The sequence below is a fragment of the Fistularia commersonii genome, chromosome 34, assembly GCF_037954325.1.
Source record: "Fistularia commersonii isolate RoL2024-O1a breed Wild chromosome 34, RoL_Fcom_v1.0, whole genome shotgun sequence".
Classification (NCBI taxonomy): domain Eukaryota; kingdom Metazoa; phylum Chordata; class Actinopteri; order Syngnathiformes; family Fistulariidae; genus Fistularia; species Fistularia commersonii.
Genome location: NC_141317.1, coordinates 6184096 through 6327480, shown reverse-complemented (window position 1 = coordinate 6327480; position 143385 = coordinate 6184096). Strand labels below are relative to the sequence as shown.

General features: G+C 41.1%; 8 protein-coding genes across 17 annotated transcripts; 5 read left to right on the top strand and 3 right to left on the bottom strand.

Moving 5' to 3' along the window:
• The first annotated feature begins 30898 nt into the window (after positions 1 to 30898).
• Positions 30899 to 37020, top strand: LOC147214404 (potassium voltage-gated channel subfamily A member 3). 2 transcript variants are annotated; one of them, XM_086141372.1, is made up of 3 exons: positions 30899 to 33902; positions 35372 to 35436; positions 35573 to 37020. In XM_086141372.1, the coding sequence occupies exon 1, from the start codon at positions 31002 to 31004 to the stop codon at positions 32583 to 32585; it is 1584 nt and encodes a 527-aa protein (XP_085997498.1). In that variant the 5' UTR covers positions 30899 to 31001; the 3' UTR covers positions 32586 to 33902; positions 35372 to 35436; positions 35573 to 37020. The 2 variants fall into 2 exon arrangements, with proteins under 2 accessions (XP_085997498.1, XP_085997499.1); XM_086141373.1 differs by having other exon boundaries at positions 35369 to 35436.
• Positions 37021 to 38311: 1291 nt separating this feature from the next.
• kcna10a (potassium voltage-gated channel, shaker-related subfamily, member 10a) lies at positions 38312 to 76894 on the top strand. 2 transcript variants are annotated; one of them, XR_015104351.1, is made up of 2 exons: positions 38312 to 38590; positions 72456 to 72473. XR_015104351.1 is itself a non-coding variant. In XM_086141371.1 (2 exons), exon 2 carries the CDS (start codon positions 72601 to 72603, stop codon positions 74314 to 74316), a length of 1716 nt encoding a protein of 571 aa, XP_085997497.1. In that variant the 5' UTR covers positions 62939 to 63000; positions 72456 to 72600; the 3' UTR covers positions 74317 to 76894. The 2 variants fall into 2 exon arrangements, 1 of the variants encoding a protein (XP_085997497.1); XM_086141371.1 differs by lacking the exon at positions 38312 to 38590 and adding an exon at positions 62939 to 63000 and having other exon boundaries at positions 72456 to 76894.
• On the top strand, positions 48886 to 57166 carry kcna2b (potassium voltage-gated channel, shaker-related subfamily, member 2b). 4 transcript variants are annotated; one of them, XM_086141768.1, is made up of 2 exons: positions 48886 to 49024; positions 51761 to 57166. In XM_086141768.1, the coding sequence occupies exon 2, from the start codon at positions 51881 to 51883 to the stop codon at positions 53381 to 53383; it is 1503 nt and encodes a 500-aa protein (XP_085997894.1). In that variant the 5' UTR covers positions 48886 to 49024; positions 51761 to 51880; the 3' UTR covers positions 53384 to 57166. The 4 variants fall into 4 exon arrangements, with proteins under 4 accessions (XP_085997894.1, XP_085997892.1, XP_085997891.1 ...); XM_086141766.1 differs by lacking the exon at positions 48886 to 49024 and adding an exon at positions 49054 to 49760; XM_086141765.1 differs by lacking the exon at positions 48886 to 49024 and adding an exon at positions 49054 to 49793.
• A 9080-nt stretch (positions 76895 to 85974) lies between the features above and the next one.
• pnpla1 (patatin-like phospholipase domain containing 1) lies at positions 85975 to 90138 on the bottom strand. Its single transcript, XM_086141742.1, has 9 exons — positions 89876 to 90138; positions 89560 to 89792; positions 89369 to 89434; positions 89078 to 89287; positions 88184 to 88244; positions 87814 to 88053; positions 87575 to 87692; positions 87147 to 87269; positions 85975 to 87015 (listed from the first exon to the last, which is right to left on the bottom strand). The coding sequence occupies exons 1-9, from the start codon at positions 90081 to 90083 to the stop codon at positions 86817 to 86819; spliced, it is 1458 nt and encodes a 485-aa protein (XP_085997868.1). The 5' UTR covers positions 90084 to 90138; the 3' UTR covers positions 85975 to 86816.
• A 1105-nt stretch (positions 90139 to 91243) lies between these two features.
• etv7 (ETS variant transcription factor 7) lies at positions 91244 to 94875 on the bottom strand. Its single transcript, XM_086141574.1, has 8 exons — positions 94309 to 94875; positions 94062 to 94209; positions 93804 to 93968; positions 93567 to 93722; positions 92475 to 92621; positions 91925 to 92067; positions 91737 to 91837; positions 91244 to 91642 (listed from the first exon to the last, which is right to left on the bottom strand). The coding sequence occupies exons 1-8, from the start codon at positions 94339 to 94341 to the stop codon at positions 91453 to 91455; spliced, it is 1083 nt and encodes a 360-aa protein (XP_085997700.1). The 5' UTR covers positions 94342 to 94875; the 3' UTR covers positions 91244 to 91452.
• A 1955-nt stretch (positions 94876 to 96830) lies between these two features.
• LOC147214399 (uncharacterized) lies at positions 96831 to 99412 on the top strand. 2 transcript variants are annotated; one of them, XM_086141229.1, is made up of 4 exons: positions 96831 to 96878; positions 97493 to 97749; positions 97866 to 98046; positions 98192 to 99412. In XM_086141229.1, the coding sequence occupies exons 2-4, from the start codon at positions 97495 to 97497 to the stop codon at positions 98386 to 98388; spliced, it is 633 nt and encodes a 210-aa protein (XP_085997355.1). In that variant the 5' UTR covers positions 96831 to 96878; positions 97493 to 97494; the 3' UTR covers positions 98389 to 99412. The 2 variants fall into 2 exon arrangements, with proteins under 2 accessions (XP_085997355.1, XP_085997354.1); XM_086141228.1 differs by lacking the exon at positions 96831 to 96878 and adding an exon at positions 96955 to 97257.
• A 125-nt stretch (positions 99413 to 99537) lies between these two features.
• On the top strand, positions 99538 to 102891 carry ube2t (ubiquitin-conjugating enzyme E2T (putative)). 2 transcript variants are annotated; one of them, XM_086141230.1, is made up of 7 exons: positions 99538 to 99818; positions 100088 to 100205; positions 100732 to 100801; positions 100893 to 100998; positions 101124 to 101222; positions 101560 to 101643; positions 102591 to 102888. In XM_086141230.1, the coding sequence occupies exons 2-7, from the start codon at positions 100097 to 100099 to the stop codon at positions 102702 to 102704; spliced, it is 582 nt and encodes a 193-aa protein (XP_085997356.1). In that variant the 5' UTR covers positions 99538 to 99818; positions 100088 to 100096; the 3' UTR covers positions 102705 to 102888. The 2 variants fall into 2 exon arrangements, with proteins under 2 accessions (XP_085997356.1, XP_085997357.1); XM_086141231.1 differs by lacking the exon at positions 99538 to 99818 and having other exon boundaries at positions 102591 to 102891.
• A 424-nt stretch (positions 102892 to 103315) lies between these two features.
• On the bottom strand, positions 103316 to 137936 carry lgr6 (leucine-rich repeat containing G protein-coupled receptor 6). Of its 3 annotated transcripts, none has more exons than XM_086141224.1 (18): positions 137307 to 137936; positions 123976 to 124047; positions 117650 to 117721; positions 115510 to 115581; positions 112400 to 112615; positions 112165 to 112236; positions 110249 to 110317; positions 109732 to 109803; positions 109566 to 109637; positions 109135 to 109203; positions 108617 to 108688; positions 108253 to 108318; positions 108100 to 108171; positions 107632 to 107703; positions 107053 to 107178; positions 106067 to 106221; positions 105384 to 105464; positions 103316 to 105262 (listed from the first exon to the last, which is right to left on the bottom strand). In XM_086141224.1, the coding sequence occupies exons 1-18, from the start codon at positions 137549 to 137551 to the stop codon at positions 104022 to 104024; spliced, it is 2916 nt and encodes a 971-aa protein (XP_085997350.1). In that variant the 5' UTR covers positions 137552 to 137936; the 3' UTR covers positions 103316 to 104021. The 3 variants fall into 3 exon arrangements, with proteins under 3 accessions (XP_085997350.1, XP_085997352.1, XP_085997351.1); XM_086141226.1 differs by lacking the exon at positions 137307 to 137936 and adding an exon at positions 124404 to 124513; XM_086141225.1 differs by lacking the exon at positions 109135 to 109203.
• Between the last annotated feature and the right edge of the window lie 5449 nt (positions 137937 to 143385).

Sequence of the window (143385 nt, the reverse complement as noted above, 5' to 3'; positions counted from 1 at the left end):
GATTTTAGCTGTGAAGATGAAATTTGCCGTAAACTTCCGGGCACTTTATTCATAACTATAATACACGATGCTCTTTAGATTACCTGAAACTGTAATTCCTCCATGACTGAGAGTGAGAGCAAATTCATTGAAAAACCACCAAATTCCACCGTGCAGCCGTCCAACGTCTATCCTTGCTGAAGCGTGAATCCCGGAGAAATATCATGTGTTTGTACGTACTTATCTGTCGACATGCATAAGACATTATGTTAACTTTGGAGCCGAAAAGGGGTGCGAGGCACTGCTGACGAAGCAGGGCTATAAAGGAGTTCCAGAGCGAGCTGTTGTGTCTTTCATTAATCCTCCCCATAAAAGAAAATCGCCCACCACATATCCCACCGTGACGCCTTGTAAGTGTAGCATTCTCCTTATCATTGAATAAGCATGCATGTTTTAGGCTTTTTTTTTTTTTTATTTAATTTCTTGACCCACAATCTTACAACTGACCTGTAATCCCCATCAAACTTGACACTGACGCTGTCGCATTCGTAATAGAGTTTGCGAATTTCGGAGGGTAAGTTTGCAGATTTTAGCGTAAACTTGCTTCAGTGACGACTCAACGTCGGATATCAAAAATGTTACAGAAATCACAATTTTGTATGTTGAATGTTAGCCAATGTATTCCCTCCGTTGGAAATAAGATAAGAACAACTTTATTAATCCCGAAGGAAATTGTTGTGCCATAGTTACAGAAAATATAACAGTAATAAATAATAAAAAGAAAAGGCAGAATTAGATATAAAAATAAACTATAAAGTGTCTCAGTGAAACTATAAAGTGTCTTAGTAAACAAGTGATAAAACTATAAGTGTCTTAGTAACAATGTGATCATGATGGGTTTCATGTATGTGGGTTTTAAAGGCTACATTGCTACGACCTCTTGCTTAACAACCAGAAGCTGCTGCAGAAGTTCAAATGTCACTTGATTGTGTAGATCTGCTGCCCTACCTGACAATTAATTCCTGATTTCTGATGGTTTTGCAAAAAGTGGGCCAATCGTAACCCGTCATCTCAGGCCAAGCAGGGCAAACAGCTACAAGGACTGCTTTCGCATTTTGTTGCATTTGTCAAACTCAAGATGGCTTGGGAGGACTGAAAGATCCAGACAGTGTATTTGCTTTGAAAGATGAACAAACCCAGCAGTTAAAGCCTTTGCTGAGAAGAAAGATTTGAACTGCACTCCCTGTGGCATCTCATAAGCACCGTGCAGTCTGTTTACTCTTCATTTCGGTTGGTCAGCACTGCTAGCAACTGGCCACTAAACTGGCTTCAATTTTTTGCTTTCGGTTTGAAGAAATATATGACCTGAGCAGAGAGTCCATGCTGAACTTTTTACCTGCCATGACAGAGATGTAAGTGATAATTCCAACACTTGGCACTAATTCACCACCATATCAAGAGCATCTGGATCAGGGATTTTTAACAGCAAGCGGCAGAAAGACAGTCAGGGTCATTCACCGAGAATTCCAATTCACCTAACATTTATTATAATGGTTGTGTTTGATTTTCGTCAGCAAAATCTGCGTGCTGTGTTTACTTGTGCACCTCATTCACCATTACTATACATCTGTTGCTTTTTAGCACTTATTCAGAAAAAAAAGGGACCATTTGGTCATATGAGCAGCAAAGAATTGCACATCAATGGAATGTCCTTCCACAGTATGGAGAAAAGATAAAGCTTCACCATTGTTTTATTCTGCACAAAAAGTTAAACAACACGCAATAGCTCAACTTTCCTGTGTCTGAATGTGTGTCCTTGCCCATGGAAGTATTAACATACCTGATATTGTAGTGCAGGGCAGCAATTTATTGTCAATATATCTAAATAGCATGAGAAACCGTCGTTGCGCACTCTGTGTATTTGTGTCAGAGCAAGTATGTGCTATCATCTGTTTTCCTGTTTAACAGATAAACTGCTCTACAGATTACTGTTTTCCTTCAACAGTTGTGGCAAATGGTAGTTCTTTCGCATTCATAAAACTGGAGCGCAGCCAGACACATCCGCTGGCAGAAATTCCACCTGCGTGGAATGTGATTGGGTCTATGTTTAAACAATAAAAATTCCTGGCATTGCTCACAGAGCACGTTTAACCCTAAGGGTGCATATTTGCGGCATGTCCAACCTGACCTTGCTCTGACACAACAGCTTCATTAAAAACACATTTATTCACATTATCAGGCCTGATAAAAACAAATGCATCAAATCACAGAAAGCACTGTCATGTAGAAGAAAGAAAAACAAATTGTAATTGATCTTATTCAGTCGGTGTTTGCCAAGCGCAAATTACAAACATGTCTTTAAAAACAGCTTTTATCAAGGTTTTTTTTTTCTATGCACTCCCCAGTGAGAAATACTAATATCTACAGTGAATGGCTGTTCGAGAATTGGTTTACTTCAAACTAAATGCCCCTGGAATCGCCGTGACATCATGAAATTAATCCCTGTCAAGTGATCTGAGACCATTTGTGTCAGTATCAAAAATGATTTGTAACTTTTAATCCCATTGTCACCGTAGGGGCCCACCTCTCCTTGTGCCGGGACTTAACTTTGTTGGATCATGTTCCCAGCTCCTGTCACCTTGGGAGTCTTTCTATTCGTGTTCTACAAGAAGAAAAAAAAACCAAGAGGGACTGAGAAAATACAATTCTGGTCTTACTTTTTGTTTTTGTTATTCTTCCTCTAACCAAGCAACCAACCACAGGGGAGGTAGGTCTGTTTCCTGTTTACACCACAATGCACATACTCATTACGTGAATGGTCACATATGAGTACTTGTATATGGATGGAGATAGTTTTCATGATGAAATGGAGTTTTTAAGATTAAGCATATTGGTTTGGCTGAACTTTGCGGCCACTCAGACGAATTTACTGTTGAGGCAACATCTACACATGGTGGTCAAATTTGAAAGTTATGTGAATTCACATTTTTATAATGGACATCAGTATCATCATATGCCAGAAAACACCAATTAATACACCTTTTTCCCCACGTTTGCTCCACAGTAAGTTAATCTGAAATACACTCGCTCTCCAGCACAGACTGCATTTGATGCTAAATATCGATTTCTGCAATTTACTTTTTCCACCTGTAAACCCGCTAACATAGTGACGCTGACATGTTGGTGGCGCGGCCCTCCATCCACTCCACTTGTTTGAATGGCACCCCTTACCTGCCGGTTGAAACACGACCCCTGGAAGAGAGAAAGAGAGGTAGAATGAATAAGAAAGGAGCCAGAATCTTGTCTGTAGCTATCTATTGCATGTACTGTACTCCCTGTCCACTGTGCTTCCCCGGAGCCGCCCCCCACCAACTCACCTACCTTGCCAATTGCAGGGATCAGGTGTCCCCCCTTTGAAATCCAGGATGGGATCAAACAGCATTCGTAGGGCGGTCCCCTTGCCATGAGCACCCCCTAAATGGAGGGGTAACACGACTGGGAAATGAGCCAAAGAGTGTGTGTGACACAAGACAAATTTGGATGATATGTTTTTATCGACGCTGCTGGTCTTGGCTCCAGGGGGAGGAAATCTGCTGGTCCATAATTTTTCGGTTTGGACTAGAATGTCTGTTTTAAATATTGGATGAATTGCCGCAAAACTAACAAGATGGTATCGCTGGAGGAGGCCGGAGCAAGATGGCTGCCGGAGCGCTTGACATGAAGTAAACAACAAAAACACAGTTACTGAGAGACAGGGGATATTTAAGAATAAGAACAACTTTATTAATCCCGAAGGAAATTGCTGTGCCAGAGTTACAGAAAATATAACAGTAATAAATATTAAAAAGAAAAAGCAGAATTAGAAATAAAATAAACTGTAAAGTGTCTCAGTGAAACTATAAAGTGTCTTAGTAAACAAGTGATAAAACTATAAGTTTCTTAGTAACAAGTGAGGTAAGGAGTGCACAATCGTATGATAAAAGGAAAAATTGTAGTGTACTGTTATGAAATGATATATTGCACAGTGTAGTGTAGTGTTATGAAATGAAATGAATTACCCTTCTTTGTCCTATATGTTTTATCTGGACCTCAACATGGTCTAAATATGGAAGTCCTGCTCTTTGCATTTTCTCATTTTAAACCCTTGCATACAAAAAAGGGAGGATCCCTGATTATCATCTGAGCTCCAAAGGGCATCTCTCCTCAAACAAGTGTGGGATATCTCTCCAAGGAGGACCATGTCACCAAGAATCATGCCAGCAACTGAAATGGTGCGGCGTCTAAGTGAAATCCACTATTTCAAAATCTGGAGCTTTACGGTCCATACTGCTGCCCCAGTGTCAGCTCTGACATTGAGAATACTACGACACACTCTGCCAAATACCCAGTTACACTAACTTTTCACCACTCCAGATAGCTTTTATTGAGGCGGGTGGGGGTTGGGGGGGGACTCAACTGGTTGTTAATATATACACTCTGGACAATAACAGAGATTTTATACCTATATAAGGTTTCATAAAAGAGCCAATGCCAACACTCAGAGGCCTGAAGCAACCTGCTTCGATCTGTAAATAATACACTTAACCCCACGTTCCAACGAAATGTGTTTCTAATTCTGCCTTTTTATGTTCTTATCATCTCTACTTTAGCCACGAACGTAGCTCTACCTGTCTTTTCTGACGTCTTCAATGTTTTTATTAAATGTCAATACTCATTCACTGAATTCCTCCATATCACATCTACTTCACAATTAGCCTAATGTTTGTAACCCAATTTATCAACTTGAACAACACTTACAACAGTATCTTTTGCTGACATCTTCTCCATCCATACATCATGTATTCCTGGTTGGTATGTGAATAATGTACACCATATGTATATCAACTGTCTTCAGTTTTCAGTCTACATCTTCGACCGAACTGTATTCCTTAATGTGATAGAACTCGGGAAAATAGCAATATCAGGGAAAAACAATACTCTTTTGGAGCTCGTAGTTTAAATAAGCAAACGGAAAAAGCATATAAGACTTTTGAAAACATCCAAAATGACTCAAGCACCCACTTCTGATACACATCTTAGCCACATGAAAGTAATAAAAAAGCATCAGTAAAAAATGTAATCTAACACAAATGGGTCACATTAAACTCTTTTTATCCTTAGTCTAAGGCAGCTGTAACTGCTGTAAAGGAGCCGTGATCATATTGTGAATACAAAAAATTTAAAAGCTCTATCAAAGGGACGATCTCGGCAATAGTGGCCGCACCACTGCTTCAGGCTATAATGAATTTATCTTAAAGAATTCCAATCTCAGTGGCAACAATGGGTTTCAATTGCAGTTTCCTCAACAAATGGAAAAATGTCTGGACTGCGCAGCATTTCTGAAAACATTTTCTGCAAAGTTTATTACTATTTCCAGAACTAATCTTTTTTCTCATTACATCTTCCGTGATTTTCCTTCGCAAACTTGCTATTTATCATAATCCATATTGCCCCTTCACAATATGACTTTAAAATCTTGTTTTCATTTTTTCAACATTTACCTTGTAATACTGTTTCAGAGAAAGGCTCTAAATGTAAATGAAATGTGCTGTTACAGTTTATCAAAACAAACTACCAGAATGAGTAAAACTAATTTGTATATTTAATTTTCAGAGAAATGTCCATAAACATCCGTCCTCAGATACCGTTCAGACGGGCCAAGCGGATCACTTTTTGATCAACATCAGGAGAAATAATACCTTATTCCAAATAATAGATCAATAAATACACCCTTCATTGTATAAAGCTTATTGCATTTTTCTTTGAATATATATATGTATTTGAACTGTGTTGTGCTGCTGCTGCCAAGAAAATTTCCCAGCTTTGTTATCAGTAAAGTGCATAGGAAGGAGTTGAAATATAAACCCAAAAAGAAATCCAAAAGATACAGCAATGACCAACAGCCCATCAACTTGAATGGAAATTGCAAAAAAGTCAAAACTGAGGAAACACACTTAAATTAAATATACAAATATCAATCCGTCTTCATATATTTCACCCTGGGTCAGAATTCATGTCATACAAATGCTTCGGAGGAGGAAAACTTGTTACTCTTCAGCGGCCTTGTGGTGGCCGAGACCCCCTGTTCTGGAGACACTCAGACTCTTTTATTTTCTCAAGTCCCAGAGCAAGTGCAGAATGACAAATATACATTCAAATTGAGCAAATTACCTTGAGGTGGAGCTCTCTACCTGGGTGGTGCCTTTCCACTGCTTTTCATCTGTTTGTCCTGGGTGGGGATATACTTTGAATGCTGCCAGTGAACTGTATCCTCGACTTCCCATGAGTTTGGCATTCTAATTTGCCTCGAGTCTGGTACCCAATTATTCTAATTAGGTCTGTCTCTCTCGCCCTCTTCCCCCCAGCATTATCGAGAGTTTGTTTCTGCGACGTGCACGGCGGCAAATTGTGAGTTACTCGTTTTGCATAACACATTTAGGCTGTGTGAACATAGAAATCGTTGCTCATGGAGGATGTTGTTGACTTGGCAGAAACATTGAATCTGGATCCTGTTTGTTGTTTCCTTACATGAACAAGATGAGGACAAGTTTGTTGAAATGCTAGAAGCAAACATTCATCCACCGTGTTTTGCGAGTGCTGGAGTCTATCCAAGTTGGCATTGGGTGAGAGGCGGGGTTCAATCTGGACCGGTTGCCAGTCGATCATGCAGTAGATGGGAATACTAACCCCAGCCTTATTATTATTGTTGTTATTGCTGCATGGTGGTACAATAGTTAGCTCAGGGGTTTGTGGTGAGTCCAACTTGGGCCTCTCGGTGTGGAGCTGGCACCGGCTCCTTGTTGCCTGTGTGGGTTCTCTCTGGGTTCTCCAGTTTCCTCCCACAATTTTTGCGGTAGAGGGAGGTTAAGTGGTGACTCTAAATTGTCTGCAGGTGTAAATTTGTAGGTGAGCGATGGCATCGTTCCATTCCTTCGCATTCGAAACCCTTCAATTCTTGCAACAGTAACCAGTTATTGCGATATTTTCCTTTTACGATTTTAAAATCTCAAATGAGTCCGTTAAATATTGCAGCCGATGAGCCTGGTTCTAAAATATATTGGCGGTCACTTACGCTGCACCTATGAAGTGAAAAAACAAAAAAGGACCTTCTGCAAATTCTGAATGCAATCTTAGGTGATTATAAGAACAAAACAGGAAAAACTCACTTAACCATTTTTTTCTTGGAATTTTTTTTTTCTTTACTCCGGCCTGAAATCACTACATCATCAAGTGTGTTTACCAGCTATGGAAGCGTTCATGTGCTCTTTTATTTCCAAAGGTGAAAACTAACAGTAGAAAAACCGCTTATAGACAAACAGTATTTTTTCTTGATCTCGCAAAATTAAAACAACTTCCCTCCATAAGAAAGTCGACAAAACCTTTTTGATTACCAGTTTTGTTTCAGGCTTTTAAAGACCTTTTGGTGAAATTTACATCAGATAATCCAAGGAACGCTCTCATATTTCTGTCAAGATTCCATCTCAAGCTGCACTTTGTGAACAATAAACCGCTGACAAACTCAGTTTTGTCTGAATTAAGATGATAGTCATTCACGATTTTTGTTGAAATTAGGGTTTCCGAAACCATAACAGCAAAAAATAATACACTTTTTGCTATGTTTTGTCATATTTTTGCAACTAATGCTCTTCAATCCTTCAGAGAAACCAGAGAAACCAGACAAACCAAACGTGATCTGTCTAACTCCAATTTTCACTGTGAAGATTTGGAATATAAACTGCCGTCTGAATCGGACCACAAAACAATAATCAAGTCAGGAGGCAGAAAAACAGATCCATTAATCTTGCTGAATGATTTGAAAGAATGGGTTGCATTTAAAAAAAAAAATACAATGTTTTCATACTATTTGACATACTTGGCAAAGTTTGTTGTGAGTTTTATGTGAGGATTCAATGCATTCTCTAAATTCTTAGCTGATGTTTCTCTATTGGCTGCATTACATTTTGCTTTTCTTTCGATGAATTTCTACACGTGTAAATAACGTCATATTTGATAATATTTGATAATCAACCACATGTTGAACAAGTCTTTATTTAAGTGCTAAAGCTAAACAATTGCCCCTCTTGCTACTTGAATGATGCAACTAGTGTTTGCTTTTCATACACGCGCTGCTTTTGCTGCATCATGCTGTGATCACACAGCTGAATGGCTAGTTGTCGGCGAGGGTTTACTAGTATCGGTTTGAGGTTTTTCCGTGCACAAATGAAATTGATTAGAATAAAGCAAAACAAATGAAGTTGAAAATCCAGGGATTACATATTCTGAACAGAAGATGCGCTGGTGTGCAAATAAGAGTGAAATGCATTGGTTGAAATGCTACGAGGCAGACCAGATGCTAATGATGTAGTCTGCGTACCACATGTGTTGACATGACGTGCAGAATGTTTCTGGGGAAGCACACGTCAAGTTACACCATAGCTTATGATGTTGCGCATGCAGATCTACATACCTGCGGCCAGCTGTCTCCATTTGTGGTAGAAGTAACCATCAGCCTAAAATATTGGTATAGATGTCCCATAAAATATACATTGAGACCGGGGTGACAATCGGAGTACGGGAAATATTTGATATTTTCGTTGTATATCGGAGGAGCCAATTCATCACGGTTTTAGTTTATGTTTGGCTAGCAGCAAATACTTCACATGATCAATTACTTGTATATTTAAAGGTACTTTTCTCAAATCTCCACATGTGGTGATGTGAACAGACCCTGTCCACAAGAAAATGGGTGTTCTACACTCACAGATCTTTCCATTGAAATCTGCTCTAAAAGGTGTCGGGGCAAAATGCCAAATAACCTATAGGTGTTGCTTCTTGCTAAACTCTTCCTATGAACTTTAGTCACATTTTACTATTTCCAGCTTGATAATGAATGGAACTGTAAGAGAGCCAGGCTGTCAGAGGGCTGCTGTGTTGTGTTTGCACGGTAACGGATATCAGCTCAGATCTACCGTAGCAACAAAAGAATAATCTTTTTGTGTTTTTTTTTAGATTTAGTTAATTCTGTCCTATACTCTCGACGCCGGACGTTCTCACATTTCCCAAATGCTTACATTCCACTTTCTGACTCGCCCAGCACCAGTGTGTGTCAGTCTCCTGAGTTTATACAGTCAGACAAGCAAACCCTGGGAAGAACCCAGATGACAAGGTGACATCCAAGGCTGTACAGCAGTGATGGATTTACACCCAGAGATGAATCGGGTGGTAGTTTTTTTGTTTTTTTTTGTTCCCCTGTTTTAAACACTTGTAAAACCGGGACTGTTAAAGCTCTTGCAGACATATCACCTTGTATGACAGGAAGGGGAGAGACTTTAACTCTGCAGAATTCATGTGGCTAGGCTGCTCTCCGGAAACGTCAGGTTAACTTCTGTATGTAGCGCTTTTGTTTAATATGTAATTCCTTCATCACCGAAGTTCCCGCTTCTTTATTTCCTAAAAATAGCAGCTCCCAGACTGATCATGTTCAAAAGTACCCGACCGAACCCCACCTTCCATCACAACTTCTTTCCATTTTTTTTCCGGCCTCCATTCTTGGAGGTAACTAGAAAGGCAGATGGAAGCCTGGGTTCGGTATTACAGTTCAAAACATGCAGAGACGGGGGTTCAGAGGTGAGTGCACGCATGAATACATGTGTTCTCCACCTCATAAACTGTCCAGTGACATTAAAGATGGTCGATTCCATTCTGACAGTAAAATGAAGTGCCGCTCTGTGCTTCAATAGCCTACATCTGGGTGGAAAAATGTGCTTAGAGCTTTCAATAGAATTCCATCCCCACATGGAGTTTTTCGGACCGTTCCCTGATGTATTCCTCTTCATTTTGATTGCACCGGGAAAATGACATTTCTATTCTCTCCCTCTACATTAAGTGACAGACATAATTAGCCACCGCTTCGCGATCATCTAACATATCATGAGCTTGTCATAAGACATTTCCTGGTTGTCTGCAAGCATGTCCTCTGCAGAAGGCATGCGAGAGGATCAGCCGAGATGTAAGTCTCCCCGTCCAAACCATAGGCACCATAGTTGTAGTAGATTTATAACTTATGGTAATTTGAAATAGCCTCCTTAAGTGACTGCTGCGACATGACTGTATCTTAAAATCTGCATAAAATGTCTTTTTCATTGGATACTCACTGATAATTTAAAGCTCAAGTTCCATTTAACATGAAGTTTTATGTGCTATACAGTTCATTAATATACTTGCCAGAAAGGTCTTCCACTGTGTTCGGGCACAGCTTTGAGTTGTGGGGTTGTGTGTCCTAGTTGTTCAACATTTGCCCTACAAATGTTAAAGGTTAATGTTGTGAATTTCGGTTAATTCTTCACGAGTCCTTAGAATGTACTTTCCTGCCCTAAACAGAGATGAGTGGTTAGTAAATGGACATTATTTCATGATCGTGATCAAGATTTCAGAAACATTTTTAAAGCCGCAAAGAAATACTAGAGCATCAGGGATCTTTGCTACCCTCTGGTGGTCAGTAGCTGTTTTACTGACCACTTTATTACACAGCAGTTATCTAAATCCGACAGAATAGCTGGGTATTCAATATGCACTTCCAGATAACAAGTAAAAAAATCAAGACATCATAACCTTCTTTTCTATGGAACCGTTAAAGTTCTTTGTGACAGAGACTCCCAGCGTGGTAGTTTGAGACTGACGGCAGCTTGCTTATATCTAGATCAGGCTCCTGTATCATCACTGATACCCTCTGGCCCTCCTCTGTTCAGTCACTCCCATGGCTCTTTTGCACCTAGCCTCAGTGAGTGACTCTGCCTCAGTGCGCTTGTAATGGGGCGACTCTGGAAACCCAAGCCCTCATTACCTCCATCATTACTACCCGCTGAACAATGGGCGCCTGGTTCCCGGCCCTCGCCTCCTCCCCGGATAAAACTTGCACACTCAGGCAGCCACACACATGCTGTCCGAAGCGTGCACAGATGCACTTATTGCTCTCTCCGTCTCTCTCCCGGTGATCAGGTGTCCATCGTCCTTTTATATTCTGCACAAAGGAGGGCTCTTTGGCTCTTTCCCTGCTATGTTTTATGTATACATCATTCATTCATACATATATACGCCATCTACCGCTTAATGTTAGTCGGTTTATCATGTCACCGTGTAACTCAAGCATTTTTGGTCTGCTTATTTATTTTTTCCTTGCTCCTTTGTTATTATTTGGTGAGGTACATCCTCTCCAGTTCATGTTCATGACCACTGGGAGGCAGCAGTGGCTGTTTATCTCTCTGGGAAAAGAAAAGGTCTCTGGGATCAAATTCAAGCTGCACTTTATGGGAATGTCAGTTTTAGCCTTTGTGGTTTATGAGGCTCGATCTCGGGCTCAAAGATCCGTAGCTCGGCTCTGTGGACTGAGTTGGTCAATTGGTTTTTAATGTTATTTGGTTTCGGCAACATGTTTAAAATGATCTGAAGAAGCATCTCGGAACATGCGTGGACGCTGTTTCGAGCTGTGATGGCAAAGATCTCCACAGTATCTTACTGGAAGACAGTCAGTGATATTTATGTAATATACAGCGTAATATACAGCGTAATATTTAGGGTAACACAGCTTCTGCAAACATTATTTACCTCTGTTGTGCAGGTAATAATTTGTGTTCTAGATAAAGGGCTATATTTAATTGCACAAATTGACTCAAGATGATCTATGAAATAATATTAATCAGTGGTGGATGTTGGAAGCAGCGTTGAAGTGTGAAGTAATGAAGGCACATATGGCACCTTTTGAGAAAAATTACCTAGTTTACGGCCCTCGAATTTGTGAGTTACAGCGATGGTTTTCCGTGTTGCAAAAGTTGAAGGCCCATCCATTTCCATCATCACTGCCTAATAGTTATCTGTGATGGCGGCACAATAATGCCCCAGTTTCTCAAGGAAAAAACTCAGTATTGTGGTGAGGGCTGGGGCGATAGGAGGAGAATACCCAGGAAGTCCTAAAAGACGGGGTCATCAAGTTCTTACTTATACACATGTGCTTGTTAAATTGTGATATCTTGTCTTTTTACAATTCCAAGGATATTTTTACATATGTATTTATTTACGGAAATCCCTTGATAGAATAAAATAGCATTAAAACTATTAGACCTGACACGAGTGGTAATTCTTGTTAATGTCGCAGTTCTCCACGCATGCTTGTCGTCTTTCCTCATTATTCTTGCTCAGTCTAAGGTGACTAGTTTTCCATCTTTAAAATTAATTTTGATAATAGCATCCACAATTTTCAAGGAAAGGAAAAATACAGACAATTGGGGATGTTGTCTCTTGCATCCAGAAAAAAAAAAAATTAAGCCAGATATTGAGGTTTGTCAGTTTTTGTGGCTTAAAGCGGAAAGGAAAAGTATGAATGCTCAAAAAGCTGCGTTGTGTGATTCCAAAAAGGACCTACACATTGTCTCTTGTCATGTAAAACAGTCCTTCTGATGGGAAAAACATATACACCTGGGATAAATAACCTTTTCAAATCTCCGTGTGGCATTTTATTGTATTTCCACTTCCCATTTATCCAACTGTTGAAGTACAGTTTTAAGCTTTTTGTACTGTGTATCCCACCAGGAAGGTGGATATATTTAATCAAAAAAAGCTGCTTGTTTAGCCAGTTTCATTGCTAAGTGGTCATTTTTTCTCAGTGAATAAATGCCGGACTTCAAAGATTAATTTGATTGTGTAGCTCTCACACAGAGTCTCCATCTGGTTTCCCGAGGCGTTATTCCACCATGTGTAATCACGACAAAAACAAAAGCTCAGCACACATTAATACACACGCACCGTGTCTTTCTGTCTCCGACATGCACACACACACACACACACACACACCAACCCACATGTCCACATGTGGAAATAGGATGTTTCATCCAACAGCTATTCATCACCGAGGGTCGCCCTCAATCCTGGAAAAAACAGTAAACTAGGTCATGAAGGAAACACTGGTGAGTTGGTTAACTACTGTAGCAGCACATGTGGGCTGGTGTGTTTTCACACTTAAATTCTCCAATTCACGGCGCAAAACGAAATCTGGAAAGGATTTATTTGCTTTGATTATTTCTAACCAAACTGGCAAGACTTTGGATAAAGAAAAGTGATATACAAATTATCTGATTAAGAAAGTAAGTCATTTCCATATGTATATATGTGCAAATGTGCTTGCGTGCCTGTCTTATGTGCGCGCACGTGTGAACAATTATGTGGCACAGACATCTAATTACTAACCTCTTTCCATCCCCACGTTGCATTTGTGAGTATGATGCGATCATATAAAGGTTCAATTTATACATGAGCTCAGTGTATTTGAGTCATTAATTGCATCCTAATGAATAAAGTTGCGCCAGGAAGTCTCGGTGTTTCAAGTCTGCTCGCTGAAAGAACAGGAAGTGAGGCGGTGGCTCGAGCGAATTTAAAAAAAAAAATGGGATTTTGAGAGGCGAAATGGAAAAGAAAGGAGAACGAGTGTGTCATTGTCTTCGACGGCGTCTGCAGCTGCTGTCTACACAGAGCTTGCATTCCTATCAGTGACTAGGAGATGACAAGATACAGATGGTTAATGTGCTTTTCCTCCAATACATCAGCGTTAGCTCACAGCCTGCGGGCCAGGAAGTAAATACTGGATCAGTCAGTCAAGAATAGGTGAGTAAGGGTCAACATGTAAAAGATCACATTTCTTGCAAAGGATTTACGTTCACCATTTTTCATCTCTATCCGTGCTACGTCGCCTCGCCGGTCCTTTTCTTGACAACAGCGGATTTTTGCCAGAAGGCGCTCCAACCCTCTCGTTTCAACCTCCGAATTACATAATGAGCGAATACCTCTTGCCTTTTCAATCCTTCTCCCCATCGAGTCACATCACCCTCCTTTGTCACGCTCTCCACACCTTGTTAGTCTCTTTCCCTCGGTCTTTCTTCCTGTTCTAATCAGTGCCTGTAGTGAATTATTCAGCCAGTTCGGTGGGGGACTGAAGCTTTTTGATTGGCAGGTTTATTCTCTCGTGTGTTACATTATTAACACGGTTCTATTTGGCATTGTCACTATGTTATAGACAACGACAGGCCAGGGTGCAGTCAACACCCCTAAATTAGATCCCCCCTATTTCTCCTTCTCTTTCCAGCTCATCATCCTTGACTTAAATCCATGTACCTTTCCATATATAGTGTTCCTGAAGGTCAGTGATTGAAAGAAGCCCGGAGAACCTGAACAGTTGGGGTTCTCGTGGGCTTTTGATATGTTTGCGGTGAGTCTGAGCACCGAGGAGAAACAGAGAGCCTTTGTTACCCAACCGCAGGCCCGTGAGAGAAAAAAATCGTCTCACGAAAAAATTCGACATTTAATCCCATCATGAAATGGAAACAATTTAAATGTAATTTAGTGCGATTCACAAACAGAGGAAAAGCGTCTGCAATTAGACTACTTACTTCGAAATGGTAATTTTTAACACCTGCCAGCAGGGCACATTCGCCAAGACGCAACTATTTACAGCAGGTAGATTTTCCCCGAGGTTATATAAGGTAGTTAACAGGTAGCAGGTGCAGTAAAACAGAGGGGTGCTAGACTAAAATCAGAAAAGGAAAGTGCTTAAGAGCTAAAGAAATAGAACTGATATTAAAGTACCTACAGTACATGTTTTTGTGCCTCAATAGTACCGTTTCCCACAATATTACTGCTTGTCCTCACAACCGCATTTGGCAAATCGATGAAATAATAATGACTCGTATAAATACTGCATATGACCATTTAGAAACGGAAGTTCATATCGTTTTTCCCGGCAGCTTAGCAGCGATTAATGCGTCGTGACATCAAGGGCTGCTGTGCATACTTTTGCCGTTACTCTATTCTCTGGATTTACTAACAGGTTGCTGTTTGTGATGTCATCATTAACCATGAACTCAGTTTTTTTTTTTTTTTTTTTTTACTCAAAAAGAGTCACTTCAGGAGTGAGCGAGACAGAATGTGGCAAATCTCCAGCATACTCTTAATATAATCAACACCTGCTTCCCCTTCTTTGCTCCAGGTAAACCAATATTCCCCCATGTCTTCACCATTGGAACCATTCGCCAATGAGGTCAGGTTGAGATTATAACTGTGAGGCCTTCACTCCACCAAAAGCTGCTGAAATTGCTTCTCCAGGAACAATCATGATTCTTGCAGCTTCACTTCCCCCGCACCATTCATTTTTAGTGTCATTTTTTTTTTTTTTATCTTTTATTGCGTACAACCCTTAGGATAAGCATCCATCCAAACACGTATGGATGCACAAATTCACATGCCTCCGTGAACACACAAAACTGGCTACAAAGACCGTGCGTAGACAAAGATGTGTGTAGATGGGTGAATGGAAGGATGTAGCAGGCGAAGGGTGAGAAATGAATGTTGAAAATTGAGGAATGGGACAAAATGATAAGTCTCGGGGAGATTAAGGACATGATACCGGCGACGTTAATATTTAACTGGGCCAAAGTCATTTATGGTCCGTGTAGGTGACTGAGCATTAGTGTGCGTGTCTGCATGCCCTTTCTTTTTTTTTTTCCCCCGAAAATTCAATTCACACTATCTCACAGCCCCTCGATGCCAGAGGAAGTCATCTGTCAAAGTGGCGAGCCGGGGATGTCTGTGGTGAGAGAGCGTGTTCCCGCCACATGTCTATGTGTCTCAGCGAGTCTTTATGCAGCAGTTTTTATTTGCTCTGATTCCTTCAGTCGCTCAGACCTTCCAGAGTCTCAACACTATTAGCCCTTTGCCCTGGTTTTCAAGGGAAGACCGAGCAGAAACGCCCCATTACCAAAACTTATCTTCTTTGCCACTTCTGTCCTCCTCTGCCTTTGAATAGAAATAGCAATGGTTCCCAGGACGATGGCCTTGTGTACAGCAGAGGTGAGTGAAGAGCACAGATGTACTGACTTTGTAATCTCTGAATGATGCCACGGACTAAAAATAGACGCTTGGACTCATTATGGTGGAGGAAGTTCTTGGACTGTTTAAAAAGTTTTTCTATTTTTACAGAGACGTCAAGAGATATAATTCAAGTCACTACCGATCACAATAACCAATACATATGTAGACATACAAATGTATATACATGCATACACACGCATTTGAAAATCATAATATCGACTTGTATTCATGCGGTCATTATCTAAACTGCTTATCCTGCATTCTGGACCGGTCGCCAGTCGAGCATTACCCTAACATGCCACCCTCCTATTAACTTACATGTATGTTAATTTGTCTGTTCCTTCAGGGTTTTTAGGTGTTTGCCAGATGTTTCTATAGTTGTGCCATTCTCAAAACTTTTGGCCATGACCGTATGTTTTGAGTCTTTTCGGGGCCGAGAATGACCGGAACGGTGACCACAGGCCGGAGCCACTTTGTCGCTGCAGGAACAGTTTGAATGAGATCCTTCTGGGCCAAAAAGTTGAAAAGCTGCCCAGATGATTTACATTCAACCTTCACCGTTTGTGAGCTATACAGCCCGATGAGATCGGCAAAAAATAGCTGGATGGCTGCACTTGACATGCTAACTGTTTACTGTAGCTTGCTATTGCTAATTCTATTATTCTTTAGCTGAATAGTAAGAGAGATCCCTTGGATCAGCGGTGCCCCCTACCATGAGGCACCGTCACTGCGTGCCTCACTTAATGTCTCTTCGCACTCATTTTTATGATCATGAGAAACACAAGAAACACATTACAGTTGTTGAGGAAAAGCCTTAGACACGTCAGCTAAACTATGTAAATTTCGTTCATATATTAAAGTGTTTTTTTAATAGGGACATCCACAGAGACGGCGCTATGGTCTCAGTGCATAGCATGCCAGCACAGATAGCAGAATCATTGCGCAATCCATAGTGGGCTCAGCTGGTCACCGCGTCACCGCACATCTCTTCTTCATATTCGAATGGTAAATGTGATTTTTTTTTTTTTTAATTAAAAATGGTGAAGCTACCTGGAAAATAACTTTATAGTACAAATCACTGAATAAATATAACCATTTAATTTATTTTTTTCATTTTGCATTTTTTTCTTTCTATGATGACAGGTGAGGCCTGGCCCTCCCTTCCCCTACTGAGTGCATGTCACTGGTATATACATATATATATATGTATATATATGTACAGATACATATATGTATATGAAATATATATATGTATATATATGTGATATATATACGTATACACATATATATACGTGTCTATATATATGTATATACGTGTGTGTGTATATACAAGTGTGATTTGTAGGTATTCGTGTGCAAATACAATGATTTTTCATTAGCTATGAATTCATCAGGAGAGATTTGCAGGAGTTAGACAGGGATTCATCATCAGACTGTCAGACTTCACAAACTGGCTGAAACCATATGTGCGCGTGCATGTGCTAATGTGTTGGTGAGCCACAGACACAGTCAGATCAGCAGCCTTTTTTGCAGGATGCTCTGAGAACTCGGTTGAGTTCTTTCAGCGCATTTTCCTCCCTCACCACAGGGAGCATGAAGCCTGTGGGTCTAATTAATGAGTGCAAACTCACAGACAGACATCGCGCCAAGCAGCAGAGTTGAGAAGGGAATCGTGACAATTGAAAACAAGTTGCGAGGTGGCTGTTAACTCTTAAAATTACCCCTAAAACCGTCTGGTTTCGAATTCTGATTGTCTGCCATCTTGCCTCTTTCTTTTTTCATATTTCCAATAGAACTCTTCCTCCCTCAGCTTGTAATGTGCAGAAATCCAAATTTGGATTTAAAAAATAAAAATTAAAAAAATACGGCCTTCTACTCCGTCCCTGAAATTATTCAATACTCATAAAATTTTATTGCGATTTCAAGTATGAGGCTGCAGGGCCAGTTGTTTTTGGCGCTAAGTTATTGTCCCCCGACACAGAATATTTAATATTCAGTCAAAGACCTTCCACGAACCCATGCAGTAAAAGTGTCACACTTATATTTCTTAGTTCTGTTTTCACAATGAGTCGGCCTAATTCAAACCATAAAATTTGATTTGCTTGGGAAGAAGGCTCGCTCGGTAGATGAAGTCCTTGCAGTTTTTCAGTCCTTATCCAGGAGTCTGGTATATTGATATCAGATGAGACCTCGGGGAACTGCAGACAAATTTCCACGTTGGTGGACAATACAGATTTATACCGTTCTAATCTACATTGTACAGGAAGGCAAATGATTCTGACTTCCTTTAAATATGTTTTGACAACAGCTGCACAGGAATAAATTTGATTCACCAACAAATATCATACTCAATGCGGTCCTAAGTAATGGCATTTTAACCCTAAATAATTGGTCTGCCATTAAGCACATAGTAAAATTGGGATATACACGGTATGTAAAATCAAGACCACAGCAATTTGAAATAACGCAACGGGCATCATTCATGTATCCCATGATTGTAAATGCACCAAAATGGACTAAGTTAGTGAAATAATAAGAATCAGACCTCATTCAGCCTTCGGGATATTTTGTGTATTTTCAGAATGTGCAAAGCATTAAAACATCTTTTTTTTTTTCAACTTCCAGGGGCATCTTGGAAAGATTTCTAACATAAAATACTATATTGACAAGATACTGCCTTTAGCTGCCACATTGAACTCTTAGAGTCTGAGACTCTAACATTCAGAACATGGATTTAAACAAAAAAATATATAATATCTTACCTGAAGGATTCTGTGTTGATCGGCTTTGGCTGAGTCTGAGGGGACGGTGAAACTTCCCGGGTTTCAAATAATTCGGTCCCACTTTGCAACACACATTTATTCCTGTTCCTTGTTCTATAAATGGCTCAGATGCGTCATAGCGGTTAACTATTATACATTCTTTATTTTCAGAAAATAAAATTTTGCTTTGGAAACACCATGGTGACCTCAATTGGGAAACCTCGTCGAGGTGGAACAAAACCATCAAGATATGGAACGCAGTGTGTCATGCAACATGATGCAGCCGTGCTGCGGGCAGTGGTTGGAACACACTTTAAGCATCAAAACTGAATCATTTATCAAGGCAACACTTTCCAACATCACCTTCAGAGAGGACAGCAATGGAAGACAAGTGGGGATAAGCGTCTGATGACTGAATGACTGGTGAGGACTGCGGCACCACACACACGCTATAGTTTTGTTCATGAATATGCACGTTCATAGATCGCAGAGATATTTATGCCTGCATGCTACAGATTACCCCTGCATACATTAGAAGTTAGAAGAGGGTTAGACGTTAGTAGACCTTTTTTAGTAGCTTTAGTTTAGTTTTTTAATTAATCTGGAGATGCAACATTTCTTCCATGTATTGTTTGTGGGTAAAATATATTATCTTGATAAATTGAAGTGCATTGTAGTACTTTCATTTACTTTCAATGAAGAGCTTCTTTTTACTTTAGGCTGACTTGAGGTGATATTGATATTCTCGCAGCTTTATAATGGGAAGCGTCACCATCTCGAGTCTCATTAAGTCATTTCTGTTTTTGTGAAAAAACAGCGATATTCGCTGACACAGCGAATGCGGCTCATGATTTCGAGGTCCAGCTGTGACTAACTGTGTGTCGGTCCAGTGACAGTGCGTTACAGTCAAAGAATGGATTATTTATCCAAACCAAATAACATCAAATGTCAAACCCTCCATGAAACTACATAAATTGCTCAGATCCAAGACATTTGTGTAAAACAAACACTCAAGAAAAAGTTACATTACATTATTTTGACAAATGCAATTCATATTCCAGATTGTTTTTAGCATTTTATTTGAATCAATCTATTTCATCATCACTTCATCACTTTAATCAAAGAAAACCATGCTGGGCCACCTCACAGTTGAGTCTCCAGTAGCGAATTGTGTAGTGAGCTTGTATAATGAAGTCAAGAACTTAATATCATGCTGATAAATCTGATTGTTTAAGCATCATCAGGAGGAAAGGACATCAAGAATAAATATGAATAAATAACAGTTTAAGAATTATCAGTATCATATGTCAACATTTTCAGTTCAAGTTGTGCCCCCACATTTATCCGGATGACATGACACGAAAGGAAGAAATATTCATTAAACTCGACCTTAATTTATTATACTTAAGTTCACATTCTGATCAATATAAGGAGGGCTTGAATTAAAGTTAGGCTGCATTGATCTGAATGATCATGATAAGCATCTCTATCTGTGTCAGCAGCCACATTTCCTTCTCTAATCATTCATCACAGAAAGCATTTCTCTACTCCTCAAGTTATCAAGGAAATGTAGTTATTATGGTCATTATTTGCCTGCTCGGGTCATTTTCTTTACTAAGATACCAAGATGACCATCTAGGAGACCGCTTTATCTCTAATGCCTGCAGTGTTTCAGCAGTGACCTTATTCATTATACATTCAAATGCAAACAATCTAAAACAAAGTTCTGGTGTACTGGTCATGGCTCACTGTTTAAACAGTGAACCGAATAAATCAGGTTTGATCCAAGTCACCTGGTCTTTGTGACCCAAAGAGTTTGTGTGATTATATTCAGCATTTAGTAACAAAAGCACTGCCATGAACAGGCATCAGAATGATTTTGTTGCTCCCCAGTTGGTGTTCACACATTTATGCATCAGTTTGAACTCGAGTGATGTTCCTCTGACACCGGAATGGAGTTTCCTTTTGCCATTAGAACATGAAATCAAGGATACTTGGCTTGGTTAAACGTCAAAGTTCAAGTTTTATTTTTGTAAGTCGGTAACGGTTGGATTTGTTTTGAAAGAAAACCGAAGACAGACTGACTCACTGATCAAAAGGCAAAATGGGGATCAAAAAGGATATTAAGAAGCTCTAACCATATCCAGTGTGTGTGTGTGTGTATGTATGTGTATGTGGGGGGGTGTTGCAGCTTAGTCATATTAATGACTTGCTGAACTGTCTCTTGGTTCCAGACAAGCCTTGAGAGTATGGACCTCCCTTGGAATCACCACACACAAACACAAACGTACACAGACACACACCAGTCACACACACACACACACACACTTTCACTCTTTTCACCATCCTTTTTCATCCCTCAAATATACACATTAAGAGCCACAGCAATAGAAACGTGCACTGTTTTGCTGATGGACAACCTGGGAGGCCATCAGTCTTCACAGCAGTCGGTCTTTCTACTGCAGTCATTTTCTGATCATTTTCTGCAAAATTGAATTAAATGACACTTCAACACGTCGTTGTTGACGGGAGCATTGGAAGCAGATCCCGCCCACCATTATTTTTCACAAGTCAAAATGAGGAACGGCTGCCCAGCACTTGCTTCTCTCATCCGAATATAATATATATAATATTCTGGTTATAATATTCTGGTTACAAAACTAGTTTTCGATGGGCTCAGTGAACAGGCTCGCCGGTGCCAGCAAATTGTTCGGTGTATTTTTCGTTCACAGCCAAAATTGAATAAGCCATCAGAGGGACAGCACATGTTAGATGTCCTGGAGATGAAGTCAGGCTGAGATAGTTTGGACATGTACACGGGATGGATGGTGAAGATCTGGATAAAACTGAGGTTGAAACTGATGTCTTGAGGAAAATCAGAGTGGAGATTTATGGATTGAGGGAAAGAGGACGGGCCAGCTTGAACACAGTGTTAGTTAGCTGATGTTTGGAGAAGAGGATTAGATTGTAGATGATTCTCTGTGGCGACCCCTGAAGGGAGCAGCCGAAAGGAATGGAAGATTATTGATTTAATGAGCCAAAACTGGAAACTTGCTCAACAGAAACACCCTCACCCAAAAAACATACTAACAGCTGAGGCAGGGTTTACTCATTTTGTATATGTGTGTATATTTTGGACTTATCTGTTGGAGCACCTTGTGTTGGACTGTTGTATTTCGTGCTACTTTGCTACTTAGGCTGCCTTCATCTCTCACTCTCAGTATATAGTAATGAAATGCCTCCATTGCCAAAGCATATTCCATCATTTGCAGTAACTCCTCTACCATTTGGAAAGTCTACAACAGCCTCAAAAGTAATTTTGTGCTTACAAAAGTAAGCAGATGGCAAACTGGAGTTTAATAAGGTTTGCAAAACTGCTGGTGTGCCATGAACATATGATTAATGCGCCCAGCAGGAATTTAACCACGTTTCGAAATGTTAATCTGAAATTCAATGAATACTTAAACCGCTGAGAATAATAGATGACACATTTAGCGTTATTTACTATTTGGATTTAGAGATGTTGGCCTGCCTCTAACCCATCATAATAAAAGCTGCCCATAAACCATGCATCCAATGACAGCATTCTAATATTGATGGATAAAAAGTTTTAATAGTAAAGATATCACACCTATTTGATTTTTTTTTTTGTAACTCCAGGTTGACTATTACCTTTTTCAGTTTTGCTCGAGTCTCTGATCGTCTCTGCTTTTAACTACTATTCAGGAGAACTGCGTCATGCTTAAGAGCCGTATACGCCACGTCTACCGGCAACCATCTGGACCAACCGGGGACGCGGCTTTTCCCAGCAGGATCTTCATGGAAAGACAGAATGACATAGCGCTGCGGAGGAACAAGTATCAAACAGAGGTAATCAGCAAACACAGATGGACAAAAACATGTTCCATTTATGTTGGAAGACAAATACGTGTTTTATAAAACATAAACATACACCTACGACAACAAGCACAGTCACTTAAAATAAAATATAAACTACTTTCAAATGTTGTGCTCAAGTAATATTTGAATTTAAAAGAATAAACAGGTATCAGATATATATATATATATATGTGTGTGTGTGTGTGTGTGTGTATATTTATGTATGTATATATATATATATATATATATATAGCTGTCATTGAGCAAGAGGCAGGATGTATTATATATATAATACATTATATTCATAATTAAATTCATTTTTAAGATGCCCTACTCTATACTCACCATGTATTTGTCCAGTATATGTATATAATATTTTACATATTGTATATATATATATATATGTACATATAATATTAAATTTATTTTATGATGCCCTACTCTATTCTCACCATATACTGTATATGTGCAGTTTTTGTGTGTGTGTATATATATATATATATATGTGTGTGTGTGTGTTTATGTAAAAGACAATAATGTACTATCAGAGATATTCCCTATTAGCCAGAGAATCTATGTAGTGACCACTTTTTGCACCTTTGCTTTTACTTTAATTTAGTTTTATACCTTCATTTCACATGCACAAAACAATGGAAAAATTAAGCACGACTTCATCTTTTGGTTCACGTTGCTTTGAGGTTTTCTCTATGCATCCTCAAAGGGGCTTCTCATCTTCCTTTAGGAATATAAAAAGGGGTGACAAATTGGCGAATAACCCTGGACGTCATCCTGTGGAAACTGTAGATCGTGTCTGTAAATGCTGAAAATCCACTATTGTGCCTTTTCCTCTGAACATGGGGGTGGAACCTGCATAAAAAGTAGAAGCACCAGAAAAAAAGGCTTGTAGCAAGGATCAAAAGATTGTTAGACTGAAGAGAGAAACGTCGGGTAGTGCGAGGGAAGAAATCAGTGAAGGTGACAGAGACTGACACGATGTGTCGGGTTGTGATCTGAGAAAGGCAGTATAAGTCGAGGAGGAAAGCCCAGAGAGGCCGGGCTGAGAGGACGCTACATTTCACCTTTTTTTTTTCCAAATCCCGAGAGCAGTGTGACTATACTCCAGGTTTTCACAACTGCAGTCACCGCGACAGGAAATGGTACAATATGTCTCTTTCATATTTCATAAAGTGACATGAAAAGAAGCAGCTGTTCCCACCCTCGCACCTTAGCTACTCTGAAAAAGATTTGGTTTCTAAGTATAGGGTCTAACTGGGTCAAACAATCTAATTAATAGATAATTACAAGGCTTTATAATTCATCAAAGTCCTGCTTGGTCTCTGGGGCTTTAAAATGGATAACATAATTCAGTCTTCAGTTCAATTAACTTCAGCCAGCCTCATGTTGTGTGTTGTTTCCATCACATTTCTTTTTTTTCATATGTTTCCGTCCTCATTTTTCGTTAAATAGTACAACCGCCTGAGAGAGGAACAGGCATCCCTCTCTGTCTCGTTCCTGCTGCTGCTGCAGACATACTCTGGGAGGAGTATATTTATTATGCATACATATTGGCTGCCATGAAATCTCAGTATTTACGACACTCCAGTCGTGCCGGTACTCTCACTTTATCCAGTTCTACCGAAAGAGCAGATGCCTCTAAGTGACAAAGTTGGACGGAAGCTGTGCGAGAAGGACTGCAAGATCGCTGGTGTTTGTTTACAGCGTGCCTGGGTCTGCATGCACGCTCTACATGCGCGCCCACTATTTTGTTTATCCCTTTGTCTCCACCCAGCGTGCACAAATCAGACTTGATCAACAACAGAGTGGCACAGCCAGCCGAGCTCCAGCCATGTGTCTCCCTCTTTCCTTTCCCTTCCTTTCTCTCTCATTACTCTCTCTCTCCGTTGCTGGGGTTACAGCAGGACCCGATGCAGCTCCTGGCCAATAATGCTTTGTTCCATCCACACATGGCTCCGACCCTTTTCCCTCTCTGCCTCCTTGTTTGGCTCCTCTGGTCTCTGTCATGTGCAGATGCACTCAGACGGCGATATCTTCAATCATGCTAATAAGAAGAGGTGATTAATTAGTCCGCACGTACATGTGCCTCATGCCTATGAGCCACCTCATGTTTGCGTATAACCCAGCACTTCTGTATGCATTCAGTCTCAGGTGCATGTAAATAGGAAGAGGATGCGGGATGTGTAAGGGCACGGTAAATGGTTCTCATGCGGCGCAGTAGTTAGCACTGCCGCCTCACAGCAAGAAAGTCCCCGGTTCCATCCAGGCGCTTGGCCTTTCTGTATGGACTCTGCATGCTCCGGTGTCTGTGTGGGTTCTCCATATTCCTCACACAGTCCAAAATCATGCAGGAGGTTCACGGAAAACCTTGAATTGCCCAGACATGTGAATGTGCGTCTCCACATGCGGCTCTGAGATGAACTGTTGGCCGGTGCGAGGTGAACCCTGCCTCTCGCCCACTGACAGCCAGGATAGGCTCCAGCATCCCTGCAACCCTGAATGCAGATGAAGCTAAGGAATGAATGAAATGATCAAAAATGTCAACAGAGAATAGTTTCATGTTTGTATGATATCACACGCCATCTGTTTTGCAAGTTGGGGAGCCAAACAACATCAAACGCATCAAATGATCTTTGTCATTTGGAAACTGATATGAAATTTCATATGAAACATTGTCCTGGTGACAATATTTCCTGATTGTCCGTGAGAAATACAGAAAAAATCAAATACTTTGTTGATTTTGAGAACTTGTGTGTGTGTGGGGGGGGGGCGGAGCATCAGCAAGGAGGAACCCATTAGATATTGGGCCAAATCCAAACCTGTGGTACGGATACAATTATGTTGTTGTTTTAATGTTTTGATCAACTAAATCTCCAACAAAGTCCAGAACTGTTCTCAGAACAAGGGCTGTCTCTCTTCATGGTATTTCAAATTTTAAGGCATAATTTTTATCAGGAAAAGGCAAATCTGTCTTCTTTGACACAATACACTGGTGGAAGTAAGCGTGACCATCTGCTGCCGCAAACATTTACCGAAAAACGACTTCAGTCATTATATGACTGCAGTTGCATGTTAACACTCATTGAATAATAAGTCACACTTCACAAGGTTCCCGTCAATTGATTGTTCATTCAGGAAATAAAAATTCATCATCACTATGGTAACCTGTGCCAATCTGATCAACTGCTTCATTGCCTCTCTAACGCCGGTAGTGTTTACTCACGCTGTTATTTCAACATTGTTTCATTATTAATAATTTGAAGAAACCGGGGGTCATTTCTCTCATCCAGTCTGTATGAAAAGATTGCTGCTGTTTGACGACTTAGCTGCAAAAAGATATATAGAAACATAAAACAATATTTTCCGTTCGAGCCAATCAGTGCAGGACTCTGTCAACATATAAATCAAATCCTCGTTCGCTGCTTCCTTGTTACTGGAAAAAATGTCCGCCTTTCTCTCACCCCGACTCCCAACCCCCTGCGGTCTGCCTTTGGGAAAGATGCACTTCTCATATGAAACCTTCTCACATGTCAAATGGTCCAGCGACATTTAAAATCCAGAGCCACGCTGACAGGAAGATCCGGAGCCCATCCTGTCAAAGTCCCCGCAGTGTTGCTCTTCAAATGTTAAAAGTCATCTTTTAGATTTACATGTTCGCACATACTCTCGTGTGACATTTCAGTTTGATCGCTCTCTCCTTCTGTGAGCAGCTCTGTGATGAATCTGTTGCACCGTTGGGAAGGTTCATGGGATTGTATCCATTGTGCAGACATGAACATTGTTTACTCCCTGCCATCAAAAGTAAAGCTACATTGGCTGGTCCAGCTCATAAATGATACCTTTAAGAAAACTACAGTATGTCTTGTCAATAGCCGAAAGGGACAAACAAATAAGGCAAAAAAGCAGCAATTTAAAAACGATAGTTGGCGGTATGGTTGTCAAAGGCTCATTTTCTGGCAAGATTCAAGCAATACCTTCAACAAGTAAACCCAAGCTGACCTGCGAGCCCTCTCACAGGTGTCAAGCCACATCTTTATTGTCCTCTTTCAGGCATTAGCTGCGCCGTTTTTCTGGGAACACTGTCAATGAAGATTGCTGCGCATCTTTTGCAGAAGACCCAAACCAGCCTATTTTCTCAAGTGCAACCAGATGTCCACAACCTCAGCCAGCTGAGCTGTTCTTCATGCAAAATGACCCACTTCCTCCTCATATGTTCTTTGGGTCTGTTTCAGCGCATATCAGTCAGCTATATTGCCGTTTGTGGCGTTCAAGTTCAGCATGCAAGGTAGCCTAATTTAACAGGTTAATAAGGGAGTTGCAGTGGTGCTATATTTAACGTGGTGAATGGAATCCACATTAAAAGGCCCTTTGGCTGTCCCTGAGCAGCTTCCCTGTGGACCAGCTGGCCCTTTTTTATTCAAGACAGCTTCAATGTGGCCTTGATAGAAAAAACAGGCTCCACTCTGAATGAGTCACACTCATAGTATTGACATTTTAGCTATTTGTGAGAGTTGTCAAAATCTAAATCAGCTCTTTAAACTGAGTCACTTAGGTTAGGAGTCATGGGGAGGACATCTAATTAACAGGATCCGACATTTTCTCCTCTCATATACTTATGAATAAGACTTCAATGTTTCTCTCTTTTGAATCCTATTCAATAAACGTAGTTTATATAGCGATTCATATCTAAATTCATATCTATCTATCTATGGCTTTTCATGTACCGGTCCATATTTGTATACATGTATGTACATATGGATCTATAAAGATAATCATATAAATATGTATTTACACACACAAATATAAAGCATTTGCAATTATTAATGTAATGATAAATTACCTCAAGCACAGAGGAAACCCACACAGACACAGGGAGAATGCCAAAAGTCCACAAAGAGTCCCCCTGTTGGAATCGAACCAGCGATTCTCTTGCTGTGAGCTAACCGTTGCGCCAGCGCGCTCCCCGTGAAGTCCCTTTTCAGATATTAGTTTATTAAAGAAAGCTCTGTCACATCCATAAAAGAAGCTTTATTTTTTTTTAAGCCCCAAGTATGAAGGCGGTGCGGTATAATAAATCAAAATCATTGGCTCAATTCAGTGCTGAGCCTCATTGCAAAATGCTCACAAAAAGCTCTGCATCCATCATGATCAAATTGTACATGACCTCAGGACTGAATGGAGGAATGCACTGATAAAATGATGAGTGATGCTCTGCACAGTAGAAAGCAGAATTAGATGATTACCAGAACATTAGTTTGCCTTGTTGTAAAGCTGGAGGGCCCTATTTTGTTTCTGCTTTAAATGCAGCTACATTATCTTCTCCCAACTCGTCAAATTTTGAATTTTCTATTTGAGCTCTAGTATTAAAGGTTTTTTTTAAAGGAAAAGATTGGCGCTCACCTTTGTTAGATACAGTGTGCTAAAGTTAACATCCTCCAGAACCGAAAGGAATTCATGCCCAGTTTTAAAATAACTAATAATCGACAGCACTTGATCAATTGTATCAACGGTTGAAGTAAAGCCTCAGGGGAAGAATAATAGAAAAACAAGTGGATAGTAATTGAGTTCCTTGAGTTCCTCTCAAGGCACTCAGTTGCCTTACAAAAGTCAATATTGTTTTTTTAGAAAATGTTAGTTCACATGTGCTTTGTGTGTGTTGTTGCTGTAACATAGCGGGGCTGCACATGTCAGCTTGGGTGTTCTCATTATTGTTCATTTTGATGTGGGGGTGCTCGGATCGCTCCAGTCCTATGACGTTTGCCTAATTCAGTCTGGAAGCAGAAGCAGATGTGAATTGGCACCAAACAAAGTCATCTCTCACAATTAGGCCAAGGTCTCGTCTCCCCATCCTTCGTTTGCTCTCGCCGTCCCTTCACTTGTTGACATCCTGTACGGTCAGCCGACATGAACGACCACCTGCTCTTGATAGAGTGTGAAGGTTAAGTTTAGTGTCCTTTAAAAGACCTGCTAAAGTTTGTTATGAAAGTTTTCAGATTGTATTTATTCTTAAAGAGATCTGTTTAGTTACAAGCCAACTTTCTGTCTATGTTGTTTGGTTCTCGTGCCGCAAGTCCACCATTACCCACATACTTCCTCCCACTCAAACAAATGCAGGCACACACACGCTCACACACAGTGTTGAGATGTATTCCGTTGACCGCAGTTATTCCTAGAACAGACCTGTTAGCAGTAAGATGCGCTTCCCTTAAGGATTCTTCTCATTTCCTCTCACCTTATATTGCTCCATCCTTACACTTCATAATGAAACTGAGATCCCTTCCAACTCTCGACCTTCCCCCACCCGCCTTCTTCCTGAGGCGTCACCATCTGACTGACCATTCTGGCAATTGAACCCATATCTGATTAGAATCTATATTTTTTTAATTGGTCATAATTCCATCCTCATTTATGATACAGTGATGGGATCACCTAAAATGCATGAAACACTTTCACATCATCCGATGGGCGTAGTCCTGAAAGTATTTTGTCATAGACCGTAACCAAAATACTTATAGTCTATAGAAGATTATGAAATAAACAATTAACAGCTTCAGTTGTTTTGGCTGTCTTGACATTTCTCGCATATCTGATGGCAATTTAAATATTAACTGCATGCAAAAAAATCTATCCATTTATCTAGTCATACGCATTTGAAATTTTGGACTGTTTATTATGTTATTATCAATGACTATGTTTGGAGTGAAAAAGTAAACGCAAAAAGCTTTGCAAATATTATCTGGATATAAATGATAACTGTTTGCATCCCATAATATTTGACTGCATGAATCGTAATTGGCGTGGCAAAGCATCGGATCAGAGACCCTTTGACCTCTTGTCCGGTCCACCATTCTTTCCTCTTCTCTTCTTTTCCTCATATTTATTAAAATGTATATTTAAATAGGAATACTTGGCAACTAGTTAGTCTGTTTTTGCCTCTTGCACGAGCTCCACCACAGAAAATCGTGATTTTTTTACCCATCACCATTTCTTCTTTTTTCCCCCTTTTTTTTTTTTTTTTTTTTTTTTCCAATTTCAGAACCTCGGACAGCAGCTCCCTGGGCAACTGATATGTATGACCAGTCCAACATGGAAGAAATTGGAACATTTTGATTAAAACGTAGAGACGAGGAACATATATTTTTCTATTGTTATTAATATTATGATTATTTTTATTATTATTATTTTTGTTACTGTGAATCTCGACCTGCGCGCAACAGCTCTTATTTAATAGTTAGATATAAGAATTGCAGCGACAATAGAACTTATTATTCAAGGCAACGTCTGTGGGGAGAAATGAACAACAATGGTAATCTGGGAGAGCAAACGGTTGTCACGTTTCAGGTGGGGGTGGAGGTGTGTGTGTGTGTGTGTGTGTGTGTGTGTGTGTGTGTGTGTGTGTGTGTGTGTGTGTGTGTGTGTGTGTGGAGGGGCGTCTCTCTCAATCGCTCCCTCCACCTGTGCTATTAAATGGGAATACCGGTAGTATTACATTGGTATATTTGGATTATCTGCACATTCACACGCCTGCTGTTTTATGTGTGCATCAGTCTGTCTTCCCTGTTCCACATGGATCTCACCCGAAACACGCGTGTAATTCGTGCCACTTTTGTTATCTCAACCCACATTGCACTTGCCACGGAGAGGCTGGCACCGCATGTGCACAGCCGTGGGAATGAGGTTGGTTATGAAGTATAATGTATTTTATTACAATTGGGACACCAGAGGAAAAACTACAGATTGCATCACGCACGGTACCATGCATGGTACTATGCATGCTACTACGCACGTAATCACGCATAGTACGATGCGTGGCACTATACATGGTATTATGCATGGTACTTCTTGTGACTTGAAGGTTCCAGTAACGCCTCCACCGTGCGTGGCAGAAGCCGTGGGAAATAAAAGCGCGTCTATAGTAAATGTCCTTTTTCTCCGTGCAAACGACCTTTGTATGGGCCGGATGTTGGGGGTGGGGGTGGGTGGGATGGCTTGAACTCGCCTAGGAAAGTACACGCGTGTCTCCGAGACGGGGAGGTGGGGATAGGGGTGGGGGGGGGCGGGCACGCCCAGGCGACGGCGTAGAATGACGCCCGTCTGTTGCGCTTTGCGCGCGTCGGTGCGTCTCCGGATTGGCGGAGGGACGGGGAGACAGTGGCGGTGGTGGTGGTTGTGGTGGGGCGGGGATGTGTGTGTGTGGGGGGGGGGAAGGTGCCCAGCGCCGGCGCGCCGTGGGCGGGTGGAGTGGGGTGGGCGGGAGGGGGGGGGGGTGTTTATAAATCCTGATCTTTCGCTGTGGGCGGGAACAGCAACAGTGGAGAGTGAAAGTGGAGGAAATAGAGAGAGAGAGAGAGAGTGACAGACTGGGCTGTGGCGGCGGAGCGGGGTCCGCGGAGGGGGCGAGGCGGCCGCCCCTGTATGCGTCTCCAAACGCGCATGGACGACCACCTCAGCCTCCTGCGATCGCCCAGAACCCGCGGAGACAACCTGCTGGTGAACCACGGCTACACGGACGCGGAGGCCGAGGGAGGGATGACGGTGGCGGCGTGCGACAACATGCTGGAGGAGTCGGCGGCGCTGCCGGGCCACCTCTCCCTGGACAGATACGAGCCGGACCACGAATGCTGCGAGCGGGTGGTCATCAATATCTCCGGCTTGCGCTTCGAGACGCAGCTCAAGACGCTCTCGCAGTTCCCCGAGACGCTCCTGGGGGACCCCAAGAAGCGGATGAGGTACTTCGACCCGCTCCGGAATGAGTACTTCTTCGATCGGAACCGACCCAGCTTCGACGCCATCCTGTACTACTACCAGTCCGGCGGGCGCATCAGGAGACCCGTCAACGTTCCCATTGACATCTTCTCCGAGGAGATCCGCTTCTACGAGCTGGGCGAGGAGGCCATGGAGAAGTTCAGGGAGGACGAGGGCTTCATCAAGGAGGAGGAACGGCCGTTGCCGGAAAACGAATTTCAGAGACAGGTGTGGCTGCTGTTTGAGTACCCGGAGAGCTCCGGACCCGCGCGGGGCATCGCCATCGTGTCCGTCCTGGTCATCCTCATCTCCATCGTCATCTTCTGCCTGGAGACGTTGCCGGAGTTCAGGGACGAGAACCCGATCACCATCGCGCCGGTGGTCAACGGCACGCTGCCGTATCTGGTCAGCCCTTTCTCGGACCCGTTCTTCGTGGTGGAGACGCTGTGCATCATCTGGTTCTCCTTCGAGCTGCTGGTGCGCTTCTTCGCCTGCCCCAGCAAAGCCACCTTCTCTAAGAACATCATGAACATCATCGACATCGTGGCCATCATCCCGTACTTCATCACCCTCGGCACGGAGCTGGCGGAGCGTCAGGGCAACGGACAGCAGGCCATGTCGCTGGCCATCCTGCGCGTAATCCGACTCGTCCGGGTTTTCCGCATTTTCAAACTCTCGCGTCACTCCAAGGGGCTGCAGATCCTCGGGCAAACTCTCAAGGCCAGCATGCGAGAGTTGGGCCTGCTCATCTTCTTCCTCTTCATCGGCGTCATCCTCTTCTCCAGCGCCGTGTACTTCGCCGAGGCGGACGACCCGGACTCGGGCTTCAACAGCATCCCGGACGCGTTCTGGTGGGCCGTGGTCACCATGACGACCGTGGGCTACGGGGACATGCACCCGGTCACCATCGGCGGGAAGATCGTGGGGTCTCTGTGCGCCATCGCCGGCGTGCTGACCATCGCGCTGCCCGTGCCGGTTATCGTGTCCAATTTTAACTACTTCTACCACCGGGAGACGGAGGGCGAGGAGCAGGCGCAGTACCTGCATGTGGGCAGCTGCCAGCCGCTGGCGGACGCCGAGGAGCTGAGAAAGACGCGCTCCTCCTCGTCGCTCAGCAAGAGCGAGTACATGGTGATCGAGGAGCACGGCGCGTTCAAGCAGCAACAGCAGCAGCAGCCCAACTTCCCCGCCACGGCGCAGAACAACTCGCAGAATTGCGTGAATATCAGCAAAAAGATTTTCACCGACGTATAAAGCTGCTTGTCCCGAGTCACGGCCCCTGAACGCGGGATGGAGATGGAGGAGGATGGGGAGGACGGTGCGTCTGGATCAGACGCTTCGGATGCATCCTAGGAAGTGATACAAAGAAAGGAAGGGAGAAAGCCCTGTCTGTTCAGAGGTGCTGCTTTTCTGCTCCATTCAAAGAATCGGGACTTTCCATTATCCGCGGTTTTGAATTCATAATTCCTCACGGTTTCATCCGCGCCCGACGTAAAAAAAACAAACAAAAAAACGCGCTCCCTCCCCATCCGGCCCGGGAAACCTGTTGTGCATCGCGCACGACATAACCCGCCACGACAGGTGGCTGTAGACGCTTTTATTACTGTGAAAGAATTGAAAAAAAACAAACAAACATATATATCCATATATGCTACTCAAAGGACACTCACGTTGTATTAATATGCGTTACGAGTCGTGATTTGTCAAGTCATAGCCGCTGTACAATATCCAGAACCATGTAAATGTTTGTGTGTTTAAACACATATAACGTCTGAAAACAAAAAAGGTCAGCATATATTCTCTCAATTAGACCGTCCTGTGCTCTTTGCCTTTATCGTGCGTAAAAGTCTAGTCCAAATGCTATACCGTCTTTAAAATCGCCCTCCGTCCCCGCCCAGCCGTACTTCCTCAATAGTAATCCTCGTGGTTCGCTATATTCTGCGCCATGTGGTTCCACGGCGGCATGTAAACACAGCTTTTACTGACTCAACCCACGAGCACGAGAGGGGAGACGTAGAGCCCTCTCACGCACACGCTCTCTCTCTCTATCTCTCTCTCTCACACACACACACACACCCTGCCATCAAAGATGGAGCGTGCTTCTTCTCTTTGGATGCCTCAAATATAGCCCGCTGTGATGCAATCTCCATGGCGACGGTCGTTTCCGAGGTAACCCCCCCCCCCCCAGTCACCGTTGCCATGGCGCCCTTGTTTCCACAGTAACCTTCCAGATGGCTTAGAAAGCTACATTGAAGATTAGCATCTAAATAGCTCGTCTTCAAGACTTGTTTTTGTCACCGCGCTGTGTGCGTGTGCGTAATACGTGGCCGGCGCTACTATCAACACACCTGGAGGCGCTTGGGAATAGACTTGTTGGACTGAGGAGGTCTGGAATCAAACCATGAATCTGCCCCACGATGTTCACGCCACAAAGACAGCGCGGCTGCGGAGGAGGGGCGGCGGCGAGCAAGGAATTATGAATGGAGCGGGGAGCACGTCGTGTCCGGACGCCCGGGATGCGCGACCCCGGGCGGCCAGCAGAGGCCGCTGCACCTCCACTGATGGGCGTCGGTAAGTTCCAAGAAGTCCCTTTGTCCCAGTTTTTGTGTCCAGACTCCCAAACAAAGCGCTTGAAATTGTTTTCAAGGTCCAACGGTTCGAGGTCTAACTTAACATTTCTTGGCCTTAGAGTCCAATCGGAGAATCTAGCGAGAAAGAGATCTGGCGAGCCGTCCTGCGGGTCACGTTTATTAATACGTTGTTAATATTTCAGTCTGTAAAAACAGATCAGAGCGGCTTCATCCAGTGTCCGAACATCCCGGCCTTGTGTTCTGTGCGAAGGGTGCGGCCAATAGAGTCAACGCAGGATGTCTTTCACCTTCAGCTGACTTTGTCAATGAAAAGAGAGAACCTGAAAGGCATTGTCTCAGTGTTGCCCCCTCATGGTGTTAGGAGGCCCTTTTTGATTGTCTTTTTTTTTCAATTAGCAATACTAACGTTTTCCTCGAGGTATTCACAAAAGAGCTCTGAGATATCAGCTTACTTGAGGGCTTGTGTGCTTTTTGTCACACTGGTTCTGCGATCAATAACATGATGCACCGGAGTGTGTTCACTCCCGTAGGCTGTTTCACTCACGCTTTCATTTGCCGAGACGATATATCATCATTTGTATGCCGGCGTCCCTCCTGTCTGGTCTGACTGTAATTGTAAGAAAGGCAAAGAAAGGATGGGGTAATCCATAGGACAACCACGCTGTGTGTGTGGGTGTGTGTGTGTCTGTGTGTGTTTTCGGGCATACATATGCATATTAATAGATATTCTGTGCATGAATTCATTCATGGATGAGTGACAGTTGAGCCATTTTCCATATCCAGCCAAGACTAAACAGCGTGTGAGGTCACACAGGATGAACTTTCATTGATTATTCTCTCCGACCCTTGAGCTTGACTTCAGATATTTTATGTGAAACACGTTAAAAGCCCTGCTCATTTCCCAAGAGCACATAAAACCTCATGTGAGGTGAAACACTGGTCAGCTGATCGGCGACAGAGATATATGATAGGAGACGAGAGGTGCTTATTTGTCATCGTACACCTGGTGACATTGTTCCAATTAAAATCGGCCGCGGGGAGTGGAAAAGAGACTCGGGGATGATGGAACAGCTCATTTTACTTTTCTCCGAACTTTCCTTTTCTGTCTTTACCTTGACAAGAATCCCTCCATTTTCCCGACGATCCCACGTAGAACAAAAAGAAGTTAGTCGTGTTTCACCAGAAGATGATAACATAAGGGTGTTTGTGGTGTCATAGTGACTTTTTATTTAAGTTCCCGTACCCCCCGCCCCGCTACCTCTCCCCTCTTTGACTCCCCTTCTCGTATGAGCTGACAGTGTTTACGGTGGCATTTTTTGCACGAGCGCTGATGATACAGCAGGGAGAATCTCAAAGCGGCTCTGTGTTATTAATGAGTCTGCTGAGCTGAATAGCTCTAACAATGTTTCTATTTTCCGTCCTCTACCTGACTCCCCTGGGTGAAAGCAGTTCCATTTCTCTGCCCAGACCTCCTGGAACCAGTGATGACCCCCATTAGACCGCCTCCCAGATAGGTAAATATTCAATAAGCAGATATGCCTGATGATACCGTTGAACATAAATCCAAAGCCATATAAAATTACAGATTAATGTGTTGCTTTGCTCCTGATAGAATTTACACATTAATCCATGACTACTTTCTTCTTCTAGGGATGCAATGACTGTGCTATTCTTGATGGATCATTTTGGGATATCACTTAGAGCTAAGAGTGAATTCCCATGTAATCAAATTTTCAGCCTCTGCCCTCTTCCTCCCAATCGGTGTCCTTAAATCTGGAGATAAAAAGTGGTGCCTAGCTGTTCAACCCCCCTCCCCGGTGGATCGGTCAATTCTTAAAGTCGGTTAATGCCAGAGTAAATACAAAAGCGGAATCAGAATCTCCACTCGTAGCTGCTGTTTTAGGACCGCTTCTGTTTTCCGAACCATCGCGGGACCAAATGTAATTCAGGTGCTGGGAGATTTCAGCGTGAACTGTGTTACGGACTCGGACGTTTCCTCATATCGCTTCCCGCTTTATAAAATCCAAAAAAAAAGAGGACACATTCAGGAAACAGCCAGCAGTTTTCCAAAGCACATTTAAATCCCGGGACTTACAAGGATTTCTACGTTCTGAAGTCGTTCCTGGGAACTGACATTCATGACAGACAATAACAGACCACCAGCTTCTGCTTCAAGTCGAAGGTGGCAAAAACCGAGGCCAAACTTGATTCACTGATAAGAAACTGTGAAAAAATGAAAGACTGTTAGCCATATGCCTTTTGTCAGTTCTGTGTGCTCTGTGTTGCTAATATGTGAAACACACACATATGTACATGTGCTGGTTGCTGCTATTCTCCTGACCTACACACGAAGAACAATAAAAAGATGTGCACGCACACAGACATGCAGACATGCACACACGTGCCCGTGGAGAGCTCCTTGTTTATCCTAGAGAGCGCTGGTGTTTTCTGGGATGGGGCTGGATGCTGTCAGGGGAAGGCTGTGTATGTCCGTGTTTGTTCTGTGTTACCCCGTGCTGTTTTCAACATGGCCCGTATAAAGAGATTATGAGTCGTGCTGTCTTTATTGGAGGCAAGCTTCAGCCTGCTTTCACTCAATTTCCGAGAAAGAAACTCTTATGTCTTGGGGAAATATCCAGTCTACTAATGAATGTTTTTGTCTTTTTCTGTGTATTCAAATGATCTCAGATGTGATTAGAGGGAGTTCATATGCTAACCTGTGTTGACGCCATAACCTACATGTTATGAATGCCAACTAAATCGATCAGACGTGTTGTAAGTAAGTCCATTCGCAAATAGTTTAGAGTAAAACGGCAGATCGAGTAAATCCAATACGGGTTCTCCGGTTTCCTCCCACAGTCCAAAAACATGCTGCAGGTTCTTTGGAGAACCAAATTGCCCAGATGTGTGAATGACCGAGTGAACGGTTGTATGTTTCTAAATGACGCGCGAACGGTTGTGCTTCTCTATATGTGGCCCTGTGATCGCCTGGCGACCGCTCTGGGGTGGACCTGGAGAGCAGGTTACGCGGTATAGACAATGAATGAATGAACAACTATTGAGTGTTTAATTAATAAACAGTGGTGTCCAGAAAAATGTGGATGACACAAAAGACTATTCCCTGTTCTTGATTGCGTAAGAGTTTTTGAGGGGAACTCCTGTCCCCTGAGAGCAAATCACAAGCAGGAAATGAAAGCAGAAGTCGATTGGAAAATACTGTGTCGCTGTAGTTGACAGTCGTACCTCGGCAGGCCTCTGTGTGTGCGGAGAAAATAAGATGTATTTTCTTTGTAATATTTCAAAACCTGTCTCGAAAGCCGCCCCCGAGTCAGTGGCGCGCACTCTCTCTCTCTCTCTCTCCTGTTCCAGGTGAACATGTTATCTCTCAGGCAGCGAAGTACAGAAGGAATTTTCTATGCAGCCACACCGCTGTCCATATCCTCCCTGCGGTCGTGACAGAAAAGGGAAACAAATGGTTCAGCGCATAAGAGTCCAATCAAACGCTATTAATGCAACAATATAGAGAATGTGGAAGAATTCCAAATTAAAATGGATTAAAACAGCTTCAACTTCCTATTTGTGATTAGTGATAATCTGTTATAATGATTATAGTCCAATGGAAATGTGTGTGTGGTGGTGGGGCATGGTGTAAAAACAATAGTGTGTTTTTTTTAATTGGAGTTCACAAGTCATTTGATAAACGTAGGTAAATAACAAACCTGTTTAAATCTTAACTCGACACCTAAAAGGACAACATGTTGATTCTGAGTCAAAAGTCTCCAATATCCTCAATTACTAATTAATAAGACTTACAGGGGAAGACTTGTATATTTCTTTGTAAACAGTATCTGTGTCAACGTTGAAATGGTTAAGGCCCGGGTTTCCTTATGACAGCTGAGATATGAGTGAAGACAAACAGGGGGATTTGTGCCGCACATATTGATCTAGTTGAGTTTTAATCTTTTTTAACCTTAAATTATATCTTTAAGTACGTAACCCTGATAAGATCAGGCTAAGAGGAGCAGGTGATGGTGAGAGAACTAACCTCAGGGGGGAGTTTATGTTTCCTGTGAGGAATCAACACCTAGGCACTGCAGATACCCTGAAGCTTCTTGCAGATGCCCTTAACACAAATGTTGATGTTTTTCTTAACCTGACCAAGGAGTTTTGTGGTTTGAACTTAACTAAGAAGGAGAAGGAGGAGGAGCAGCAATGCCAGATGGTAAAGGACCATTCCAAGAAGGGTTCCCCGAAACTCACACAGCTTAAAGGGGTAAGTGTAGCTTTTATATTTCACAATCAAGCACAGCCCGTGCTTCGTTTCTTGCACTGCGATGAGACAGTTAGGAGAAGACTGGCTGAAAAGTGATTAGTTGAAAAGGTTACCTATAGATTTAACCAAATGTCAGTGAGGATAAAAAGCAGCCTGACCTTTGAGATTTCATCCGCAGCCAACATAGCTCCCGTACGGAGCGTGTTGCTGTGTTTTTTTTTTTTTTTTACAGAACTGACCTTGGTAAGAGGTGCAACATGCCGGCAGTCCTGCCAAAACTCCACCGTGTGTTTGAAGCAGTGCGTTGACTTTGCCTGTGTTTCTTCCTGTGCAGGACTGGAAGGTTTAAAACAAGGAAACTGGAGCAGGAAGCAGAAAGAAGAAAAAAAAAAAAGGTGTGTTGCATTAGCTCACTTTTTCCACATTTCTCGATGAAACGCTTCAGACAATTACTGGCTTACTCCCTCTATTAGAAGCAAAGTGACAATCTCGTGTCATCTGGCAGAAACGAAATATTTTGCGGTTGTCATTTTTTTTTATTTATTTTTTTTTATGAGGTGACAGGGGAAAACAACCTGTTGCAGGTCTGCGCAATAACAACCGTCCGACAGCGAATAAGAAGGCATTTGAGGTTTAAGTGCAGCTGGTCGATGACACGTCACATTATCTAGAAAGAAAAGCAAGTCAGTGCTAAATCCTACGGACCAGGGAGGAGAAGGGCACAGAGCTCCTGTTTTAGTGAAAGGACAGCCACCAGGGGGAGCCTGGGGACCCCCGTGACATCTGTTTTGACCTCAGGCAGCTGGAAAGTGGGCCCTCTTTCTCCAAAGGGCAGCTCCCGCTCTCTGTGGAGAGGGAACCTGGAGGAGGGACCCTGGAGCAGCGGCTGCCAGGCCCCGAGAAACAATGTCAAAAACCCAGAATAACTCTCTGAGGAAGAACACAAAAACCAGAAGCTTCTCTGCAGCCAGAGGGTTCAAAAAAAAAGGGAAGAGCATAAATTGCAAATCTGCCAGAAATGCGGCCAGCCTGCTCAAAGAGAAACACATACATAGTGCACATTATGAGGGTAAAATGGTGGAGCTGTGGCTTTGGCTGGCAGAGAGACACGGAGAGACGAGTAGGCGGAGTAGGAGGCATTTTGTATGTATATGTGTTTTGAATTTTTGTACGGTTTGACGTGCTGTTCTCATTTTCATTTTGTTTATCTGCATTTTATGATTTTTTTTGTACGTTCACATTTTAATTCTTTTTCAGTTTCCTGTTTTTGGTTGTGCTCCTCGTGGACGGCTTATTTATTCAGCTACTGACGCGTTTCTACATTTCTCTACGCGATCCCTCCGTGAGAGCTGCTTGGAAGCACGAGGGAAGTGGAGATGAGTCAGTCACTGAATCCGTCCATCATGTTCTGAGCTGCTTTAGGACACTGTGGGACACGAGTGTCCTTATTTCACAGCAAGAGGGACATGTGAGATGGAGGTATTTGAATGTCGTGCTAGATCAGACTGCTGTGACCACAATGTAAAGCTATATAGGACACAAAATCTCCAGAGGTTTTCCTGTGACGGATTTGCCACATTAAAATCACTCATGTGATTTGCTTCTTCTTGCCAGCAGGGGGCGCTCTTTCATCCCCCCCCATTTGAATTTGCCTCATTGATATTTTGCATGCTGTGAATCTTCCAATTTTTATGGAATCTGCATTCCTGAAGTTAGAGCAAAAAAGGGAAATAGAAGAGATCCGACTTTTCGTTTTAGGCGTAGCTGTTCTTGTAACTAAACGTGAATATTTAATCAGGACTGACCCGAGGGAAAAGGCCGTGTGTAGTTGAATTACAAAGTCTTAATTTTCATGGTAAACAATGACATTTCACTGCTAATTTGACATTTGCGCCTACCGGGAGGTTCTCAGTGACCCACAGCTGACAAGTGAAGTTTTATTCACAATGATGGATTTCCTGTCGGCACAAAAACATGCAATCTGCTCACAAATTTGGTTGTGTCATTTAGTTTTCTTATTTATGTATTAATTTCTACTGTGGCATTGCTGAGCATACTAAGACCCTCAGAGGAACTGATGTTTCAAAAGGTATTCACACCCATTGTCATTCTGTCAAATAAATCCGTTGATTATATCATCGGTATTCATCCCCTATACGGTACGACCAATAGTCATAACACAGAGACCTTCTTGGCTCCAAGGGGATATTTGCAGTTCTTTTTTAAAGAGCATTTAAACATGCTGATGAGTGGTTTGCAGAAAGACACCGACTCATGGTAACAGTCCTCCAACAGTGCACTACAATATAGGGTCTCCATAGCAACAAGAGAAGATTGTTGATAATAGCAGGCATCTGCAGGTACACTAATAGGATAATCACTTAATCCCTCTATCCATTTTAACTATATCCACATTTGAACACACACATCACTTGATACATTAGTTTGTTTCTGTATGTTTTTTTCAATGGATCGCTGATGTGAGGTCAGCACTTTAACCAGTCAATATCACGAAATATTCAACACTCTGGACGATTATGTTACAGAATATGGACTAATTGATAGAAAACAGTATCTGAAAACAGTATGTCAGTGGATCAGTCATATATTCACATATTACATTCTGAGAGACAGAATTTGTGTAATTTGAAAAACAGTTCCCTGTATCTCAAATGGTCAATTTCACCTACATAATCAGTATGTCCCTTATACAATGAGAAATCCCCGTCTTTTGTCAAATATATGACAAGCTCCTGTCCATATCGCAGTGAGAGTGCTATTGTTCACTGTGTGTGTTTGTGTATGTGTGCACAATCACACGTTCACATCTGAATTTTTCTTTTCATTTCCTTAACTCGGACATTTTCACATTCACTCACAGTCAAACCAATCGGCCTCCTGGGATCCTTTGTCGCTCCGGAGGACGAGGCTGTCGCATGAAACTCCGCTAAAAAAATATTTCTAAATGCTGTATGGCTGATCAGTGATCGACTTCAGCCACGAGGCTGCAAAGATCACAAGATCAAATAGAATAACTGTTGCGCGTTCGAACCTAAATGCTGAGACACAGATGATTGCTGAGCCAGAGAAAAAGGGTGGTGTTCTGCCACTCATCTCAGTTTACACTGTCAAACCAAACAGATGGGTTGCAAAGAGAGTGTAAAACAGTCAGAGAGAGAGAGAGAGAGAGAAAAGACAGATAGAGATAGAGAGAGAGAGAGAGAAAGAGGTGCTGAAATACCGTACTGGATGACTCATCACTTCATTACTGTGACCTTTATCTGTTACCCTCTCAACCTCTTGTTCTGCACTCATTTTAATTTTCTGCACATCTAAATATTTTTACTGCTGATTCTGCGGCTTTCCTCACTTGCACATGTCTGTAAAACAGATCTGCTCTTCTTCCTCCTTTTTTTTTTTTTTTCGGTGTGATTTTTTTTTTTTTTTTTTTTTGCCTAAAGAATGCATGCTGGGCTTGACACGTTTCCATTGCAATATCACAGCACAGCCAGAAATGAACCAGAACATATCCACCAGGCCGTGCACACAAACAGAACAGTGCTTGTTTGCTGTTGTCTGCATTTGGTTTAAATAAATAATAGTATGTGTTGTATTTAAGAGACAATAATGATAACACTTGAGTGATTCTTGAAGCGTAAACAAAGCCATTTGCTTGGAGTGTGCTCTTAGTTTTCATTGCAGTGTCAGGTTGCCAAGTTGTCAGGAGAACCACTGAAAAGGGAGACTTTTTGCACGGTGAATATGTATTCCACCGCACGCTGCGCACTGTCAGACAGAATTAATATCACCAATCTACAAGTTTCCTCTTTTGACTCCAGAATAGTTAGGTCATTGATTATTTCCCTGCTTTTGGAAGAATCAATAACAGAGTACCGTACTTGGGAGTTAAAATCGTATCTCGTGTTGAGAGCAACGAGGTTCATCAGCTGTTTGGCTGTGGTTAAAGGACAGATATGCCATTTCAAGGTTAATGCCTAAATATAGAGTGATCCAAGCCTGAGAGACATGCAGGGAGAAAGGGTGGGGGCGTAAAAAGATGGATGAAGGGTCACTATAAACGCGATTAAGTTCCATAGCTCGAGCTCCGCCTTCTCCAATCAATCACCTGCTGTAAAGTGTTTTAAATGCACCTATATGACCTTTTAAAGGTCAAACCTAACCGACAAAAGAGTTTCGCTGTGAAATGTTTACGATGACACAATAAATGTGTCCATCTATCCATCCAACCTTTTATCACTATTTTTAATGCAGGGCCGAGTCATGATTGCCTCAGACTGCACTGGTTGACCATGGCTTTTCCTGTTCCCATCGATGCACTCACGCTCTTTCCGATGGGCTACCACAATATTCACAGGTCAGGAGAGATCTATTATCTCACGGCATCATTTTGAACTGAAGAAAGACCCCTTAACCAGTTGCATTTGGTTATAAAAATACCAAATAATGATAAAAAAATAAAAATAAAAATAATAAATAAAAAATAAAAAATATTTGGAGAGTTGAAGATATTATCTCTATTTGACAGAGTTAGATGGTTTTTTTTTTTTTTTTTCGCTTGCTAGTAAGGAAATAAGTGACCTATAAAGAATATTGTATAATGTGTATCTTCTTATGAGGTTTTGTAAGAATGTGTGTGACTCTGTTAAGGAACCTGTTCTAATAAATGTTCAAAAAAAAAAAAAAAAAATTCTGGGGTTCATGGTGTAATGAGGCCAACAGGATCTGATTAAGAATATATGAGATCTGTGAGTCCACATAAGTTATTGAATCCAAAACCCAGCAGACAAATGTTTTAAAATGTCCCAAACATTACGGTGGTAAATCTTACAGCGTGTTTTGAGCAGCTGCATCACTTTACCCTAGTACCCCATTCTGCGATAGCAACCCCGATATAAAGACCCGAGGTACCCTGTAATTCCTTTTCAAAATCCAAAATAGACATGTAAAGTCAATAAGAGTGTACTCGTGATTTAATGGGCCCATGTGGGTAAGGAACTGTTCAGCTGTTGTTGAGAATACCTTTCAGGTGGCTCAGCAATGTCATCTCAATGTCATGGTGTAAAAATGGAAATCACTGGACTGCCATCAAGCTTCCATTGGTGTCTGCCAAAACAATCAAAAAATATTCCGAGCCTTCAGCATCCCGACATGAATCTCATCGATGTCACGCGCGTGGCCAAAGTAATATTACCTAATGCCCCTAATGAAATAGGAACGAGTAGGTGAGAGTTTTTCTGCTCTTGTTCCGCTTTCAAAGGAATTAAGATTTGAAGTTTTGAGTCGCTTAAAGTTTCTCAAGCCATGTTTTCACCGATTGCCTGACAATTTGCCAGATCTCTTTAAAATCACCTGAAAGTCCATCTTTTTGGACTTTTATGTCTTGACCTTCCTATAGGATACATGAGTAGGTCAGACTAGACTAGATTTTACCAGCTTACCTACGTTACCTGTTGGTCAGGTGTTTGTCAGTCTCTCCTTTATCGAGTCATCCTCACTCTCGCATGCCATGTAAGCTGTGGAAACAAGCCATGTATTCCAAAGTTGTCCAGGATAAAATATGGCAGGCAGGTGTGGCGGTACTTTTAAATCCCCAACAGAATGCCGATGTGTTGTGGTTTTCCCTTCAGACCCGCTCTGACACGTGCCATGGGATGGAAAGTTCGTAGGATGGTTTGGACAAAGCTCACTTGGGTGATAATAGAGAAACTCAGAGTAAAGTCTGCCTGATCTAGACATAATAACAATTGAATTGTTTATTAAATGTATTATTTATTCATTTATTAAACTGTATTCCAAAACATGCTTGAGCAATGGTTTGTTTTCTCTCTCTCTCTCCATCCATTGTTCTACCGCTTATCCTACTCAGGGTTGCAGGGGATGCTGGAGCCTATCCCAGCTGACACTGGGCGAGAGGCAGGGTACACCCTGGACTCTTCACCAGTCCATTGCAGGGCCACAAAAAGAAAAAAAAGACAGACAATCATTCATTCTTTCATTTGCACAATTTTCAAAATCTTTCCAATAAACCTGCTGCATGTTTTTGTACTGTGGGAGGAAACCCACGCAGAACATGCAAACTCCACACAGAAAGGTCCCCTGTCGGGATCGAAGCGGGGCCGTGAAGCCGAAGCGCTAGCCACTGCTCCGCCGTGCCGCTTCTCTCGCTCTCTCTTTCTCCATATAAATATATACACATACATAGATACATGCATTTGTATATGTGTGTTTTTTAGTATGACGAAAAGAGCAGTCCGGACAACCATGTCAATCCTCTTTATGTTTGACGTGCTCGTAATTGTACATATATTTGTATTGTCTGGTTTCAATAAATCAGACTCCTTATGTAGAGTTTGATAAAAAGCATATTGTTAGTGTTTTATACTATATATATATATATATATATATATATATATATATATGATGTAGACTCCTTATGGAGTGTTTTATAAAAATATTTTTCTTAACTTTTTTGAAACCAAGCCACATAGTTCATCTGTTGTTGATAAAGTTTTGTTTTTGCATTATTATGGGATGCTTTAGAACCCTTGTTTTAGAGGCATTCCTTTGTCCCAGTCTACGGCTGAGGACCACAAGAAAACAGATTGACTGAAAAGATCTCAGAAATTCATATCAGTCTCAGGGAACTGCACTCTAAAATACAGAGTGTTAATCCTGTAGTTTGCTACATGTGTGCCGGTGTGTGTGATGCACTCTGAAGTAATGGAGGAGGTAATGGAATTGTAGTGCGTGTGTGTGTGTGTGTGTGTGTGACAGATCACCTGCTGCAGTGCCAGTAGAGGTCATCCAGGACAACGCTCCTCCCCTGCAGTCTGCTGTCATAAGTTGGATCAACGCCCTCTCTTTTCGACTTCACTCTTTTTGATTCTCCTCCCCTCTCTCTCTCTCTCTCTCTCTCTCTCTCTCTCTCTCTCTCTCTCTCTCTCTCTCGCTTCAACACATTCTGCCGCATAGAGAAGGGTGGAGGTTTTAGGTGTGCAGAATGTCTGCTGACTCACGTGCACAATGACATGCAAATATCCAGACATGTCTGTCAAGCGATATCCCTTTGGAGATTGTAAAGCATCAGAAGTTGTTGAACGCGTGTGCTTTGGAATCATTGGATCTACGTGCAGATGGGGTTTTCCTTTTTTTTTTTTTTTTTAATTAATCAACCGAATATGGTGGTCTTGTTTTTGAACGTGGAAACTTTAACCACCCTTTACACTGAATATACACACTTTACATTTCCACAGATGCTGGGATGTGGTTTCTGCCACCATGTGGGTTCATCGCTTTGTAAACATTCTTGTGTTTCAACATGAGGTTCCATCTGGTGTGCTTGGCTGCACATAAAACGGGATCGATGGTCCAATTTCTACTTAGATTTGGCACGAACTGCAAGCGAGAGGAAACTGGAGACAGAATTAAGGGTCTAAATTGGTTGCATGGTCCTCAAAAACAGCTGTTTGACGTGAGACAAGCTAACTGGTGACACGATTAACGAAGAGGACTGAAATGAAATCACCCTCAGCGCTCACGAATAGACCATCGACAGCTTGTTTTGCATGGACTTGATGTTTTCTGCATAAGTTTTACAAAAATCCAGTGATTGCAAAAAATGCATTCAATGTATGAAATATGAATTTTAATACTGATTATCCATGACGGCCAATACATTTCATGGCTTAGTCAAATGCTATGTGAGCTTGTAACGTGGTTCTTTTAGGCCTGAGTTTTAATGGATTTTGAGTTATGTTTTTTTTTTTATTTTTTAATCTAAAATAATCCGCTCATCCTGTTTTCATTGCTGTTTATTTATTTATTATTTAGTTATCCACTCATTGTTGTGCCCTTGGGTGGTTTAAAAATGATACAATACAATATTCAATAATATAAAACGAGAATCAATTTGCCCCAGCAGTGAAAATAGGTTTCTTCCTCTCGGGTTCATCGTCCTGCCTTCATTGCATTGTTGTTCTCGTTGCTGATGACGGACGTTTATGGCAGGCACGGATTGGACGTGGTTGAACATCATGTATGATCATTACAATGTTCACAAGCGCACAATGCAATGTCATATTGTCAGAAATGCTGCCACATGTTTTGCAACAAAAGGGTAGCAGAGGTGTCAGAGGAGAAGGAAAGAGTAGAAAACGGTCCTAGTAGGACTGGAACATTCCTTACATCGCAAAACTTGCTCTAAGACTGGCAACCCTCTGGGCACTGGATATAAATGTGTCAGGAGAGGAAATGGACAAAGGATTCTGGATGTTGCAAACTGATAACTCACTACTTATAACCAGAAAGTAAACTTGTTGAACCTTCTTCAGCAGGGGTGGGCAATTATTTTGGCTGGCGGGACACATTTCTGATTACATTTTATGCGCCAGCCAACTAGGTATCGTGTAAATTGTACGAAATGAATATCGCAATTTAAATATTTAGATTTTTATTTCAACTTCATCATTAATGATCATATAAATGTACTTACCTTATTTTGTATGGAATCATCCATACAATATTAAACCAAAGGAAAAAAAGGAGTTCATAAATAAGAATAAGAATAAGAATAAGAATAGGAACAACTTTATTTATCCCGAAGGAAATTGTTGCGCCAGAGTTTCCAGTAAAACATAATAATAATAGATAATAGTAGGAAATTATATAAACAGTAAAAAAAAGGGTGGAGAATAAGAAAAACAAATAAAACTATAAAGTCAAGGCTATAAAGTGTTTTAAGGTCTTAAGTGCAAAGATTTGAGGATTCCCTGCAGCGGAAGGAAGAGGAATTAAAAAGTCTGATAGCCTCAGGTAGGAAAGACCTCCTGTGGCGTTCAGTGGAGCTCCTTGGTGGTATCAAATTCAATATTGATTGAAAATACTCATTAAAATATTCAAAGAAAGTACTTTGGCGGGCTGGATAAAAAAAGCAAAACGGGACAGATGTGGCCCGCGGGCCGTAAAATGCCCAGGTCTGCTCTTCAGTGTTGCAGAGAGCTAAGTGAGAGTACCAGCTGAAATGCAGATGGACATGGCAGTTCTTATTTTTAATATAGGGGAGGAGGGAGTGCTCCAACTACGGGGGAATCTCACCGCTCAGCCAGCTGGAAAATACTTGTGCCCAAATTGGAATTGTGGCCAAGCTCTTCACCCTCATCTAGCTCTTGGAGGATTTGTGGGAGTTCACTTATCACGTCTTTTCCCTGGAAAAGGGAAATGGCTGTGTCCCATATGATTTTATGTGGAGGGCATTGCGAGGGGACGGGGTTTCTGTCAGTACTGTTGTACGCCATCGAGCCTCTTTTTTGACTACTTCGAGAGCTGTGTTTGTATTCTTAGTCAAAAATACAACATTTTGCTGTTATTCAGCTCTTAAACAAATGTCTGCATTTAGGCAGTGATTCTGACGGTGGTCTTCATGGACACAATCTTGAGAGAGGATGACTTTTTGAAGTTTGGAGCTGAGTTTGAAGCGTCTGGAATTAGGTTTAGTACTTTTAAAATCAGAGACAAAAAGCAAGCGGCAAAAAGGGAATTTTGCTGCTGCATTCATGTAGTAAAAGGAAAAAAATATGTCAATATTCTACTTTTGGGGGTGATTTAAACTCATCTTGCCTTTCGTTTCCATCTCTGTTGCAGATTGCATTGTCAAGAATGATGGATCATAAATAATACCCAGCCTTGGATGTGTGTCGATGCTCTCCCTGCCCCAAACCCATTTAATAATGTGCCATCTAATTTACATTCATGAATGATGAAGATTTAAGAGTTCCTGGCCATCAATCAGCCGACCAACTTGCTGCAGAGTGACTGCTGCGTTTCTTTTGCCCCCATGTCATCATCTCAGACAGGACTCTGACCCTTTGCTTGATGTCATGTTGAAGCCGTCCTTGAGCTGCACCGAACCGCAAAACCAGAGGAATCTTTTTTGTATTCTTCTTGCGTTCTCTTGCGATTTCTTTATCATTAATGAGCGATCCCTCCTCTTTCTGCCCGCAGACATATTCGGGTTTTTCGGATGTCCTACTTTCAAGCAGTGAATAATTACTGGACACTCCAACATCTAGGACTTGGGTGAATTACATACATTCTTATTTGTGATGGGTATTTGCTTTCTGGTCATGTAAGTGCCTGCATACAGGTCTCTTCTTTTGGTTCGTTTGCTCAGGTTTGGCAACAACTTTTAGAATATTCAAATGATTGGAGGGTTACGGCTGTCTCGGTAAATCGGGCGTATGGATTTTGACCCGTTAAACACAAAAGAACTGTATTATTTACGACTTTTTAAACAGAGACTCATGAAGGCCTCGGTCAGCTCAGTGCCTGAGCTTTGCCTTGCAGAGTGATATTTAGCACTGAATGAGTCTGACAAGACAATGATCTTATTCATTCATTAAATATCTATACCGCTTATCTTTCGCTCAGGGTCGCATTGGGTGAGAGGCTGGGTTGGCAAAAGTGACTCGGGGAGAAAAGTGTCCGGGGTAATGTGAGATGAAAGAGTATCAGCCAGAATGAAAAGAATGGCGTACAAGGCAGTGTCGAGACCGGCCGTGCTGTATGATTTAGAGACGGCAGAAACGAGGAAAAGACGGGATGCAGAGCTGGAGGAGATGATTTCCGAGGTGAAGATGTTGAGGTTTCCTTCGGGGAGCGACGATGATGGGAAGACGGATCGGATCTGGAATGAGTCCATCAGAAGAACAGCACGTTGGACGTTTCGGAGATAAGATCGGAGAAGCTGGACTGAGATGGTTCGGTCATGAACAGGGAAGGGATTGTGAATATATCGTTAGAAGGATGCCGGGGTAGGTCGTGCCAGGTATGGGAGCCAAAAAGAAGATTTTCAAATGGAGTGAAAAACGGCCTGAAGTTAGTTGCCGCGAGAAAAGAGGACACGGAGAATCGGGTTTGATGGAGGTGGTCGATTCGCCGTGGCGACCCTTGAAGGTAGAAGCGAAAGTTACTCCAGTCGATTTGAGAATATCGCGCGTTTTCATATTTGGTTGGAAAATAAGAACGCGAGAGGGCGAATCCCTTTTTACCTCCCCGATCGATCGGCCTTGAACAAGCGTGGTCGAAAATCCTGCATCAGGGGCGAACAAAAAGAGGTCAGAGAAATTTGTCAGGTCTTCTATAGTAGCTGGCACAAAAAAAAAAAAAAAAAAAAAAAAGGGTTTGCGCGTGGAGATGGACGACGCTGCCCCTTTAACGCGGGGCGGCGGGGACGGGTTGTCGGGAAGGGGGAGCTCGGAGGAACGGGGCGCGGCGCGGCACAAGCTGTTAGTATGCGCTGCGATTCCCGCCTGCAGCCCACGCATCTCCACCATGGTGGATCTCGGTGAAATATGAAAGGCAGGGGAAAAGCCGGCTGCTCCAAATCAGCTGTTGGCGATGAGATGACACAGCCGCCGGACACGTTTAGTCCAAGAAGAGACGAAGGGCAGATACGGGAGGGACAGACTCCCGACAACGCATTTTAAGAGGAGACACACCGGATAAAAAAAAAAAAAAAACACGCGTCTGCGCACCAAAAGAATCAGGGTGAATCGCTGCATGCCGTGATGTCCAATGATGGTATGATGGGATGCCTCCGCGCTGCTTTGTGCCGTGCATGCCGTTTTATTTGCGCTGCTCATGATCCGCGGGAAAGAGGCTGCAAACGGCGTGAGCACGTCCGACACCTGCCGCTTCCAACCAACCGCGCTCCTCAGTGAACTCCGAGAAAACTGATATTTCTTAATTTTTTTTTAAATTTTTGTTTTTTGAACGACAAAATGCGTGAACTTTGCTGCTTTGTTTCCAGAGGAAATAGCAAGTATTGTGTTTTTATAGACGTTAAACCGCCATTAGAGGGCTGCGTTATTCCATGGAATGGGTTTTCAACAGTAGCCTCCATCTGTAAATGTGTATTCAAATGGATTTTCCCTATTTGGGGGCGAAAAAAGACTCATGTCCGTGGACTTGACATCTTCAGAAGCTAAAATCTGAACATCTGATGGTAGATTGTGGAGTGGTGTGAGGTAAAAGCGTCGGTTTTCGCGTATGATGCAGATCCGAGCGTCGCCCTGACAGCAGCGTCTCCCGCAGCCTCCGGACCTGGAAGTCTGCTGACAGGCTGACACCTTCACTCTGGCATGTTTCATATTTTTATTTCATGCATTATTGAGGGGAGGGAAGAAAAAAAAAATATCACTTCGCTTCAATCACTTGCACCAGACGTGAACTTGCAGCCGGGATCAGCGTCACACAAGTATGTGTGCGCAGATCTCCGGGGGCGATGGAGGTAACTCCCGCATCCCCATCCCTGCCCCCCCCGCAGCTTCCCACCCCGCAAAACCTGAGATTCGGGTGAAAGCCTACATGGCTGTCACGCCTGGCAGAAAGGAGCAGCCTTGAAGAGGTGGGGCGGGGGGGGGTGTAGTTGACACCTCCACCGGGCCCTTTGCGCATTAAACAAAAACTGAAAGGCAGTAAACAAGTCTTATGGGGGGAGGGAGGGTTGAGAAAACAGGTATGACCTATTGATTTTGCTGTTGTTGCAAAATCACATATGAATGGCCCTGAAGGAGCCTGAAAACTCCCCTGTTTTGAAATTGGAAGTATCTATATTTCACTGTTCTACCCCGCCTCGGGTCAATGGGGATTATTCCCGAAATGCGACGATTCGTTTCGCAGAGGTGCTTTTTGTCGTTTGGGTCAAAATACGCATATGGAAAAGTGGGAATATGGTGTGGGAGACTGTATAGTGCACTCACCATCTAATCAGATTTGTTGGTTGTAATTGCAGCCGGTGAGAGCTGATACGATATTACGGGCTGGCATATCGATCCTGCAGCGCTCGCAGGAGAGAGAACTCATAACCCCATGCACATAGACACGATGGAGCCAACATGCTTAACCCCCCCTTCACAAGGCCACACATGCACACACACATGCACACACACATGCACACACACATGCACACACACTTGCTATTTTCAACTACAATCGTTTTTCCTTGGAGTTGAAATAACAGCATTTCTTTGGATTGTGAATATTGATAATGATATCAGAATCAAGGGGTGATCAACTTGATGATTTAGTAATATATATATATTATATTATATATATATATATGGTGTTTGTCCATTCAGCTACAGATGTGTGCTGTCTCTCAAAATACGAGACAGAGCAACATGGAGGCTTGAGCGCTTGATGCGCTCGACAAACATATCTCTTTTCAGAAGTTATGGCCTGGCTCTCTGATATAATACACAATTTTTGTTGCATGCATTTTCATTTAGTAGCTTGAAAGTGAAAATGCATTGAGCTGCTGACAGAAACATCTATGGATTAGACGTGAGTGACCAGATGGTGATTTCTGAGCGGATACATTACTGGATACCTCTCCGTGGCAAGACAGAAATTTGATCTGGTAGAATCGGTCTGCTACGCAGTACGTCAGATGACACACGGCGTGTTCAATATGCATGAGGTCTGTGTACTCATCCCACACAAATCAGTAATCGCTGCTTTTTTTTCCCTTCCTCACTGTTCTACAGTTCTTCAGTCTGTTCTGCCTCTTCCTGAATTCACCCCCAAAGAGGTTGGAGCCTGAATCCCGTCGAGGCCCAACGTGGCCCCACCCTGTCTGAAAGCTGCAGGTCCCATCACCCTCCAGCATGACAGTTGCTACCAGTGACCCTACAGATGAAGCCGCAGCACATCCGGGTCAGCCGCATGACCAGTATGATCCGGAGCCGGATCACGAGTGCTGCGAGAGGGTGGTCATCAATATCTCAGGTTTACGCTTTGAGACGCAGCTCAAGACCCTTTCCCAGTTTCCAGAGACCCTCCTGGGCGATCCCAAGAAACGAATGAGGTACTTCGATCCTCTCCGAAACGAGTACTTCTTCGATCGAAATCGACCAAGTTTCGACGCCATTCTGTATTACTACCAATCGGGGGGGAGACTGCGCCGTCCCGTCAACGTCACCCTCGATATTTTTTCCGAAGAGATACGGTTTTACGAACTGGGTGAGGAGGCGATGGAAATCTTCAGGGAGGATGAAGGTTTCATAAAGGAGGAGGAGCGGCCTCTGCCAGAGAACGAGTTTCAGAGACAAGTCTGGCTGCTGTTCGAATACCCGGAGAGCTCAGGTCCAGCTCGTATCATTGCCATCATCTCTGTCATGGTGATTCTTATCTCTATCGTTAGCTTCTGCCTGGAAACACTGCCAGTTTTTCGAAATGAGGACGAGGAGCTGTATAATTATCCATTCCAAACCATGTCTAACACCACTTATACCTCTGACAGCTCGACATATTTCACAGATCCTTTCTTCATTGTGGAGACCCTCTGTATCATTTGGTTCTCGTTTGAATTCCTAGTCCGATTCTTTGCCTGTCCCAGTAAAGCCGGATTTTTTGGCAACATCATGAACATCATTGATATCGTGGCAATCATTCCGTACTTTATCACATTGGGCACAGAGCTCGCGGAAAGGCCCGAGGACAGCCAGGCAGGCCAGCAGGCCATGTCATTGGCTATTCTCAGAGTCATTCGTCTTGTCAGAGTGTTCCGTATTTTCAAGTTGTCCCGCCACTCCAAGGGGCTCCAGATCCTCGGTCAGACTCTGAAGGCCAGTATGCGCGAGCTGGGCCTCCTTATCTTCTTTCTGTTCATCGGGGTGATCCTGTTTTCCAGCGCCGTTTACTTCGCTGAGGCAGATGAGCCTCATTCCCAGTTCAGCAGCATCCCCGAGGCCTTTTGGTGGGCAGTTGTTTCCATGACAACTGTGGGATACGGAGACATGGTGCCAACTACCATCGGCGGAAAGATCGTGGGATCCCTTTGTGCGATCGCCGGTGTGCTGACCATCGCCCTACCTGTACCCGTCATTGTGTCGAACTTCAACTACTTCTATCACAGAGAGACAGAAGGCGAAGAACAGGCACAATATCTGAACATCCCAAGTGTGCCTAAAGCCAGCTCATTAGATGATCTGAAGAAGAGTGGTCGGAGCGGTAGCGGATCCACTCTCAGTAAATCTGACTACGTGGAGATTCAGGAGGCCGTGAACCACAGCACTGAGGACTTCAGACCGGAGGGAATGAAAACAGGAAACTGCACTCTGGCCAACACTAACTATGTAAACATCACTAAGATGCGTACGGATGTATAATGTGAGCTACCGCCGATGATATACTGAAAATGTGGTTTGCTGTAACTGTTGAATGAGGGTCCGACCTCCCGTCGGAGCCGATGTACGGCCGCCGGTGTTTGGGGCCAGAGCAGATGATTTGGACCAAAGCTCAGCCCGGAGGATCTCATGTTCTCCTACAATTGAGGAACCACGAGCATATCACTGAACTGCCAACCATCTTTATTATTAGGGACATTTTTGGTGTTTGCATGGAGTTAGTCTCACTTATGTGACATTAGTCGTCTAGCTCGCAAAAGTAGCCAAGTAGTAGCCCAACAGTGATACTCCATTTTTACAGCATTAAGGGACCAGCTGCTTCTACCCTCCTGCTGCACGACAACAACAACAAAAAAAAAAATTAGACGAAGTTTTGTTTTCGAACATAACCTTTTACTGTTAAATTATATCAGCGTTAATGAGCAACTTTAATCTGCTGCTCTAACTGCCAAGGTCCTGACTCAGACAAAGTTACAATTACAAAAATCACCGCTAGACTGTCGCAGAGTTGAAGAGCTGAAGAGCCGACAGCCGCGGAAACAGAGGGTGATACCCATGTGCTTTCACCAGACGGTCATCTGTTGCTCTCTCTGTGAGAGAGAAAAGGACCTGAGTGCACTACCATTCCTCCCTTGGCTGCCTTGGCCTACATATTGTCTAAACAAGTGGCCTCTTGAGATGACAGTGCTGTACTGTATTTTCAGGATCGCAACAACACAACACAACACAACACAACACAACACAACACAACACAACACAACACAACACAACACAACACAACACAACACCGTCTCCTTTTGTTTTTAATCGTTGATGGAGTGTCATCTGATAAAGAGCATGAACACCTTTAAAAAGACTTCGCCTTTTTCAAGCCAGTGCAGGCTCGCAGGTGGACAGAAGAAATGTATCTCTGAAAAGAGTGAATGTCTCATTTATTATCAATCGGTATCAAAGTGGGTACGTGTGTGTCCTGACAAATGTATGCTTCTTTGGTAACAGAATGAATGTGTGTATCACAATTCTCACACCTTCAGTGTAAAGATGGCGAATAATATCTATGTCTTGTTCGGCGTGAGTGCCTATTTTTCCCATCTTTTTTTAGCTCTACCTTTAAGTGTCTCTTTAGCTACCTAGGTCCTCTGTAACAGAAGTACTGTTTCATTTGACAACACTGCCCAGCATAACTTATGCTCCTCCTGACTTCATAGCATTCCGTGTTTGTAGAAATCGCTGAAACGAGGTTGAGGGACAATTAAAGGTGAAATGTTGGTTGTTTTGTGAGCTTTTAGTGTAGTTGGAGATTTTCTAAAGGCTCAGCAAAACACGAGCTCAATTACTTGGATTATATTTATTAAGATGATCTTTAAGATCCATCGAATACCAGCAATGACAGCTTTGTATAATTCCTTGTCATTGGTTAATTGTAAATAAACAATGACCTTTCTGGTCTGCTGAAACCTTATTTATAATATCGCAAAGATAATTTGTAAAAAAAAAGGAAGCAACTCTCTGCCAAAATTGATTGAATCAAAACTTAAACAGTTGAAATGCATTCACTTTAAGAATCTAAAAAATCCCCAGAAACAAGCATTCATTGAACAGTGAGAGATAAATAAATAAACAACTAAAAGTAAAACAGCATGGATTGTTGCTAATTATTCATTAGTTATAGGGTTACCAAAAACACATGTGTTGCAGTCTGCCTGGCTTGGGTGTAAACGATACAAGTATTTGATTTTTGTAACCATACCATTTTCTAGTGGTGCATATTGTATTTCAAAACCAAGGCAATCTATTCTTCATCGGCTTTTATAAAAAAGTATTCCGCTAGAGCTGCATGTCCATTGAATTATTCATTGTAGCATGCAATAGTATTAACAATACCAATAGACAAAATATCTTCCTATATATTTATAGGTGAAAAAAAACATTATGTGCAATATAAGAAAGACAAAAAGTCTTGCTTTTGAAGTACGTGTGACGCTTTGCAAATGCACCTTCTCAATACTGCAGTTTAAAATATCCATTACCCTCAGTCGATGTTTTCCAGAGAGAGGGTTCTGTGCCACTGAAAAGATATGTTCACTTATCGAGAGAGCGTAGGAACAAATCAGTCAAGTACATAGTAAGACAAAGCAGCAATGGCTGAAGTTCAGGTGTTAGTAGTCTCCTACCCCTCTTAGCCATATTGTCTCTCCAGATGTTCGCAGTCACATAAATAAGTCTATTCATTTCTATTCGAGCGAAAACTTCTGTCGTTTGCCATCTGCAAAAGACGGATCAGAACTGTAGCTCAGATAGACTTCAATCTGAAATATGCATCATGATATATGGTGTTGGGTTGCGTTTGTGTGTGAGAGTGAGAGACGCACGCAAAATTGTGAGTTCGCTAGCGGTAACTTCTGGAAACGTTCTCTTTATGACCTGTATACTGCACACCTCTCCATCCTTACGCAACAATTACAGTTTGTGTAAATACTCATCACATATTGGAAATTTGAAAAAAAGGGGAAGAACGTGTCGCTCACTGGATATCAGCTCTATTGGCAAGCATGTGCTGACTTACGAGATGCTACAAAATGAGCCAGGACGATTTACAGAGAAGACAAAGAGAAAGGTGTACAGAAAACACTGCTCAAAACCTTTATACTGTATTTGTATTTCTCCAAACTGCTTTTGTGCGCTGGACTGTGTAACTTTATGTGGCCTGAAATCTTCGTACCATTGTCTATTACACTCTTCACAAGCACACAACTACTACCACCACTATTAGTACATCAAGACGATGACGTTCTTTTTTAAGGTATCAATATGGTGACGTGTCAGGATCATGAAACCTAAAAAAAAAAAACAGTAGTTTGCTGTAATTCAACAAGCTGACAATGAACTTTTGAACATACGTAGCTGGTGAACACTGCTTGTGAACCGTGGCACATTATTTCATCCGTCATGGCCGTAAAGTGAATGGAAGCCAACTCGGTGATGGCGATCAACGCACTTAGCCTCATGATCAATGCACCTAAAATACGCTTTTGATGATGTGTAGATGCCTAAAGCTCAGCTTTAAAGGGAGTGTACAGATCATGTTGTGTACAGATTCCTGTGCAGCAGGGAATTGAAGTGTATGCTTGCAGTTCAAGTTGTGTTGCAGGAGAATTATCTTCTATTCAATGATGTCTTATTTCTGAAATGCTGCAGGGACAAAGGAAAAAAGATAAAAAAAAAAAAATCTGAGGCATTTATAATTTCTATGAGAACTGTACCATGTCATCAGATTTCTTTTTGTCCGTTTTTTTCTATTTGAACATTTAAATAAACAGCTACAGCCTCATGCAGTGAAGGAGTACACACTGGACAAAACATCAAATTACCTTATCAAATCTCTTATTTCTGACCTCCTCAACTTACTTTCCCATGTATGCCATGCCTTCTCCCAAATTCCGCTCTCTGTGTAACAACGCAAACATGCGTAACAATGTCTGCTTCTTCACTGCATTGTGTTCTCTAGTTATTGCGTTCAATAATCTGTAAAAGAAAAAAAAAAAAAAAACGCACATTGTAACAAAGCTGCATAATGTCCATTGTTACATACCAATGAAATATTGGTCTGAACATTTGCTGTGCCCTTCAGAAGGACTTCTGATGGATATAGTTAGTATAGAATGTCAATACAAAAAATATTTAACCATTCGAAACGAGTCTAAATTTTGAAAATATGATAATTACAATGGTCTTGATCATAATATAATACTATCATATCCTCAAGTGACTGATGTGTCTTTTTTAATGTTACACTTATTATTTCTTTGAGAATTTAATTATCGGTATTGAGGGTGCTTTTACCTGTACCCGGTTTGGGACAGATATTTTCTTTTGCGCAGATCATCCATCATACCTTATTATTCAATACTTGATGTTCAGGTAGCACAGAAATGAAAACAAACAATTAGCCTTTAAATGATAAATGACTTGCTGTTTGATGTTTTCAACATAACATATAAACATACTACCTCGATCGATCAACATGTAATCAACTCAGTTCTTAATGAAGAGAGAATAAAATCATGGGAATGGATGGAGGAATCACCGGCTCTCATAGGCATTATAGAGGGTATATAAAAACGGTCCATAGGGTTTCACCTTCTCACTGTTTTTTTTTTTTTTGTGCCACTTGTCCTTCTGAGTGAATCTTGAACTGTCTGTGGTTTACTGTGAAAGCAAAGTGGTCTATTTATAAAAGCAGGCGAGAGAAAGCAAGGTAATGAGAGAGAGTAGAATGGAAAACAAAATGCTATTCACTTCACATCCAGCAGAGAGGAATAAGCGCAAACACCGAACCAGTGCTCTTAGTCATGTCTTACGCTTCCTTGAAGCTGGAAGTGTTTGTCTCCGGCTTGTAGTTGATCCATAGTGCCGGCTTGGTGCTTTCTATTATTTACCCATCTCACGTTACATTTCCCACCGGTGTTTCTCCTCCATCGCTGGATTCTCCTCTCGGTCATAGATGAGCAGCAGTCGTACTCTCTCCATCAATCCCCAAATGACTGGGCACCAAAGAAAAGCATTCAAGTTTAAAGAACCCAAACACATTTGGAGCATGTTCTAGATTTACACTTTTATTTATACATTTTTTTACATCATTTAAAGGGACAGCAAATTATTAACTTGATGTATTAACCGCGCATCTCTCCTTCGATGTCCCATCATTTTGATGGACACAAGTGATTCTGTGTCGAATAATGCAACACCCCACAGACCGAGTCGGTGTGTCACGTGCTGGAAACATTAGCCCACTGCAGTAAAGCTTGATTTATAACCTAATACACAGCACACTTAATGGCCTGTCAGCCTTAACTTTCTTTATCGTAGACTGGAAGTCACATGGGAAACATGTATGGGCTGTCCTTGTGTAAAAGGAAGAGGGCATCCCTGTCTTGACACTGGATTTGTTGTGTTCATCAGGATATTCTCTTTCCATGAGGAGAATGGCTTGTTTCATATTTTAGATATTTCAATAGACATCGTAAATTGAATCATCATTTGTTTGTCTTATGGGTTAGAAATCGTGAAAAAGGCAAGCCGTTTCATGTGTTTTTTAATAGCACGACTCAACATGTACCTAACAGAAAAAAAAAGATTAAAAAAATTAAGATGAGGAGTAGATGAAGGGGAGTGTAGGGTTGAATTCTAAAGGGGTGGAGCAGGAACCAGGTCAGCAGACTTAAAGAGGAGGGGAAGCGGGCATATGAGAAAAGAAGAACCCAACCGGGGAGCACCGGCCTGTCGGTGTGCTTAATGAATAGAATTGATTTGTGTGTTTGACCTACATTCTGTCGGCTGCTCTCCGTCAAACAAGTTTACTTACTGCTAAATGCTACATTCTTCATCCCATACATGCAACATTTGTTTACTGTTGCATTGCTCTATATATTCGACCATATGCAATGGGAGACTGAAAGAATATTAAGAACTCACAAAATCTTTATTGACCCACATCTTTTTGTGCCTCTTCCTGGAATGTGGATGTAAGACAAGACACATGATGGAGAATCATGGCAACGTTCACTGTATAAACACAATAAGGCCAGAAGTGACTCAGAGGAAAAAAAAAACCAGAACATCACAGGTTCTAAAAACTTCATAATAGATGTGCCAAATGATTCATTAGCATGTTTTGAATAGGATTAATACCCAAGACAGGTACTCTTGGAATGCCATACAAGTGATCCAACATTTTAAATATATCATATTTAAAACTAAATTTTCTTACAGATATTGAACTTGCTTAAAAACGGTCTGGCTTTTTAGTTTAACAGACACCCTCGCTAGATTTCCATAAGGTTGCTTTTGTGATGTGGTATTTGAATTATTTCCATTTTTATTTAATATTTCCTGCAAAAAAAAGCACAGAGGCCCAGTGGTTAGCACTTCCACCTCACGGCAAGAAGGTCCCCAGTTCGATCCCAAAAGGGTGACTTTGTGCAGAATCTCCATTATCTCTCCTTTGTTTATGTTGGGTCCCTCTGGTTTTCCTACAAAAGGTCCAAAAACATGCAAGATATTGATTTGAGAACCTAAATTGCCCAAAAGTGTGAATGATATTGTTCGCTCCCGTACGCGTCCCTGCGATTGACCGGTAAGCGGTCCAGGATGAACCCCGCCTCTCGCCCAGTGAGAGCTCGGATGGGCTTCAGTTCAGCATTTGGCGGCCCGAGTTCTCTGTCAAGTCGTCTCAGTTCTATCGTTCTTTTCACATGACGCATTTTCAGTGTTAACTGAAGTGTTCTTACTTCAACTCAACACGATATGATACGGCCACGTCTGCTATTTGGATACAGACATTTATGAATCTGCTTTGCTTTTTCTTCAACTGGATCTTTTTAAATTCTTTGTTTGGTTTGGTCTAATTGCTGTACATCTCAAGATACACATAAAAGAATCAGCATAGAATTTGTGAAAACAAAATCTCTCGACTTTAGGAAATGATATCCGAGTGGGCACCAATTAGAGTTTGGTGTAAATGAAGACACTTTTACACGATCCATTATTTATATTACAGTCGTTGGTCCTCTCTGTCACTTACATCTAATTGGGTGTTTGAGTGTTGAGATAGCCATCACTCAATTGGAGGATGGTTAAAGCCCGGGAGTTCATTACACCAATAAATTTCCTCTCTAGGATAGAAATACAAACCACCTGTCTGTTTATCCACCCTTTCATTCCTCACATATGGGGGTTGGGGGCGGGGGCTGTAAATATCCCAAGCGCATGAATAATTCATGTCTCCTGAAACTTGTCCCACAATCCCTTCTGGTCCTCAATCCTGTGCTTCAATGTTTTGGTCCTCTTTACATTATCCATTTATATGCTTGAACAAAAAGTCCAGACCCCAACCCACAAACACATGCATCAATCACTTCTTTTTTTCCCCCAATACCTCTTAGTGTATTGATCAAGTATTCATCAGAGGCGGATTCCGTAATGGGCTGGCGATTGAGCGCATTAGCAGTCAATAGCACTTTAGTAAATGTATTTTAAATTCAAGGGTTCACTCACTCGTCCTCCTCCATCCGTTCACTCACCACATCTGGAGATACAAACAAAAAGATTGAACATTTTTAAGGGTTATAGAGAGGTCGGTGCTGCACACCTCTCTGCGCCCTTAAACCATGTAAACGGAAAAAAACGGTGGACAGAACGGATGGGTGTTTGGATGAATGGATGTGATTTTCTGCTGTGAATCTGAGCCATTTCTTTTTGTCCGGTATTTCTTGTCACTGGCTCGAGGAAACCTGGAGTGTGGAAAGTCAAATAGCTTCCTCACATGGCTAAAATGTGTATTGCAAATATTAAATTCACCATAAAAAGAAACTGCTGAAAATGTTGCAGCTGCTTACCTCAATGAGTCTGAAGGGCCTAGCTTTAAGAAACTTAATCAGCCACAATAAAAAAGTAGAAAAAGTGGAAAATACCTGGTTTGCTTTACTCCTGAGGTCGGCGCTTTGGCGCTCTGTATTTTTGAAAACATATATGAGTACTTTTGCTTTTGGAGTTGAGCCTCCCTTCCAATTGTGTCCTGACAAAGCAGCTTTTAGCTCACAGTGAAGCAACATCTTAAAATATATCCAGTTCACAGCCCTTTCTTTACTCTTGCGTAATCTTTAGAATAAATATCATGTGTTATTGAAGGAGAGTCCCGGAAAGTTCATGCCATTTCTACTTTGTTACACTCCGCTGCAGCCGCTGGCAGAAACTGTTTATAAGTGAGCCTTTTCTGCTTTGGCAGTAAATTCCTCATGATTTTTACATGATTGAGGGGGTCAGACATTTGCTTTCACTGAATTTCTCAAACTCATCTTGCAACCTGGCATACAGCTTTGTGAAAACTTGATCTGTAAGATAATCATTTAAATAAGATGTCTTTACAGCGCAGGATGTGTGAAGGTCTATAAAAGTTATCTCTAACTGTAGTATATAATATACAGTATTTATACATACAACAATTCACTGTCTCGCTGCATCTTCCAATTCACCCTGTACCTTAACTTGCATTTATTTAGTACCTATCCATTTATCTTCATTCTCCACAGGACTTTCCTATTTCCACTCTTTATTGTATATAAAAGATTAATTTTAACATTAAATTTCTTTTTTTCAATACATACTGTTTATTTTCCTTTTCCACTATCTATCTATCTATCTATCTATCTATCTATCTATCTATCTATCTATCTATCTATCTATCTATCTATCTATCTATCTATCTATCTATCTATCTATCTATCTATCTATCTATCTATCTATCTATCTAACTATTCACCCACCTACAGGACTGTCTCAGAAAATTAGAGTATTGTGGTAAAGTTCTTTATCTTCTGTAATGCAATTAAAAAAACAAAAATTACTTTTTCATGATATTCTAATATTTTGAGATAGGATTTTTGAGTTTTCGTAAGATGTAAGCCATAATCAGCAATATTAAAATAATAAAAGGCTTGCAATATTTCAGTTGATTTGTAATGAATCCAGAATGTATGACATTTTTGTTTTTGTAATTGCATCACAGAAGATAATGAACTTCATCACAGTATTCTAATTTTCTGAGACAGTTCTGTATCTATGTCTCTACCTACTTAGCAACCTGTATATCCATCTGTCCGTCTATCTATCTATCTATCTATCTATCTATCTATCTATCTATGCATGCATGCATTTTTATATACAGTTGGTATTTAAAAATGCATTAATGAACGTAAAGCCGTAGAAATGAAGGCCTGTGAGCTGCAGTTCAGCCACAATCCTGCAGAGGGAAGCCTGTCGCCGCTTTGCCAGGAGGATCCATGTGATTTAGCAGCTCTCCTTGCGGAACCAGCGGGAAGCTGCAGCAGCGGCTCTTCCCTGCCCGAGGCGCCGTGCAGACCTGGGGGACCGGCCGTGGGGTTTCGCATCTGCTCCAGACACTTTCCCAAGAAGTTAACGGAGATTAATGAGACTCATTAGGATACAGAACACTCACTCGTTGAACAATGGGAGGTCCATCCATTTAACCTGCATAAATAAAGAGTGCTTATTAGAAATTGAAAGTCACTCAACTGTGCATTGTTGCTTGGAAGAGGAGCTTCAAAAACTTTCAAAATAAAAGTCCCTGCTCGTGTAACCAGGATATGAGAGGATATCATGATGGCGGTGCAGTCAAGAGAGCATAAGGCAGCCAGGCAGAGGTTAGGAAACAACATTTTTAATCTCCTTAGTCTCCCTCTTCCCACCCACCCATCACACCCACTCTCCACCCCCCCCCCCCCCCACCCGTCTCGCAGGAAGGTTTAGTTTGGAGGACGAAGAAAAACCGGGGATTTTTTTTGTTTTTTGCAAGCGGGGAATTGGCCAAATTAGACGTAATCACGGTTTCGTTATGTCACCCTCACATCTCCCCCCTCCACCCCCCCCCGCCGCAGTCAGCCCGGGGGGGGGGGCGCAAACGCTCGCAGCCTACCGACCGTGGATCCAGTGCGTGATCACCATGCCTCCGGCGCGTCCCGGAGCGGCGAACTTTCCACGAAGCGTGACCGGAAGTGAATGGGATCTCCACGGTGGATCAGGTAGGCGACCCCCCCCCCATCCATCCCATCTCCTCTCAAAACAACCTGTTCGGAGGCGAGCAACAGGTTTTTTGTTGTTGTTCTTCTTTTTTTTTTTACCCTCCACGGGATCAGTCCCACGGCGCCGTGAATGTTTATGTTTTCGTGCAGCCGGAGCAGCGTGGAGGAAGGAGACGCGCAGTGCAAACTAACAAACAAACGTAATAAACAAAAAACAAACACACACTCAAGTTACGCGCCCGTGATGCTGGTAGTTATTGACATGTTTGCGTAGATTGGAAATTGGCATGATCGATCTGGTATCAGAAAAACATCCAATACATATATGATCTGCTGCTTTTCGTCCAATGTCTTTATTGAATTATTTTGTTTTAGAAAAACATGGCATTTCTTTGTTTCCTCCCCATTCTTTATTGTTCTATTTTTATTTTTTCACTTGGAAACTTGGTTTAAACAGCTATAAACGGTAAAGTGTGGGACGAAAGTATTATTTAATCTCCTGTTAGTGTTTAGAGAATAATAATAAGTTTAAAAAGCACCACGCCTTATAGTCTACACTCGGTCTGAGACGCAGCTGCTCGGTTTATTTCTTTTATTCCCGTACAAACAATGACGTGATTTCATCTTCATCTGAATCAAAAATGTCCTTTTCCTTCATGTCATTTGCAAAAGCTTCATTTCACTTGCCTTCACATCACTTGTTAAAGTTTCAGGTGACTAAAAGTAGATATTTCGTGCATTTTATGCAACTTGTCCTTCTTCTGGAGGGAAATGGTCAGAGACAAGCTATTTTACACCAAAGCGCAAAATTCATGATATTATTATGGGCTAAAAAAAAGGATAGTCAACATTTCTGACAATCAACAAAATAATAACAGTAATATTTATGATATTAAATATTATGATATTAAATATAAATATGATATTTCTGAGTGATACAGCCACCAAACAGTCAGATTATTCTCATTAAAAACTCATCATAGAGCTATGGGTTGAAAAGTTTGTTTTGTTTATCTTCAGGAGAAAGAGTGTGCTTTGTGAGAGACCTGAAAATATTTATGAATTTAGAAAATATATGTGATGCTTAATTCAATATTGATTCACTTTTCTCAGTTTTTCAAGACATTTTGTACCGTCTCTCCTCTAACATGGCAAGGTGGTTTGTGTTGTCCATTCACAAATCTGCAGACTATAACGTCAATGTGCATTGATATGCCCTTACCCCTCACCCCCCTACACACACATGCACACACACATATAAGCACAAACACAGTTGTCAACCAAATTATTTCCAGCAAACTGGTAAACAGTTGATGTGACACAAAAAGACGTGTTTTAGGTATTATAACAATTGCTTTTATGATAAATATTGCTTTATCATCAGATATTGAGTTTCATTTCATATTCATTTACTATCCCTCTTAATTTGGCATGTCTATGTGTGTGTGTGTGTGTGTGTGCGTGCGTGTGTGTGCGTGCGTGTGTGTGCGTGCGTGTGTGTGTGCGTGTGTGCGCGTGTGTGCGCGTGTGTGTGTGCGTGTGTGTGTGCAGCACCTGGGATTAGTGATATGTAATAGTCTGTCCAGATGGCCATATTTTACTTGTCTGGCACCAAAAATCGGCTTCTAGAAAAAAAAAAATAATGTGATATTTCTGTAAATGAGACAGGTTTAATCTCTTCTGTTCAGCGGGAATGGCAGGGAGGGATGTTTGGGAGGTGTGTTTTCACTGCTAATGAAAAAAAAAGACATTTAACTTCCCAGCGTGTGGGCATATACCCTCTAAATAAATGAAGGTAGAGCAAACTAGAGGGGATGTTAATGGAAATGTTAGAAAGAAAGGTTATGCAGATGTGTTGGGACGGATGTCACACAGAGTGCAGCAAAGGGCGACAAGCAGACTTTCAAACTCCTCAGTTTCCGCTGTAATCTGGCGAGAGGGCTAAAAGATAAACAATAGTGAAAGACACTTTGCTGCATGATTTTATCTTTGCGAATTCTGGAACTTGAAGATAAAAATCTTACTTATTCCTGTAATGATGTCTTTTTTCATTGAACACTAAAATATCAAAATTCCAAGTACTATGTTTGTTATTTTGTCTTTGAGAATCTGAATGTTTCGTTCCAAGTGACTTTTTAACAAGAAAGACTAAAATTAAATGAACTTAGTCTCTGGGTAACCAACAGTCATATACAAACAACTTGGTCTTTGGTAGGAAATTATCATTTTACATCCTAACACCGTACTGCTTTAGTTTATGGTTAGGTTATACAACATACCAGAAGAAATCCAGCCGCAGACATGTCACCTAACAGAAAGGCACTGGGTATCTTTGATTTTCCGGGAACTGTAGAGACAGCTAATGTGCAATAATAGTGTTTTTCTCTGTTTTAATCCCACATTTTGTTCGGTCACACGATTTTTTGTGTGTCATTCTGCTCTGAAAATGTTGAATTTTGGTCAATGCTCCAACCTATGCTCCGTGGAGTGGGTTTGGAATATCCACGTGAACGGCAACGAATGAATGAAATGAGTCCTTTCCTGTCTGCTAACATTACCCAATGTCCTGACTATGCCAGTGTCTGTGAATGGGCCAGCCATATGGGCTGTTTTACGGTTTACGGGAAGTTTTTTTCTCCATTTTTTTAAGTAATTTGAAGTGATTTGAAACATTTGTGTGTGTGTGTGTTGTCAGAAGGCCAAGAAAGGATTTTGGTCCCAGCTGCTGTGCAGAGGGACTTGGCTTGCAGCCTCCAGACACACCCATGTCAGCATCAGCAGCTTACAACTTATGAGTGCCCTGTAGCGACCGCACAGACTACAAATCTGCTCCAGACAGACATGTGAAGCACGGATGGAGAGAAATATTACAAAGTAAAGTATCTCTGAATAGAATATTCTGAATATTGCGTCACCCTCGCAATAACAGACCCACTGTGCAACACATTGTTATATTCTTCTCCAAAGAGCTCAACCGACCAATTTTCTTTAAGAAAACAATAAGTAGGACCTGCACTTAAAATCAATTCTACTCAAAAAATAGAACAAAATCCGATTAGAAAAACTGGAAGACATTTCCCCTTATAAATCACACCAAATACACATTTGCTAAGTGCTTTCTAAATATCAGGTCAGCCATATTAAACTGCTGATCGATCCTCCTTTGAATCACGGCGACAGAGAGACAGGAAAGGGTTATGACGGACAGTGTGGATATGTAGAATTGTAGCTTCACTTCCAGGTTTCTCAAAAAGTTCAGAATTCACGTCCAGCTGTTGAAGACGTGTCAGATGAGGTAACACTAGTGTCAGTATAGGTGATGTGAGTTCAAATGAATTGGAGAAAAATCCTCCACTTACAGATACTCAGACAGGGATAAAGAGTTCCACTTCATGAAGCAAAGGAAATATAAAGCCTGGACTCTTGAATGAGAGTGAATTCAAAACAGAGCAGACAAGCTAAAAAAATAAAATCTGAAACAAAAGGGTCCATGTGATGGGTAGAATCACCTCTGAGGACAGTCGTCGTCGACAGGTGACCTGTCGAGTTCGGGCTGTGTCGTATTTGACAATTGAAACGTGCACTTCCAGTTTCTCACCACGCCGCGCTCTCGCAGAGGGATGTTTAAATGATTCACTTCACACATCAGCATACAAGTTGTTTTTGCAAATATGTGTGTGGAAATTACACAGCAGTTTCAATAGAATATCATCATTCCATTCAGTATTTTTTGTTTCCTTTAGTGCAAACTTTAGTGCGAACATAAAGCACATGGGTCTATGTCTGTGATAGAGTTTGAATGCCTATCTATGATGTCTCACTCGTATCTGTGTTGATCCCACAGAAGAGATCCCTAGGCTTATGGCACTGCTGCGCAGCCTGCAATAATCTGCTTAATAGAGTCAAAAAAAATCACATCCAAAAATACCAGCTCTATCAACCTCTGCCAGTGACCCCGCAACGTACAAGGTCAACCACGCCGGATGTACCTTCGCCCAAAAATAAGATTAAGCCCTTAATTCTGGCACGTGTGATCAGAATAATAATAAACATTATTTCTATCCCACTTTTCATTAAAAAATAGAGCAACAGTTGAATAAAACATGTACAATAAAATGGTGTCTAAAATCCACATGATCGTAATAAAAGCCGAATAATTAATTTATATTACAAAGCACTCTGGAGAGAAACAACAACTGTAAAACTAATGAAATGGTTTTTGAGTTCCGGCTTCCCTGAAGTGTTTTCCAAAGGTTTGAGGCGTAAAGGCTGCATGCCTTATGTCATGATTTTCTTTTGGCTGTTTCCTGAAACCACCAATAAAACAGCAGTGTTCTTGGAGTCAAGTAGTAAACAAGGAGTTCACAATGTAGCTTGTTCCTTGCCGGGGGACAGAAGGAGTACCTTAAGATAAATTTCATAATTGTAGAAAGTCAGTGCAGAGAATGGGATGAATGTGAGTTTCCTCTCCTCTCTTATTTATGACTTTATACTAATTAAAAATGTGATTGTAAGCCATCCTGGTAGGAAACAAGTAATAGAGCTGCTTTCTTTTGGATTCATTTTGGTTACTTTATCGGGCGGATGACAGGTTTTGTTGTCTGGAAGCCAATTGGAGAATATAGGACAACGCAAAGCATCTCAGCTTCTGGCTACAGCCGTTACACTTACACACAATACACCCAGTGTGCTCAGCCCTGAACAGCTTTTTTGATAACAGAAATCCGTAAATTTTCCCAGCTCAGCCTATCGTGAGGAACCTGTAGATTCAGACAACCAGTCGTGCAGACCTTGGAGGAAAGTCTAACGATACATGCAGAAGAACATGCAAACTACACGCAGAAAATGTGTCCGAAAGTAAGCAAACAAATGTAGTGTCACATGTGAGTAGCCTCAGATAAAGCAAACATGCATGCGCACGAAGATCAACACACATGCAGTAAGAACTGCTTGTTTGTGTTTGTTTGCAAGTGTGTTTTAGGTATGAGCACAGGACTGGCATGGATGAAGAGGAGTTGGGCTGATAAAGTAATTCAAAACAATGTTTAATGAGGAAACGCATCAAGTGAGAAACAAAAACACACTCAAGCACACACTGCTATTTGTGCATGTAAAAATACACTATACGCGCATTCCTTGCTGAGTTAGTGGAGAGCTGGCTCGCGGTTAAGCTAGATATGCCTGAACATCTGTTCATGTTTACACACATCTGGTAAAGTCACACGGGGGTTAGCTTACTAAAATGTGATGTAGCACGGTGCATCATGCAATACCGTATTCACACTGCAGATTTTCTATAGACCGTCTGTACTCTTCGCTTGAATAGAGTGCAGTCGTCAGCAAACCAGTCACAGGTAATGAACCTTCTGCAATAAATTCACCTCATTAGACCTTTCTAATTGTCTAATTGAATTGAAGTTGATAGTATTTGATACTGAGACTGCCATCACATGCAGTAGTATCTGTTACCTAATGGGTGTTTTGCACTCTAACTGGCTGTCTATTAATAGAATAGCAAGAATAGGCACAGCACCCGGTGTTTTGCTTGGGCCCCATGTAACGACTCTGTTTTACACCGTCCTACCACGAGTCAAGGTCACACCGTTTCCTCAACAATTTGATCACCTCAACAGAACACAGCTGCTTTTGTCTGCAAAGTGGAAACATCTAGCGACTATTCATTTTCTCGCTAATTTTTTACAGCTTCTTAAGTAGCTAAGCCTCAAAATATTTCCATTTGCAATAAATCACAGCATTGTAGACGGTAAATGTACTGCAAAAGCCTGTAGGCAAGGTTTTTATGAATTGAACCAAGTGAAAAAGAGAGTTTTGTTATCACATGTGAAGTTCATTTGATTTGATTAAAAATAAATGCATTGTGTTGTACATTAAGTGGTCAACGAGACCAAGGAGTGGCTGGTTGAGTTGTTTTTAATTCACAAAACTGTCTTTTTTGGGGCGGGGGATTTATCAGGGGTTCGCAGGAATTAAATAGTCAAAAATGTAAATGGGGATCAGGGCAAGAAGTGGCAATAAAGCCTTGTAGACTAAACCGTCTACAGGAGACCTACAAGCATGCCTCCTGAATTACAGTTATTTTCTAACATGCCTATTTGTACAGATGAGCTTTACAGAGACCGAACAGGTAGTTATGAGGGGATGTTTTTAAATCTGTGGATTCTGACATTGGATCCATTCATGACCTGAGTAGTTCCCCAAAATACACATTTGTCTTTCTGTGTTTGCTAGTATTTGACAGTATTTGACAATAGTTCAGGGGCAAACTTGGAGTCGGCCTCATAAGAATTTAGGGCAATAATAACTCTTGTTCCTGAGCTTTACAAAGCATATAGTAAAGAAGAGAGTAGTGCCAACAATATGATAAGTAATTTATCGTTGAGATCACTAATGACACAAGTGTAAGGACAAATGCAGGCGGAGGCGTTTATATTCTCAGTGAGATCACGAAGAGAAACGCTTTGATCCAAATGCCCCTTGGACCAGGATGATGCTTCTAATTTTCATCAGGTACCATAGAGTCTTTGCAATGGCGGTCAATAGTTTGGCTAAAAAAAGCTCAGGAAAGTAAGTAAATCTACTATGAACTACCCTTCAGAATAAATAAAGAAACGCTATCCGAACACAGGCAGCACTTCTTTGTCCTACTGATCGATAGTCTGTACGCTGCTTCAAGTCCACGTTGTCTTTGCTTTCTGTGTCTGGTTCCTTCAATTTGCAATCCCAGCAGTACAGCCTTTGGTTCTGTGAGTAAAATCATCTTTGCAAATTCAAGTGTGTGTGTTTGTGAGAATTTTGAAGAGTGCTGACAGTAAATCATCGGATTATGAACATTTCTAGTAAAATTTCAACGTGCAAGATATATATATAAATCTATACGTATGAAAACATTTGGATAAATGCACTGAAAGAGCCCCAGAAGCCTGGTGGCACGCCATTTAAACAGACTTGTCTGGCTTCGTATTTTACTCCACCTGCTACAGTGTGCTTAAAGAAGCATGATGGGAGGATTGCTTCATGAAACAGACTTCATTCATATGAACCGCTGATAGATTTTTTTTCCAAGGTACATTCAAATGTTATATCTGTATAGTCTTGAAATGCTGAGTGTGTGCGTGTGTTTTTGTGTTTTACTATGTATGGCTTAGTATTTCCGTAGGTTGCTATAGTTTTACCCCTCTGTATGTAGGCATGTTTTATAGTTAGCAATATCATGACATTGTTCTGCACAATAATTAATTTGTCTTTCAGAATCTCACTGAGGAAGTGGGATTAAGTGGTCAGCATTTGCAGAGCATGAGAATAACTTTGTCACCCTTAGGTTTTGCATCTCTGTTGAACATATACATTCACGTATCTATAGTGTTCTTTTTGAGACGTTTAAGCTTTGTGTTGGTTTTTGTAGCTTTTGTTTGAGAATCTTGCTGGGCACAACGAACGTAGCTTCCTTTTTGCCTTGGCCTCTTGATAGAGTCCAGAGAGCAGCATTTGAAATTTAATTATTCAGACAGAGACCATATTTCACATGTCTCGAGTCAGAGCTCACTCTGTTTTTTTTTGTTTTTTTTTTAGATGAAGCAGAATCCCAACCTAATTATAGCACTCTCAGCAAATCTTGGGCACTTCTGTAATTAAAGGTAAAAGCCTGAATCAGTACGACCATCTGGATCTGTTTTGACAACCATTTGTCTGGAAGAGAGAGAAGGAAGAGAGGGAGAGAAATCCCTCTTACTTTGAGGAGACAGACATTTAACGCTAACACGCATTGAGTATTGTTGCTGTATCGAATTATTGAGCAAAATGTAAAACATTAGCACAAAGTCAAGCAAGGATAACAAATCCTGGCTAATGTCGAGGTATTGATCTAAGAGCAGGTTTCCATGCCCTTTACATTCAACCCTCTAATTCAGAATCATGAGAGTTGCTTAAAGGTCAAGTGATGACTCTCCAGTCGGGCAGAGAACAAATAGGTTGATATAAATTGAATTGGCCCCGCATCATTTAATTACACTCAAATGTGGAACTGTCTCACTTTTACGATGTTTTAAGGCCTGCTACCTCTGGTTCAGGGGACATTTTCCGATAGCCGGCATCAGATCATCATTCAGAGAGACCGAAGCAGACGGGCTTGTGCCGTCATTTACCCTTCCGCTGATATTTTCCTGGTTTCACCAGAGAGGGAGCCTGAATTGTGACATTGGATTTTTAAGCATGTTGAGCTGAACAGAGTTAATGTTTGTCCACACAGATCAGATTGATGACAGGACAAAAATCAAATATTTACCAAGTTTGTTAAAAATAGAGATATTGGTTACATTTGCAGTGTGTCAAATACACTTGTCACCCCTTATTCTGGTTCAATGTGATTCTCTTTCTCTTTCGTTTCTCCTCTTCTTTCCTCTGACATCCTCTTTCCCAGCTATTTTCTTGTCATCCTCATGTCATTCACTTTGCTCATCTGCCTTTCGGGTGCAACGGCTATTAGTTTTAAGGCAGTGTCTTTGTCAGTGGGATCTTTGATTGAACTTTAGTGGACATCCGGTCACAGATAAACATTTATGGAAACACCGCTGTAATACATTTTCATTTACTCTTGGAGCTATTTTTACTCATGGAAAATTGAATTAAATGCTGACGCAAAAAGCAAAACAGGGATAGGTCAGACTCTACACTTGAATAAGTTAATTGGCATGGTGCAATTTGAATGATCGCCCTGGTATCACCATTACAGCGCAGCCATTTAATTATGCACTAATTTATGTTAAGCATCATTTACCTAGCACGATCACATCCAGCAAACAACCTTTGGATCATTACTCAGATACACCGTCAGTCTTACATGACTCCCTTTCCCCTGAGACAGTGTTTGTCAGAATGTGTAGTTAGGAGGCAAACACGGAGGTTGATTTAAGAATGTATAATCCAATTGGTGACTGCCCTTTTGCTTATAAATAATTTATAAAGAAGGTGGTGAGGTTATGTTGTACTGTTTGGACCGAAACCCTAGATAACATATCATATTTAGTTCTGGCCAGGTTAGGAAAATTTAATTAAAAAAAGAGAGATGTCTCAACATGTAACGGGTAAGCTGCACAAACAAGCCAGTCCCTGGTCCTGTTGTGTATTTACTTTCTTTCCACAGACAGTGGAAAGAAGTGGCAATGAGTTTGCTACTGTATTAAACTGTCAGAGGATTTTAAACCTTGTTTCAACTTGGTTCTTTGGCTTTGACCAACTCTTGTTTTTCCTCTCCAGAGTCTGTTTTCTCTCCCTGTCCTAATATTATTGCATAAGACGGACTCACAATACAATAACAACAGCCGGCATATATTTTCATAAATCTTGTGTCTTTCACTTGATGGCAACTGTCTTGTGAAAAATTATACTTAAAAAAACAAACATTATAACCACACTGTGTTTTGTGTCTCACTTTACAGGTGTGAAGGCTTTAGTGGGCTCTTAATTTGTCCCATAGATGAGCGGATGCTCTGATCCAGGTTCTCCTGCGTGAGCTTCTTCTCGCAAGCGCGCGACTGTCTTATCCCGGGAGTCCCAAGGCTTTGTCTTGGTTGAATCGCCGTAATGGAGATGGCCCTGGTAGACTTTGAGAGCTTGGATAACCTTCGCGGCAACCTTGAGGATGAGTTGGATCCCTATGTCGATGAGACCACAACACTTACTGTGGAAATACCGCCAGAGTTTAACAGTCCTGGCAGCAACTACCTTCTACATTCCTCTCCGCCTTCCCACCAGAGTCCTGTGCCCACCTGCATTTGGGGTTCCACGTCGTCGTTCCCAATTCCAAAGACACACACGCTGGAACTACCACAGTCACCAACAATACCAGCTCCAAGCAGACAGGGAAGGAGCAGCTGCGCAAGTATGATCTCCAACTGGAAAATGCTATTAAGCAGCGAAGGCACCAAGGAGAGTGAAATGATCTTCAGCCGGCTTGCCAAGGAGTGCTGTGAGGACCTGTTCGTAGATAAAAGAGGACTGGATGACGGGGACCAGAAAGTCATTATCAACATCGCTGGTCTCCGTTTTGAGACGCAGCTGAAAACTTTAGACCAGTTTCCCGAGACACTTCTCGGAGACCCTTTGAAGAGGATGGACTATTTTGACCCAATGAGGAACGAGTACTTCTTCGATCGGAACCGACCCAGCTTCGACGGGATCTTGTATTACTACCAGTCAGGTGGAAAGATCAGACGTCCCGCCAATGTTCCCCTCGATGTGTTTGCGGACGAAATTGTCTTCTATGAGCTTGGAAGTGAAGCCATGGAGCAGTTCAGAGAAGATGAAGGATTTATCAAGGATGTTGAGATCCCTCTCCCAAACAACGATATATATAGGCAGTTCTGGTTGCTCTTTGAGTACCCAGAGAGCTCTAATGCAGCCCGGGGTGTAGCACTTGTGTCTGTTTTTGTCATTGTCATATCAATTATTATTTTCTGCATGGAAACATTGCCAGAATTCAGGGATGACAGCGAAGTGGTTGCACCCACAGCAGCCCAGCCATTTAACCAATCAAGATATAACACTTCCTTGGCGCCACCTGGAATAAAGCCTACGGTTTTCTCAGATCCCTTCTTCATCATTGAGACAGCCTGTATTGCTTGGTTCTTCTTTGAGCTGTGCGTGCGATTCTTGGTCTGTCCGAGCAAAAGGGACTTTTTCCATAACCTCATGAACATTATTGACATTATATCCATCATTCCCTATTTTGTTACTGTCGTAACGGAATTGTTCACCACACCGGAGGAAAGCTCAGGACAGAACATGTCATTGGCAATTCTACGTATCATCCGTCTGGTGAGGGTGTTTCGTATTTTTAAACTTTCACGCCACTCCAAAGGACTACAGATCCTGGGACAGACCTTGAAGGCCAGCATGCGTGAGCTTGGCTTGCTTATTTTCTTTCTCTTCATCGGGGTAATACTTTTCTCGAGCGCTATCTACTTTGCCGAGGTTGATGAGCCCAACACTCAGTTCGTCAGCATACCCGATGGATTCTGGTGGGCTGTTGTTACCATGACTACCGTGGGCTACGGGGACATGTGTCCCATTACCCTCGGAGGGAAAATGGTAGGTACTTTGTGCGCTATTGCAGGCGTGCTGACCATCGCTCTACCTGTCCCAGTCATAGTTTCCAACTTCAACTACTTTTACCACAGAGAGACTGAAGCTGAGGACAAATTGCCATTGGCAGATGCTGTTGAGCAAGCCATGAAGGCTGACACAGAAACTAAAGAAGGAAGTGACCCTTCGCTTAGTAAAGCCAATGGTATCTGGTGAAGTTTAAGGGAGAAACAATCCAAAGTGTTCAGAGTGCAGAAATAAATATTGTAACATATAACGAGGAAATATTTTCATATTCAGTGTTCTCATTTCCATCCGATTCCATGTGTATCCAGATAAAAGATGTACCACACTTACCTTGCTTGTGTCTGCTACGAAAATGAAGAGAACGCAGGTCATATTTTAAGATTTTGTCAGTGTCAGGAGTTGTATTTCCTTAGAAACAAAAATTGGATTCATCTTTACTGATGTTTAAAATTTATATTTCAGATTTTTATTTCATTTAAGTTATCAATTAAGTTGGAAGCTCTGCAGACCCTCTATCCTTAAATTCACAAAAATTATAGCCCCCCCCCCCCCAAAAGAAATAAGAAGAATAAAAAGTTAGCCAAAACAAACAAACCAAAATAATGACCAAAACTAGCAAAAAAAAAAAAGAAACACTTTGTAGACCTTCTAGGAGAGAAAAGCCCATTTGAGGGAGCAGAAGCCGAACCTATGTCTTTTAGGGAAAAAGAAAACTTCATTTAACAGACAATATTAGGAGTTGCATTCACAAATCTGCCTGAAATTAGACGGTATTTCAGGGACACACTTCCGGGGTCACTGACTCCCTCTGGCAACAAACTCATTCTTTCCGCTGATCCTGCGTTATGGTGAGTTTTATTATTTCTCACTTTATATCTGTTTCAAGCCTGTTGTATAATTTTATTCCAGATACCTTGGATACACCCTCATTCATATAGTTTGCCATAAAAAATTTACAATTTACTACACACTGCCCCGGTTTGATGAGGCGATCAGAAGTTTTAACAAATTAAATATTGGAGTTATGGTGCAGACATGAATGTCGCTCTCTTTGTCTATTGAGCTGTTCAGTCTCCGATCTGAACTTTATATGTGTGAGTATCTGATGAACTGTTTGATTTGGTTTAGGAAACTGAAAGGAAATTGCCCAGGGGTCATGTAACTCATATGATCGTCTGAGCCGCTCAAACTCCTCTCAAGGTGAATTAGAATAACAAAGGTGACATTTGTGTTGCACATTAGAGAGTCACAGTATTATACCGATATTGAGGATAACCTTGTAAATAAACCAACTTTATTTACTATCATGTGTAAGTGGTGTAATTGTTATTTTCATGCATCTTAGCCCAGTTATCAGAGCATAATCTCCACTTCAATAAACATGCAATGTAATTTTAACTGAAATACGGCAAAAATCTCCCAATAACTCACAATATTTGGGAATTAATCACTGTCAGATAATTAGAGGGATATTATATTCTATTCTATGAATGAATATAAAGATGAAAATGACTGTCCAGGATATTATTATGACCAGGACAATTCTGTATTTGAAATATATTTGTTGTCAGCTCTAACTTGCCTTCTTTATGGTCATTTTATCTTTGAAAACCTGGTCTCCAATGAAATTCCCTGATCTCTAATATACCTCAAAGGTCACATCCTCTTTAGTATAGACACAAGATTTAATTTTGGATTCTCGCTGAGTATTTATGTATAGTTTCTGGGTTACAGCCCTGTTCTTTAGACTTCTGCTGTACTAAATAGTTTTGTTTAATAAGTACAGTGGATAGGGATCCCCATTATAGCAGTATGCGTTAACATTGGAGTGCCTTAGATAAAGGTATGTGGGAGTACATTTTGTTTGAAAAACGTAATCACAATGCTGATATGTCTGTCATGCATTAATATTGAATTCATTTTTGCGTGGTTGGAAATGTGACTTTATCCTTTCACCATCTCCGCATTTCATCATTTTTGGAAACACTGTATACTCAGACAACATTTTCAACAGTGATTTTGAAGATTGTTTAGTTTTTGTTTTTTTTTTCCTCAGAATAAATTGATTGATATCATATTGATAAGGCAATATTGGTGAGTACATATTGATTACTAAGCCATAGAAAGAAGCATTGATAAAGTGCTGACATGAAGAAAGGAGTCGAAAGACAAATGTTGAATAAAGGGAATAAATGAACTGGCCAAATTTCTCTGTTTTTTATTTTTCAAATGTAAATTATGCTGTATCAGTGTAATGTGTAAGAATTTATTTTCTAAAAATTTTCTCACTATTAATGACATTATTTGGAAATGAACGTATAGTTGGAATAAGAAAAATGCTGTATTTATAAATTTTGACTTGTGTGATTTTTTGCTAATTCCATAAAGCCAGTACTACTCTACACGTGGATATCTTTTCTGTCTCAAATAATCAGCTGTTGATAATAATTAGGATACTACCGAGTTACTCAGTCTTATGTTCATTGTTGTCCAACATCTGTAAAGTCAGTGTTGGCAGGGATGCAGCCCTGAAAGGAAATGTATTCCCAGAAAAGATTTTAAAGTACCAGTGCTATTTTTTTTGTATGTATGATAAAATTTCAGTGTACACTTTGTTGTAATCTTCATGCGTTATATTAGATGATATAGATATTATCTTCTCTTCCATCATGTTTTTTAAGATACCCCAACATACTTATTTTGACAAATATGCTTTTGAGAGATACACAGTTGGTTCTTTTGAGTTTGCTTCATAAATGGTTGACCTTAGAAGACACATGTCTATAAATCCCATTTCTTCTTAACTTTCAGTAACTTATTTCAGCTGTTGCGGTGTCTTTAAGACCATACACACTCAAATATTAGTGCTGCATCAAGATTTGGGGAAGATTCATCACCTTAAAACTTGTAAAAAAAAATATTAAAAGTGTTTGAAAATTGGAATGAAAAGGTTGTGAGAGCGAAAGGTTGTTTGCATCCATGTGGCTTTGTGATTGACAGGCGACCGGTGCAGTGCGAAGGCCACCTCTTGCCCAATGACAGCTGGGATAGGAGCAGCATCCCTGTGACCCCGACTGCAGGATAAGCTAATGAATGAATAAGTCTTTATTTGGCATCAATTTACCGCAAATAAGGTTAGTCTTGTTCCATTGAACGGCTTTTAACAGAAAACTATTTAAAACACCGTTGTTGTTTTTTTTTACCTTTTCCAATGAAAGACATTTATTGTGGATGGCAGTAAAGATTTTGCACACCCCCGAAATGAGAGTCAACAACTGGAATCAGAGAAGTACATCTATTTCTGAAATGCAAAAAAAAAAAGCTAAAAGATTATGACCATAATTTGACCTGTATGTTGCAAGTATACATTATCTAGACATATGATTTGTACACTTTATTTTTATTTTGTTTTTGTTAGATGAATAGAAAATGAATGCAATGCACAAATGATAAAAGATGAAGCAATAAGGCGATGAAAACAGATACTCTCATGCTACGATGGACTATCCCACAAACTGACAGAAATGTTGTCCATTTCCATATCCAGTCCCGTATTTTCTTTGAGAATTGCTTTCCTACATGTTTTTTAAAATAATGATTCTAGATACTGTCATAGAAGGTTCTTCCAGTCAAGCATATCTAATGGTACATCCATACTGGGTATCATAAAAGCACAAGCGTAAGTTCTTACAATGACAGCTGTTTTATGAACAAATACATGATTGAGCTGTTTAATTTCCATGGAATCAGACTTCAATTTGAAAAGGACATACCCATCCAAAATGTTAAACCCAAATATCCGTCATCAAATCTGCTAGGATTAAAATAACTGATATTAATCCTCTTTCCGGTTACCAGTGAAGAATGTGTGGGGTGTGTGTGCGACATCCATGGCAAGGTTGAATAGGTCTCTAAAATTGTATTCTATTACAGTCCCGAGCCACCTCTTCTTAAGTCGTTATTTTTAAGCAATGTAGGCAGATATTATTAGATTGAGGATTAAGAGCAAGAGGACAGAAACTAATGATATGAATGTTTAAAAGGTTCACTACAGCCTTTCTGAAAAGCTAAACACAAGCCATAATTTAATCATGGTCAATATCCAATTTAGTGTATTGCACAGGACCAGTGATGGGCAGACTGAATGCAAAAATATTACTGCTTTTGACAAGATTTTACCTTTTCTTATTCAGATTTATGTTCTCTGGGTGTCAAAAAAGTGTCTCTCCGAAAATAACAGAATGTCTAGATTCAACATTATTTGAGATGACTCAAAAAGACAGATACACTTAATATATCTCTTGTTGTAATCGTATCCTCTGCATTTTACTAATCATGGATGAATGAATGAGGATTGGAAAGCCACTGAGTGGCGCCCAGGGGAGCGGTCAGGGGTTCAGCGTCTTGCTCAACAACCCCTCGACGTGCCAAGAAGAGCTCCGGACTTGAACCAGGAACTTTTTCTTGCAAGATGACCTCTCCTGAGCCAGACCCCACCAGAACCACGTCACCCATAAGAGGTATGGTTATTTACATGCAGCTAAAATGTCAAGATATTTTGGAATATGTATAATGTATGATACAGGATTACGTAGCTATTCGATGATCACCACAACAGGGTATATCTATTGTATCTCATACATTAGACTGATTTTTGATTGAAGTGCTAACGAATTAAGCTGTTGGTTGTAAGTAAGAAGGCTGAGCACAAAGACAAACAAAACCATATTTGTTTTGATGTTCAAGAACATTTCATGCATCTTCATCTGTGCTTGACTGTTCAGTTGTTCTATATCTTTGTACGATACTAAATGAAACAGACATCTAATATTAGGGACAGCCCTAATTTTTTTCTACTAAGTCATCCATTATGTATAATCTACCAGTAATCCTGCTCAGAGAGCCAATTTTTGACTGACAGTGGGTTCAAAAGATGATGCATTCAGTCACCATTCAACCACAGGACTACATTTAGAGGTGTGCAATCATTCTTTATTAATTTCACTCCTACAGACAGTTTAGTCATCAACTCATCAGCCCATGAAGCTGGAGAAAATATCTGGACTCAACCATCTCAAAAAGAGATGAGGATGCTGATAAATGTCATAGAAATGTAAATGAAAGGGGAAAATTAAATACAACAGAAATAGGCAACACATGGACTCATGTCTGGATAGACGTGCTATAGATAATGATAAATCTTCATGTGAAAAACAGGGAATAACTAAACCTTAAAAAAAAACTAAGACTAAAACCAAAGTACAAATGTGTATAAGTAAGGTGTCAAATATAATGTTACAAGACCATAAAAGCTCATGGTTAATTTTCATGTGTCAAATCTGGTGTGTTCTCATCAACTGGGCGAACTTAAATAGACAATTTATGATGTTGGGCCAAAAATGTGTGAATAAGATGACTTGTTTTACATTAATATTACAGTCAATCAATTTCATGACATTGCATTTCTCAACAATACGAGCTGTCTTGTACCGCTGACCATTGGCAGTAATCATTAATCAAATTTTATTTGGTTTAATTTACCGTTTTATTATATTTCCATTCTATTATATATTGCTGCAGATATACAGTTCATCTTATTTATTTTGCTGGCCTCCTTCAAGTTGTTCCATTCTGACTCTGAGGTGCTGGTGCTCTAGTTTTATGCACAATTATTTACAGTACAGTCTGTCATTTCCATTTCCATTTCATCACTTTGCATTCTTTACTTTCTTTGTCATATCTGGTGTTTTATTATATTGTTAACTGTATCACTGTGGGGTGAAAGTGTTGTTTTTCTCTGACTTTGTTTTACTCTGCTGTTTTTACAACTTTGTTGCAGCCTAAGGTTTGAATTCCAGCTTTTTGTATAACACGCACTATTATTGGGTCACGATGTGCTACAATAAACTAAGCCAAGGGCGCCTATTTAGATACAAGAATCAGAAGATTAAAAAATAACACTCACAGTTGAGGTATGAAAATGATTGGTACTTTTGTGTGTTATGATAATTCAATAAACTGAAATGAATACCCTTGGGTTAAATAAATATCAACTAAAAACATTTGAAATCATCTCTGATTGAGATTCTGTCATAGATAGGATTTGTTTTTCCTACAAAAACAGGTTATATGATTATTTTGTCTATTCTACTGTGTTTGCATGGAACGGGGCGGCCCCCGGGGGAGATGTTGAATCTGCTTTAGACTGAAAAGTAAAGAGGAAGATGCATTAATACAGGGGAAATTGAAGGACAATACTTCTTATTCTTCCAAAGAAAAGTCAAGAAAAGTCTCTTACCCTTCTCTTCCTCTGAAGAATGTGAGGTCAATAAATTAGACTATGGTTTCTTTGAGGATGAATATATACGGGTGTCTAAGTGAAGGTTTCCAGCGATGTGAAGACAACAGGGACACAATATTCCATCTGTGTGCTGTGCAGTTTTCCGCCACATCTTGTTTAGGACCGAAATAATGGTTTAAGAACAACCCGAAGAGACAAACACAGAACAAAAATATCCCTGTTCTTGCCATCATAAGACATTTCCAAGTGTTAAAAAGGGTATTTGGGGGTAAAGAAGCAACAAGCGACCAGCTTGCGATACATTTTATCAAGCATGTAAATCATATTGAATAAATCTACTGTTAAACAATTTATATTATTACTATGTTTATTACATTTTTAGAGACTAATTAACACTATTAAGGTTCAACTGGCCCAATCATCAAAAATAATGTGATTGGCAGGAGCTGTAAATAAGGTAAATTATGTAATTTTACAGAACGGCACAGTAATCCGGGTCACATAGCACATAAACGAAACATCACTTCTGTCAGGATATCAAATTCTAGTACAGTATCAATGAAATGTGCCTTAGAATACATAGAGCCTCATTCGTGAGTAGGATTTTCTCCTTAGGCTGGTGAACTTGTCTGAAGCGCGAGCTCACAATTCATTCCCAGAAGATGGATAAAATGCATGGATCTGTGGTATATCTTGGCTTCAGCTTGATGAGTGAGGGCGAAATGGAAAGTGAGTCAGAAAGGCGGATCAGAATGGATCGATTCTAGCATCGCTTGGTTCTGCTGTACTGAAGAAGGAGCTGAAGGCAAAGTACACAGTTTAGCAGACTATTTACATTCCAACTCTGAACTATGGTCAGAAGCTCTGATTAGTGATCTGAAGAATGAGGTTTTGGATACAAGGGGCTGAAATGAGTTTTCTCTGTTGGATGGCTGGGCTTAACCCTAGGGCAGGGAGTTCAGACATCTGCAGGGATATAAGATTAATGCGGTTGCTCCTTTATGTCAGCCAATGTAGTTTGGGAATGCCTGCTGTATGTCTCCCTCAAAAGCTGTTTGGAGTAATTAATCAATTCTAATTCATGTTCAACCCAGGAACAGGCTTGATTATATTTCTAGCATACACACAGCCCAGCCCTATGTAAACAAGACTTGAATAACGGGTAGATACATTTGGGTGTTTACATCTGGGTCCATAAAAACTCTTCGTAGGTAACCGCAAACGCTCCTGCAGTCGGATCAGCCGATCTGAATAGGCTGAGTGGGTCTTCAGCTTCAGTTACAAGTGGCAATGCTGGTGGTATCTGTTTATTCTGACTTAAGCTGGAAGACTTCTCTCAGTCATTGGCTTAACACACAAGACAGTTATCGTTATGCACTTGCTCTTTCTATTGTGATACATAAGACTCAAAATATAAGGCATAACCGATTGTGTTGTGTTGAAGTTTTGTTGTGGCATTTAAACATTAACTGTGGGAAATTCATCCCAGTCATTTTGCTGTTGAAATAATTCTCTCAGTTAAGGTTTTTAGTCTATGGGCTTGCAGAAGGTCAGAATTTTCTCCCTTTTTTTTCTCCCACGTATTAAGTGCCCTCCAACAAAGTTAACAAAAGGGGAAAAAAAAAAGCAATATTTCATTCACATTCTGTGATTGCGAAACTTTCCAAAAATTGAATTCAGTAGTATTTGCACCAATAATCCAACAGCTTTAATGAAATCTGTCTTGGTGGTGTTTTATTTTTCTGCCAAATCTTCTAAATGGACAAAGGGCACAAACAAGATACATAACCTTCTTGGTGGGGGGATTTAAGACTAATGGAAAGCTGCCAGCCTGCTTTACGAGAAAAAGGCATTCCCCAGTGCCGGGCATCATCGTCTTAAGACGGTATTTCTTTTTAATCAACTAGATTTAGAAGACGCTGGAAGATGATGAGGAGGAACGGATGACAAACAGAAACCTGCCAGTCTGTTGCCGGTTATTATTCCGATGGATCGAGGGGTCGAACAAGATGAACGGGGGACAAAAATACACCGAAAACACTCATTCATGCAACGTAAATTCCTCCGTAAAACTTGACAACATCTGTTTCACCCCAGTGATTGCAAGAACAGGATTAATCAGAATGATCCCTTCCAGATCCGTGGATAAACAAACCATGGTAGTTTTTAACAAATGTCCAAGGCATCTTGAGCAAAATAATGGCAAATAATTACTCTTATAAAGCAGCGTGGTTAATTCACATCAAATTTTAAACATCATTTTCATTCCCTACTGTAAGTAGGCCCTGCAAGTAATAATTTGATATCAAATATTCACATATTTAATATTAAATAGAGTACTGTTGATGATACTGGAAAGCTTGAAAATAAAACAAAATATCAGACCAGAAGGTTATAGAAAAGCTTTTCTCTCATTCTTACGATGGAGAATATTTGAGCACACTTAAAACATGCACATACAGTATGTTCGTGTTCACTCCCTGAGCCAATACCATAAGTAGATTATACCTTTAATGACTTAACTCCCCCCCGAACTCAGGTGTTTGTCAGTGGACGTACATAATGAAAAAGTGGATATTATGGTTTTGCATTCATACTGATAATGATACCCTTAAAAACTCAGGCAGGTGATAAGTCCCAATACTGTCCATGTGACTTTCTTTGTATACTCTTCCCCTTTTTAGTGTCAGCTCCTGTCAGACACTTCCTGTTTTCAATTTGAATTTTCCACTTTGACACAAACCAACAACTTATCTCACCTTTTCTCCACTGAGTGCTCTACGTCTTGTATTTTTATAAATTTACATAACTGGATTTTATGCATGCCTTTGATTTTCAACAGTATTTTTTTATTTATGGGCTGAAGACATACATAACCAAACTTTGTATTTGAGTCTAAAGACTACAACTAGTCTTTTATATTTCCAGTCAATGTCTTGCCTCTTCTTTGTTTCAGCTCCGTTGGTCTGGAGCAGGAACACACTCCCTCAGTGCAAAAATCTGAAAATCAAACCCATGTTCCCTCTGCCATTTATTTAAAAATCTGACATCAACATTAACACCTGGAGACAAATATCACCCTGCACATGGGTCATCACAGGCCAGGGTCGTTCCTTTCACCCTGTCTGCAAGCGGATTAGCAAAAAGGCAGTGTGTTTTTAGAGGTATCGTCTTCTTGGGAAGAGAGAGAAAGAGAGAGACCGGCTGTAAATTTATCCAAACCGCCATTTTTACAGATCAGGCTCTCATGACTCTTTAATTTGAAAGAGGAGAGACGGAAAGTGCAATTTCCTTTTTCTTTTTTTTGATGGCTGGATCAATGGATTGATGGATGGATATATGGATGTTTGGGCTGCAGACACATGACACTCTGTCTCCTCACTGTCTCTCCAAAGCCAGCTGGTTTCTGGCTGACTGGCTGGATCAATGGCTCATGTTGGACTGCAGCAGATGTGTGTGTTATCCACATGATCCATCCAACCTCATTATATAAGAGGATCTCCCAGCAGGTAATAGGCCATCTGTATGAAAAGTACACAGAGCACAGACATCAAATGGTCTGTTTCAGCTCAGCGCAAACATGTTACCATTTGGGCAGGAAGCTGGATTAGTTGATCAAATGTGTCTTCAGCGGGGGTTTTCGGGCGACTAGAACTTGCTAAAATGATGCCATTGTATTGGGCTTATCTTTACGCGAACCCTCGCCTGTGTCAAAGAACATGGAAGAGTAGTTATAATCAGATAGTGACCAATCCCATCTGCATTCTGCAAGATGCGCTGCTTTTTTTCTCTCGTGTAAATGTGCACAGGCATCTCTCTTAGGGAGACATTACTTCTCATGGAGAGTGATTATTGCCGTTAAAATGTGGAGAAAACATCACTGTTTCCTCTTGACCTTATCATTTTTAATGTGATGCAGGTTCAAATGTATCCCGTCTTGTTTTCCTTCCAGCTGTTCCCTTCAGGGGTCGCCATAGTGACTCCATCTAATCCTCTCCTCTGCATCCTGCTTTTCACACCAACTAACTTTATGTGCTTATTTACTACATCCATAAATCTCCTCTCTGGTCTTCCTCTAGGTCTCAAACAATATTCAAATGTATTCCATATATTCAAGCACCAGACATGAATCAAGCTCAATTTTTACCTGGAGCATGACAGTCATAGGACAGCTAATAAGTAGTTTAAAGAAAATTAATTGCCTTTGTCACAGATACAGGGGGTCCCTGTGTAAAAAAAAAAAAAATATATATATATATATATATATATATATATATATATACACATATATATATATATATATGTATATGCCTCATTTCCGCTGATTTAGAGCACAGCAGAAAAAAATGTCCAAATCTTTCCCCGTTCTCCCTCTATGTTTTATGGGGTGCAGCAATGTGTCTTAATGGGATCCAAAACCTTTATCTACACCATTGCCTTTTTATGATACATACTCAGATATTCAGTAAGCCTTGATATTTGGATCATGTATTAGAAAAAAAAGACCCTTGGGGGAAAAAAATGGTATTCCTACTGCTCTTACCGCTGATCTTTGATGTTTTCTGTGAACGGTGATGTCTGTGCTGAGTAAAGCACAAAGAGGGCTTTTTAAACTGAGTGATCAAAGTGTGAATTCCAAGCATGTCGAACCTGAATTGAGGTCTAGATACAAGAAAAGGTTAAGTGCATTGTTAACTCAGGTCCAGTATCCAGTAGAGTGTAGTGGCAACTTGAAGCCTCCAAATCACAATGATGTTGGACTTCACTGTAAATAAAGGAACGACTTCTATGAGGATTTAGTGTGGAATCAAAATGATTCACAAGCCACTAAGTCATTTTATTTTCAAGTAACACAAACTGGCCTGATGTATATACTTATTGGAAATTAGCTTTTGTCAAGAGTTTGGAGCCCAAACTACATCAGTATTACCCTAATAACCAAGTGACAGAGATCCAAAATATCTAAATATTTAACAGTCTGTGGCACTTAAAGAGATTGATTTACCCTTTTTCCACATTTTGCAGTTATTTTTTGTCATGTTTATTATTGACCTTGCAGATATGGAGTTACATTTTGGAGGAAAGGTAAATCGAGCACATAGGATGCGCTTTTTTTCATAATAACATCCCATTTTAAATCTCCTTGAGCGTTTCTCAATACACCATCTAGTGGATATTTTATGAAATAACATCTTTGAAGTCCAATCTATTTGCGGCAGGATAGGGAAATCCCAATGTTTTTCTTCTTCTAAGGTCATCAATGAAAATTGAAAACTAATGTTGAAATGTGCTTTGTACACTTTAAATAGTGGATGTGTGATTAATGGCATGAGTGTGACTGTCTGTCACAATGAATCCAAAATTAGAATTAACCCACAAGTTGCTTTACCAAAAAGGCAAGTTGTCCCCCGAAGCCAAATCTGTGTGAATGAATAGATTCACGGATACTGGTTTTTGAATAAAATATAGGGTAGCGTCAGTTGTCCTTGAATTAAAATGCAAGAAAAGTAAATCCATCAATGATATCTCACATGTACAGGAGGAAATTGTATTTATTTGTGGGCCAGAACAGAGCAACCAAAGGATGCAACTGATCAATCCTTTGGTCTACAACAACAACATCAGAAGAGAAAAAGCACAGAATGCCAGAGGCATAACATGTTGGAACTTACGTCTTCTTTATAGTTATGGTGTAATACTGTGCACTAATAACAGTAAAAAAGTGAAAGAGTGCAATGTTCAGTCAGACACATCACATGACCGTGGCTGTAAAAGTGCAGATCAATATCTTTGATCTCAAGTTGACTCACAAGATAACGAATGGCTTTTGGTTAAACACAGAATAATCAATTTAAGGGCAATTTCTTACGCAATTGTCCTTCTTGTAAGTTGGTTGATAAAACTCCCTCATTTGTACTTTTCATTAGAAGACTAATTTTTCCAAGTAGTAGAAAGAAGTAGCTTTTCATTGTGTTAAACACTTTTGAATATTCTGTTTGTTAAGCATGGACATTTGATTTAAAAAAATAGAAATGTAAAGTATCATGTAAACTATATACCAGTTGTATTTCCACCAAGGATGTAGGATAGTGATTGAAGTGCAAGACTTGCTGATGTCTCAGAAACACGATGCATTACTGAAGGTCAAGGTTAAGGTAATTTCTTCTATATGGAACTTTCATCATGCTCAGCTGGACAAAATAGTTTTTAACCACAACTTCATACCAATATTTGAAAGGACATATGCTAACTTCAGTGTTGACTAGGCATTTGATGGTTCCTGTTACTCAAATACTATCCAGAAAACACAAGGCACATATGGCCAATTGCACACAAACATTTATACATTCTGCCGGGTGGGTTATATTTCAAAAGTCAAAAGCTCTCATTATATTTGCTGTAATTCTGTTTTCAGATAACCCCAGGCTTCTACTGTGAGCCATTCGTACAGACTTTTTTGCCGTCCATTTTGCAAGTGAGAAGAAGAGGGATGCTTGTGGAGATTGGAAGAGTTTCTCTGCCCTTTTGGAAACCCGAATCCCGTATGAACCTTCATCCACTGCAGCAGCAGGAGCATGGGCATTACTCTAAATTGGTGAAATGATTTACATTCAATCAAGCAGGTGAGTCCAAGGTTAAGATGAGATATGAAGTATGAATTACTCTAAATAAGTAAATAAATGATTCCCTATAAAAGTGAAAAATTGTAATTCATTACCTGTCCTTCAGGTTCTTCTTGAGTGTACAAATGAATATGTCATACAAGAAGACGGCATACTGTCTCATGCCATAGCAAAACCAAATGAACAGTTCTGAAGTCTCTCTGAACAGCAACTCCAATCTGTGAGAGAAAAATAGAAACACCTTAGAAATGATATTGCCTTTTCTATTGTGACTAATGAGTCAATAGATTTCCGATGTCAAGGGACATGTTTTGGTTAACCGTAGATTAAATCAGTTGGTTTGGCAAATGGTTTAGGGTCACCTCAAAACTTGGCAAAATCCAGAAATTGCGCAATGTTTGATCATTTAATTGACGTTATTGTGTGATTACAATTAGTAGGGTTGATGCAGAGCGGCGTTGTGTTAAAAATTGTATCAGTTTCATGTGTTGTGAGTTTGTTTCGTTTTGTCTGGTATTTTAACCTGTATTGACTCTGGAGGACAGCGTAGAAGGAAAGCATCAGAGGCAAGAACAGATTGGATAGGAGTTTTGCAGGAAGTCCAAACATGCTGGTGTATATCATCAGGTTCTCCATCAGCACTATAAAAACAAAAATATATGTATAACTTTCTTTTTATGTATTTCACGCACAGGTTGAAAACCAAAAAAATAACTGATTAGCAAACAGTATTACATATGTGTGTATGTGTAAAAGCTTTACCGTTTTTCAAAGCGTCAAAAGGGAGTGGAGGTTCTTTAACTCTTTGTTTTTTAGCTGGTCTTTCACTGGAACTTATATTCTTCATGCAATTGTGGTCTTCGTAATATTTGAATTCAGGCGTCCGTTTCATTTTCAGCTCCTCTTTTCCATTGGGGGTTATCGGATGCGTCTGTGTTTTAGTTTGGTTGAAAATTTGCAGCCCTCGAGACACTTTGTCAATAATTAAGTCGGACACAAGCTCTGCAGAAGAGGAAGAGATGCAAAACAGAAAAATAAAATCATAGGCAGGATTGAGGCGACCAGCAAAGCAAATTGCAACATCTTCTTTGCTATAAATTTAGTGAGTAGAGGTTGGTTTTAGTTGACCCACCATTGTTCAGAAGAAAATTGAGAGTGTCTTTATAGCCATTGTCATAAGCCTTCTCCAAAGTCTGAACAGAAAGAAAAACAATAATTTTAAGAACTTCAAACATCCTCTCATTCCAGTTCTAGCTTTTCAATAGATGAGAAGAGTACAGTTTTATTCTCACTGGCAGTTAGTTTTTATCATTATTTCCTATTTGAATGCTTTAATTTGGCATTTTAGAGCCTGTTTAATGTGATGCTTTCACTTTTCAGAAGACTGAAGGTAGCGATACTCGTGTAGCTCAATACTCATGTGATGACCTTTTTTCAACCCCACATGGATTTCCCCATCTTACATGAAAAGGAGGTCCATTCAGCTGTGTATTTTAGTATGTGCGTGCAATATGTGAACAAGCCATTATATTTGGTAATACCGTTGATGAAATTAGACATACAGTTAGCACGGTGCTAATTTCATTACTTCTTGCGTTGACTTTCATATGTTACAAAGGGATAATTCAAGTCTCAACAAGTGGCGTGATAAACCTTAACATGCAAAAAATCTCACATTTTATGACCAAGAATCTAGCTTTGAGCTCTGCAAAAGGTAACAATGAGCTCAACTGGACTCCTGAATCAACAAAACCATTGAATAAAGATATTTATGATCATGTATTTTTAAAATGATCGATTACATCAGACCAATTTCTACTTTTTTCTTGTTATTTTCTTTTTTAATGAGCTATACATAGGTGCTTCAAAGTTCGGGGAAACCACATGAATGATCATTATAGACACAAGAAACTGACAATTTTTAATAAAGTTTTCTGTATTTGTTTACCATAACTAAATAGAAATTACATCTAGAATAAAAGAAACATTGCCACAGACTGATCTGAATGTAAAGCAGAGTACTAACCTCTAAAGCCAGGGGATAGAGAGCATTGAAGAACCTCAGGCTATTTACAAAATTTCCCTTCAGTGTGAGTCCGGTGATGACCATGTCAAACATGCAAGGTGTGTCTGCAGGACAGATGTCTATCTCTCCAGAGAAAGGAGACACTGTCAAAGTGTTGCTGTGGAGAGACAGCACTGGCTGCATCCCACTGAAGCCCCCATCCATATAATGCTGAAGGACCAGATCAGATCATAAACATTATTATACAGACCAAACAATGTGCTCAATGCAAGAATGCCATAAATTACTTACCACTCCATTGAAGGATGGGGGAAGCAAACCGCAGTACCCAGGCACAAAGCAGCTACATAGCAGAGCCTAAGGACAGTATGAAGATGATAGAAAGTGAACGGTTGCTTCAAGACCATGCGAGTTGTCTTTTCTCCTTTATGTGATTTCAGTATGTAATCCAATCTGAAAGATTACCCATGATCCAAACTCACTTGCACTACATCCTCTCTGGACTGGTACTCAGATGTCAGAATCTGCTTGCCATCAGTTAGACGAGTCATCGCCACACTCAGACGCCCATTGGCCTTTCGATGTGCATCAGACGGAATATGTTTGAGCAAAATAGTTTCTAGCCAGTGGAAAACATTGATTGAGGGGTTGAGGGGTCCAAGTGTAAAATTCTTCATCTGCTTGGCAAAATACAGCATCTCATCCCGCATTAAAACTGCAAAGAAGAAAAGTTTCAGTCAAACACCATGAAGACATGCCAGAGAAATAGATTTCGTACGTGAAGATCAAGCCACTTACTCGGGCTCATTTCACAAACCACAGCAGCTGCAACCAGAGAACCAGCTGAAGCGCCAAGAACGCACGGTGCCGTTTGCGGTATCCAAGGAGCATAAGTTAGTAAGCACTGGGCAACACCGAATTGGTACGTGGCCAGGAATCCAGATCCAGAGAAGGAGATGGATGGAGGACCTTCTCGAAGATGACATGTGGATATTTCTAAGACCATTTTCTCGGCTGTTACTTTTTTTTCTTCTTTTTTTTTAAAAACAATAAGCGAAAAGCATTGGTGGTGTTCCAAAAGAAAGAAGACCTGTTGGAGCTGGGGAAGGTCGGGATGACCAGCTCTAGCAAAGCGGTTTCACAAACAGTGTTTTTAAGCGAATGTCAATTCGACATACTTTATTGGTCATGCACATGTGACATACTGTAGCAGACAAAACTCCAACTGTCTTCGGGTCTGTTTCTAACCCTAAAAGCTAACATGGTACGCTTTTAGCTCCAATTTTATTTTTTCAACTGCCTTCCATGTGACACCATTAAATAACTTAAAAGCTCCAGATTTTTAAATGAAATATGAGTGGAAAATTCTGCATCAAAAAGGTTTTTACAAAAATGAATTACTCATAGGGATCAAATTATTTTTATGAATATAATTTTCTTTTAATGTTAATGTGTTTCATAATCACCACTAATACCAAAAAGAAGGATGCTATTTAGTTCCACCAGTAGAAGCATTGTGAAATTAATTTTTCTTCTCTTTGAGGTTGTTAATACTGAAAGTGTTTAATGTTAACAGACAGGCAGGCCTGCTCTGACAGAAAAGGAACAGTCTCGTCACGAAGAGCATAGCATTTCTGTTTCACACCGATTCATGCAAATCGGTCGTTTTTGCATTTTCACTACTGTGTTTTCTAGAATTATGAGTATGGATATATGATGACCGGAAAAACAGTTAATCTAATTTAATAGTTCAATAGTTCAATATGCCGCTGAAGAACTAAATATATGAATGAAATTATTCTTTCAGAAATCAAGGCACGAAAATAATGATGAAAAAAACATTGTGTAACTTGGAATTCTGATAATGAATCTTTATTGTGAGAAGCAGCAGAAACATTTACACTTTCAACTCGTTGCAGAATAACTACAACAACAATCGTCATCTAATCACTATTTACGAACTTGATCATGTAGCAAACAGAAACAAAAGTCTCCAACAAGACGTTCCCTTCTCGTACCTTTTAAAAACTCCACATTATACACATTTCAATTCCAATATAAAGTAATTGCCTCTTTCATTTGCAAAACTAATGAAAGTCCTGAGAAAGACAACCAGAGAGTTTGGAGTCATTGCGTATTGACATGATTGGCTTTCATAGTGTGCTCTTTTATTTATTTTTTCCATTATTCATTAGTGTTTATTCTGATCACCGCTAAGCATTGAATCAATTCGAAGCAAAAATCCACACGTGCCAGACTTAAAAGTGATTCACACAAAGAGTCAAGTTAGTTAGCCTGCATTAAAAATAACAAGGATTTTACGATCAAATCACATGTTTTCATCTGACGCATTTAAGGCATCTCGCCCAGCTTTTCTACCTCACTGGCGGACCAGTCGGAGAGGGTTCCGGGGTCGAACAATCGGGGGACATTTCAAAAACCTCATTACTCAGCTCATATGTGGGACTGCTCTCTGAAAATTCCTCATCCTGGGGTGGTGTGTGGCGTGGCGACTCAGGAGGATCAACCTGCCGTTTTCTCATGTCCAGTGGGGTTTTCAGAAACCTGTGAGGTGCAAAAAGTCAGACAGCAACTTTTAAGTGCCATGTCGCTGAGAGGAGAAGACAAACGCCAAAAAACAGCGACGGGGAAAAAAGACCTGAAGAGTAGTTTTTGTCCTCGCTCCTTCTTGATAATGTTGAGCTTGTAATAGTGCCGCAAAGCACGAGACATTTTCTCGTATGTCATATTGTTCCGATTCTACAAAGAAACATCCCAGATATCATCATGTCAGCCACGGGCGGCTTCTCTGGTTCATCTTGAAACCACGCAGACATGTTTGCTCACCTTGTGGTTTCCCCAGAGACGAGCCAATCCGTTCGGATCAACCACTCTGAACACTAGGCTGTCTTTGTCCTCCCATCGAATGTAGTCCTGGTAACGGTCGTCACACAGCAGCTGATACACATAGTCCCACAGAAGTCTGCACTCTGCTCACACACCACCATTGAACGATCAAGATGCACTGTTACACTCCCGGTAGCGATGTCAAACATAGCTTCATCTAATAGCATATTTGGAGTTTACGGACTTATAAGACGTGTAAGCTGCTCTTTATAATCTGTATTTTAATCTTTCGCCTAAATACAATGAACTCCTTAGAACAGATACAACATAAAATGGTTTATGTTTGGAGTAGCTATTTCAACTAATATGTTTTTATTTGGAACAGGGCTTTTTTATGCATAGGATGAACAAACAAATTTGTTTCGCTCGAAGAGTTGCCGATGACTGCGGTTTACTGCCGTGACGTCTTTGGGAAGTAACCCATTTCTTCCTGAATATTTGCATATTCAACTTTTTGTCAAAAAAATATTAGAAATAAGCACACCACCACCTGGCAAGCGTCCATTTGCTCTGTTCACGGGGCTCCTGGGCTTTTCCCATCTCGAAAGATTTAGAGGCTCCTGGGTGGCATCTTGTTGGGTTTCAGGTGGAAGGGGATCTCGTTTTGGGAGCGTCGAAGACACGGCTGCTTCGACGCCTAAGGGACAAAAGAGTTAAAGGTTAAAAGAGTGTTTCTGTACCAACCAAAAGCATTTAGGAAGTGGCATTTAAAGCGGAACATGAGCTCTGGCTCACTGGGTGCTGAAGCTGGTGACCATGAAGTGATGACAGAGAGAGAGAAACCGGGAGAGGATTTGGGAGAACTTAAAGAGCCCTGAACTGAAAGCAAAAGTATTTGTATATCTCTATTAAGTTTAGCGGGAGGGACTTTGTCACTGTAAAATCATAGATGTCCAGGTGGTGAGGGCAGGAAAAGTTGTCCTGAGTACAAAGCGAGTAACTTTTATGCTGACCATTAGAAGAATGTGAGTTTGTATTGTTGTTCTTTGGAGTAAATCACTAGAAGCAAAAGCTACATCTCGTATCTGTCCATATTGTTAATAATAATATTATTAATATGACGCAAGCCACAAGCATTCATTCGTCATTGTTTTTCACTTCACTTTTGCCATCTATTTTAAAACTTCCACAAGAGCAATCTGATACTTCAGGCAGTTCTTTCAAAGCTGGTCCGTAAACTTATGAGAAGGGAGAGTGGGATATTTAGTTGACATTAAGAATCATGAACACTAAGCACTGGCGTCAACTGATAAAGATAAATGCTTAATATTAGCTTCAAAGTTTGCATCTAAACCCCTGATCCCTAAAAGCAGCGAGCTGGATTTCTTAAATGGTTTCACTTTCATGTGCTCAAGTCACTGAAGGGGAGATATTCAACAGACTAACCAGGACAAACTAAAGCAACAGACGCAGCTGTAGTAAGGCTGTAACAGAAACAGGCTTTAGATACATCAAAACTGTGCAATAATGTAACAAAAACGTTATTTATTCAGAAAATGCAAACGGATATATGTTTCATGGGTTTCAGGGGTCACGGTCTTTGTCTCTAAACATGGCAAATACAGCAGATTGTATTCCGCACCTGGAGAGTTGCTGGTGGCGGACAGCTGGTGCTGCGCCACCTTTTGAGGGTGACTGCGATGGCAAGCTGTGTTTGGGGTGGGGGACGTAGCCACGGGACTAAGCGCAGCACTCCTCTGCTGTCTCACGCATCGTAATATCTCATAGAGAACATCGCCTGCGGAGGAGCAGAGAAACTATATGGATTAAGCAGCGGAAGGGTTTCAGATTAAGTACATTTACCTGATTTTGCTTCTACCTGAATTTGGGCAACGGTGTCTGAAATCTTCTTTGGTTAATAGACACAAGGCTCTGCCATTCATCTGAAAGCGGCCTTTCTCCGGAGGCCTCAGTGCATATTCCTTCTGTGCCCAGTGGAGCCAGTGGGCAACGTCATCCTTATCCCACAAAGACGGGTTTATTCCTAGATGCCACGAGCATAAATAAAATCCAACAGTTTAAAGTGTGGATTTGGGTGGTTACAGAACTCAATTTTGACAGAATGTGGGCAACGTACGCAGTCGTCCTGGAAGACGCCACAAATCATCCTGAGTGGAAGGGGTCACTCGAGGAAGCTGAGCAGGAAGAGACTGGTGGCCGATGGGAGGAACACATGCTTGCTCTCGACATATTTCAAGGGAGCTGTTGTGTTCTTCTTCTTCTTCCTGTGAAAGAACAAAAGTAGATTATTCACAAAGCCTTTGCGTTATCAGAGTCATATTGATAGACATGTTTGTTTGTTTTTTTAATAAAGCAGAGGTTACCTTAACCAAAGGAGTCTGGGAATCGTCCTCCATAGATGAAGACTTCAGCCGAAATGAAAGCACAGTAAATTCCTCTTGTTATCCGAACTAACGTCTGAACGCCATCCGAGTTGGAACACGCTCCCCTGAATTTGATTTATCTGTATTTTACTTTTTTTTTTTGGCTTTTTGGAAGGCTGAAACTCACTTTCCATGAAGTAAATGCATTCCCTTTTCGAATCTTCCGGGAAATGAAAACGAAAGAAAGCGAATCCCCGCCAGTTGGGGGGAGGAGGAGGAGGAGGAGAAGGAGGAGGCGGGTGTCACTCACTGGCTGATTGGATGCAGAAATTCAAGAGAGGACATTTCCAAATATATTTCTGTGGCGCTGCGTGCTTGAGCAACAAACCTAAATGGCTGTGTCATTCTTTACTTCCATTTTTCTATCTCCCACGCAAAACAATGACCTGATGATTTGTATCCGGAGATTTTGCTTTTTTATCAACGCGTTGAACACCTGCGCACGGAGGAGGAAAACAACGGGGCTGGTGTTTGTTGTTTATGTCGCGCCTTCCTACTACAGTCCCAAGTCATAGTTCCTGCTTCTGCTGGCCAAGTTGCCAGATTGGAAAGGTTTCCGTCCTGGGGGATCGCGATAGAAACTGAGCTGCTTTTGTCCCTCTGTTTATTTTATTTTATATAACATACACATGTTATTTCATGAACAAACTATCAATCAATTGACATCAATATCTTGTGTTTTGACAGCAGACTTCTCAATCATATTGGCAAATAACATAATAATAACAATCAAAATAACAACAATTGCAATAATAATGTAAAAATGATTACAATGATAATAACAATAGGCATTTAGGGACTGAGAGAGATGTGAAGATGTTGAGTATCTCTTTGGGAATGAAGAAGATGGATAGATCAGGAATGAGGCCATCAGAGGGACAGCACATGTTAGATGTTTCAGAAAGAAAGTCAGACGCCAGACTGAGATGGGTTGGTAATGGACAGAAAACATACCTCTTCACCAAGCACTCAGCCCCCACCCCCAAGCCCGGAAAAAAAAGGATGAAATGAATGTATGTATGCATATGGTTCTGAGATGGCTATTTGGTAGAGTGGTCCCTTTTGACTTCCGACTACTGGTACTTCGGATCTTTGGTGACTGAATTGCACTTTTTGCAAGTCGCTTTTGATAAAACCGTCTGCCAAATGACTGTAATGTAATGTAATATACAGAGGAGGGAGATTGAATTTATCGGTAAAAGGATGCTGGAGGAGGAACTGCCAGGCAGGAGGCCGACGGGAGGACCAAAGAAAATGAAAATGTATGGATGGAGGAAAAGAGGTCATTAAGTAAGTTGATGTGGGAGAAGAGGCTACAGAGAATAGGCTGAGATGGAGGAGGGGAAATCCGACAGGAAAAGAAAAAGAAGAAGGCAGTGAGTGGCTGCAGTTAAAGGGTGAAGCACTTCCTCAACAAACATTGAATTGTATTGTGCGAATCAATACAACCTCTCTCTCTCTCTCTCTCTCTCTCTCTCTCTCTCTCTCTTCTCTCTTTCTCTCTCTCTCTCTCTACACATATTCACAACTAAACCACATTCACACACACACACACACACACACACACACACACACACACACACACACACACACACACACACACACACACACACACACACATACACACACACACACTCACGTACTCCACAGACTCCAAACTGTGGACTCTGCCACAAGCTATTATGCTCCATAATGACTCTGACAGTTGTCTGTGCAGGTTTTCGGTCATCCAGGTCATGGTGAATCCTTTTCTAAATCTTCTTGTCGTAGCAACTGGACTTGAATATCTTCACTTGTAGACATTTCACCCAAAAAAGCCTTTTCAGTTCTGAAAAGAGAGGCTTTTTCTGACACTTCTTTTTTTTTTTTTTGTAACTTTGTACACATTTCCTAATGCGCTTAACTCTTTATGGTTATGTAATATTTATCACACAAAATCAATTACATTCTAAATCTTTGTATCTTGTTATTCTTCTGCAATACACACATCTGTAGATCTACTAAAATATTTGATATAACTTGTTACTTGGTATGTATATAGTTTTATTTCATTTTTAATTTTTATTGTTATCTTTTACATTATCACCTATCATGATGTGCATAGTTTGTTTTAACTCATGCAATGTTGCTGTAACTTGGCTGTGAGTTGTGTTTTTTTATTAAATTTGAATTCAAAATCAATTTGCTCACTAACTTGACGATTACACTAATAACAAAACTTTTATACGTAGAGGTTCAATATGATTTCAAGCAGGCTTTTGAAGATGTGGGTTTATTAAATAATAATTGAGTATGACCCACTGGCTGAGAAATGTTGTGAGATGTTCAACATCTTTCAAAGAAGGTCTTTAGGATCTGTGGAAATTTCTCATATTTATGTTTCGACTGGGCTGGTAAATGTTTACAAAACCTGGCAACCCCGCGCGCGGTACCAGGAAGTAAAATAAAACTAGGCCAAACCAGGAAGTGGGTGCGACTTGAAGTTGTCGTGTTGTACAGAGACGCAACGGGTACGTCTTGCATAAGGAAACGGGACCGAACTATGTTGTAGATCACAAATTACAATATCGATCAAAGTTTATCAACTCACAGTGTTTTTAGCAAATGTTGGTCAAAATGTGTCGAGTGTTAAGTTAAGGCTTGGGGACACTCGAGTTCTACTAAGTTCCTCCTGCCTTGTTTCAGGATGAGTGACGTAATTCAATCTTACAACGAGGTTTCATAGTACAGTATTTAGGAAAAAAAAAAGTTTCAGCGTCTTTTTTGTGAAAATAAATTTTTTCGATGACCATCTTTATTCGAAAAAACGAGGCAACTACTTCAAAAGTTTTATCAGTCTGTACTAAATTTAGCACACAATGCCTAAAATTTACTGGTGGATATTTAAAGGTCAGAAACCATTCAATTTACTCTCATTCAATTGAGGACTCAAAGTGTGCATCTCAGCAGCTCAGTTGTGATCGCTTCACTTTAGTTTATAGTATAGTTATCATAGTATATCAGACAAATAGTATAGTTTTGCAAATATTGTACTTTTGAGTTGCTGTGGCATTACATTTATGTATTACTACTTTAGTGCAATATAGCTGATGAATTGGCATTTGTTTTTATTCATGTTATCTAGAGATGTGGGCTGAAAAACTTGGGAAGCAGTTAGGTCACCCAACCTTATCTGTGACAGGATGGCTGGTCAATAAGTTCCTTTCAGTGGGTAACCGGGCCCTTGAAGAGAATACTGTAAGGATTTGTGGGATTGAGCCTGAGGACACAGTGCTGGAACTGGGTCATGGGCCAGGTCTTGGTCTCCAGCATGCAATCAAACTGTTAACAAAACCCACAGGTCATCTTATTGGGGTGGATTATTCAGAGTACATGCACCAGGTGAGTGTGAACACATTCAGAGGTTTGCTTGTATGGGATAAGAAAAACAAATGTTTCTCTTCTCCTGAATGGAAGATGATTTGTGTGTGGGTTTGTTTTGTTTTTCCCTCTCAAAGTTGGCGAAGAAACGTATGAAGGAGTTTATTGTCAGTGGGAAAGTGACTTTACACCACTGTAGTGTCGCAGCAATGCCTCTTGCAGAAAACACAGTGGATAAAGTTTTTCACTGTAACTGCTACTACTTCTGGCCTGACCTTCATGAAGCAGCTGCAGAGATTCACAGAGTAATGAAACCAGGTAATTAATGATTTAACAATATAATTATGCCTAAGGTAATCTCATGTTTTAAGAATTTCATCTTTCATCAGCTTTTTTTATTGTTGTTTTTGTTTTGATGACACCAAGGTTCTCTCAATATATTTCCTCCTCTTGATTCTCAAAGGAAGTCTGATGGTTACCTCGCTGAGACACTCCATTTTAGCTTCATTGGCAGCAAAGCGTGTTATTCCAGGGGAGAACTGGAGGCCAGAGACCTACATGGCGGCTTTGAAAGAATCTGGATTTATTGATGTCAAAATGGAAGATAAAAAATTGGTACATGACACATTTCAGGTGGTATATGCCATAGCTGCAAAATGATTAATGAACAGATTATAAGCCAAAACCTGTGAGTATGAGGCCCAGTTTGATGTTATGTATGTTTGCACTAGCTTTTTTTATGCTGCACCGTACAAATGGTATTTCTGCAAGCTTATTAACTGAGACTTGATTTTCCTGTCGACTGGAACTTTTTTCAAATAAAGGTCATATATAGAAAATCATTCTTCCTTGATTAGGAATGAAAAGTTCCGGTCATCGACTGAAAATGGCATTGCTACCAAAGGATTTGTAAACATCAACACAACCATAGTTTAAGACCGGGCATTATTAATCCAGTTGCTATTGGTCCTTTTGTAATTATGATAATGTATTTGGACTTCCTTACATTTAATAGTACAACTGAGATATCCCAATATTTCCCTTTTAACTATTTGAAGATGTGAAAAAAAAAGACCATTTCGCCACAAATTGTTTCATTAAAGTGAAATGAATCCAACATAATGTAGTGGATTGATAAATAGAGGCAGAAGATGTTATCTTTCAGTCAGATATGCATACATTCAGCTACACACAGGGGCTCTCTCAAGCAGAGCGCCCGTTTCACCAAAGCATGAGGTTAGCCTTGAAAAACCATAAAAACAACAGAAAACAACCAAAACCATGAATCTGCACATTATTTTAATAGCTTAGAATTATGATGACAGGTGTGTTTATGCTGGGCAGCAGCATTTATAGGCCATCACTTATTTTCATTTCCACATTTATGTTTCGAATCAACATTAATTTGAAAAGCTGTAATGCATGATTATGATATTGGCATCAGTTGACAAAGTATAATTATATATGGCAGCATCACGGCAGCGATATTCACTGTACCATGCTCATGTCTAAAATACAATGTATATACTAACCTGTGTATTATTTTAATAGCTTAGTATTGAAAGCACAATCACAGCATATGTATACATGGCACAAGGCCCAGTTTATACAAACCCAATTGTATTTGACATTTTTTATGTATGTATATATGCATTCACATAAAAATAAAAACATATAAAATATATGTATGTATGTATGTATGCATGTATGTATGTATGTTTTTATACACATATGTACCACTATTCTTTAAATTTCATACTTCCAAAGTTTACCAATCGGTAAATTTCACAAATGAAGTTCAGGAAATGACAATTCTACAAATGTGAAAAAATTTTAAAACGTTTTTTTGTTTTTTGTTTTTATCCTTACAAGTATTACACGTAGCAGTAACAACCAACAGTCGCCGGTGTAACTGGGGGTGATCAAGTTGAATATGACGATTTATACACACGAAGAAGACTACTTCCGGGTGCAGGGTTGATGACGTAGCTCGAGCGGGCAATCCAAACAGGAAGCTTTATATCACCGTACAGGTGGACAGTCTTACAACCCAGTAAAGGCGCAAGTAAGCGTATAAGCATTGAATTTGGGTAAGTGGAAAATTATTACCTCTGCACGAGTTCATTCATTGGTTCTTTGTATTTAACGAAATAGAGGTTAGCTTCTTCCTTGTTGCCTTAAAATCGTTTATGTTATGTTTCTTGAAGGTTATTATGTCACATGTATGTAACGTTAGCTTATTTCCATGAATATATGTAGGTAGTGGTTGTTTCAACACACTGACCAGCTATCTACGTCCGAATAACTAAATGATTTATGCGGAGTACGAATTAATATGAATGCCGATTTTTACGTAAAGTTCGACAGAATGCAGAGAGTTTCCCGTTTGAAGCGAGAACTTCAGATGCTGAGCAACGAGCCTCCGCCCGGGATAACATGCTGGCAAACGGACGAACAGATCGGTGACCTCCGCGCACGTAAGTTATAATGTCTCTTATACGAGAAAATGATCTCAAATTGATGTATTAAAATCACTAACATTTCAAAGACATACCTAGTAGAGATTTAAGTATGCGCCCTGAAACTCAGAGGCGGAGGTGGGTGTGTTACTTCGATGCTAGCAAATGATGACCCTTAATGACTGCATTGGAAAGAAAAAAAAACGAAACGTGTATTTTACTACTGATTCAAATAATTTCAATACTACTTTGTGTCCAGTTAAGCTGAAGTTTTTACTTCCTAGAATTTATATTAAACCTTGCATCAGTTCACAACAGACAACAGCAGATCCAGAAACCACAGGCTGTAGTCTTTTTTTTTTTTTTTTTTTTTTTTTTTTTTTTTTACACACACACACACACACACACACACACACACACACACACACACACACACGCACACATACATAGATACTTGACAATGGAGGAAATGAGCTTGTCCTGCTGTGGGTTAGGACAAGTCTTTTTCTTAAGATGATAGTTTCTTTTACCCCCGGCTGTACAGAGATAGTTGGTGGTACAGGAACTCCATACGAGGGTGGAGTCTTCTCCTTGGAGATTAAGGTCCCAGAGAGGTAAGATATAGCTGAGATTATTTATTTCTGTGGTAACGTCAATCTCCTTATCACTCTGTTGTTGAACTGACCAGCTATTTGCCTCTAATAGATACCCGTTTGAGCCTCCCAAAATGCGATTCTTGACTCCTATCTACCATCCAAACATTGACAATGCAGGACGGATCTGCCATGATGCACTAAAACTTCCACCAAAGGTTGTGAAAATATTGCAATTTAAAAGCAGGTAGTTTTGGAGAATTTGAAATCAAATGCTTAGAAATAATACAAACTACCAGCTAAAATGTTTTTTTTTTCCTTTGTTTTTTCACATTTTAATTAGGGTGCTTGGAAACCATCCCTTAACATCTCCACGGTCCTCACCTCCATCCAATTTCTCATGGCTGAACCCAATCCCGACGATCCGCTGATGGCAGATATTGTAAGTCGTTGTGAATCACTCTCACAGATAATTTTGACCATCATGTAGCATCATAACACCGGCGCTATGGTAGTCTTAATATAGTTCTGAATATTCTTTTGAAATTATGTTTTTTTTTTAGCTTTTGATATCTTATGGTTTGCTTCGCCCAAATTTAAATGTTGTTTTTCAACTTGCACTTATATTCCAGAAATAAATATATTCATGTTCATGTAGAGATGCCTTGTCATGTAGAGAGAGACAACTTTTTTTTTGCCGTAATGTTGCATTAGTGTATTTGGCTTGCGTAAACAAGAACGCCAGAGGCAGTCTTTTCAAGAAAACACATTTTCTGCAGTCATCGGAGTTCAAATACAACAAGCAGTTGTTTGTTCAGAAGGCCAGAAAATGCACTGAGGAACATGCTGTCCAGAAAAACAAGGTAAGATTTCTCATTGTTACCGTCAAATCCTTACATAGGTTCTAATATGTTTTCATAACTTAACTAGTAGGACTTGTAACATATTTCTTTATAGTTGATAATAATCTAAAATAATTAAATTATCAAATTAGAAAGAGAAAATTGTTTTTGTTTTACAGTTTTTTCATAGTATGTCATTTCTTAATGCTTATGAAACTGCTTGCAAAATTATTCACAAATGTTAGAGCAGTTATGTATAATTTTTTTTTTCAAATAGTTTGATTTATACATTACCATGTTGTAGTTGATGATTTTATTATCTAATGGTGCGTTAATATATACTTTGTTAAGTATACATGTATTGTGAAGTACCATCTTCTGAACAATTTGCGAAGAGGTCCGACTCTACTAAAAATCACGTGAGAATCAGCCAGCGGGAATGGAACAAGTCTGGCACACAGCATTTGAACTACCTTTCTGTTCAAATTTCCAGACTGTGTAGTTTTCTAAATTATATTGGAAAGCGTAACACCCAAAACTGCCTGGAGGCATCTTAGTCATTTGAGCATTTTATGGAAGTATCATCAGTCCTTTAATGTCATAGTCGTTGTATGATAGTTGCCTGTTTTTATTATTTATTTTTAAGATTTCACATTGATGTGTAGTCTCGGTCTTCCTGGCCATTGACTGCAGAGGAATATTAACAGTTGGAGTGTAATCTCGCTAGTTTGTAACTGTCAACTCTCTTTGCACAAATAAATTGTGGCCACAAATGCCATTGTATTGTGGCTGTGTAAAGACTGTCTCTGAACAAACATATTGTGATCCTTTCATAGTTAATTTTTTTGATTTTAAAAAAGTAGTTTCTAACATTATTTAATCTCAACATCCAAACCTTTTGATATTAATGAGATTATGATCAAGTGTTACTGTCATCATTTAAATGTTGTTTATTTCTCCATATTCAGGGAGTCTTGGAGAGTAAAAAAGAAACCGTTCCAAATGGCAACATACAACTTAAAAGAGAAGCTCCACCTTCACAGCAGGATGGAGAGGAGGTATTGAAGAAAACCCGTGTGTAGTTCCCATGGCATGAGTTCCAGCCACAGGTCTTTACTCTACAGTACTCTCTAAGTTGTATACTTAAGGAATGTACCAAATAATTTAGTATTCATATGTGACTTAATTTGTGTACACAGAAATTCATTTTATATCTGAAATTGTTTGTGTTTTGTAATAAAGTTTATTTAGAGGACTAAATTATTGTTTAACATTTCTTATGCATTCTAGTTATGCCTTGAGTGGTGTATCGTAGCATAGGCGGAGTGGTACATATATACACTGTAGAGATAATACTTTTATTTAAACATGCCCACCAGTTGTATACAAAGTATGTACATCCTAAATAGCAACACAAGGTTTTTCCAATTGTTTCATTTTTATTTATTTGTTTTCTTTTTTTTTTTACAAACTAATTCATTTCTTAATATATAAAATAATATATTTGGTGTTTATCGTAAAAAGGGGGGAAACATCAAAAGGGCTGTAGTGAGTCAATATCATGCTAATTCAGAGGTAGTTAGATTGCATATACACATTGCTAGCCTACTGTAAAGTCTGTAGTAAGGTAGCTACATCCCATTCAGTCTTTATGCTTATCTCATGTTTGTTGCACATTTGAGAGAAAACTGTGTAAACTCCATGAAAATTTTAATGTGCGTCTTGATTCTGGTTGCATTTTGCCAACATGTGAAACATATCAGCAACCATTACAGAGTTTCAGAGAAAGAGCTGACATTTCTGTCTTTAAAATATGTTAGCTTACTCAGACGTTACCTGGTGTGTATCTGATGATGAATCCCTTTGTTTTAAACAGACCTTAGCAATAGGTTAGAAATTATAATAGCCTTTTACAAATGAGATAGTTTGACTTAAAATTGCATCCAGACAGTTGGATTTCTAAGCTGCATATCCCATTATCACTTTACAGATCAAACATTTACAGTTTCTACTTGACCTATTTTTTGTCACCCCTGGCTAAACCACTGATTTGTCCAATGCTTATATTTTTTTCCAAATTATTTGCATCTTTCATACCATCATATGAGTCCATGACTAATGATGAAGAGGTTTTCTAAAAACCGACCTCTATTTCAACAGTATGGTGTATTGTGCAGTTTTCTTGTCCTTATTGGAGAGGGAGCTACTTTCCCTCTTGCTCTCCAGAGGCTTTCTTTATTACTCTTATATACTACTCATAAGTTCTCTTCAGTGTCTGTATGGACTCATTTTGAGGTTCATTGAGGGCTGATGACCCAGATCTGCTCTGGCTGCTTCTGTAAGATGATGTCTTGAGTGTTTACAATGTCCCCGTTTTTTCACACAACTCGGTCAGTGGCTCACGGATGAGAGATGGTAGAGGGAGCCTTGGAAGAATGATGCGTAGGGCATGTGTTACAAATCATGTCTTGAACCAAACTCTTTGGACATTCTGTTTCATCCGGGCTCCCTTGCTCCGTCACTCTGTCTCTATCTCGGGCTGTGGAAGTGGGTGTCTGGCAAGGAATGAGAGGAACAGAGGAGGTAGAGGAGCAGTGGGAAAATCTGACTGGATCCATTTGAGGTTGGTTGCACATAGTGTCCACATCAGCAAGCGACACCTGTGTAGATGAATCAGAGCAGGAGCTCTTCTCTGTTTCCACAGACACCAACGAGTCCAGGGTGTGGTCCCGCCGTAGCTGTGGATGAGTTTTCGGTCGAGACCAGAAATTCACCTGGGACTGGTCTCGTGTGAAAAGGAGGAAAAGGAGGGGGTTGAGGCAGGCAGGCAGGGGCTGGAGGAGCAGGAGAACGGATTTTAGCACCTCTTCCCCCAGAGAAAGGAGACCCAGAAGGGAACAGAGGGAGAGGAAGGCTACTGGAACATAGAGGAGGCCGTTTGTGAAGATTAGCCATGCAACATGTTTGATCATAACACAGTCCCACAGGCCCTCACATTCTCCCCGGAGTAACTCCCAGTACAGGCGGATGTATGATCCTGTGACTATGAGTAAACACAGGGTGTTCATCATGATGAGTGCCAGAGGGAAAACCAGGGAGGGTGGCAGTTGAGAGGCTGGAGGTGGCAGGGGGGAGGGGAGGCAGAATGGTGAGGACCCATACTCCCCAACTCCCACCAGTGGGAGACAAGCCAGTGTTATGGAAAGAGTGAGGCAAAAAAGTGCACATGTACGTACACTCCCAAGGGAAGGTGATTTCCCATAGGTGCGGGCACATGCAACACTCACTCCACACTGCACAGCTGCCAGAGTCAGCAGCAGAACACTTGCCTCAGATGCAAACACCCAAACCCATCCCGTTGCCTGACAGCCAGGACCCCGCTCCCACCGAGCACCGTGTTGACTAAACTCTCCCAGGGTCAGAGTGTCGACAAGGGCCAGGGTGCACGAGCACACGCCCGTCAGCAGATTGGAAGCACCCATGCAAGCCACTGTGAAACGTAACGGTGTCAAGTAGCCAGGTGCCCCAAAGAGGGACAGGAGCAGTAGAGAGTTCCCAAGGAAAGAGACCAGGGAGATGGTCCACAGTCCGACACGGACCAACCAGCTGCCCAGTAGAGAATCACAGGGACGGAAAGGTCCTGGAACACACAAAGCCAGCAATGAGGTTCACATAATTGACAAAATTATTCTTCAGTTTGTCTATATTAGTCAGAAAGTGTAAATTGCGTAGTCATAAACTAGTTGAATTAGGTCACTAACCTGGACTGGGTGTGCATTGGACACTGGTTTGTACTTTTGACTCCTCCAGTTCTTGCTGGAACTCTTCCAGGTCAGGGTCATCTGAAATAAGGTATTGTCAAGGTCAATAATGAGATGTTCAGAACCTGTGGGCGCATCCAATGTATAAGGCCCACTAAGCCCAATACTACATTTTGTTTGGCAACAGCTGTAGGGCATAATAAGCGATCCAACATTCTTTCGCAGTGAAAGTAAACCTTTCCAAAAGATAATTGGCAGTTGCATGAAATGTGATCGTCAGGTTTGTTTTCATAACAAATAAAGGTGAATACACTAAAATCAATTGTATTGCCTACCATCGTTTAATCATCTTTTGTTATTGTTACCTTATGGTACTCCCAGCGCTATTTTGCTTTTAGGTCTAATGGAGGAGGGTTAATGGTTTTAATTTCAACTCAATTTTGGTTTATTGGTGTTTATATTTTATGTCTGCCAAAGGAATTCATGGAGGGGTCAATAATCAGTTTAAGCATGTATCAGTTGCCAGGTAGCTGTGGTTTCAACAAGGCTCTGACATGTTTCAAGTGGAGACCTGTCAAAAATTAATCCTTAACAGACGTGAGACACAAATTCCCATTATGTAACTTTTACCCTGTATGCCGCTGTGTTGCAGGGACAGATAATGTAAACGTGTGCTGTCTTACAGTGTGTGTCGCTGTGGATTGGGTAAATGGCCGCCGTCTTTTTGTGCAGGTCCTCGTCAGTGTTGCTTTGCTCAGTGTCCCATTGGCCGCCTGGCTTGTAGCTATCACAAGAGCCATACACACAGCACTGATAGGCGTACGGCATCTCAATAACCCTGTAAAATGCATTTGGAGATGGGTTCATTCTTGATGACAAGGGAAATACAATTCAAAAACAGATTAATGAGGCTTTCATTCAGCTTTTTGTCTTTTTTTTTTCTATACTGACTTGAAAGACATATGTCAATATAAATTTGTTTGTTATCAAGGCCAAGATGAATAACCATCATTATTGCTCAAATGTAATAATTCTGTCAAGTAAAATGCTTTTGGCCATTGCTATAGCCCTCTATAGAGTTTCTTGATGACTGGCGAGGTATTTTTCCCTGTAATCTTGATGACAGACAAACAAAACCATATCAAACCATAATCTCCATGGCAGCAATAATCAAGGAGAAACATCTTCAGGGGAAAAGTCAGTGATAATGTCAGTTTTCTGAGGTCTCAGGCAACCGCCTTTCTTATGGATTGTTGCATGCAAGAATGTGCACAGTGTTTTTGTATGGGTTCTGTCAGATGTCATCATCTGATAATTCATGGGAACCGACTCTCCATTTTTACCCTGGAAAGCCTTTGAAGACCTTGAGGAATTCTGATCTCGAAACAAGAAAAAACTTGTTGCTTTCTCATTGTCAAACCTAAGTTCAGAAATGGCTTGCAGGTACACACTTTAATTATGCTACTGCCAAACTTGATGATGTTTGAGATATAAATAGAAATGTTTGAAGAGGAAGATAATTGAAAGGATGCATTTTCCTCATTGCCACAGGTTACACACCTGGCATTGGAATGATGCATCCTGTGAATAACTTGAAATCACATTTTGGTTGAGCCAAAAAAAAAAAAAACATAAAAACAAAATAATGAGGTGTGTGCAAATGTGTTACCTCATACGGGGGAAGTCTTCAGGACTGAAGGCCTCGTATAATTCTACGTTGCCTCTCAACTTGAGATGGGTGAGACCCCCCAAACCTGCGACTGGTACTGAGATGAGTCTGTTTTCACTCAGGTCCCTGTGTTAAATTAAAGAGTGCGAGAAAGAGATCGGGCCCAGTCAGTTAAAAACGTGTTCTTTTTTTTTTCATCTCAAATATTGCCAAGAGTCATCCTTAGTCACAAAAAGGTCTTGTTCAGATATTTTAAACTGTTCAGACAAGGCTTTGTATCGCATTCCTTCCAGATCACACTTCCTGTCAGATGAGGTTTTAACTAAGGTCTACTTCAACTCGTCTTCCTACAGTAGATTGGATTGTCTTGGTATTACTTCAGGTCACTCTTTTCTAAATTGATGTTGCTGTTATTTGTAGATGCCACCAAAGATAAATGATTTCTCTGGTACACAGAGTCTAGTACACAACATTGACGAGGAGTGTGGAAAATTTACTTCAAAATCTTGAAATCTGACACACATCCAGGGAGAATAATCGCAGGAATGGCTGTGCATTGAGAAAAGTGTGTCAACTTACAATTTGATTAAAGAATGGAGAGAGGTGAAGGCATCGGGGTGGATCCACTCAATTCTGTTCCAGCTGAGATCACTTGACAGAAAAAAAACAAACATATATAAGCTGAAACGTAATGTTGACTAATATTAAAAGGTGCTGTTTAAAGTGTTACCACTAGATGTCATTAAAGCATTGTGGCTATTTATTGCTTTAGCTTGTCAAAAAAAAGAAAAACTTGCCCCCTCAAAAAACAACTTTTTTTTTTTCAAATAACAATCAAATCATGGTTTATCAGCACTTAAAAGAAAGGTGGATGTTTTTAGCTATAATTTACAGTTCATAGAAAAAAAGATGAACCCAAACCCATTTACAGACTCTATTTTCTTTCCAATCAATAATACCCTTTATGAAAGCACTTCACCAATATGGAATTGTTCAAGAAACAGCAGTACTTTAGAAGGCATTATACAGTTACAAGGTGTGACTTACAGTGTTCTTAGAGAGGTGAGCTGCTGAAAGGTGCTTGACTCTATTCTCTTGATTTGATTATGCTGGAGCCCACTGTCGAGAAACAGTATGGTTTATACACCCACTGTGCAAATGGAAAAAGTGTAAAGTGCTCACTCTGATGCCGGGTCTTACATCTCTTGCAGAGCTGAACAGAGGTAGAAACTTGGTAGATCTTGTATCTCGTTGTAAGACAGTTCCCTACATCAACATCACACACACACAGATAGTATTACCAGTGGTGGGTTTATAGAGTGGGGAATGAGGGGGGGGGGGGGGGTGACAGGAGACTTAAGGTGAAAAGTCAGCTATCTTAGTAAGATGAAATAGCAAGGCAATTTTTTTTGTATGTGTAGAGTGGATGATTGGATTTCATAGCATAGCATAACTGTACAGAAGATTTCGGGGCAATCGTCTCCACAGTCGCCCTTTTGCATCAGTTTCGTGTGTGTGTGTGTGTGTGTGTGTGTCCCAAGCACGTCCTCATATGTGTACTCACAATACTCTGAGGCGCGGCAGCTGCTCACATAGATCTAGAGGGAGCACTGATAGACCAGCCCGAGTCAGCGTCCTATAGGGAGAAAGAGAATCCTTAGATCATTGTGGAAGTGCAAGCAAGCGAAAAGATCCTCCTGTCCTTTGAGTCTAACTTGGTTAGACAGGGAGTTATTTAGGTTTGTCAAACCTGTCACTGGCTGGCATCACTGGCTTACCCCTTCTGTTTTCTATGTCTCATGTTATATCCCTGTCTCAACGAGAGCCCTTAAATGTTTTTTTTGTTTTTGATTTTTTTTTTTTTCTTCCCTCCAGCAGGCTCGTGTGTGTCTCTCCTCTCTGACCTTGTGTTTCCAAAGTTCGAGGGCGTGTTTTAAGTGCTGATATTCAGGTATATATCTTAATAGTGTCTCTCCTGTCATTCAGTACGGATTGAGTGAGTCTTTTATGATGAAATTATAATGTCAGACATGTGCCCGTGTGTGCGTGTATTTTGGAGGGGGGATTAAGAGGGACACTCACAAAATTTCCAGGCTAGTAGTTCCCTTCAGGTCAGGAAACTCTTGAATTTGGGTTGCACCGTTAAGGGAGCTGCAACAAAAAAGGGTGTAATGTGTCAGCAATCTCTTTCTCAAGCTCTCTCTCTTTCTTTCATATACGGACGCACGCATGTGCACAGAGACCTCGTCTAACAGCTCATTGCAGCCATCAGACTTTTCATCCAACATCAACACTGGCTGCTTTGGCTGTCTCACTAGACTTCATAAGTCACACCATTCAACATGTTCTTACAACACACTCGCCCTTACCACATCAGCGTACAGCACTACACTAACACAACATCATTCAGTAGGCCTATTACACATGTCCACTCTCACTGTTGGCGACACAGAATGATTGAAGCAGTGTTTGAGCTAACTTACTGGAATTGTTTCTACTGACCACATACTTACAGTGTATGCAACTTGGGCAAGAACTGGAAAGCAGATTTTCCCACAAACTGGATTGGGTTCTCGTAGAAATGGCTGCAGGAAAGTAAAAGAATGATGTTGGATGAAATACCAATTATGTCCTCAAATATGTGTTCATTGTAGTATTGAGGATAAGCGTTGCGCTCACATGGTTTGGAGCTGAGGATTTCCCACAAAGGCCCTCTCAGGGATGGCTTTTATGTTGTTGTTATGGAACCCCCTACAAATATAAGGCATAACGTTATTCAGATTGCCTATCAATGTGTTTCCAATTTTGTGTGTGTGTGTGTTTTTAAGAGTAACATAGTATGTTTTGAGCGAGAGGCATGTCATAAGTCCTCACGTTGCACCTGCCGTTGCACAGCTGAAAAACATTTTTGGATACATGAGATGTAAACAGTCACACATATGCTGTATCTGTGACACATATACACGCTGCAAAACATCTGCTGAAGCTTAGGGAAAACATAGTTTGTGTGTGCATGTGTGTTCATCTGTGTGTATTTGCAGGAGAGCTGTTGCGTGGGTGTGTAGCCAGCACCTGCTTAGGGCGAGAGAGATTGTATCCGAGTGCCACATTAAAATCACTTAACGGGATTACTTGGGATAACACAACCACGATAGTCATGTTGGGCAGGTGTGTTTTCGTGTGTATGTGCACTCACAGTTCCTGAAGCTTAGTCAGTGTCCTGATGGCCACAGGGAACTCCTGGAGATCATTATAGTTTAAGTCCCTGAGAAACAGACAGTAACATAATGATGTTGTCATGAAACGAGATACTTAAAATTGCGTCAACGTTACTACGATACTACTACGGTTTTACATGTTGGAAACGGAATATATGAATCAACAATATGTATTCTGTGTGTGAAAATGTGTGTACCGTCATCTAGACGACTGGTTTCGCTCTGTGAGCCAGAAGTTTAGATTTGACCCTTGACCCTTTACCGTTCTGACCTAATTATTTAGGCCTGTCTCTGATTATTTTCTCGGGGAAACACTGGATCATAACAACCATTGCCGTCACATAGCTTATGTGTATGTTCCAGCTTTACGGTAATTTTTTACCTGTTATACTCTACGTTTTGCCGAACCGTACCGATGTTTTTTTTGTGATTGAGAGAAGTGTTATTTAATAATAGCAATAAGACCATATGTTCATGCATAAGTGCATATGTGGAGTTGTTATGCAAGATTGCGCAGGTTATATTTAGATGTACTTGTCATCTACTGGATCTCTTTAGCCTTCAAAAATACATTTGGTTAAGTGCTTCCTTCAGTTGTAAAATGTCTGTGTCTACTCAAATCTGTGATATCTGTCAATGTGCATTTGCTTTTTCCAGCAGTCTCCTGCATGGCTCCTCGTAGTAATGATTTTATTATACATGCAGAGCACTGGGGAGACTGATGGAGATGCAGATGGTCTCTCGTATTTGTCGTAATCACAGCCCCTGTCAGAGATTAACCCTTCATACCCGCACAATCCTCACGTCAATAACACCTGTCATCTTATACTGCGAATGCACCCCCCGCCACCCTTCCGCCCCCCTTCTTCCCACCGATGACCCAAACACTTTTGACACTGCTCTCGTCGAAACAACTCCATCCTTCTTTTTCTTATTTTCTTCAACATCTTCTTCTCTTTAACCAGAACTCCCAAGGCCTTCACACTTTTCCCACACATTTCTTCTCAGGATTCATGGCTGTCAGGCTTGGTGTTAAGTTGGCTGCGTACTTATGAGTTCATAACAAGAAGTACTTGGTTACATGAACACACATGCACATGTTCACACACATGCAAATAAAAAGGATCGCATAAATTTTACTACTTTAACAGGTTGTTGGCCAAAATACTAGATACAGTGTTCTCGTTTAATTTGTTCTCCCTCCACCTTGTTCATAAAACTGTAGGTGGGGAACTTTCGTCATCAAAGTTACAGCGCGTACACTCAAGCAACACCTTCGTAGCCTCACTGAGCCATACTTGACCTCATTGCTGCTCAGCAATAATGTTTTACAGATCACAGGAATCTGGTGTTGTTGCTTCAAGGTTATAAAAGAATCTTCATCACATTCCTGCCATGCATTCGTTAGTCGTGGCTTTGAAAAAACCATCAACCATCCGCAGAATTTAGAGACACATTTATCATGACTTTGTGATTTAGGGCTACACTTTTCTTTTGTTCTGTAAAACTGCCAGTAATATACGTATAAAGAAAACACATCAATTCTAGGTGTTTCAAGTTCTACTGGGCAAACGTAAAATAAATCCTGATCTGACCGGTAATGTGGGATAATTGATGGGTCTTTGTTTTTTTTACCCTTCGGCCATTACATTTGAGGGTGTTCCTCCTATACCTTAAGGCAATGTGAATTTTATAACCATTACCTTCCACGTAGTATAGCCGTCACAAAGCTAACGTCAGTCTTTGGTGAACCAAAGTTAATATTCATTAAGGGCGATGTTACTGTGTGAGTCTTTTTGTGAGAAATGTAGAGACGAGGGGAAGAAAAATGTAACAAATGAAACAATCAAGGAAAGACAAACAGAAGAAAAGCAAAGGAAAAAATGATACTCACAAGGTCTCCAGACTTTGTAAACCCTCAAAGCATTTGCCTCCCATGACCTGGATGCGGTTGTTATGAAGGTGGCTGGAAAAATACCGTAGATGTTCATGAAATGAAATTCAAATGTTAAAAAAGGGGAAATTTAAATTACGGTGCTCTCTTTAATCGACAGAATACTTCATTTTTCAGATGAGTAAGCCAAAGAAATCCATATAGTTTTAAGCACATGAATTATGAATCCACTTACAGCACAACAAGGGCGGAGAGGTTTGTGAATGCATAATCTGGGATGTGTGTAATCTGGTTGAGGGCCAGTGTCATGGCCTGCAGGGAGGGTAGAGAGTCAAGGGCAGTCACGGGGATCTCTGTGAGGGAGTTGTCATCCAGCCACAGGTGTCTCAGAGAGCAAACACCCCTGAAGGCCCCAGCCGGAACCTCAGACAACAGGTTAGCATCCAGACGCCTGTGGGGGGAGATAAACTCAACTAAGAGTGATAATCACCCAGTCTAAACCCAGGCTGTTTGCTTACCTGTGTGTGTATCTGTGCTTGTGTGTGCATGCATTTGCAATTGTATGTCCTGGCTTAAAGCGTAGATCTGAGCATTACGCATCCTTTATTTTCCTTACTTTCATCTTGACTCCAGCCTTTTATTATTTATTCCCATGCCAAAACTGGATATGTCTCACCAGCACAGACCTGTATGAAATGCTAAAGACATAAATTCGCATGTGTCGAGCTCATTGTAGAAGATGGGTGGTAGCTCGGCGTGTAACTCTCGGTATTTGAAAAAAGAAAGAAAGAAAGGGAAGGAGCCATCATCCGTTTTACCTCATCCACTCTTTCCATAGCATTCTAGTTGGTGCATTCATGTTCTTTTTATATAGAGCTAGACCGAAAAATAAATCCTCTCAACTGATTAACTCGCAATTTAAGACAACAAGCACAATCTCAAATGAACACGACAGTCTCATAAAACCTATCAAGATCATTTTTCCCTTTTGGTGTAAACGTGTAGACAAGAAGTGTGACACACAACCCAAACTGGCATTCATACACACTGTCCATTGGAATACATGTGTCTCTCAGGGCAAAGCTGACAAGCTGAGATCACTTCCTCCCGCTCTTCTTTGTTTTTACCCCCTCAAAGTCATTTATCTCTTTTTTTTTTTTCCTCCCACTGCCCTTCTCACTTGCATTTGGTTTCTTACATCTTCATTGATGCATTCCCAAGTGCTGCAAAGCCCTTTGCATAACACTCCTTAACTCTTTCTCGTCTTTCAAACATTCTCCCTTTATCAATCTTCCACTCTTGTTCTTTGATTCTTGCACTGCAGCTCCTTCTCAGTCTCTTCACCCCTTGGAGGCTTTGCCAAACAAACAGCATCATCAAAGTGAAATCTGAACTTGAACCCTGAACCCTGGGCTTTTCTCCCCAGGGAAATTTTCCATCAGGAGAGGCAACTGTATACACTGGCAGATGCTCACACAGAGGAACACCCTTGAGCATTCATGTAAATACACATGTATTTGTGTGCATACGCGGAGAACACTTCAAGAAATTTTCATCTTGTCTGCTTCCTGACTGCAACTTTTTTTTTTCACTGCCAAACATCGTCCTTGTGTATGCTGTGTGCTCTCACCATGGACATTGTTTGTCCCTGACCCAAATCACCGGATAAAAGCTGCGGAAGACCCTTCCACATTTTGTTCTTTTCTTTGGGGCAAAATAATAATTGCTCCTCTGGGTTGACTTGCCAGGTCCCCAGAAGGTCCACGGAGAACCAGGAATGTTTTACAGAAGCCAATAAAGCAGAAACTATTTCCTGTCCATCACTTCAAAGTCTGAAGTATGATTATGGGAAAGGGAAATAGGGACAAAAAGAGAAAGTTCTTTGGAATGGCCTAGGAGACTCGTGGTCCTGACTGCACTCATTCAAAATTACCGACTCCAGATGGCCAATATGTGTTCTTTGGAGAAACTGAGAGTGCATTAAATTTCTTGAGTCACTATATTGAAAAATCTTCTACTGCTTTTATGGGGTTATTTTTTGGAGATAATCATTGCTTTAAACACTTAACCCTCGAACCCAGACTACAGTTTTGTCTACTTGCCTGATGCACCACGTTGTTTATAGCAATTAACTTGTTCCAAACGGAAAGACACACGTCTGGACTTCGGTTAACACGCGCAAGCAGAAAGGGATTCTTGTCCAGTTTACGGTATTGATTTATTTTCAGTGAAATGCTTATTTATTTATCCAGTGTAGGCCTGGTCTGCCTGAGGTGTGATGGTTTTCTTTTACTTGATGTGTAAGCAAGAGGCGCCGGGATGCTTCTCTCTCCAAAGCCTTTCCAGTAATCCCTTCTTTTCTAGGCTTATCATTACTGTAATGACAAGGTATGTCTCCATCTCCATCCCCATATCCATCGCTCTCGCGCTCCTTCTTTTTCTGCGTGTTTTCATTACATTAACCATCTCTATGGGGAGCTCATGAGAGACCACACACAACCAAATGGATTTACAAACAGACATGGAATCATAATTATGAGAGGAAATCATGAATTGCTTGCCTGTAGGTGCAACACGTACAGATTTATGAGTTAGCGTACAATTTCGGAGATCGTATCGTCGAGTGCACGTCTGCTTTATAACATAGATGTATTTAAGTGGTAGAATAGTAACATATGTATGCCCCCGCTGTGGTGCGAGTCCAGCAATTTGTGTCAATGTGATGAAAGAAATCGCTTTATGGATATTTACAAAGAATAATTAATGTGGGGAGAGGCATGTGGAATACGTGTGCGGTACTGCCGTGGGAGAGAGGGGTACAGGGTGAGGAATTACAGATGAGGTGGTCTACATGCACTCGCCTAAACATGCACTCTGATACATATACATATACACATACATTGACCCCACAAATGAGACAATTAACCCACCAAAAACTCTCATTAGCCAGGGGATAGCAGTGTGGGTGGTGGGAGAAGAATGGAGACGAGCGAAGGAGGAAGAGAGTCGGAATTGATGGAAAATGGGGTTGTTTCACAGCTCATTGGAGATGCTCTCCCTGGCCTGCAGTGTCTGCTGTTTCCCTCATGGCTTCCAGATGCTACCATGAATTGCATTGACACACTCAGACTGTGACTTTGTCAGGCCGTAAGCTCCGAATGCCGAACTATTTCGACTGTCGATGAGCTCAGGTCTGTAATATGTCAGTGGTACTTCGTACCTGCTTTGCAGCACAAATGAGATGTGTGAGTGGGTGGTCAGGGGGATGTTTCAATGCCTGCTTGATGAGGTAGAGCATCATAATTAGGGTGTGTGTAAGTGCATGTATAGGTGAGATCAGCTCACAGGGAAAGCAGATTAGGCAGGTCCCATGGAACATCATCAGGAAGTCTCTCCAGCTGGTTGTTTTGCAGCATTCTGAAGGAAGAATAGTATTCATTAGATATACAAAGTAGTTCTACAGATGATAGAGTGAATGTGCTGTGTGTGAGGGCACATCATGCAGAACAAATAATTTCATAGATTGGGAAATCTGACACAGGAAGGAAAAGCCCACTGAAAGCTCGAAGCCGAGAATGGAGGTTAGAGGAACAGAGAAAGCTCCTTGGGTGGGCTGCTGATGTCATTTTCAGAAGAATGGAGCAAAAAGCGTTGAGGAAGTGCGGCGCAAACAATAGACCTCTCTTTCTGCACCATCCTTTTATTCTCCTGTATTTTTAATTTTCTTAAAAAGAATCATACCCAGTCCTCTGAAATGAATGCACAAGGCTTATTGTCAGCACCATGACATCATGGCATGATGGCACAGCAGCAGTCAGAGCATTCTTTGTTAGTCTAAATCCAAGGAGATGTTTTATATTAATATGAGTGCACTGCTATGATATCATTGCAAGAGTTTATTTCAGGCTATATAAAATAATAGTGTGTGAAGTATTTTTCATCTGTACTTCCCTTCATTTTTGGTATTTTCTAGTTATGTAGATGCACACATTGTATTCACACTCCCTTCAAGAGTCATTGACCATGATTTTAGGCCGCATAAATAAATGTTTTTCTTGACTCAGTAATTTAGGTGACTTAGCGCGTTGAATGTATTCCACAGATAAATCAGTGGGTCGCGTGCTTTCGTGATGAGTAGCTCAGGTTCAAAGGATCCGTGGAATGTTTCTAGCAGGACGACGACGATGATGATGATGATGTTGCCATTACAAATACTGTACAGTGAACTGATTGTTTTCCTTTTTAAAAGAAATCCCCTACTGGGCACTTCCCTGTACTCTCAGGGGTTTATAACTTATAACTTCACAGCCCTGCCGGCATGTGTGTGTATGCATGCATGCATGCGTGCATGTGTGTGTGTGTGAGAGGAAGAAAGAGAGAGAGCAAAAAGAGAACCATCGTCATAGGGGAGCTTGCGGTTACCCTACACAAAGTCAGCAGTCCGTTTGTCTTTGACATGGCCTGACTTTAACTAATATATTGAGGAAAGAAACCAGCAGCTCAGCTCAGCTGCTGGTTTCTTTCTGGGGTTGAAGGGACTGTCCAAAGCTGTCTCGCAGATTATGGAGTCAAGCACAAATACTTGGAGAAAAGCATCAATTCCTAGTACGTATTTTCTCTGTTATGGATTCATGATTGGTTTACTCATTCTGTCTCAACGAGTTTCACAACACAAGGTGAAAAAAGATCAACTCCGGCCCGGTAATCCCCCAGTTTCCCTCAAATTACAAACCACAATTCTCAAACTCAGTTTATGTTCTGCGGCAGGTTTTTCTCAAACTTCCTCAGCCAGAATCCTAAAGGAATTGAGTTGGTTGCCAATGCTTATGAAAACCTTCTTAATACCTTTATCTGGCACCCATAAGAAATATGGCCTCAACTCATTAGATGTTGGATTCACAAACCAGAGGGTACTGTTTTTTTTTTTTTTTTTCTTTTTTATTGCTGCTTTGCACTTTTTAGTAATTTAATGCTTTAACTGTTAGTGACCATGCATCATAAAGCTATGAACATACAAGGAGAAATTGGGTGTGAAGAAAACCGCTTCAAACAAAGTGGCAAAGTGAATTTTTTTGTCACTCACTATAATCTCAGTGGGTGGTGCAACTGGGAGGTCCCTGACTTTCACCTGTCAGAGGCCGTGTGTGTGTGTGTGTGTGTGTGTGTGTGTGTGTGTGTGTGTGTGTGTGTGTGTGTGTGTGTGTGTGTGTGTGTGTGTGTGTGTGTGTGCGCGCGCACAAAACCTCCAGAAATAGGACTTGTACTAAAATGATGCGATTGCAAGCGGGGCAGGTCTCCCCCAGCCCATAAACTTTAACTGCAGTTAATGATGCACGTCCTGTGTGTTTTATCCGGCACTGCATAAATTGCTCCTCCACTCTTCCACCCCCTTTACCCCCACCTAAAGTGTTGGAGAGGAACAACCCACCTGGGATGAGGACGGAACAGTCAGACTAGGATGGAGAGGGAGGAGGAGGTTACTTACAAAACTTTGAGGTTGTGGAGACCCTGGAGAGCGTGGCCTGAGATATACCTCAGCTGATTTCCCGAGATCCGCCTAGAAGGGAATCAAGGAGATCAAAAGGGAGAGAAAAAAATATAAAAGTGGAAAATGAACTTCAAGCACGTACACAAAATTTACAAGTCTCATAAGAGAAATTTTGCCTTTTGCTTTATTCTTCATTTTGGACTAAACTATGATATGACTTCATCCTTTAGTTCCTTCCTCAGGGTTAGTGTTGGGTCAGTATGCAAATAACAATATTCTTTTCCCTTCAGCGTGGTTGCCATTGGCCCCGAGAACCCGCTGAAATCTTAACCAATCTTTGGACGTCTGATGAGTGAGGTGAAGCAGAATTGAATGAGACTGATATTGGGTCAACCAGTGCAGTGTGAAAGTGCATTTGCCGGTGTGCGTGTGTTTTTGAACAAGTGTCTTTTTAAGGTGTATACTTCTTTTTGAGTGCCTTTGCACATGTGTGTGCAGTGTGAAAGTGTGTTCTATTTTTCCATGCCCTTGAGGTAAATTGGATCTGTTCTAAAGAACCTTGAGGACAGCAAAAGAGAGAAACCACACACATTCACACAAGCAGTCCAATCAGCTTGTTTAACAAACACAGCACCTAATGGTCATTTGTGAGTGTGTATAAGATGTCCAAATAAATAACATTCAGTCCAGCAGAGTAACTCTCAAGGTCACAAGCTGGAAGCACAGTTTAAACACAGATTTGGTCTTCACAGCTCAAGACCACCCACTGTTGTTAAACACACGCACGCACATCCACGTGCACGTGCACACATGCACACACAACAAGTTACACACTGGCATCTTCCTTCTTACTCGATTGGTCTTCATTTGACATTTGCCTGACATTTTAGCCTCATGTGTAGCAGCCTGCATCTGCTTGAGGTGTTCCATTAGAGCCAAGATATTGAATTATTAATATCGAGCGCTGGCTGGCTTTCTAAACCACTATCATCCAGATGGTAATCGACAAGAGTTCCCAACACCCTCTTTTTGACATCTGATGCTCATGTCAACATGTCTCATTACCGTGCAGTGGCAAACCACACACCCTCGCCCTTGCCTGCCAAATTTCACACTCGACCTCGTTCAGAAATTATATAGAGCTTTCATCCATCAAAAAAGTGCAAAAATGGATACCCCAAAAATACACATATATGCACATTCAAATGGGAATACCAGAATTTACAGTTGACTGATCCAGGTCATTGCGGTTTCTTTTAGGCTTTGTTCAAACTGCAAGGAAATATCGTTTGTTTCTCGGGCCGATTTCACTCAAAACAGGGCATTTTTCGCTTGCATCATTATTTGCAAGTGCCCAACCATCCCATCAGCCGATCTGCAAGGGTCGCTAAGATAATCTGTTCATGGCGACAGGTTTGTGCATTGGTAATTTGGTTGAACCAAAAAATGTCCTCTGTCGCCCCATCGAAAGTCAGTGGTGGTTTGCTTTCGAGCTACCATTTTGCAGTCAAGGCATTGTTCAAAATACTGCTCTTCATTTATTTATTTTTCATCTTTTTATTCTTAGCAATGCTGACGTATGTTGATATCCTATTTAAGAGAGAGAGATGTCCTAAATTGAGACTCTTAACATGACTTTAGATAAGAGATAAAGATTTTATCGATACTGAATCCATCCATTTCAGCTTTAATGAAAAATATATATTTTTTAATCTGAATTTGCTAAGATAAATAACAAGTGACTTCTCTTCACAAAGAGACAGCATGCTACCCATATTCTGTTCTTTAGAGGAAGGAATTCTACTTCTGTGCCATTGTAGTTTCCGCTATTGCGTAAGCTGGTCACGGGGACAATTCAATTGCTACTTTTGCAGAGGTGGACTTTATTGAGGCTCTGGCACGAGTAAAAAGTGTTGCTTTTTTTCCCCCAGACTACATGCATTCAATCACTGTAGACCCAGAGGAGCAAAAACGAAGCGCATGCAACCAAAGCAAAATATATCGAAAAAAAAAAAGGTGAAGCTTGGAGAACATGGTGTAGAATTTGGAACCTCCCTCGGATGAAATTCCGTTTTTATCGAAATTTCATGTCAAGATTTCAAGATTGGAAAAAAGTAAAGGGCATGATGAGTCATTGTGTATTTTGGAACTGGGATCATCTTATTTATAATTTAACAAAGGCGAGCCCTCTTTGAGTTCAATGGACAGGAAAACCTGTCTTCTTTTGTGTGTGTGTGTGTGTGTGTGTATGGGGGCTCATTACTTTTTAAAGTTTTAGAGAAACAACATTGTAGTTAAGGCCGTGGTATGATGCGCACAGCCCACTGCCAACCAGCCTTTCTCTATTAGCTGCATCGTTGGAGCCAACGCAACATTAGAGTGGAATTGTAGTCTCTTTGCCAACTTAATTTGTCAAATGGATAATGATGTTGAAAGTGAAGATGGATATTGTAAAAGGAAAGAAATATTCAGATGTTCTTAATAGACATCCACACCAGCAGCACCGGTGACACGCAGTTTCCATGATATCAGTTTGTGTATTTATGTGTGTGCATGTATAAATCAGTACATTTGAGTGAATGTTCCGTACATAGCCCTGTAGTCATTCCACATCAATCTTATTCTAATGTTGTGCGCCTTGCACTTGTCAAACCATACTTTTTTCTTTTTTTTTTTTATTTGATTTAGGGAAATAAAAATATAGATATTCTTGGAGCTTGAACTGTGTAGAAAAAGAAATTCCCCTCAGCATTATTCAGCTGTATAATTGTAATTCACAGACATAAATTACAGTAATTGGTGTAGTTCAAATGTACAGTAACACACTTGTGTTACATCACACATAGTGTTGAAATACAAATCAAAACAAGTGAACAGCGACCTGTGCTGGAAAAATCAGTTGCACACTTTGGGATACTATCTAGGATGGTGATTTAACATCATAGTGGGTGGCTGCATGATTGGGATGATGAAAGAAGAAGAAAAGGACAAACGGGCCTTATCACAAAGAGGCTGTTTTATGTGGGTGTGTTTTCAAACACAAATGCATATGCATTTATGACCTTTTACACCCTTGATCCATCAACTGAAATGTTATCCCTCCTTCTGTTCAGAGGTCCGGCCTGGGGGTCAAGCACTTAACCTGGCATTAACCTTTGAAATTACTAGAGTAAAATATAGACATGTGGAAAACCTTGCACTGGTGGTGGTGGATGAGTGGGGGTCACGGCTGTGGGACAGAAGAAGGCGAGCAGACAAGAACCACCGTTGGCAACTCTGATTGGGAAAAAAAAAAGTTTAATTGGCTAGATAGTTCCAGCTGTGTGGTGCACCTGGACTATCAAGACAGCCAATATTGCAACCCCTTAACCCTCATCTACGTCATGCTTTTGGCCTATCGGCAGACAATCTTATCACAATGAGCGAAACAGGCAGGGCAGCACTGGACTCCGCTCAGTGGTCCTTTATTTGAACATTTGGATTTTGTCTGGATCTCTCACCGTGCTTATTAGGCTGTGCAATCGTTTAGCTAGCGATAAGAAGGCTGAAAACAAATCCAACGAGTTTTCTTTTACCTGTAGAGCCACATTTGATGATTGACTTCAACTGTCAGCGATAGCTGCAGATAATGAGAATATGAGATATACTGAACCCAGTATAGCTGTTAAATAGAACAGGAGACGGTTGAGTGAGATGTGACCCTAGAGCTAATAGCTACGCATTTTGACACTAATGACTGATACGATGTGACTTTTCAGGAACGGCTTTTTTCGAATGGTTTTCCTAAAACTACTTTACTCCTTCCAAAGTTGCAATTGAAGCAAAACTAGAGAATCCTTCATATTAGAGCAAAGTGACTGAAGAGACAGGAATTACTTTGATATTTGTTAATGCCAGACTAATACCTAATTGTGGGCATCGGTGCCCTCTCATTAATCCCTAGACAGACTGTCTACCTCTTTGACTGCTCTGTTTGACTGACAGTTGCGTGCAGGCTTGAATTATGAGGCAAGTCACTGATCAAAGCACTTAATACAGGCTTAATGAGAGGTATCTGAGATAAATAGAATACCATTATGAAATAAGGAGTTAGACGCGAAGAAATGGCCGGAGGGCTGATGAATTATTATCAATATCAAACTCATAGTGAATTAAAAAGAGTGTATTTGCCGGTTGAGGTTTTACTACATGCTTTATAGTAAATTTCAGCACCTCTTGTGATGTTGAAAGGCATGTAATATTCAGTTTCTGATGTTTTAGGGGTCTTAAGTTATATGAGTGATAACGCGCAGCATAAATTTACATTTATGTGTGGTCCATGCGAAGGTCAAGCTGTATGGTTTTCAGAGGATTTTATTCCCACCCCTCCCTTAATTGTATAAGACGTCACGCTACAAGCCTATTTCTTTTGATTTAGAGGAATGTAGGGAAGAGCTGAAGGCACGACAGGAGAAACTAAGAAAGGTGAGGACCGCAACCTGCAATAGCCTGGAGTAAAAATTGAGATGGGGACTGTAGAAATGAAACCAGAGAGAGATAGAGTGAGGGATGGAAGGCAGTGAAGTATAGCCAAACATCAAACAATTTATCACTCCGCCAGTCACAACATGCCTGGCCCTTCCCTCTCTCTCGCTGAGCTACCAACAAATGTTGTAGACCCACATCAAACGTCCCCGCTTTTTGCCCAACCATGTTTGTATTCAGTGTCTCAGATTGTTTTTCTCTGTGGTATAAGTTGTTGTAATTACAATGTGTTTACCTTAACCTACGCGCTCCATCTTTCAAAATTTTCAGGCTAAAGAGGGCTTTACTATTGGGATATCTCCCCACCTTGTAATGTCTTTATTATCACAGTTTCTCTTTAGCAATGGCCAACAGGCTATAAAAATGGATTTCATATCAGGAACAAGCTTCTTGGAAGAATTACAAAGAATCAGGACTTCTCCATAAAGTGTCAGAACATGAAAGCGATGTAGATAAAGTAAGATGAACGGGGTTGTAAAACACTGGCTGGAATGTCTTTCGGCAAATGCAGCAGGTGGAGCTGCATCCAAGACACCCAACCCTCCTTTCTGCAGTGCAGGTGAAAGTTTGCGCTAATGTCCAGTTTCAGGCTTTCATCAGGCTATAATCAATGTCTGATGTTCTGTCCTTGGAACAAAAAAACAACAAAAAAACATGTTCACATTAAATAGAATTTGAATCAGTTTGCATAGACTTATTAGTTTTTGCATGCAACGTTTGAATGCTTTCAACCACCTCTGGGGATATTTTCTGGCTCGTAAATTTGGTGGACAGGTGCTGAAAAGATTGTGAAATATCTGCAATAAATGGCAATAACTCAGATTTTCATCTCCGAAAGTTCGAGGCGTTACCTTACTTTATTGTTACACTGACTGATCTCATCAGACCTACTTTGACTGTGACTAAAAGTCAGCTCAATAGTTACCCAGCTAACCTTACACTTTCATCATCATTAGCCCATGCCTGACAGGCTGCAGCTGCAAGCATTAGCAAAGAAAACAGTGGTCTATTCAAACATCCAATGTAGATTCACATGCGGCATTCTTCAGAAGTAAAAGAATCAGGTGAAGGCTGGAATACACACGTCAGCTTGCACATATCACTACATGCGAAAGAACCCGCAGACTAAAACCCCTGGGGCTCATGTGTTGTGAAGCCAAAACTTGCCGAATTCTGCTGAATGGACAGAGCAGTCATCAGCCAGGTCAACCAGAAAAACTATGTGTAGAGGTTTTTTTTTTTTTTTTCTGATTTCGGTGCAGCATCCCTTCCCAATTAAAAATGCATTGTATCTTTAAGCACTTAAGCAAACTTTTATTTTGGATGGCCTCCCCTAATTTAATGCCATGAAAAGGAAAAGTAGTAAACTTTTAATTTTCCCCTCTCCTGCCCTGTAGCTCCCCTTTTTAGTTTTGGCCCAGTCTTATAGCTACATGTGCACTGCTCCTGTTTAGCTGTCCAGCTGAAACAGAGTCAAGAAGAGCAGGAAAGCAGCAGCAGCTCGAGGGTGAACACGGAACACTGTAAAGACCATATATTCCCTCTCTAAGTGATATCAGGTTCCCTTCTTCCTCCCCCCACCCCCCAAATCTTTGCATCCTACCGAAAAAACTTCAAGCCTTTTGCTTCGGGCAGTTTCTTGGGAAGAGAGACGAGAGGCACAAAAGCGCTGTCGCTCCTCGGTCACAGAGGTTTGTACATATTTGCTGCCCAGGCAGTGATTTTTCTTGCCGTGAGTGAAATTTGACAGTACAGAGTTCATGACTGATATTTGGATCGTATTTGTATTTTGTACTCACAGTTCTGATAACAGGTGCAGTCGGTGGAAAGCTCTGGGCTGGATCTCGCTGATGTTATTCATACTCAAATCGCTAGAGAGAGGAAAGAAGGTAGAATCAAAATCCAAAACACCCTTAAATGTATCGAATTCCAATGCTCTTTGAAGATATCCGAGATATTTGAAATTACAAATGGAATGCGTGTTTCAGGCGGCGATTGGTCATCAAAAGCGGGGAGCGTGAATTAGAGAAAGGTTAAAGGTTTAGATTGGTTAGGGGAGGAGGTAGATGAGAAAGAGATGGAGAAGAGAATTTTCCCCGATGAATCATTGTCAAGCCGCTGTAATTTCCTCCTTATTCCAATGATTCTTTCTCTTTTCCAGATGTCTCATTCTACCTTCCCTCAGAGCCATCAGTCTCCTTCCATATCTATCTCTTTCCTTCTCCACCTTGTCTTTTCTTTTTCTCCCTCAGGTCTCTCCTTCGCTTTGTTCATTGCTGTAATGCAGACTCCATTTCTCCCAGCTTCTCTGACATATTCTGACAAGACAGGGTGTGTTAAGAGGTGAGTGTTGACGCAGCTGCGTTGTGGTCAAATAGCAAGAGGCACAGGATGCTCAAATACATCCTTGAAGGCATGCACACACACACACACACACACACACACAAACAACAACACGTATGCGATAGTCTATTTTCCAGGGGAAGGTACAAGAGAAACCTATTTGTCGGCCCCTGGTAGAAAACATATCTAACCTCGCGGCCTGAGTCATGTAAGGTCATCTCTTTGATAAACATAATGAAAGAAAGGTGGTGTTGCATCACCCCTTCTTTGCTTTCATGGCCCTGGGGGTCTTGCATGAGTTTTGAAGATTGAGGCATAGTTGTGCGTGTGTGTCTTTGCGCCTGTGACACAAACCATTGCTCATAAAGTCAGACCACCGGGCTAGCAAGAGTAAACTGTGCTCTCGGAAGCCCTTTGCTGTTAGGAGCTTTGACACGCCGCGTGTTTGTTTGTCAAGTAAGCTCAGCTTGGCTGGATGGATCGATCCGCAGGCATGATCCATATTCGGCTTCAGAGGCGGTGTGGAAAAAATCTGTGCACGGAAACACTCTGGTTCTTAAATTTAGATATTTGAGAAGGCTGTCATATTTAACAGCTCTGACACAAAATCCATTACACAAACAGTTTGGTACCAAGGATAACATTTAATATGGGACAGTCCGTTGTGCACTCCCACTGTCAATTGGCTGCAGAAGGTGTATCCTGACTGTGTGATGAGTTTGTGACATTCAGCATAATATTTTCAGTCAGGTAGTAATTAAGTTTTTACAGCCTGTGTTGCTTTAATATTTTCCCCATCAAGGATACAAATGACACGGTTGCCTGCATTTAACAGAGGCCCCCCTGCTGAGAGGTCTGAATTCTTAGTAGAGTGGAGAGAGGTTCCAAGTGTGACTCAAGGACAAATACACAGGGGGGATGCTTTCAATCAGTATATGGGGGGAAAAAAATATCTATTTCTGTCATAAAATTGTATGACATAGCAAAAGAGGCCGTGTCGTCCAAGCTCAGCAATTAAATCAATATAAGTAGGTTTTTTTTTTGAACACGGTTGTTACTTGTGTTCCATTCATGTTTTGATGGGCAAGTGGTGTTATATGTATTTATCCACACTGAGGAGAGTGGTAATGCATAGTGAAGGCGTATGGTGGATATGTGCCACAAAAAGTAAGCAACGGCCCCACAAAAGAGAAGACGTGGAAGTTGACAAGCCAGTGTATACAATGAATGGATAAGAAAAACAATATATACATATATATATATATATATATATATATTTAACTTCTCTTAATTACACAGGGGAAGAAGGGAGTTCACTTGAATTCAAAAACATTTGAAAAGCCATTTTTGACAAAAGGAAAGTTGAATGCTATCCAGCATCATGAATTCCACAGCATCACAAAATACCGCTCTTTTATCCAAACTGACACGCACGGCAATGGTGTTATAGCACGAGAAAAGATCTGGGCGTGTGATAACAACATGAGTCAGTGCTGTCAAGCAAAGTTTGAGTCTGATATGACATTGCAACTAATGTTATGCTGTTAAATTTTTAGCATTATTAAATACGGATGAGTAATCCCCATCAGTTTGCAGAAAATTATTAAAAGTGTGTCGTATATAAAAGTCCCAATCCCCTTTCATACATTTCAAATAAAGTTACCTTCCCTGGAATCACAGTGCAATTATTCGGCAAATTAATGTTGCTGATGTCATATATACAAATGATATACTTCATGCTGTCCTGTTTTTACAACAATCTGCAGAGCCTCAGGCAGTAATTTTGGAATGAAAGCAACGCATGTAATGGCCAACAGCTTGATTAATGTAAAAGTTACATATAAGTGATAACACAGTTGCCATGGAGCTGGCACAAGCAGTAACAGCAAAATTGATGTAATCAAGACTGGATGACATCACATACGACTGAAAGCACGCCGTCACCATATGAGACCGAGCGGACCATGCATGTGCACACCGCAATCCAACTCAGCGTGCATGTGCGAATATGACTTTGGGAAAAGCATTATTGGAACACTCAGGGCTCATTAAAAGCAAATTAATACGCGCATAGCCATCACCCAGCTTCTGGGGATGCCTCCACAGATGGAGACAGCACTCCATTATCTGGTCTTAATTAAAGAATTGATAAACAAACGTTGTGTGAAGTCCATAACAGCCGCCTCACTCAGACAGAATAAACAAGCTGCAATGGGGAGAGAAAATGTTTTAAAATAAAAACACACAACGGTGAGTCATGGGGAAAGGTTGAATGCTCGGCAGTTCTCTCCAACAAGCTCACTGGGAAGCTGGGGAAAGACAGAGACGTTTCTGCTCTGCAGGCCAAGGCCTCTGCTGACAACTTGACGTATCGTTGGAAAGCGCAGCGCTATGGCTTGTTTTTAAAATCAAATAACAGCTGTGGCTTTTTTAAACCATGATAATTATGATTGATGACTACCACATGTGCATTGTGTCGGCTGGTGCTGTGACGTGCAGATATTTTCAGCGCAAAGTAAATGGCCTCAAAAGAAATGAGAAAGAGCGTGCTTGAACATCGTGAAGTCTCAGCAGTATATGGGAGTTTTGCAATTAGAATTAGGGTTTCTGTGTCCCGGATTTATGAGCATCTCGTACTGCTTGTGTGTGTGTGTGTGTGTGTGTGTGTGTGTGTGTGTTTGTTTGCAAGAGAGAATGAATATAATTATATGTGACAGTATCTGTTTCAGTGTGTGTACTACAATATTTTTCCCATTTATAGGTGGCTGCGGTGTGTGTGGTGAAATGTCTGTCGTTCATTTTCACACCCCTATTGTTTTCCAGTGAGCCTGCAGATGTTGTGGGTACAGTCTCTGGTTGCGCCTTTTACCACATCATACGCAGAAACGGATTGCTGTGTGTGCGTCTGTGTGTGTGTGTGTGTGTGTATGTGTGTGAGCGACAAACAGAGAGAACAGGAAAGTTCATATGGTTTCTTGATTTTTGATTTGACGATTCCAAAGTCAACCATCCTTTCAAAACAAGCCTAATGTTCGTAGCAGGACAACACATTTTTCAGCTGGCAGGAGCACACTGGACATCGGCAATATCTTCAGATCTCTGTCTGTTGCTGAATGAAGAGTTAAAGGCTCTGCAGCAATATTAGGGAAAAGATGAAGGCAAGGAGATCGACGCTCGGCTGCCAACAAACTATTACGAATCTATTTCTTAAATGGAAGATGCTCCATCACTCCCAGTCATATCTCTCTCTTGCTTTTCCTGGAGAGCGATCACATTTTTATCTGCGCCCTTGTTATTTAGTGTTTGATCGCAAACACCGAGGCAAAAAACTGCAGCGATCAAAAACAGAAAACATATTTTGTTTCATAATTTGCAGATGCACGATGCGGTCGCATAGACTGTTCAGTCTTTCCCTTATAGGAGAATCTGAAAATGTTTGTGCATGTGAATATAAAACTTTCCGCACGAGGGTAAAGTGCTGGATATAATATATGATTCTTGATTGGCTGGTTGGATGATTGATTGATTAACTAGATAAACTAATTTTTCTTAAGAAAGAAACAGAAGCATGAGGAAGTAGAGTCACGTTTCCATTCATCACACCAGGCCTTTCTCTCTTTTTCCTTTGTGTCAGTCGATTGCTCACCCTTAATTCTCTCCCTCCATCTATGTTTCAAATTTCAACCGAAGCATGGGGTTACATAGTCCAGTAGTTACAATAATGTGATTTATCATATTTCCTTTTCGCCATCAGCAGAACTACTGAAGTATGTTATCGTCCGTGTGATCAAAGCACGGTGTGTGTGGGTGTGAATGTGCCCCCAGCTCCGTTGTAGCCAATTTCAGACTCGAGGCCTCCCTGACAAGAGCTGGTGATTTAGCGCAGCAAAACAACACGACACATCATATGAAAAACACGCGTGTTCATGTTCTGAGGCGTACACATACACTCGCACTACTTCCACCGCCGCTCATTCACTGGCCTTAATGGAGACGGACCACCCCGGTGTAGTGAATATACCCTCACACCGGGACTGATGCGATCAGAAATCAGGTGTTTACTTCCAGCTTCGCTCGAAATGCATCAAGGTTTGAAAAGAAAATATGACTTAAGATATTTCTTTGAAGTGGAATAAAGGGCCATCAGTCTTGTAAAGTTTTGGCATCAACCTCAAGTTTCTGTACACTTCTGAGAAGCAGGCAATTGAGCTTGGAATTAAAAATCATGACTTTTTTCTTTTGTAATGAGTCTTTCTCTTATGCATACACGCACACACACAAACCGTACTCGAGACTCAAGAGGCTTTCCAACTCTCACCATCTCTGCAACTCTCTCTTTGCTCTTTCCTTTTCCGTCATTTCATTTATCAGTTTTTCAGGTGGAGGCTCTCACGGAACAATCGGAATAATAATGGCAGTAAGCTGCGCAACTTTGAAGGCAGCTTATCTGTTGGGAGCATTAGAGTAATAAGTCTTTCATGGAGAGCAACAACCAGATCTTTGCCCACAGGGCAGGAGTTCTGCATCAGCAGAGCCACGGCCACACCTTGGCTGTCTTTTACAGTAAATATGAGAGTAATGTCCTCAGTTGGATTCAGCCTGTCTGATCCTCACCACTTAGTTTTTGAAACAGTTAAGGCCTCGATGAAAGAGGATCTTTTATTCCACACAATGCAACTGGTATTCAATGCTCGGGCTCCGCCTTGAAGAGGGCCTAAATGGTTGTGTGTGTGTGTGTGCGTGCATGTGGGCATGCCTGTGTCTGTGTGTGTGTGTTTGAGAGACGGAGAAAGAGAAAGAGGGAGATAGCGGAAGAATGTATGTGCACAATATGTGAGGTGGGGTCTAAGTGTATTTGCTTTTTTTTTTCTATGTGAATAGACAGACCGCTTTGGCATTCGTTTTCTTTCTTGATCACACGTGACATTTCACATAGACACACACAATCCCTGCATTAGAATCGTGCGGACACTAATTGATTTGATACATTCCCTCGCCCCTTACACTCACCCCAACTATGAGACTCGTGCCGAACCCCAACCCCGACCTCAACTCGAACACTAAACCTAAAACCCAGAAAAAAAAACTCAAACTGGAGGGTATGTCACAAATTGGTCCTCACAGGGCTAGCTCTATGCATGCATGTACATAGGAGAGTCTGCACACACACACACACACACACACACACACACACACACACACACACACACACACACACACACAAAGAGTCAGGAAGGAGGGTACAATGCTGTCCTCCCCTCCTCCTTCCTCCTAAAATGTGTTTTTTTTCCCCCCTCTCTCCTTGACTTCCTGGGAGGGGTATGTTGCCCTTTGTGTCCAAAGGAACTCACTCTTTATCTTTCTCTCTCTCATTCTCTTGTTCTCTCATTCACGGGGGCATAGAGAAGGCAGGGGAAGTATTTCACCTGGACAAGGCAGACCATGGGGAGGATACTGCCACAAAAGAGCGGAGAAAAAGAGAGGGAGGGCGGGAGAATTCTAAAAGACAAGATAACAAGATATATAAAGGGAGATGTGTCTGTGGCTTTTTTTTTTTGTTCCCGTGTTTTGTGCCCTTTTCCGCTAACTGTAGTTCAGGGGAGAATGACAGACGGATGTCTGGGTGGAGAGAACGGCTGTTTAGTCTGAGGTCATGTCATGGGAAACATATTCGTGCCCTCTGGGACTTATTCATACCCTAGTATACGGCGCACACACATACGCACGCGCACATACACACTTAATGTCCGCTCCTTGTCCTCCCACACACACCCTTGTCATGAGACGGAGGGGAGAGGGGTGAGAGGTCAAGCACTTCAGTAATGGAACAGGAAGTGTTGGAACAGTCAGCGCTACACAACATACAACTGCCTCCAACATGTGGACGGGTCTGACAGGCAGCTGTTGTGGGGAGGACATAGCTGTAGAAGGCAAAAGCAGTCATGGTCCACTAATCTGTTGTTTTGGCATGTATAATTCCTTTGGCTTTTTTACTTTTATATATGTTCTTTACATGACATGTACCATGTGATTTTTTTTTTTTTTTTTTTTTTTTTTCGCTGTATTTATCAATGTTAACACTTTGTGCCACATAACGGAAGTATTACACAAGCAAATGGTAAACACATGGCGTTGAAATCTTTTACATTAATGGCAAAGATGTCTGGAAAAGTGCTACAAATTTCACCACTTTTCCGAACATCCTGGAAAGATATCTCTTACAGAGGTGTCCTGCACACTGATTTTAGGTGGATTCTCAGCAGCGAGGGTAAATGAAACCTGATGAGTATTAGTGTCGGGATCTATTATGACTTCATTTAGTTGAATGGCAGAAACAGGAGGACCCCGAATGGAGTTTGAAGACTGCTCAAATCCAGTCCTGGCTCGCTCCGTCTTTACCGTTGAAATCACTGATCTATGGTCTGCTCATCTGTGCCGTATTTTCGAACGGATAACGACTAGAACTGAACTTAGATCAGCACTTGATGAAATCTTACCCCATACCAATGAAGACATGTGGCTGCTGTTGGTTTAAAGAGATTTAGCTTGGCCTCTTGCCACGCATGTAAAAAGTCCAGATTTTCTCTTTTGCTCTTTTTCTGACATGTAATAGAGACGTGAGTAAATCTGGCTGCGGCAGATAAATTCCCCTCCAGCTTCTCTTTACGGCAGATGGAAATTACACCTGTGAAGTCCACTTTTAGCAAGACATATAATGTCGTCATACTGACCTGACTGCTGTTTCTACTTTCAGATCATTTAACTTAACTCTCCAAAATTAAGATCCCTGAAAGGGTTTTAACAGTCTTTCCCGACTTCATTCTTCTCCTCACCTTCTGTTTTTTACATCCTGTCTTTGACATTTTGCTCTCCCGAGTACGGCGGCCCCCACATTTATTCTAGTTTTATGTAAGGATACTTGTATGTTTGACATTTAGGTTTATCTGTGATTGCTGCTTTGTTCCCTTTAGCTAAGTCCCCATCCCACCGGTCCATTCTGTCAACGTAATCCCTGCTAGCATCGCTGTATCGCCGCTGCTCTTTGGGATCCTTTGATCTTGTACTAGGGGATTGGATAGGGAATTAACCATCATTAAGTTTGTGTGTGTGTGTGTGTGTTTGTGCTCATGCACGCATGAGACATTTTTTCACAATCTGCACCTTGGATAAGTATATATGTTGTTGAAAAGGGTATTATGTATCATTTCTCTTACTAGTCATTACCTGCATTCTGTAGACCAATGTTTACTTTAGGTGAAGTTAGAGATAGACAGAGAGACTGTATTTCTATAGGTAGACCAATTGATAGAATTCCTTCCTATTTTTCCTTTAAATGCCTGTGTTCGTGATCATTTATCATCACAGGTAGAAACTCCTTCACCAAAACCTGGAAAAGTAAAAAAATGTATTGAAATATCTTAAAGAAAACTTCATTTCTAGAGTATTCATAAACTCTGCACTGATGTGGTTTGTCGAAGCCTCATCCAAAATTCAGGGAGCAATAACATTTTGTTTCATATGAAATGTGGGTAACAGCGTTTCCCTTCTAGTGGCAAGAGACAAAATAAGTTTCAGATTGATGGCAGCAAATACAATTTTGTTTCAAATTCAAACCATCTGCCCGATGTTTCTGTAATTCAGTGCAGAGCGTGTGTTGTCTGCAGGAATACATACCAACAAAAAAACGACACCTCAAACAAAAAGGTCACAAAAGCACATGTGTGAAGGTATATGCATGTATATGCACTAGTTAGTGACATTTGTCACGGTCCAGCCCAGGAGGACAAAGCCCTCTCTGTCGAAGAAAACAGAGGGCTAGGGCATTCGTACAGATTCATGGACACACTCACACATGCAAACATTCCCTTTGATTCCCAGGGTTTGAGAGGGGCTGAATCGGAATCTGGGCCATGCAGGCCTTCTGAATTCTCTCAGTCACAAGCAGCCCTTCACCCCTCATCCTCATGTCACAGGGAGCACATTCCAAGCCCCCATGTCAGACTTGCGTCACGCTGCTATCAAGTGAAACATATTTAGTCAATGAACTTGATCTGCTCCAATAAATATCATGAACTTTTACGACCGGACCTATAGTTTCGGTGCAAACACACACACGCGCGCGCCCCGAAAATATGGCACGCATACTTTGCTTTCCTTATCCGCCTCCTCCGAGATTGTTAAAGATCTGTTATGATCTCCGCATTTCTGCGAGGACACAGAGCTGATAGGGAAGTGTCCCAAATGTCCGCTGTCCTCTACCTGCCTTCCAGCTGTTTCTGGGCTGCGCTTAAAGTCGACATCTTGCCGGAAATAACTACTACTCTCCACAAATCTAACAATGTATTCTTTTTCTCATCTGACACCCCTCTGGCACAAATATCACTTGTAGCGAAAGGAAGTGCCTTTTCTCTGCTCGTGCTCATTCCGGGGCCTCAGGGGAATGCAGGAGAGAGCCGAGGAATTAACACTCGCGGCAAATTCTTTAACTTCACAGGAAGGAAGTGTAGACAACAGGAAGTAATGGAGCAATAAATTTTGTGTGCAATTTTCTTTATTATTGTCTCGGTTAAATAGAATAAATCAACTGTGATCCATATGTTTTCTTCAACGCGTAACTCTTTCCCAAATCTGAACTCATCTGACAGACAGTTGGCCTGCAGCCAGAGTAACCCCCCCCCCCCCCCCCCCCCCCCCCCCGGATATGCATTCAGGAACACCTTTCAAGCATTTACAACTTTTGGCTTGAATACACACCCTTCACCTTTCTCATATTGGTGCCCTTGTGTTCATTCAGACTCATATAATCGGCGCGGCGCACATCTCTGGTCACACATTCACACCCGGTCCTGCACAGGCAGCTCTAACACCTGCTACAAAGAAGCACCCGCTAAAAAAAAAAAAAAAAAAAAAAAAATGCATGTATGGATTCCTTTTTTTATTGTGTGGAGGCTAGAGGAAACAGGTGAGGAGGGGCGGCGGGGCTCTGACGGAGAGCGTGGGGGAGGGCGAGGAGTGGAGATGGGGCAGGGGGCTACCGTAGACGTCTGGAGCCAGGACACTGATGCTTGGGCTGATAGCTGCTGTTGTTCAGAGGAGCGCGCGTTGACAGCTCACTCACATACAATCATGTTCAAAGACTGCTCCTTTTTTTTTTTCTTTAATTTTTCTGTTATTGTTGTTCGTTTCTGACTCTCAAATGCTTCTCCTTTATCCTTGAGTGATCTCTCTCTCTCTCTCTGTCTGTCTGTCTGTCTGTCTCTATTTATCTATCTATCTATCTTTCTCTCTCACTCTCTCAGACACGATGTTTACAGTGCAACTCCAGTCGTTTATGATAGGAATCATTCCGTCGACGTAATGGCTAAATGACACGCACACAACTGTTACAGGCAGTCACACACAGAAGCAGGATGTTGTCTCCTCGTGTGTGTGTGTGTGTGTGTGTGTCAGTGTATACAGGGATTGGTGTGTGTGTTTGGCTGCTGTGCTTAAACTGTCTCCTTAACACATATCTATCTGTCATCAATACTTGATTCTCACCTTTTTCCAGGTCAGTTTGGACTCCTCCCCTTCATCTTCCCTCCCTTATTCTTGCTTCAATTCAGTTTGAAAAAAAAAAAATCCCTCATCAAACTGGGTGGTCTTCACACACACATTCATAAACTTCTTGGTTTTCCTCTGTCTGGTAATGTGCAAGCTGTGGTTTCCTGCCCTCAGCCAAAACAGCGTTAGAAGTTCACCACAGTCACCACTACCAAAAAGCATCACCTAATACCAGCTCAACTCAAGTCACCAGCAAAAGATGCACACACACAAAGCAGTCACACTTCATTACTTTTACACACATACACACAATCATTAACATCATTGGCTTTTAACAGGTACGGATGTAGTGAGAGAACATTACACTCAGCTGTTAACTAAATTCACAAATGTAAAATTTGGGACCAGGAAGACACTTATTTCTTCCTTCGATCGCAGTTCATATCGTACCGCCCCGCGTTCATATCGTACACCAGCGATTATAAACATTAACCTACATGCGCACAGACACACTCCCCTAGGCACCGTCTTTCTTCTCTAATCTCATATCAAAGAGAGAGTTTTCACCGCGTCTCAGGTGACAGCTCATTTCAAGCGTCGCCCACGGAAACAATTTTGTTCAAAAATCATATCCACTTTTCTCAGAATGGCTCGAAGCACCTTTACCTCCGAACAGCCAAATTCCTCTCTCGAGTCAGCCTGACTTATTCTAAGTAGCCTTCACTTATTGGGTTTCCGTTGTGTTTCCACGTATCTTAGCACTTGAAAATAAAGTGAACGCTATAGAGCCCGGATTGGCTTCGCCGATGCCCGAGCATGTAGAGTTGCGCTGGCTTTGAAGCATTCTACGATGACACAACCGAATGATGTCATATAGTTTTACCGTTTTGTGGAGGTTGTGTGTAATGTGGATCGTTCCCAAGCAAAATCCCTGTGACCTCGAAATCGACAGTATGTGCCGGGTTACTAATCCAGCCTCTGCAGCACAGCAGGGCGTCCTGGACAGTTAGACGTCGGTGGGGACCGAACAGGCTCTTTGCTGTTGTAACCTTTTATGCTCCTGGACAAAATGAGAAAGCTTCGCCCGCTGTGCGGCGTTTTGGCTCGAGATGCAACGTCAACAGTGACTTTGTATGCGTGTGTGCATGCTTGTGAATTTTAAGGACGTAAGGTGTTTTCTCCTTGACGATCGCTATGAGTAAAGCAAGAGAAATCTACTATCCCTCTTTCCCACATACCCGCCTGCAACCTGATGTCTTGCTGCAACAGGAACGTGTGTTTGTGTGACTGTGTGTGGGCGTGTGCGGTTGGTCTCAGAGTTTATTTATCTTATTCTAAATCAGCCCTCAAACTCACTAATTGGTCCAGTTCCACTCTTAAGTAACAAGGGGAAATGAACAATTACTCTGTGCATGTGTGTGTCAGAGAGAGTGAACGTGTGTGTGTCTCTAAGTGTGTGGGTTGTAGAGACAGGGGTACGTGAAGTGTAGATTTTCACCAGAAGGACTCAGGTCATCACAGTTTCTCTTAATGTTAGGTTCAGAATTCTCCTTCTCCCTTTCATTAATGCTTGAGTGTGTGAGTTTGTGTGTCTGTCCAGTCTTAGTTGTCTGCCATGCCCTGTAATTTGGTCAACTACCTTATAACCCCTTTCGTAGGTAGAGTCTTACATTAACAATGAGCACAGTGAAGTCTGAAGAGACACGTCATACTAGTTGAATGGACTTATTTGTGTTTTTTAGAAGGTTTGCTCCTTTAGAAATAAGATCTTTTCCCCACCTCGAGTGATCTCTGCCCCCTTACCTCCATGCCCACCAATCCCAGAGTCGCTAACAGCTTCATCAAGCCCCGTTTTCTGGACGCTACTTCTATCATTTCAGTATCAGCTATCAAAATGTCGCTAATATGACCTCAGAGGCTCCTCAGCAAAGTAATTTGAAAGACCTGGCAGTGGAGCGGTGTTAGAAACTGATCTCCTGTCTTTTGCGTAACATATGCCCGAAGCTTCTCTCATTACCTTTAAAAATTCCTGGTGGTAAAGCGGGTTTAATTCCCAGAGCTCAGTATAATAAAATCCTGAATATGTAATAATCATCAGATTTTAATGGTATTTTCAGTATCTGCCCCCCCATCTGCCTTTCGCTGGTATTTTTAACACTTTCCCACAAGTCATATTATGAAATAGTTAATTGACATTTTTGATTTTCCAAAAAATTATAGCATTCAGAGATGGAATCTTGATATTGTATTTGAAAAATACAAATAAACAATGAAATTAACTTGTTTCCGGATCACATGTTATCAATGTCTGTTTTTTTTTTCAACAATTCAGCTCTGGGATCTCAGATTACCATGATATCCAGACTTGAAGCACAAATATCCTCATTAAATTTGACAATATTTCCAAGAATCTTTCATTCATTCAGCAAAAAGTTTTATGCTAGGAGCTCACATACAAGCACACACACACACACACACACACACACACACACACACACATAGATAAAACTCACTATTATATGTACATATACAATGTTCATACACACACATCGAAATATGTGTGCATACATAGCCACGTGCGCACAGACACGCACACCCAGGGTCTCCAGTTGTTGCTTGGAAACCTAACACTGAAAGAAGTTATCCAGGAATATTGCTTTAGTTGTCAACACACGCTCTCTCTCCCTCTCTCTCTTTCCCTCTCTCTCTCTCTCTCTCTCTCTCTCTCGCTCTCGCTCTCGCTCTCTCTCACACACACACACACGCACGACACGCACACACACACACATACACACACACACACACGTTCCCACTTGGCCCTGTCTGTTTTTATCTCCATGCTGCGTATGCCACCTTCTCCTGGTTAGTAGTGCAAGTGACTCTTGCCTTCTATCCTGAGTTTTTTTTTTTTTGTTTATCTTCTTTTTTAGTTAGTTTTGATTGTTTTTGATTCCATGACGGTGCACAGATATGCTGTTACTTTGATCAAAGATCCTGATCTATGGCGATGAGGGTTTACTTCTGAAAAAATTTGATAAGGCATAATGATTGCGCTTTTGGATTTTTATATCAGAAATTATCACGATTTAGGAAGAAGAAAAGAGTTTTTTGATTTTATACAGAGAGGACTGACAAGTAGGGGATGCGTGAGATCAAGGAATCAGACAAGAGTTGGTCCGAGGCCAGTATGTGGAAAGATGACACATCAAAGAAACATCTCACTTTTGCAACTTATGCTACTCACAGGTAAGTGGTGAGAGGGCTGAGGTTGGCTGGCACAGAGGAAAGTCCCAGTTCTGAACAGTCCACCATGATGAAGATTCCATCAGCTTCGCACTGGCACGGAGATGGGCACAGCGTTGCTACCAGTCCCTGCCTGTCTTGGCTCCGTCCATAGTCCCAGACTCCGGGGGCAGAGCCCCAAACTCCTCCGACCATGCAGAGAAGCAGAAGCACATGCAGCATTTCTGACTGTCCACCTGTCTGCATCTACACCTGTACGGATTTCTGTCACTCTTTTGTCCTACAAGATGTTTAAGATGTCAGCTGATGGGGGAAAAAAAAAAAAAAAAAGCGAGTTCCAGTGTTTCTTCTCTTCCCTGAATTTTTGATTTTGAAAACCCTGTTCTATCTGTATTGTTTTGTCCACACGTGCCCCTCTCACAAATTCATCTCTTTCTCTTCTTTCCTGATCTACCCCAGTCTATCACCTCTTAATCTCTGAGTCAACATTTAATTCCCAAGGGTTCACGTTTTTCCTGTCCTCCCTCTCACACAGCTTTCTTCATCGTCCTTTATTCCCAAAACATAATCACTCTTTCTTCCTCTCTGTCTACTTGTATCTCTTGCTCTTTCTCTCTCTCCTTACCTATTGTAGAAGGAGCGCATGAGTTATGAATGGGCCACCCTCATTGGCCCCCAATTTAGGGATGGGCTGGAGCATCTCTTGGAAGTGGGAGGGGCCCACGATTCTCAGACTCTTCCCTCTCTTTCTCTCTTCCTTTGCCGCTGTTTTAGTTTGTTCAGAAGTGCAATGGGAAAAGAAAGAGTAAGTGTTTGGTTAGGGTTAGGGAAAGGGGAGGAGGCAATGCGCCGCTCTGAGAAGGGATCTCATGAATGGAACTGAGAGAAAACGAGAGTCGGCGCTTACAACAGAGAGAAATCGCAAGTCCTGTAAAATAAGAATGATTGTGCAGGAGTGTGTTGGACTGTGGGAGAGATGCAGAGTGTGTGACTGGGAGTGAGTGTTTGGAGGAAATTGGAATTCTGACACTTCAGCACCCCTCGGTCCCTAGAAAGAGCAGAATCCAATGTCTCATAAGTCACACCTTCTCAGGTTTCTGCTGCTGGATTGTTGGGATTATGTGCACGCAGAAACATTGCTTGCATGGAAGGCATACGTGCGCGTACACACTTGCTCTTCCGTTGAAAGTAGCATATTATGAGTGACCTGTGCAAAGGAGCATTTGTTTCCCATCCACACGCTTTAGTCCGCAGAGAGAAGAGTGTGGATTTGTAAAGTGTCAGCTCACTGAGGGAAAAGCTATTCGTTTATGACAGTCCGTTACCGCTCACTCTGGCTTTTTTTTTTTTTTTTACGTGTGCGAGAGTTTGAATATTAAAATTTAAGACTTATTTCAAACAAATTCCATTTCCACAGAGCAGCTGTTGGTCTTTAAGTTGCATCATAGGTTATAAATTTAGCTCCGTGTACTTGCGCAGGATATTGCATTCTACAATTATGTCAGTTGAAAGATAAAATGGATTACTATTCCGGCGTGGGGTCACTTCAATGTGCCGTTACGTTTCAGCCGAATGTAACACCTCATTACAGGGATGAGTAAGGAGGCAAAATGATTTCTCAGTGATGCTGAGGTAAACGTCACTATAAAATCTGATATATTTGATTACATAAGTCTTGAGTATAACTTCCTCCTGGGATTTTTTTGAACATTTTTATTCATCTTTAGAGGTGTTGTCGGGGAACAGTTCGTGGTCAGTTCAAGGACAGTTCATGTAAATGTGCATGTGGAATATACAGGAATAAAAAAAAAACATTAATGCTTAGTTTAGCATTGAACAAGGGACCTCACTAAGAGTATATCAGACTATTTGTAAGATAGAGCTAAACCAATACATGTCCTTTCTGAGTTTGGCTATACCTCTGACCTGTCCCTCTTTCTTTCCCTCTCTCAACTATTCTCTGTAGGCTGAATAGTTTCTCATTAATTAATTAACATTCCTATGCCACTGTGTTTTCTGAGGGGTCTTTGTTATGGCCCCACAAAAACTCTTTCAGAGCTGTTCTTCACATGCTCCCTCTCTCTCTCTCTCTCTCTCTCTCTCTCTCTCTCTCTCTCTCTCTCTCTCTCTCTCTCTCTCTCTCTCTCTCTCTCTCTCTCTCTCTTCCTTCATTCTACTTCTTTGTTGTGGAATGTCTGTTTCTGCTTCCTCTGTCCATTGTATGGGTTATATTTTATTTTATTGAGTCTTTTTTTTTCCCGCTGCAATGGCAATTATCCCTTTTGGCAGATATATTGACAGGTTGTAGGAGTGCCTTTGCGTGATCTCCCAGCACACCCATGCATGGCATACAAAATCTCTCCGGACACATGCACATACAAAAAAAAACATGCACCTGCATACCCCCCCTTTCCTGGACTCCACCTTTCTGCTTCTTGTGCAAAGAGCTCTGTCATCTTTTTAAATGCTCTTTAATTGTCTGCCCTGGGGGAGCACTTAAACACACATACTGTATAACCCGCTCTGCTTTGCACCGCTTCGCTGTCCGCCTCTGTGTCTTGCGTCGGTCCCTTTCTCTTCATCTAGCAATGCAGACACACACATATGCAGGCATGAGACTCTTTGAGAATTCTCTTTTGAGTATTTAGTGTGATTGTTCAAATGGCAGCTGCTGTAATAACCTGAAGTTCTTTTCTTGTCGGTTTGGGTCGTGGTAGTTGGACAAGCGTGACTTTTTTTCTACGGCAAACACTCAAAACTGGACATATTACCCCAGCAATCTTCTGTATATCAACAACATTTGAGGACAAAATGATAATTTCTGTAGCGCTCACAGCGGGACTCTTTAATGTTCCACTGACAGTTTCATAACATACAACTCGCACACTATTTTCAATCGGGAAGGCAAAATAGATTCTGCTCCGGGCCACAAAGTAGCTGGATACATATGGTCAAAATAAAACATATAATCGTTTATTTTCTTTTTTTCTCCTTGCTGTCTCCCTTATGCACTATTATCAAATATTTTGCATCAGATTAAAGCGAGCAATTCCTCTCTCCTCCCCCATCCTGCCACTCTGCACTTCTTTCTGAGCTGTAAACACTATCCAAGCAAAGGCAGCCTTAAAGACACAAAGACAAGTAGCTACCTGACACCTGACACTAAGTTGAGAGCACTAACTGTGGTCTACCATGGAGTACAACACACACCCACACACATACACTCCATTTGAATCTCCTTGCTGCACTCCCTTCAGTTTGAGAACAGAGAGTAGTCCTGCAATCGACCCCTTGAAAACACACACATACACCAGACACACACTTCTTACCACTACGCCACCTCATCCGTCTCCCAGCCCCTCCCACACACCCCCCCCCTTCCCAGAATATCAGTTCACATCCAACGCCAATCAATACAATTCCAGTCCAAAGTGTTTATACACACTTGTGTGTGCATGTTCAGAGACACATGTACTTGCATGTGCTTCTGTGTGTGTGTGTGTTTTTGCATGGGCCTTGCAGAGCCAGTTGTAGGCCATCCTTAGGTATACTCAGCGGAAACAGGAGAGACGTCATGGGTTGCTGGTGGCGGCAGGTGTGTTCTATGGCTTTTCATGGGAAACCACCTGAAAACCAACAAAAGGTCTCTGCCGCCCTCCCGCCCCAGCCCATCCCCCACTGTTACCCCTCCATCTCTCCCCCATCACTCTCTTCCTCTCTGCATCTCACAGTACAAAGGACAGGAATGAATGAAACAAAGGTAGAGTCAAGGGGATGAGGTAAGTGGATGAGGATGCAAAGAGGGGGCTGGGTGAATGAAACCAAGCTGATAGAGAGGTGGAGGTATTTTCATGTGTGTTTGAATGGGACAAAAGTCAGCCTCTAGAGATGTAGTCGTGAAGATTAGTTGAGCACTCCATCACTGGCCTGAAGCTTTGAACCAGTCAGCTCAACCTTTTCTATAATATGAGCTTTCATGATTTTGGATTTCAGTGCTATACTTCACTAGAGTTATTCATTATATATATTTGTTTTGTAACAAAGTGCCTTTCATTCAGATGACTGTCTCATGGCTCGCGATAAATTATTATGATCCGTTCCAGTTTGTTTCATCAATTTGCAGTTTATTTTGAGCCCTCTTGTGTAAGTACATACAATATTTGATATTCATGCTCCTATCTGGGGTACAACACAATCACCTTGTGATTGTCATTCAGTTACCAGCTCTAACAAAAAGAGGCATGAAAATATAGATATGAAAAGCATGACAACACAATATATACAGATACAAGACAACATCTCAATAAGTTATTCTATATATATATATATTATTTTGTTTGTTTTGTCAGTCTCAATGTCAATCTCAATGAACAGGCAAACAAAGGGGGAAGACTTTTTTACCCCACACAAGCTGAAGTTGAAGCTCTCTACATGAACAAATATTGGTAACAATTCTCGGTTTGATCCAGTGCAGTTATAAAACTAAATAAACCAAATAATTCCCCCCAATCATATAATTACTGCATTAAACGGATGCACTTAGAACTAAATAAACTAAATATCAAAAGGGGGTAATTTATTGATGCTATTGTGTGACACTGTATTAGTTTAATATGGGTGTTTTGAAATAAAGTGACAGGTGTTTGTATTCCCACTAGGAATTGGTTATTTATTCAGTAATAAATCTCATTTTGAGTCTAACTCTCATGGAACATGTATGTCAACAGTATTGGAAAGTGAAGGTGAATATCTAACTGAACAGTGGGGTACAGAAATTATTTATCTTTATAACAGGATAATTGATCAGAGGCCTGACTTCTTAGTTGTTAGGATATTAGACATTTGATTTTGCGCCCCCCGGTAATTAATAATGTTACCTGTTTCTCCATGTCAGGTTAAAATTGACATTGAATATGCGTATGATAACTTTAATGTGCCAAGTTCTCATCCAAGAAAAGTAGATTCGCATGCACTACACTTGTGCTCTGTCCTTCACATGAGGATGTCACTGTGTTGCACAAGAAGCTTTTGTAGTTTTATGACTGTTCTACATGTTTTCTTTGTTGTCAAGTTGTGTTTAAGAAACATTAATATGTAGAAAAAGACCGACTGAGCAGGGCAGGTCTACACCTGTACACCACCAACGTGTAAGTGCTTCTCTGTTCTATTCTGAGCAACGCCATGGGCAATGCAATATGTGCACGCGCGTGTGCATGCATGAGTGTGTTTGACTGAATGTTACACTTGTTGATATGCTCCATAAACACCATATTTAAAAAGTGCAAAAATCATGCCTCTTCACATGTGGAAAAGTTCTTACATGAAGCAACTGATCTTTATGCATGTGCGTTCATGTGCGTTTGTGCATGAATGCGTGTGATTGATGTGTGTGTGTGTGTCGTCTTTGTTGCCGTGCCCACTTCGACATGATACTATCAGACATGTCAGTGTGGAGGGAGACTGACGGGGAATGTTAACAATGACGGAAGGTGCTGGACTGTCTCCATAGAGTCTCATCCATGCAGAACCTAGATAGGACTTGCAGAAGACGCAACACAATAGTGAAAGTAGAAGAGAGGTGTCTGTATGAAACAGTGTCCTCGTAGCATTCCAGTCAGCCGAGAAGAGTCTGGCACTTTCCGATTTTTTACAGCTGCAAAAAAAGTGTCTGAGCAGGAAGGAACTTGTGATCACCATAGCCTTTATTTTTAAGTCATACCATTCTTCCTCATCCTGGATTTCTGATGCTCAAAGCTGTGCTTTAAATTAAACTGATGAAATGGTGCCATCATCAGGCAGAAAACAGAAAAGCACTGTCTTTATCGTAGTACTCAACCTCGGCCTTCATTCGAAACCCAACGCTTATTACAAAAAGGGAGTCAGGATTTAAATGCGACGTAGCTTTTGCCACACAGTTGTACAAGTTATCATTCATGTTGGCTTCAGTCTCTGAGCTGCGAACAGAGTTTTGATTCATAGTCAACAAAACCATCCACTGACTTTACAGAAACAATGATAAATGAAAAATACCACAGCATCTAGATGTGAGAAACTTCAAGGGAATTATTTTAATCAATATT

What these genes read in the sequence shown, in the direction of transcription:
- LOC147214404 (XM_086141372.1), top strand. Translation starts at nt 31,002, where the DNA reads ATGCGTCTCCAAACGCGCATGGACGACCACCTCAGCCTCCTGCGATCG.
- kcna2b (XM_086141768.1), top strand. Translation starts at nt 51,881, where the DNA reads ATGACAGTTGCTACCAGTGACCCTACAGATGAAGCCGCAGCACATCCG.
- kcna10a (XM_086141371.1), top strand. Translation starts at nt 72,601, where the DNA reads ATGGAGATGGCCCTGGTAGACTTTGAGAGCTTGGATAACCTTCGCGGC.
- pnpla1 (XM_086141742.1), bottom strand. Translation starts at nt 90,083, where the DNA reads ATGGTCTTAGAAATATCCACATGTCATCTTCGAGAAGGTCCTCCATCC. An exon ending in CCCCATCCTTCAATGGAGTG is followed by an intron (nt 89,288 to 89,368) that starts GTAAGTAATTTA and finishes CTGGTCCTTCAG; the next exon opens with CATTATATGGATGGGGGCTT. An exon ending in GTCCTCCAGAGTCAATACAG is followed by an intron (nt 87,270 to 87,574) that starts GTTAAAATACCA and finishes TTTCTCTCACAG; the next exon opens with ATTGGAGTTGCTGTTCAGAG.
- etv7 (XM_086141574.1), bottom strand. Translation starts at nt 94,341, where the DNA reads ATGGAGGACGATTCCCAGACTCCTTTGGTTAAG. An exon ending in AGCAAATGGACGCTTGCCAG is followed by an intron (nt 92,068 to 92,474) that starts GTGGTGGTGTGC and finishes GTGTGTGAGCAG; the next exon opens with AGTGCAGACTTCTGTGGGAC. An exon ending in GGACAAAAACTACTCTTCAG is followed by an intron (nt 91,643 to 91,736) that starts GTCTTTTTTCCC and finishes TGCACCTCACAG; the next exon opens with GTTTCTGAAAACCCCACTGG.
- LOC147214399 (XM_086141228.1), top strand. Translation starts at nt 97,227, where the DNA reads ATGCCTAAAATTTACTGGTGGATATTTAAAG. An exon ending in ATTCAGAGTACATGCACCAG is followed by an intron (nt 97,750 to 97,865) that starts GTGAGTGTGAAC and finishes TCCCTCTCAAAG; the next exon opens with TTGGCGAAGAAACGTATGAA. An exon ending in TCACAGAGTAATGAAACCAG is followed by an intron (nt 98,047 to 98,191) that starts GTAATTAATGAT and finishes TGATTCTCAAAG; the next exon opens with GAAGTCTGATGGTTACCTCG.
- ube2t (XM_086141231.1), top strand. Translation starts at nt 100,097, where the DNA reads ATGCAGAGAGTTTCCCGTTTGAAGCGAGAACTTCAGATGCTGAGCAAC. An exon ending in ATCCGCTGATGGCAGATATT is followed by an intron (nt 101,223 to 101,559) that starts GTAAGTCGTTGT and finishes CATTTTCTGCAG; the next exon opens with TCATCGGAGTTCAAATACAA. An exon ending in ATGCTGTCCAGAAAAACAAG is followed by an intron (nt 101,644 to 102,590) that starts GTAAGATTTCTC and finishes CTCCATATTCAG; the next exon opens with GGAGTCTTGGAGAGTAAAAA.
- lgr6 (XM_086141224.1), bottom strand. Translation starts at nt 137,551, where the DNA reads ATGCAGACAGGTGGACAGTCAGAAATGCTGCATGTGCTTCTGCTTCTC. An exon ending in ACTACTAGCCTGGAAATTTT is followed by an intron (nt 108,689 to 109,134) that starts GTGAGTGTCCCT and finishes TTCTCCCTATAG; the next exon opens with GACGCTGACTCGGGCTGGTC. An exon ending in GAAGACTTCCCCCGTATGAG is followed by an intron (nt 106,222 to 107,052) that starts GTAACACATTTG and finishes TGCATTTTACAG; the next exon opens with GGTTATTGAGATGCCGTACG.